At 41.5% G+C, this 144,179-nt stretch overlaps 2 protein-coding genes across 6 annotated transcripts in view; one reads left to right on the top strand and one right to left on the bottom strand.

Moving 5' to 3' along the window:
- Nucleotides 1–5,541, top strand: part of CRACR2A (calcium release activated channel regulator 2A) — a 69,969-nt gene extending 64,428 nt beyond the window's left edge. For both annotated transcript variants that reach the window (XM_074588190.1, XM_074588201.1), the window contains exons 17-18: nt 4,127–4,203; nt 5,102–5,541. In XM_074588190.1, the coding sequence (XP_074444291.1) occupies nt 4,127–4,203; nt 5,102–5,192 (168 nt within the window). In that variant the 3' untranslated portion in view covers nt 5,193–5,541. The remainder of the gene's footprint in view (nt 1–4,126; nt 4,204–5,101) is intronic.
- A 25,649-nt stretch (nt 5,542–31,190) lies between these two features.
- On the bottom strand, nt 31,191–103,720 carry PRMT8 (protein arginine methyltransferase 8). Of its 4 annotated transcripts, XM_074588147.1 has the most exons (11): nt 103,471–103,720; nt 102,460–102,870; nt 67,196–67,381; nt 63,079–63,234; nt 57,418–57,481; nt 53,539–53,681; nt 53,002–53,089; nt 49,060–49,175; nt 42,589–42,739; nt 34,665–34,786; nt 31,191–32,847 (listed from the first exon to the last, which is right to left on the bottom strand). In XM_074588147.1, the coding sequence occupies exons 2-11, from the start codon at nt 102,532–102,534 to the stop codon at nt 32,764–32,766; spliced, it is 1,185 nt and encodes a 394-aa protein (XP_074444248.1). In that variant the 5' UTR covers nt 102,535–102,870; nt 103,471–103,720; the 3' UTR covers nt 31,191–32,763. The 4 variants fall into 4 exon arrangements, with proteins under 4 accessions (XP_074444248.1, XP_074444257.1, XP_074444266.1 ...); XM_074588156.1 differs by lacking the exon at nt 103,471–103,720 and having other exon boundaries at nt 102,460–103,230; XM_074588165.1 differs by lacking the exon at nt 103,471–103,720 and having other exon boundaries at nt 102,377–102,505.
- Between the last annotated feature and the right edge of the window lie 40,459 nt (nt 103,721–144,179).

Genomic DNA, 144,179 nt, shown 5'->3' with positions numbered 1-144,179 from the left:
GCACTATCAGTCTTGAACTTCATCCCTCAAAGGTTCTCCCTTTAGGAAATTTGCTTTATTTTCTTCTACGGCTGGAAATGCAGATAGTTTTGAGACTGTGGAGGATGGACTCCAGGGTGTACCACTGAATCCTTCTGTGAAAAAACAAATGATGCATAAATGCTAAATGGACAGAGTAGATGTCTTACGTATCATTTAGCTCTCTTAAAATATTGTACTAGTAAAAGAAAGATGAATCATTCTAATATATAGAACTCACAGCCCACCAGGCCATGAGTCCTGACATGTCATGCAAGAAAATAAACTGGTTTGCATAAATAAAAGAAAGCTGTCAAATTAAAGATGGTTATAATCAAATTAATGGATCTGAATAACAAACATTTGAATGTTTGTGAGTGCTGCCTGAGGTAGCTAAGGGAAGGAATGATTCATGACAATGGATTAGTTGAAAAGCACCATGGATATAATTGAATTATAACAATTTGCTTCCTGAGCTAATAATAACCATGAATTTTAATGAAATATCAATTCTTGCTAAATAGCCATGTTATTCCTATGAAACCACATACCACTGTCATTATTAGTGAATGAAATTTCAATTACTTATTTAGTGAATAATCCCATTAATTACTCACAGAAGACCCAAAATACACGGGACTAGACACTGAGCTGATACAAATACACTCAGCTGATACAGCTGATACTTCACAAAGCCCTATTTGGTTAAGAACAGCCCTGAACCTGCTCTCATGCAGACAATGAACCAGATTAGCCTGTTGACCCTGAAGTCCAACAGTTTTTATGGACAGTTTCAAGGCCTCATAGGATGGGATCATTTTTTCCTGTTTTTTTCTACAGTCAGAATGGAATGTGTACTTTCATAGGGCATTCCAGCCCAGCTATATTAACTCTTGCTTTGCTTGAGTCCCACATCTTACAAGTCAGTGTACTACAAGGTTGGTCAGAAACCCAAGGGCTCCCATTATAATGCACGTGTCACAAAACGTCTTTGCAAAGCAGGCAGTACAGTTCATTATTAAAAGGAAGAATGACAGCCTGAAGGGAGTCCTTTCAGCTCCTTATCATTTGAGAAGGCTAGTAGTTGCCGAGTGTGTGTGATATCTGGGGAAAGGGGGAATAGAATGTGGATAGTGATTCTGGAAGGCATCATAGGGAACAACAAGGCTGTGATGAAGCTGATCTGTAGTTGGATGAATTGAAGAGTGAATATCATAATGGTAATGAGAATTTTGCAGTATTGACTTTGCAGGGAGAAACAGCAGACACAAACCAAAATGTTCACAAGAATGGCCTGATAGAAAACATCTAAAACTCTCTTCATAGAGCTACTGGAAGTATAAAGAAAAAGACAGAGAAAGAAAAAAGGAGGGAGGGGAGGGGAGGGACGAGGCAGTCTGTCTGACTTTTTTCATAGAGGATCCACAAGGAAAACTCCATTTAGCAAATTTCTCTTTAGCCTAGCTTGATCCACTGATCAAGAGTTTATATGAGCACAACAATACAGAGAGTATTCGGATCATACTGTGAGCATGCAGGAACAGCAAATGTTCTATTTGGGTGGATTAGTGTAACCACTGCCAATTATTTAAATAAAATGGCTTATGAAATAGTGCTGAGCAGCATATATCATATGAGGCATTTGGGCAGCATGATTTTGTTTTGGCCCTGCACAAAATTCCTGAATGATCTTAAATGGGTCAATAAATCCTTCTCTATCTCTGTTGCTCAACTATAAAATAAGATAATAATGCCTTTGTCTGCCTTGACTTTGCAGACTATGTATGCTTCATGGGATGAGGACTTACTGTGTGTTCATGCAGTGTCTCCTTTATCAACCTGTCACTACCATGGTTATACAAATACTACTAATGAGGGAGCTATTCTCAGAGTGATACTACTTTACAGGACAGAAAATGCCCAGCTCCCTCTGCTAATTATTCATTTTCCTTCCTATTCTTTAGGTGTCTACTGATTTGTATGTAACTTTTTAAAATGAAGTAATTGCCAGTGGTCTTCATGTTCTATAGCTAAATCCTGGATGGAGATGGGTGGCATTTCCTGTTTTTTTAATTATATGTGTCCCGCCTTCTGCTACTTTGTTCTCATTGTGTAGTCTATCAATTAAAGTTTTCCTCCCTGATTCAAAGGAATGACACTTGGTATTTCCAGGCTAACTCATCCGCCAGAGAAGGACCTGTTTGCCAGACTGACAGAAATAAGCAATTAATATCAATTGAGTTTAAATTGTTATCTTTCACCAATAAGAATTTGTCCTATCCCTGGAATTTGTTGGAAAATCCATTCAGATTTGTGCCAGCATAAATAATGTTATCACGGAGAATTTGCCTCTAGTGAAATTCTGTTGTATGTGGGGAAGATTTAGGAGTAGTATCACTCTTTGCTTGGCTGACATAAAGTAACTAGATGCTGACCACAGTAGGTTTTCTGTTAGAGTTCTGATCAGCTGACCAGAAAAAAGGAGTGTACATTTTATTTCAAACTTCTGTTCGCAGAGCTAGTGAGAAATTTGAGCTGGTCAAAATTTATCTTTAAATTTTTCTAAGAAAAACAAGAGAATCACAGGGTTACATAATTGTAAATACTATATATAATACTGTTTTGTTTTTTTTTTAAAAAAAAAACAATAAAATATCCCTCCAACAGTAACATTGCCTGATTTCTTCCCTTCTCTTCTACTCTGTGCTTATCTGGCCACCCAGAAATTACTACAAGTGGTTCAATCCTGATGTTCAGTAGAACAAACCATATAAGCATTTACAACATATGCAAAACTGACATTTGATAATACTGAAGTATTTTTTAGACCTGCTAAAATAAACTACCATATTTATGAAACTTGTTTTCTCCACTTATTGTCTTTGAAATTTGATGAAGGTGATAAAAATTTCAAAAAGCTGTGCAATTTTGGAAGCATGGTATATTTAAAAAAAACCAAAAAAACAAACAAACAAAAAACACCACAAAAACCCCCACAACAACCAAACAAACCCAAACCAAAACTGAAATACCTGAAATAAAAGGTCCCTGAAATGGGACCTTTTGAAAACTGAGTTGTAAGTGTCACATGAAGGGTGGTTAAATAAGTACAAATGCAGTAACCACAGTTAATAGCAAACAAATGAAAATATGCAGACATGTGATTGTCATTTCCTAAACTACTAATTTAATTATTTGAATTTTAAGCTATGGTTATAAATAACAATAAGACACAAAGGAAAGTGGAAAGTGAATATAAAGTTGAAATCTGTATGGGTAAAAGGGCAAGTGGTAATACCATAGAGGCAATGTAGGTGAGCTTCAATGTAATATCTTGTGAAAGTAGTCAGATGTCTATTTTGGAGAGAATAACACGTCGTTTCCTCTCAAACTTCCTTTGCCATCATAGCTGCCAGGTCAGGCTTTTCTGCAGATGATCTCTTGCATTTATTATGATAAGGCTTCAGCTGAAGTGCTGACAATATTTCCAGGGCTTGATCATTTATCCATTTTTCTTAATTGCAAAGTTCTCAGGGGCTACAAAACCAAAGGTGCAGGCTGACTGCGAAAGAAGATGCAGAAAAATTTCACAAGTACAAAAAAAAAATGAAATAGCATTAAATTATTGGGTTTTGCTGAGGCTTTTAACTGGTCACTTGCTGGAAAACATTTGTCTCAAACTGTTGAATACAGAAACGCTGCTGCTGAAGCTTTCCAAGATTAAAAAAAAAAAAAAAGTCACTGGAATTATTTTCACCCGCTTTCTCAAGAAATTAGTGATGTACTAATTGTCTCATCATCACAAGGAAAGTTCAGAAGACTTCAGTACCTTATAAGGCATTTAAGCCTTTGAGAGATCAAGCTCTTCTAGCAAAAGCCCCTGTATAGAACAAATGTCTGTTAAGAAAGGCATATAGCCGTTGTTCTGGAGGCACACTTGGACTTCTTTTGTTGCTATTTACTGTTAGCTCTAGAATTAAATCCTAATTTTTCCTAAGATGATCTATTTCTTTATTTGCATATTTCAGTGTATCTGTGTTGCTTTTTTTAAAGCTGGAGTGAGATATTGTGCAAAATTAATTGAAATGGTCTTTCTGTTTAATTCTAGGATTACAATTTAATTTTCTATGAATGCAGTGCATACTCTGGGTACAATACCAAAAAGTCTGTGCTTCACTTAGCTAGGTAAGAAGAAAAGACAATCTATGACTTCTGTATGTGCCTGACATCGCTGTCACTGATGACAGAGTGAATTCCATTTGTTAAATTAGTTTGATGGGAACTTAGCGTGATGAAATATTTGTTCCTTTTAAACTGGTCTGTAGCTTGACCCTGTTGCTCCAAATGAGCAGTTGCTCAGGTTCATAGAGTCCTGTGTAAGCTAGTAAAGCTCTGTATAGACCCAGAAACACCAGGACTGTTGCTAGGAAAGCTGAGGGCCTGGGATGTTATGATAGTTCTTGCAGGAAGTTCTTGGAGGTTTGGAGAAATATGCTTGGAAATGGATGCTGCTGAGTCCTTGCAGCAGAACATTTAGATGTGCTTCTTTCTTCCCTTTGCGTCGTTACAGCTCAAATTCTGCTGTCTGCCCGGGGGCTGCGAGAAAGGGAGAGGTGGATTTTTTAAGTTACATAAAAACTAGGGGTAAAAATACAGGTAAATCTGTCCCCTCTGAACTACTTACAGAGGTGGAAACACTGGTAATGAATTAGCAGATATTGTTGCTATAGTTAGTGCGATTTTGAGAATGTATTAGGTGTTTGATAAATGTCTAGGTACCAAGATGCGGTTTTGTTTTGCTCCAGCCTCAAAAATAACAAATGAAAGTCACTGTTTTTAGTCTCTGTAATAAACAATAAATGTTAGCAATCGGCACCAACTACATTTTTATAACTGAATGAACAAAGGTGGTTTTGTGATGGAGCCACCATAATTGTACTTTTTTTGTTTATTTTTTAGTTCCTAAAGTTCTGTCATTTTCTGTTAATCTCTGGACAATTTTATAGGTGTTGAGAAAATGTTTTTTGTCTTATGGACATTATTAACATTTTTTTTTTCCCAAAACTGTTGTTTTTTTCTCCAGGATTTTGAAGGAACACGAAAATAAATTGAAAGAGGAAACCATTGAACTTCAATCTGATATGAATAAAAAGTCTTGCTGTATCAGGACATAAAATGCTGGGACATGTTTAGACAAATGTCACATGTTTATATGACACTACATGGCACCATCAGATTTACATTGTCTTCCAAATATTTCTTCTGCTGTGTTCTGGGTATAGGTGTAAGTGAACCTTAAAATCCTTGTATGCTGTGATCTTCACTTTTGCAAATATTGTATTTAGTTAATTGACAATGTATTTGGTGCAGTAACAGTCTTATTTTGTTTGATGCCTAACACCACTGAATCCTTCTTTGTGATCAGACTTGTAGAAGCTGGCACATTATTAGTAATGAGAAAAAATTTTATAGGAAGAAAACTACTTGGAATGTGAAGTAAATTCTTACTGGTGTGGATGACCTATCTTCTGAATACTTCTGTTTATCTCAGTGCTCTTTAGGTCCTGATATTGTACTGAACTTTGTGACAGTTTTTTAAAAATTGAAATAGGTAGCTGGTTGGTTGTTTAAAACCAACAGACCAGCAATTGCAAAGTATAAGGTGATTATTTTAAAGCTTAGTGGAAATGTACATGAACAAAGGATTGAAGAACTATAAAGATTTTCATAAGTAGCATTAACTCATATATACTTTACATTGTTGCATATAGGTCTTTGGTAAGAAACCCCTTCTCCCACTTAGATGTGATGAATTAGGTATGATTAGACAGGTCACTGAGATACCATAGAGGCTTGCTGATCTGCTGCCAAATAAGCTGGCACGTTTCCACGATGAGGTGGTGCTATGCAAATATCTCAAAGGAATTGGCTGGATGTCCTCACTTAAAAAGTTGTGGTCAACGGCTCGATGTACAAGTGGCAACCAGTGATGACTGGTGTTCCTCAGGAGCTGGAACTGGGACTAGTGCTGTTTAACATCTTTGTCAGTGACATGGACAGTGGGATTGAGTGCACCTTCAGCAAGTTTGCTGGCAGCACAAAGTCATGTGGTATGGTTCACATGCTGGAGGGAAGGGATGCCATCCAGAGGGACCTGGACAGGATTGAGAAGTGGGCCCATACAAACCTCATGAAGTTCAACAAAGCCAAATGCAAGGTCCTGCACATGGGTCGGGGCAATCCCAAGGACAAATACAGGCTGGGTGGAGAATGGATTGAGAGCAGCCCTGAGGAGAAGGTCTTGGGGGTGTCAGTTGATGAGAAGCTCAACATGAGCCGGCAATGTGTGCTCACAGCCCAGAAAGCCAACCGCATCCTGGGCTGCATCAAAAGAAGTATGGCCAGCAGGTTGAGGGAGGGGATTCTCCCCCTCTAATCTGTTCTTGTGAGACCTCATCTGGAGTACTGCGTCCAGATCGGGTACCCCCAACGTAAGAAGGACATGAACCTCTTGGAGAGAGTCCAGAGGAGGGCTACGAAGATGATTAAAGGGTTAGAGCACCTCTTCTCTGAAGACAGGCTGAGAGAGTTGGGGTTGTTCGGCCCGGAGAAGAGAAGACTCTGAGGAGACCTTATTGCGGCCTTCCAGTCCTCAAAGGGGGCCTACAGGAAAGCTGGAGAGGGACTCTGTGTCAGGGCATGTAGCGATAGGATGAGGGGTATCAGTTTTAAACTGAAAGAGGGGAGATTTAGATTAGCTGTTAGGAAGAAATTCTTTACTGTGAGGGTGGTGAGACACTGGTACAGGCTGCCCAGAGAAGCTGTGGATGCCCCATCCCTGAAAGTGTTCACGGCCAGGCTGGATGGAGCTTTGAGCAACCTAGTCTAGTGGAAGGTGTCTCTGCCTATGGCAGGGGGGAGGGCAGGGGTTTGGAATTAGATGATCTTTAATGTCTCTTCCAATTCCAACCATTCTATGATCTAGTTTAGTTTTCAAAAACAGTAGAGTCATGGTAGCGCAGTACTTTGGCTAGTTAACGTTGCAGTTAGAGCAAATCAGCCTGTGCTCTTCACCGTATTTGACATGGCTGTATTGCTTCATGTTGCAGAGCTTGCTCTGAACCTCTGTTTGGCTGTGGTGTCCTGTAGAAGTCCCAAAGCAATCCGTGGCCAACTTGAATGTTCAAATCAATTTGCTGTCATTAGCGCTGGTTGAAAACACATACCTACATAAGAAGCTCATTTCAGTGGTATAGTTGGTTCTAGTACAAAGTATACTGAAGGCCAACTGAACAGCTCTTTACCTCCAAAAGTCTGTCAGAGAAGGTTTCATGCCAGATGTTGGAGGCAGAATTTTCAGAAATAGTAGATCTTTTGAGTAAGATTTTAAGAAACTTTCCAACATCTAAGGAGTCAAAAATCTCACCAAAATACAGTGACATGTCGCTCTCCTTAGCGATGTTAAGAAAAAATTCTTCCTCATGTACTTAAATATGTGACTGATTTTTCAAAAGCATCTGCCAGACAGCATTTCTCTTTGGTTTAACCAGGGCCTGATAGCACTGAGATAGTGTTTGAGAAACTGAACCCACAGGGACATCTTTTAGAAAATCATGTCCCACCCTGGATCATAAGAAACTCAAATGTCATAATTACTTTTGGGAGCCTTTGTAGAATATAAATGAAAATAAGAAACTTGAGAGTGGGTCACCCATCCAGCACATGATCAACAATTATTCCTGTTGGTATTTGTCTTCACTGCATCCAGCTATTGTGGTAAGCATTTAAGAATGATTATTCACGTTGGTGAACTTGTTGGGAAAATGGAACCCATAGTATAATTTATTTCATTAACATATCAAGCAAAACCATAGATTTTATTACATGAGACTATTACAGACGTTATGTTTTCAATCCATATTCTAAATGTTTCCAAAAAGGTATTTTTCATTTCAACAATCAGTCAATTTGAAACTAAAGATGAAAGTTAAGCACTAGCTTTATAAGTAACTATTTTGGGATAAAAATGTCATTAGTAATTAATTGTGCTCTTGGGATTTCAGTCTGATCAAAGGTATTTATCTAATGCCAAGAACTATATGATAGAGGTTTGCAAAATTTCCCTTACAGCAATTCCGATATCCATACCAGCACTCAAATGCCCTTTCTTATGAGTTGTGATCTAAACATAACACCTTTCCCTATCAAGTGGAATAATCAGGATTTTCCTTCTGTCAGGAGTGGTGGATGGATTAAGTAGCCCAGGATGAGCTCATGTTTAGGGTTTTTTTCCTTGTTGATTCCCAAGAGTCTACTCATCCAAATGAAACACCCCCCTGCCCCCTTGCTTCCAGTGAGGTGCTTAAGAACCCCTAGAACCCAAAAGGAGCAAAATGATCATCCATTAATGAAAATCAGTAGTCTTTCTGTTCACTTCCCAGGATTGCTTCTTGAAGTCCATTACTGGTTGTGGAGGGAAGTCAGCTTATTGACTGTTACGTTATCCATCATGGAAATCTTCTCAGAAATGAATCACCTGTGTTCAGCCCTGGCTGGAGTTGAACTAATGCAAACCCCTGATTTAAACCTCAACAAAAAGACCTGTTTATCCCAATTTCAATTAGGGAAGAAATGTAATCATTTTAAATATTGGCTTTGCTAATTGACTTTGAATGATCTGTTCCCCTGCAGTAGGGTGTTTCCTACCCCGTCAATATCAGAACTGGCAATATTTTGTCCAACATCTGTCAGCCTCAGGAAGACAGTTTGAAGGCTTAATTTCAGTTTTACTACTAGTGATTCTAGCCCCACTAAACTCCAAATTCAAATCCTTAATTTTTTCATTCCCTGAAGTTCATCTTGATTTTGGAGGAAAGTGACATGAGGTGGATCTTCTTTATGTGATTTCTACAGGGTCATTTTTTTGAGCATCTTTCAGTGTGCCCTGAGATTCTGCTAGCAGAATATACACAATTTGAGGATAGACAATGCTAAGGAGCAGCTGAATGCTGGTATGAAGGGGATTTCTTTCTCTTTGTCTACTGGAGTCAAATCTGGTGTGGTCTAAGACCCAGGAGGTGTCTCCCATCTCAGACTGATAGCTATGGCTGCTTTTTGCAAGTCCAGACAAACCCCTAGCTGAGTACATAGGCAAAGATGCAGGTACACACACAACACTCATGCCATCAGCCACACAGACAACACAGAGAGCAGTGTCTTCGCTGCTTGTCACCCATGTACACACAAAAAGCATTCCCATAAACATGAATACAGGTAGCCCAACCCTTCTCTGCCTTTCCAGCTGATAAAGATTGAAGTTTGCTGATGAAAACGTACATGTACAAAATTCATATGACTTGCAGTGGTCTCTCTGCCCCTTTGCCCTCCCTCTCTCCCCAGGATCATGTAGAAAATTGGCAGAAATAAGATTTCATAAAAGAGACCAGATAGCCTGCAGTTATGGGGGGCAGGGCTCAGTCAGATAAACTCTGACCAGCACCTTGCTTGCATACAACTGGCCCCTTTTATTCTACCTTCTCTTGATTTTTTTTCCCCCCATGATTATTCTTCTTCCACCCACCTTGACCCCTCCATTTCTCTGCCCTTCGTATCCCAAAGAAACAACTTGCCCCTAGTTGCTTTTTCCCCATTAGTCCCAGTTTTGCTACTTCTGTACCCCCACACATTTTATATTTTTTCTACCATTACCTAGGTCACATCTGCTTTACATGGTATTCTTGATATAGTTACTTAGGTGCTGCTGGCCTTGCAAGTTTCCACTCCCAAAAAAGTCCCTACTATTCCCTTCCAATTATCTGTGAAGTTAGTTGTGATGTTAAGTCATGAATTTATCATATAACTCCCCCTTTACCACCTGTGAAGTCCAGCCATTGCTCACGGTGCTATCTGTAACTATTATCAGCTGCTCACGCTGTTAATTGTTAAGTTCAGAGTTTCTCATGCCATGTCCAGAGTTTCTCATGGTCTGTTTGGTTAGCTAAACCTCAGGCCAGGTCCTGCTCATCTGTCTGCACACCTTAACAAATTAAGCACTTAACAAAATTAAGCTTAACAAAATCAGCAATTATTTGCTGAGTAATGCTCTGCTTCAGGACAGATTCTACTGGCCAGGTGGTCATCAAACGAGTGGGCGTTGTCAGCTTCCAGTGTTCCTTGATGCTAACTGATCCTTTGTGTTACTGGGTTGCTATCTTCTGACTCTCCACCAGGGTTTTACACCTCCTGTCAATACTTTTCTCAGATCCATCACGAAAGCTAGTACTGGCTTAATAGCAATAAAGCTTCCCCTTTTCCTTTTCCTTTTCCTTTTCCTTTTCCTTTTCCTTTTCCTTTTCCTTTTCCTTTTCCTTTTCCTTTTCCTTTTCCTTTTCCTTTTCCTTTTCCTTTTCCTTTTCCTTTTCCTTTTCCTTTTCCTTTTCCTTCTTTCCCTTTTCCTTCTTTCCCTTTCCCTTTTTATTTTTTCTTTTTCTTTTTCTTTTTCCTTTTTCCTCTTTTTTCTTTCTTCTCTTTTCTTTTTTTTTTTCTTCTTTTTTCTTCTTTCTTTTTTTCTTTTTCAATTTTGAATTAGCTTTAGCTTGCTCACAGCTCCCTCTTCTCTCTCCTGAAAGCCCCCCTCCCTGCAAAAGCATTTTGGTAAAGATAAGCCAAGATTGTGTTGCAGCTGTGCATCATGAAACTGGACTCTGTCTCATGAAATCTTGTCTTGTGGGTTACATAGAGATTTTTGGAGATATAAATGATGTCTTTGTACTGAAAGAGAAATGAATCAAAAGGTAGGAGGCAGGGGAATACCGAGCAGAAGTTATTTCACCTATGCCTGTTATGCTCTGAGAGCACAAAAATATCTTCACTTAGAAGTGACTAAAATGCTGATACAGAAATCTTTGACTACAAGTATCTGCAATGCTACAGAACATTTTAGATACAGAATGGTGTTTTGTTTCTTCTGTCAGACTCCTCCTAATAGTCTTTGGACGAAATTCATAGCTGGTGTAAGTTTGATGACTATAGTATCTTCTTTTAGGGATGTATATTACTCTTGAAAATTTCCCTTAATAGAATGAAAAGTACTAACAATTGTGAATGAGAAATTCTGCTAACAAATTGCTTCTTACACTCAGGAGAGTTGGTCCTTCTCTCAAGTTCAATGATGTAACTCCTTACCTCAAACTCTGTTTGAGGTAAAACAGAACCAATTTTCTGTTCAGTGATTTTACTTTTCAGTTGAGTCTCTTCTAACTAACAGAACTCTCTGAAATTAATGGCGTATTTTTCAGACATTATACATTTCTAGCAGAGATAAGGCTTTATGTTTGTAGTTAATACTGAGAAATGGTATGCAGAGAGGCTCTGGCTTATACTTATTGCTATAACAACCAAGGTCAGACAACTTTGTTACCTGTCAACTTGGAGGGTTGGAAGCGGAAAAGTGTAGGGGGTTGCACCTGTGGGGAGGAGAGGACGGGACAGATGAACCGAACGTGACCAATGGGGTATTCCATCCCATCTGCACCATGCTGTCGTGGTTTGGGTCGGACTGGCCAATGACGAGACTACAGATTCTCTCCCCCACCTCTTGCTCCAAGGAGAGGAGGGTGAGAGATAGAGATTTATGAGTTTAGAAGGAACTAAACTACTTTAATGAAATATTAATAATAAAATAAAAAGGAAATAATGAAATAGATACAATATATACAAAACCTTATCAAGCTTACAGGATGATGTCACCTGCAGGCACTGGGGAAGTCCCAGACTGGGTTCAGTGACAGATGGGAACTGGATTCCAGATCTGGAGTCAGGAATGCACAGATGGGGATCAAAGGCAGACAAACAGACAGGGTCCTCCTTGGACATCAGGCATTGAAGAAAGAGGGCTGACCCTTTGATCCCTCAGCTTTTATACTGAGCATGGGGCAGATTGTATGGAATACCCCTGTTGATCAGTTTTGGGTCACCTGTCCTGTCCGCTCCTCCCTGCAGGTGGGACGTCCCTACGCTTTTTCCATTTCCAGCCCTCCAATGGGCAAATAACAAAGTTAGCTGACCTTGGTTGTTATAGCAATAAGTATAAGCAAGAGCCTCTCTGCGTATCATTCCATGGCATTAACTATAAACGTAGGTCATCACTCTGAGAACAAACAGTTTTCTGCACAATATGCTGTTAATTTCAGAGAGTTGGAAGGGGCTTAGCTAACAAGTAAAATTACTAAACAGAAAGTTGGTTCTGTTTTACCTCAAACCAGGACAACCAGGACACATGCTCAGTATAAAAGCTGAGGGATCAAAGGGTGAGCTCTCTCTTTCTTCAGTGGCCAGTGTCCAAGGAGGACTCTCTCTGTTCGCCTGCCTTTGATCCCGATCTGTGCGTTCCTGAATCCAGTTCCTGAGTTCAGCTCCTGTCCTTCGCTGAGTCCAGCCTGGGGCTTTCCCAGTGCCTGCTGGTGATGTAATCAATGAACTCAATACTTGTTGTATATATTTCATTATTTTATTATTAACATTATATTTCTATTATTAGTAGTATTAATATTTCATTAAAGTAGTTTAGTTTCTTTTCAACTCATAAGTCTCTTTCTCTTTCATCCTTCTTTCCCTGAAGGGTTAGGTTGGGGTGAGCATCTGTTGTTCATTTTAGTGGTCCACTTAGCCCAAACCATGACACTCCTTGACTCAATAATGTTTCTTCTGATGACACCCTGTAAACAGTAAATCAGAAGCAGTGCTCACCCATGTAAACTCTTTTAGAGGATGATCAGTTGGTATGAGAAAATCGGAGAAATTAATCTTCTCAGTGTGGTCAGGTACTCAGTACTGACAGATCTTTGGATATCACACACACTCCAAAGCCCATTTGCATGGACGTAACACAATGCTCCTAGCCCTTTGTAAAGAGCATCAGTTATAGGCTGTATGTAGCAGTGGGCTGCAGTTGTGACCTGTGTAGGGGAGATCATGAACTACTGTGTGCCAGTCAAAACTGGTTCAAGCCTGCCCGGATGCAAGCCAAGCAACAGTGGAAAAAAACCACCATTGCACACTATAACCTTACTCAGAGAAGTGTACAGCACCTCTCCACATAACATATTTAAGGAGTAATCTGCAGCTGTTAAGGTGGGGATACTCCACACACAAGGAATGTGTGAGAAACAGACCATGTTGAGGAAAGTTTGCTCCTGAAAGAATTGCAGCCAGTGGTCATTCCCTATGCTGGAACAGGGGCAACTAAGGAACAGGGCAACTGGAATCCCTCTGCCCAGGACAACCGGAAGCAATGGGCACTGACTGTCAGAAACCATAATACTTCCAATTCCATCCACAAGAAGGGCCGGAAGGAGGATCCGGGGAACTACAGGCCAGTCAGTCTGACCTCGGTGCCTGGGAAGGTCATGGAACAGATCCTCCTCAGTGCCATTACACGGCACGTGCAGGAGAACAGGGTGATCAGGCCCAGTCAGCATGGGTTTGTGAAGGGCAGGTCATGCCTATCAAACCTAATATCCTTCTATGATAAGGTGACCCACTTAGTGGATGAGGGAAAAGCTGTGGATGTTATCTACTTGGATTTTTGCAAAGCTTTTGACACTGTTTCCCACAGCATTCTCCTGGAGAAACTGGCTGCTCATGGCCTGGACAGGTATACTGTTCGCTGGGTAAAAAACTGGCTGGATGGCCGTGCCCAGAGAGTGGTGGTAAATGGATTTAAATCCAGTTGGTGTCCAGTCACAAGTGGTGTCCCCCAGGGTTCGGTGCTGGGGCCGGTTCTCTTTAATATCTTTATCAATGATCTGGATGAAGGGATTGAATGCACCCTCAGTAAGTTCGCAGATGACACTAAACTGGGCGGGCGTGTTGATCTGCTTGAGGGTAGGTTGGCTCTGCAGAGGGATCTGGACAGGCTGGACCGATGGGCTGAGACCAATGGTATGAGGTTCAACAAGGCCAAATGCCGGGTCCTGCACTTGGGTCACAACAACCCCATGCAGCGCTACAGGATTGGGGCAGAATGGCTTGAAAGCAGCTCGACAGAAAAGGACTTGGGAGTGTTGGTTGACAGCCGGCTGAATATGAGCCAGCAGTGTGCCCAGGTGGCCAAGAAGGCCAACAGCATCCTAGCCTGTATCAGGAATAGTGTGGTGAGCCGGACTAGGGAAGTGATCATCCCCCTGTACTCGGCACTGGTGAGGCCCCACCTCGAGTACTGCGTTCAGTTTTGGGCCCCTCGCTACAAGAGGGACATTGAGGTGTTGGAGCGTGTCCAGAGAAGGGCTACAAAGCTGGTGAGGGGCCTGGAGGACAAACCTTATGAAGAACAACTGAGGGAGCTGGGGTTGTTTAGCCTGGAAAAAAGGAGGCTGAGGGGAGACCTTATCACCCTCTACAACTACCTGAAAGGAGGTTGTAGAGAGATGGGGGCTGACCTCTTCTCCCTGGTGACAAGTGATAGGACGAGGGGAAACGGGTTCAAGTTACGTCAGGGGAGGTTTAGATTAGATATTAGGAGACATTTTTTCACTGAAAGGGTTATTAAACATTGGAATAGGCTGCCCAGGGAGGTGGTGGATTCACCATCTCTGGAGGTGTTTAAAAAAAGGTTAGATGGGGCACTGAGGGACATGGTTTAGAAGTGGCTCTTGTCAGGGTAGGCTAAAGGTTGGACTCGATGATCTTAAAGGTCCCTTCCAACCTCAACAATTCTATGATTCTATGATTCTATGATTCTACTTGGGATGGCAGAAACCATTATGCACACTGCCTCAACTTCCTGTGCTGTCTATTGGCTCACTGGATGAATTCTGACAACCAGAGTGTACCTCACAGTGAAAAAGCAAGGTGAGACTCGAGGGCAGGGGAGAGAAAAAGAGTTCATTGAGGAATGGCTGAGGGAGCTGGGATTGTTTAGCCTAGAGAAAAGGAGGCTGAGGGGAGACATCATCACTCTCTACAACTACCTGAAAGGAGGTTGTAGTGAGGTGGGGGTCGGTCTCTTCTCCCAAGTAACATGCAATAGGACAAGAGGAAATGGCCTCGAGTTGTGCCAGGGGAGGTTTAGACTGGGTATTAGGAAAAAGTTTTACACTGAAAGGGTTATCAAACATTGGAACAGGCTGCCCAGGGAAGTGGTTGAGGCACCATCCCTGGAGGCATTTAAAAGATGGGTAGACATAGTGCTTAGAGATATATTTTAGATCAGTGATGGTTTTTGTCAGGTTGATGGTTGGACTACATGATCTGAAAGGTCCCTTCCAACCTAGGCAATTCTATGATTCTATATGCTTGTCTAATTGTTTGCATTGTTTGTCTTTTGCCAGTACCTGAATCAGCAATAAAAGATTTATGTTGGTTGGTATTAAATTAACTCAGGTAAAATTCCCCAACATCAGACTGTTTTTGTTTGCATCATCTGTGTATTAGCAGAATTTTCTACCATGTGAGATCATTATTGAATAAATCCACTTCATCATCTGCACAAGTGAAGATTGTTCTAGAAAGCCGAAACATGCCCATAAAGCTCATTAGTAGCAACTTCCTGTATTCAATCACAGCTGTTGAAATAATGGGTCATTTTGACTATTGAAATGACAGAAATTGAAAAAGCAATCACATATGCTTCTGATAAAAAAAACAGAAAGATGGGCACTTTGACCTGTTTACACTTCAAACAACTAAAGTTCTTTTAATATGAAACTGGTCAAAGACATCAGATTTTTGTATGATGAAGATAGACATCTCAAAGAAAAAATAATTCTTAAGCTAATTTTACAGGACAGAAATAAAAGTTAATTCCTATTACATGAATACAGAGTTAATATGGGGAAGTACATACCAACTAACCTGAAATTTTGTATTTAGTGACATAGATTCCTTCCAAATGTGCTGGAATCACAGAATCACAGAATTGTAGGGGTTGGAAGGGACCTTCATAGATCACCTAGTCCAACCCCCCCTGCCAGAGCAGGTTCACCTAGAGCAGGTTGCACAGGAACATGTCCAGGTGGGTTTTGAATATCTCCAGAGAAGGATACTCCAAAACTTCTCTGGGCAGCCTGTTCCAGTGCCCTGTTACCCACAAAATAAAGAAGTTTTTCTTAATGTTCAGATGGAATTTCCTGTGTTCTAGCTTGTGTCCATTGCCTCTTGTACTGTCACCAGGCACTACTGAAAAGAGCCTGGCCTCATCCTCTTGACACCCGCCCTTTAGATATTTATAGTCATTGATAAGATCACCTCTCAGTCTTTTCTTCTCCAGGCTAAACAGACCCAGGTCTTTCGGCCTTTCCTCATAAGACAGGTGCTCCATTCCCTTGATCGTCTTTGTAGCCCCCCACTGGACTCTCTCCAGTAGTTCCCAGTCTTTCTTGAACCAGGGAGCCCAGAACTGGACATAGTACTCCAGATGGAGCCTCACCAGGGCAGGGTAGAGGGCGAGGATAACCTCCCTCAACCTGCTTGCCACACTCTTCTTGGTGCACCCCAGGATACCATTGGTCTTCTTGGCCACAAGGGCACATTGCTGGCTCATGGTCAACTTGTTATCCACCAGACTCCCAGGTCTCTCTCTACAGAGCTGCTATCCAGCAGGTCAGCCCCTAACTTCTACTGATACATGGGATTATTCCTCCCCAGTAGGAATTCCTCCTACACTTGCCCTTGTTGAATTTCATTAGGTTCCTCTCTGTCCATCTCTCTAACCTGTCCAGGTCTCGCTGAATGGCAGCACAGCCTTCTGGTGTGTCAGCCACTCCTCGCAGTTTTGCATCATCAGCAAACTTGCTGAGAGTACACTCTATCCCGTCATCCAGGTCGTTGATGAATATATTGAACAAGACCGGACCCAGTACTGACCCCTGGGGAACACTGCTAGTTACAGGCCTCCAACTGGACTCTGCACCACTGATCACGACCCTCTGAGCTCTGCTGTTCAGCCAGTTTTCAGTCCACCTCACTGTCCATTCATTTAACCCACACTTCCTAAGCTTACGTATGAGGATGTTATGGGAGACTGTGTCAAAAGCCTTGCTGAAGTCAAGGTAGACAATGTCCACTGCTCTCCCCTCATCCACCCATCCAGTCATGCCATCAAAGAAGCCTATCAGATTGGTCAAGCGTGATTTCCCCTTGGTGAATCCAAGCTGACCACTCCCAATGACCTTCTTCTCTTCTACATGCTTGGAGATGACACCCGTGTGTTCCATCACCTTTCCAGGGATGAAGGTGGGGCTGACTGGCTTGTAGTTTCCCGGGTCCTCCTTCTTGCCCTTTTTGAAGATGCATGGCATTAGCTTTCCTCCAGTCCTCAGGCACCTCTCCTGTTCTCCATGACTTTTCAAAGATGATGGCGAGCAGCTTTGCAATAACATCTGCCAGCTCCCTTAGCAGTCATGGGTGCATCCCATCAGGGCCCAGGGATTTGTGGGTGTCAGGTTTGCCCAAATGATCTCTAACCTGATCCTCCTCGATCAAGGGAAAGTCTTCCCTGCTCCAGGCTCTCACTCTTACCTCCAGGGTCTGGGGTTCCTGAGGGCCGGCCTTAGCAGTAAAGACTGAAGCAAAGAAGGCATTCAGTAACTCCGCCTCCTCTGCATCCTCCATCACCAGGGCACCTACCTTGTTCAGCAGCGGGTCCACATTTACCCTAGTCTTCCTTTTACTGCTGATGTACTTGTTAAAGGTCATCTGATTAGTCAGATAAGCATTGCATCTTTCCTTTCAAACAGTGAAGCGGAAAGCGTTTAAAACAAGTTCAGCTATACTGAAAAAATGTGTTTATCTTCTGCAGTCATCAGTCTTCTTCTGGTGGCCTTTCTGCAACATGCTCCTCCTGAGCACAGCAATCACTGCAGGTCTTTTCCCATTCCCAGAACTCAGATTCAGAGGGGCTTTCTCACTGGAAATGACTGATTTTCATAGGCTGAACAGGAAGGTAGTAGGGAAGCCAGAGGAAATGAGGTTAAGATAGAATAATATGTGGCTCTGAGTATTACCCAAGTACTCTCATATTACTTGAGCTGCTGTTTGTGTGTATGTGGGTGATGAGCAGTGAAGACTCTGCTCTCTGTGTTGTCTGTGTGGCTGATGATAGTGTTGTGTGTGTATCTGCATCTTTGCAATATGTACTCAGCTAGGGGTTTGGCCGGACTTGCAAAAAGGAGCAGCAGCAGCCTGGGCTTGTGACACCAATAACAGCATTCTGATGCTATCTCCTCTTGATAAGGCACAGGTACGTGTCAAGGAGACCTGAAATTCAAGAACTTGAGAATCTGATATTAACAAAGGATGTAAAGTAAGAGGAGAAGTTGGATTATGATGTATAGGGGAACCTTGTAATGCCTTGGACAAAAATCCTACAGGTTCTTTCTGATTTTTCACCCCAGTCATCTGCCACAACCCCAAACTGTATCATCTGGAATTGTTACTTCTAATTCAAAAGGATATCCTTGCTTAGGAGTGTATAATTGTGCATGCTCAATCAGAGCATTTTTGCAGTCATCAAAGGCTTCTTGTTGCTGCTTGGTACCCTGCCAGTCAACTTTCTTCCTAGTTAATTTCTGCAGAAGGCACCTTAATATCGCTAAATGTGGGATAAAAGTTCTCCAATACCCAAAGAGTCCCCAAATGATCTGTAACTGTTTTACTGTGATTGGTAAAAGAAATTGCTGGACTGTTTGCTGTACCTGATTTGATATTTCTCTAATCTGTCCATGTCAAACTATTCCCCGAAATTGTACAGTAGCACTAGGGCCCTGTATTTTCTTTGCATTAATTGCTCGGCCTCAGTCCTGCAAATGCACTTTCAGAAATTCGGCAGCTGCTTCACTTTCTTGTTGTGACTCTGCCATACTCAATAGATCATCAATATAATAGTAAACAGTAATGGTACCCAACCATACTGCTACATCAGCTGCTATCATCAGGTGGCAAATGGAGGGACTGTGTATCCCTGAGGCAATACTTGTAAAGTATATTGCTTTTGCTCCCAGGTCAGGTCTTGCATTGAGGTGTCAGGCAGGGCGGAGGGGGGGGCGCAGAGCTGGTGGAGGGCTGGGGGCGGTTGGCTTTTCTGCATAAATGCTAACTTTTGCCACTGGCGAAACATTTCTGATGTTGTGGTCCCATCTATTTCTGATTGTGGGATAACAGCTTGCACAAAATCATTCCGCTTTTCTTTCCTTGTCGTCCATGCTGTAACTCCTTCCTATTTTGTCGGCTTTCCTTTATTGACCACCCACACAGATGGTCCTGAAATCACAGCCTCAGTTTCCCTCAAGGTATTTCCTAGGGCACCTACAGTACCCATAGCATTTGTCACTGCTGGTATAATCAAGGGATTTAGTGAGGCAGGCGCTCCTCTCAAAAACTGCATTTTGATACTTCTCATCACTGCTACACTGTCCGGCTTGTATCCTGTAAACAACACATGAGGCATCCCCATCTGCTGCACCAAATTAATACCTTTCTTGGTTGCACACCAGTTTCCGAGGGACGACACTATTTCAACAAGTTCTGTGTATGCTGTTAAGACTGCTGCACACAAACACTGATACAACACAGGTGCAATAATGTCTTGCCTGTCAGGACCTCTGGCATTTTGCAGCTGAGCATATCCTTGTATCTGATCATGAATGGGTATAAGGCTTAATAAATCTTTTTCACTCTCTGATAAATAGATAGATGCAGCTCCACTATCCCAAGCTGGTAGAATCCATGCCAGTATACCTTCCCCACTCTTTTGCTGATAAATCTCTAAAAATTCCCTTAACTCTTTCGGAGTGCCAGTATGCATGATCTGCACTCCCTTGTCTGCTTGTTCCTGCTCCCCCCTCATTTGAATGAGGGGTTGTGCTACAACCACCTCACTGCTTTTTAAGTCTGCATCAAATTCAAACTCAGTCTCATAGTCTGAGGGTTCACTCCAAATATTTTCATCCCGTTCCTTGAGATCCCATGACCATTTTGTGGTGAGAGCACAAACTTGGGAAATTGAAAGCTTACTTTTCCCATATTCCTCCCTTTGTTTATTAACAATACGTGCTACCAACCTATCTGCATTATCTTTCAGCTCATGGCACCGCTCTGCTTGAACAGTAATTACTTCTTGCGCAATCACCTTTGCATCCTGTAAACTCCATCCAAATGATGGCCATCAGGTGCCATCATTTACTACATAATGCAACAACTTCACGATTAAGAGATCTAAGACCAGTAGGTAACAGCCATCCTGATTTCCCTGCTAATTCACACGAAGAACAACAGCCATGCGGTTTTCCACGGCAACCGATGCATAGCAGTTTCAATTGCCTGGGGGGTAATCACTGCTCCGTCATCTAATTCAGGATATACCTGTGGGGGAGTCAATTGAGCCAGAAAAGCAGCAATGGGAGTCCAGTATTCACTACTGGGCCATCCCGAAATATAGGAAGACATCCCAGTTTCCCCCCCAGCCCACCATTTTTTCCTCAGCCGTGGCAAGGTTGTTCCTGGAGCTACTGACTACACCAAATGTGTGAGCCGATGCAGGCAGGACGCAGGAACAACCACACACCACGGTTGGAAAGCAAGGAACAAATTTAATCTCGATACCTCACAGACCGTGGAATCTCTGAAGCAACACCTGGGGGCAGAGGCACGCAAGCAGGGGACGCGGGCACTGCGGCGTGAGAGAGAGTTCTTGTTATCAAGAGTCCTTGGCAGTGAGAGAGTCCTTGTTAGCAAGTGCGTGCGTGGACTCCCTTTTCTCACTGGTATTTAAAGGGTTCAAACAGGCATAGTTTTCCCACTGTGCTTTGATCTTCTTCATCAACAGTCCAGGATTCTCAAGTGGCTAGATAAGGTGTCCCTGAGTCCATTGCACACTCACCGCACACTCACGTTATCTAAGTGCAAGTGTTTTTCTTGCAAGCACTCGAGACTGAATAACAATTAGTGTGATATATGTGTTTTCCAGTACCCTAGGTGTGAGTCACTTGAGCGTATTTATAATCCTCCTCACCAATCTTCCGTTACTTTCCCACAAAAGGTCTTTTCCAGGTCTTTTGCCACTGTATCTAGCTTCATCTTTTTTGCTTTCTCAGTGACCACATTGCAAAGTGAACATTATCAGCTTTGGAAAAATCACAGTCTGCCTACTCGCACGATTCAATGCTCCTGCAGCACTAAACTTAAACTTTGCATTTGCAGAGCAAACCAAGTATATGAATCAGGAATGTGAATATTGCTGTATCTGTATAGCTGTTATTAAAGCTCAGGTGCCATCTTTTTCGGGGGGAGAGTACAGGGTGAGTTTGCGACTCACCATCCCCGCTAATCATTAGTCCTCCATTTTGCCTTTTATAAGTCATTAGAAGTCTGCAGTAAACCAGTTTAAGTTACTGTCTTGGCAGAATATCAAGGGGAAAAAAAAAAAAGGGTAGAGTTTTCTTCTGCATTGCTGAGCTGAACTACCCCAGCAAAATCTGACAAATACTGGAGCTAGTGGGAGGATATGGGCGGAAAAACACAGCTAAGATCACAGTTGTGAGAAAAGAAGTCTGGAGGGGTGGGCAGTCCATTTTCAGTAGCAGCAAAGTGTTTAATTGTCATCTGTTTATAACTTCATCTTTAAAGACAGATAAATGGAACTGGATGTGAACCAATTCTTGATTCTCAGGTGGCTTTGGGGGCCAATGCTGAGCTCACTATTGCTGCAGCCGAACACCAGTTTGGATATTTCTGCTAGGGGCTGAAAAACCTCAAGACAACGATTGCATAGCTCAGAGGTATAGCACTCAGCTGCAAATCTCAATGTGGTTCCCCTGTGAGTGTGAGTGCACTGTGCTGTTTCTGCACGGCCTTGCTCCCTGTTGTTACAGGTGTAAATGACTGAACTACCTTGTACTGCACTACATGACAGTTTTGATCAAGTTCCTTTAAATTTAGATTATTAAGGCTCATCAATTGTCATAGCAACTCTGTATCATATGGATTTATATTATGAAGCTGTAATAAGGCTGTTGCTCATCCCTTTGAAATAAGGCACAAATCACTAAAGCAGCTTTTCAGTGACAGGACTTCTGTAAGTATTATTCTAACAGAGAAACTGATTTGCATTAAATGGCATGTCTGTCAGCAGAGAAAGACTATCGGATAAGAGTGAAAATTTCTATATGTATGCTATAGACATTTTTATTTTTAATCACACTGTCAAGTCACCTTCTACATTTAAATGCATTGGTGTCATTAAAAGACCCAGGGGAGGTTGTGCAAGGAATTACTAGACTCAGATAGGATGTCTGAAGCTCTTGCTTTTGTCATGCCCATGCCCCATGTAGGGTATGCTGTACAGAAGTTGAGTGCTACTCACATCAAGGCAAATGGAGAACATATACCATATAAGTTGTGGAATTTTTTTTTAATATTTGTTCCTCATTGACATGATTCTTACAGATGTGTAGAACAGTAGCTAAAGTACCTTTCTGTCATTGCTGTGGAGACAATGTATCTGTACAAACCTAGTATACTTAGACTTTTGTAGGGTGCCATTGATCAAGAAAGCGGAGTCATACAAAATCAGCATTACAGACATCTATCAAATGATTAAAAATTAGGTCTCAAAATATAATGCTAAGTAAGCAAGTCCTGGTCTATAGTGAAGGGGAATGTGTTTTATCAGATCTGTTGGTAGCTTATAAAATCTCCATATTTGGAATTTTTCAGAAGAAGTTTTACACGAAACCACAGTGATTTGACATTACTTTGGGGAAAGTTCTGCTTGGAGCAGTAAGTTGGACTAGAAACCTGCGAGATTTCCTTACAACCAACATTTCTGTGGTACAGATGGGAAAAAACAGATAATCTTTTAGTCAAGAAAACCATGCTGCATGTTTGCTTTATATACCAACCTTAAAGCCCAATAGTTAGTCTAAGACAGCTACAACACCCTGTAAGGGATGGCCTGTAAATTCCCTGGCGAGGGGCAGAAGGCCCCCCGAGCCTTCAATGGAAGGCCTCAAACACTCGCAAGGAAATAAATAATGCAGGCCTGGCTTTCAAAGAACTGATAAGGCTAACACTTCTGGCACCTGGAAGTGTGGGAGAACTGTCTTGTGAAGACAGGATAGTTCTGCCACTCCTGTGGTGAGCTTGCTAGTTCTCAGTTCTCAAGGCCATTGTGACCGATAAGTGACCTTTGCTTCATTAGCTGCCAAATGCGTATGAAAGCACACACCCTGCATATGCTAATGAAGGTTATAGCGATCATGCTAAACATGTATGACTATGGCACTTGTCTCTCCACCCAAATCATGCTACACTTCATGCTATCACTGAAGTAGAAGCTAGAAACATCCTGAGATGAAGGAAAAAATCCAGCATATTGTATCTGTTGTTGAAAGAACAAGGATGGGAAGAACATAACACAGTTCCAATGTTCTGGCAAGCAGAAGTGAATTTTGCATTTGGACCTATGAATATTAGGTTGGAAGGGTCTAGGCATTTGCCCAGACTGACAGCAGATGTCCCTCTGCTTTAACAGAATTTCTACTTAATGGTAGCATTTAGCAATAGAACTCAAATGGAAAATTCTCCCGGAAAATGTTATGCTTAACATCTCTACTACGTTTGTTAGTGTAAAATAGACCAATTTACCTGGTCTTCTGAATATTTTCAGAAGTTTTTTTCTCAGTTATCTCCACATCTTTACTGGTAAAGGACACCTTCAGTTTTTGAATTCTGCTGCTTCCATATCCTCAATTCATAGCTCAAAACTTATTGTCATCATGTGTTTTGTTGTTGTCTATTTGATATACAAATGCGGCTGTTTCAGCTTCATATGCTTACATTGCTAGCCTGCCTACAGTCACTCCACAAGAAAGCAAGCAAAACAGCTATTTTTGCTGAGATGTTCTGTCAGTGGTGATAATAGCATTAATTGAATAATCATACAATTATGGAAGTAAATAGTTTTTGCTTTAATCAGGTCTCATTAGCTAATGACATTGATTTGTCATGCCAATAAATGTGAAAAATATTCACATTTAAAGTACTTCTGCTAAATGATCAGCATTACAATTTACTGTTCACAATGAGTTATATATGCCTTTTTGGACTACCATTTCATATTTGTGCATCAAAATGGTAGAGCCTGTATGGTTTGTGATTAAATCCTGTCGTGATCTTAAAACAGGGGTCCATTTCTGTTGAACTGGAAATGCTGATGGTTCATTTGAGTAAATGGAAATGGCTAGACATGAAAACACAGAACCGAACTGCAAAAGAGGATATTCTGTTTTCCACATGAGGATTCAGGGGTCAGCTCAGGCTTGATTTTGCTGACTGCTGTGCTTCTAAAAGACCGTGTTTGATGATTCAAAGGAATGGCTTGGATTGTAGCCCAAACCTGTATGTTCTGTTAGGAAGTAAGATTGATTTTTCGTTGTAGTTGTCATCTCAAAAGTAACATGGATTCTTTCTGTTTCACAATCACACCGTAGTTCTCTCCAAGCTATCACAAAAAATGCTATCTTCATGAACACTTATATCCAATGTTTGTTTCCACTGAAAAATTAGAAAAATATCAAACATACTAAGAAAAGGAAATGTGAAAGGAGTAAGGGAATTGTATCAGTATCTGCAGAGACTGTAAAGACAGATAAAGAGAACAGCAGAGATTGTAACAATTTTGAGATCATAAAAATCATTTTCCTTCCCCTTCAGCAGTATCTGTACCCTGGAATAAATTTTTATCTAAAGGATGGGTGCTCTGCTTTAGCAGTCATCTGTGAGCAATGATCTGCCTCTTTCTCTCACTCAGCTGTGTATAGCATACCTTTTTTTACTTTTTTTGTGTCTATCCCCAGATGCAGCAGATATTTTCAGGGAACAGTCTTGATCCCTGTAGGCATACTACTGCCCTGGATCACTTCAGTCAACATACATTGGAGAAATTCCAATATTCTGGGTAATGTCTAGCTGATGATTCACATCCTCCTTACTCTAAAACAATATATGAAAAATGAATCTAAAGTAATGTGTTTTTTTCTTTTACAATGAAGTTATTAGAAAACAAACATACTATTACATCAGGTCTGAAATCAGGTTTGTTTCTTTAGATAGTTTAAAAAAAATATTTGTAAGGGCTGTAAATTCACAATTTTTAGGAAGTTGAGATCTGATCTAAAAGAATTGTTTTCCTCCCACCTGCCTATGTTCTTCAGGGACTAACATCTGAGACGATCTCTGAGAAATGTTGAAAGGAGATGTTTCAAAAAAGACTAAAACCCTCCCACTTTTCCAGTTGGAACTAGTCTATGAATGCTTAATGCCTACTGAAAAAGAAATCACCTGGCTACATTGTATGTTCAGACTAGGCAAGTTCACATGCTGGCATAAACTTACACCCCATATGCCAACCTGAAAATTACTCATTAAATGTGTCCTCCATGCCACCAACACAACATGGTAAGAGAACCTGAAGTTCTCTTTAATTAATGACCCTTGGAGTTACATTCTTTGCAAAACCCTTAGAGATACATTTGTTAAGCAGTGTGTAACAGCAGCAATATAGAGAGTTAGAAAGAAAAGTTAGAAGGGAAAAAGGCGGGGAGGGGAGGGAGCATTACAGGTGAATAGGTTCTGTAATTCATATGAAAGGCTAGGATGCAATTAAGGGTTGTATAGGGAAGAGAGGAGCTACCATGAGGGGACCAAGGTGGGAAGTAATTGTATGGGGAGTTACAGTGAAAACAGAACAAGGCATTTCTCAGGGGCAAACAGCAAAAGAACAAGAGCCCACAGTTCCAAGTGATAACAACGGGAATTCCAGTTGAACGTAAAATGCTTTCTTGTGAGATTAGTACAACGTTGCAACAGCTACCCAGAGAGGCTGGGAAATCTCTGTTCTACAAAATGTTCAGCGCTTGTCTGGACAAGGCCCCAAGCAACCTAAGTTAAGTCTAAAGGTAGCCCTACTCCAAGAAGGCAGTTAGACTAAAGACTTCCAGAAGTCTTTTCCATTACATATTATTCTAAGATTCTATGAGTTTCTATACCAAAATAACTCCAGCTACTCTGTTTTGCTGTTCCCTTTGCATTTTGAATACCTTCTTTTTTCCCCCCTCACCTCATCCATCCTCTCCATATATAGCCAAAGTCATTGCCTGTGGCTATAATCTATTCTTATTCAGCTAATAAAGGAGTTCTGAGTCCCTGCCTCCACCTGAACAAGGGAACTGACAGACTGATAAGAGGTAGGTCACTGGTGCCTTCCTGCTCCACCACCCTCCCCACCCCTCTCCTATTTCTGCCTGCAAAAGAACAGCATGCTCACCAATGAAAGCAGCCTTCTAAAAGCTAATTTCCCATTTCTATAACACTGATGGGGCTTTGTAATTTGAAAGTAATTATAATACTATGTTGTTTTGTCTATTATACCAGTGACACTGGGACATGCTTTTGTTAAGTAAATCTTTCTTTCCTAAGTGTTTTTTATGCTTTTTCTTTAAAAAATGGCTTGTGATGTATTCTGATCACAGAGAACATGTTACATCTACCAGTATGCACAGTGCTTGAAGTTACTGATTATGCAACACAGACAGTGTCCTCTATTACACTGAGTTCAATTCATATGAATTGGGACACTTAAAGTGTTATTGACAAGATGTTGAAATGACAGCATATATATGTATTTTTTTGTGTAAGTAGCATGTGTGAGATGTATTTTATAGGTAAAGGAGAGTGACTGTTAGATTATCTTCTTAAAGACGGGATTGATTCTTCATTGCATGTGTGCCAGGTGTGTGCAGTCCCATGGCCACGATCTCATTGCAATTACTGAGACATGGTGGGATAGCTCACATGACTGGAACACTGTCATGGATGGCTACGTCCTTTTCAGGAAAGACAGGCCAGTGAGGTGAGGTGGTGGAGTTGCTCTTTATGTGAGAGAGCAACTGGAGTCTATCAAGCTCTCCCTGGTGGCAGATGAAGAGACAGTTGAGAGCTTGTGGGTAAGGATTAAGGGGCAGGCTAATATGACAGACACTGTTGTGGGTGTTTATTACAGGCCACCTGATCAGGATGGGGAAGCTGATGAGGCCTTCTACAGACAGCTGAAAGTAGCCTCACAATCACAGGCCTTGGTTCTCATGGGGGACTTCAATCACCCTGTTATCTGCTGGGAAGACCACACAGCCAGGCATGTACAGTCCAGGAGGTTCCTCTAGTGTATTGATGACAACTTTTGACACTCAAAAGTGCACCTTCAGCAAGTTTGCCGATGACACAAAACTGTGACGAGTGGCTGACACACCAGAAAGCTGTGACGCCATATAGCAAGACCTGGACAGGCTGGAGAGATGGGCCGAGAGAAACCTTAAGAAATTCAACAAGGGCAAGGGTAGGGTGCTGCACCTGGGGAGGAATAACCCCATGCACCAGTACAGGCTGGCCTGCTGGAGAGCAGCTCTGTGGAAAGAGGCCTGGGAGTCCTGGTGGACAACAGGATGACCATGAGCCAGCAATGGGCCCTTGTGGCCAAAAAGGCCAACGGCATCTTGGGGTGCATCAAGAACAGTGTGGCAAGCAGGTTGAGAGAGGTCATCCTCCCCCTCTACTCTGCCTTGGTGAGGGAGCACCTGGAGTACTGTGTCCAGTTCTGGGCTCTCTGATTCAAGAAGGACCAGGAACTGCTGGAGAGGGTACAGCAAAGAGCTACCAAGATGATGAGGGGACTGGAACATCTATCTTATGAAGAAAAGCTGAGGGATTTGTGTCTTTTTAGTGTGGAAAAAAGATGGCTGAGGAGGGATCTTATCAATGCTTATAAATACTTAAAGGGCAGGTGTCAGGAGGATGGGGCCAGGCTCTTTTCAGTGGTGCCCAGGGACAGGACAAGAGGTAACGGGCACAAACTTGAACATAGGAAGTTCCTTCTAAACATGAGGATGAACTTCTTTACTTTGAGGGTAACAGGGCACTGGAACAGGCTGCCCATAGAGGTGGTGGAGTCTCCTTCTCTGGAGACATTCAAAACCCGCCTGGATGTGTTCCTGTGCAACCTCCTCTAGATGACCCTGCTCTGGCAGGGGGGGTTGGACTAGATGATCTCCAGAGGTCCCTCCCAACCCCTATCATTCTCTGATTCTGTGAATATCATGTATCCTTTCCAAAATTATCTTCTAATTGAAGGAAGTTTCTCTTGATTATTTACAATTAAATTTGTATGTGGTAAATTAATTTATGAATTAATATTAAATTTAAGACAAATCCTGTAAGAAATTATCTCTGAGAAGATTCTTCAAACTAGCTCTGTAATAAAAACATGCTGTCTTGGGTAATATTCTTGTCTATATTCTGGACATTTTCAACCCCTATTAAATGTCTAACATAGTGTAAAAAGGCTCTAAATCTTCCAGTTCTGCACATAGCAAGGCTCCCAGAACAAGTCCTGCAAAAAAGAAAATCAAACTATAAGAAAGGCAGGTATTGCTTTTGCAGAGGAGAAAAGCCGTTTCCATCAGAGATGGCATGATAAGCGAATGACTAAGACAAAGAGGCTCCAGCAAAGGCTTGTAGAACATCTCTTATCACACAGACAAAAGGATAAACTGATTCCTACTGGATTAGTGTCTAGAAGGGTAGTCAAACATTTAACCAGGACTAATGACATTGAGCAATCTTTTACCAAAAAGGAAAGAAATAAACTAGTCAGATAATCCCTTTAGGTGTAGCATAAAGAGAAGTAAACAGAGGCAGGACATGTGGGAAGAATTTTAGGCGCCTCGGACAGACTGTGAACCCTGGAGTACCTAACCAATGGGAAACAGGGGAGGGAAAAATTCATCTGGGATTAGGGAATAAAAAGGTGTGTTTCAAGAACTGGAAGTGTGCCTACTTGCTAGGTCACCCGCTTTTGCAAGAACGTGAATAAAAATGTGCTTCACAGAGGATTCTGCCTGAGCCTATTTCATTTGGACCGGAACTTGTTTCTCACAATACCAAGCCAAAAGTGTGAAACTTTAATTACATCTGGCAAGGGCTAGTTGGTGCTGGGAACAAAAAGTGCATGTGAGAAGAGGGTCATACTATATTGTTCTGTAGTGAACCTTGACAACACAGAGTGGCTTTAACGTTGGGGACTACCTCCCTAATCCTAGAAGCACTGGAAGTGTAAATTGCATGCTGTGTCTTTTAGAGGCATGCTCAGTATCTAGGTTTTTTGCATGCTCCTTCGTGTTTTGAGTGACAGGACAATCCCTGAGAAAAGTTTTAATTGTTTTGCTTTAAGATTAAGGTCAGTGTACAGTTGACCTCCTTTCTCTTTTCTCCAGTTGTTACACATCAGAGACAATACTTTGCATACATGTATTTCAGTTTCTTTCTCATGCTCTGTCCTCAGCTCATGATCTTCTTTTCCTGTCAGTGGGAAGGAAAATAGAAGCTTTAAACATGTGTCTGTGTCATTTTGTCATTAGTATTTTAATGCAAAGCTTTGAAAGTCAGTGGCTTGGGTTCAACCCTGGAGGCCATGGTAGGGCCTCTTATTCAAGCCTTGAGAAGACTAGGCTTAGTCTCTGTGGTAGTTACACAGATTTGTGCGATAGCCAAAGAAAGCCTATCAGCCGACTGCACCTGGCCTGCAAGATCTTTGCATATCTATTTCATTAATGCTGACCTAACAGATCCTATGTATGCTGAACTCATTGATGCTTTCAAAATCTTAGTGGTAGGTAACACCTATAATGGCCTTGGAAGCCTAAATTTTGTTTTTGGTCACTGTGATTTGAAGATACTCAGCACTGTAGTAGGCACTCTCAGTTCTTTCTGTGACAGAGAAATGTGATATGCTTTTGATGTGAAGAAAAGCACAAGCCAGTTTCCCAAGGCTGAATGTGACTGAAGTATGGTTATCACTCCAGAACTGTGCCATTAACAATAACAGCAAGGACTTAATCTTTTGACGATGAAGTAAATGGGCAATTGTAGTAAGAAGACCTACATTTCACTGTCATTAGGTGAAAGATAAGGCAGAAAGGGCAGTACACAGCAGTGCTTAACACCTCTCAAACTGGTTAACGAGCTGTTCTGATTAAGTTTTCTTTGTCAGGCAAAAATGACACATTCTTAGTAAAGCCAGGCAAACCCAATTCTTTTTCTTTTTCTTTTTTTTTTTTTGTGAGTTGTCTTTTCTTTTTCTAAACGAGTTTTTTTTCCTTCTTTATTATTATTTTAATATTAAAGATAATAAAGATTCATACAATGGGCAAGAGAAGTGGATAGTTTGAAGTGCTGTCAAAGTGTAAGTTAGATGTGAAAAATAGTGAAGGTATTGTTGGCTTTCGCCATAATAACAAGGCTATAAATCTTTGACTTATAAGGATAACTAACCTTTAGTAAATTAGGAAACATGAGAAACCTCAAAGATAACAACTAACAGCAACTATGAAGAAAAACATCATGAAGAAAAACATCCGAGAGAAACAAAAGAGAACTTCTCCAAAAGACTCCACAAGTGATTAACAGAAGGGAACAGATGCATAGGAGAAGGGAGTTGATGATAATCGATCCTACCAGAAGGAAACACATGCATGGGAAAAGGGAGCTGATCCTACCAGAAGGAAACAGATGCATGGGAAAAGGGAACTGAAGATCATCGATCCTCAGAAACAATTCAGAAGGAAACACACAAATAGAAGAGAAAAAGGACTAATAATAATCAATCATTATAAACAATTACTCTGTCTAAAATAGTGAATACATATGCAATATTGAATGTATATAAGACATGGTTGAAGTGTTAGCTGGTGTGCCTCTGACTTGAGTCATGCACCCAGTGCTGTGCTTTTGCTTTATTGACTTTGTCCCTATAATAAAATAAGTGCCATTTCTGTTTAAGGGATCTGGCTATTTATTACATTAGACAAACAAAGCATGAGTCCTCTTCCAGTTACAGTCAGCGCAGTGATTACTGTCAAAGGAGAAGATGAAAATATTGTTTATCTATATAAATGGAGGGGACTGAGAAAAAAAATCTGTTAGCTTTCCTTACCTTAAAGTCCTAGAATCAGAGAAGTGTTAGTAGAATGACAGCGATATTTGACAGATAAAATCCTAGTCATTTTGTGAGGTAAGTTGTTCATCCTCCTTCCAAGAAAACAGAAGTACTTTAGAACAACAGGGATGAACTACACAAACAGTGTATTTTACTGCTGAATTACAGTTTAATTTCATTCTACAAAGACACCATATGATACACTTCCTAGACCATAATCTTTAGACCGTTAGAAAATGGAGGCACCGTACAGTTTTTGTGAAGGGAAAAATAAAAGAAATACATTTCTAAAAAGTGAAAAGTTGACAAATACTCGCAAGATACATCTTCAACTATACTTTATTTGCAGGTAATTAAAAAAATTTTTAGGCAAAAAACTAGTCAATCTCATCCAATACATGATGGAACATGATTTAGTGCCTAACGCCAAACAGACTGGAAAATGGGTAGATAGGACCACAGATAGGTAGGTAGATAGGATGGAGTTTCTGACAAATTACATGTGAATAAATGGTCAACGTTCATACAGTAAAAAGGCTTGATACATACATTTGAAGAGTTATAAGCAGTTAATATTTTAACTATACGCAGGAGATACTGTAAGAAAAACAAAGGGTGTAAGAGGAAAGAAGAGTAAGAGAAGCTACAGACCTTGTATTAATATCAGAAGCCATAGACATTTTTTAAAGACATTAGCTTGTTCCTGCAAATCACGGCATTCTTGAGAATAGTATTTGCAATTTAAAACCTATCTAAAACATCACCAAAAAGAAACACTAATTCTTATTTTTTTGAAAATTATTTTGTATTAAGAATCTTGTAAAGAACTGAAATATGGCAAGGCCAAGAAACATGAATTATCCACCATTTCAGAGACTTTGCATTCATCACATTTAAATACTAGGTGTCTGATTTTAGAAGGTCTCATGCAAAATCCAGCTATAAAAATTCACCACAGAATATTTTCAAGGATAAAAAGCTAATGTTTTTTAAAGCTCTGACAGACATCCAGGTATGAAGGTGAATTTTAAAACGAATAGTCCACATTTTCCAGAGGACATTCAAAAGATAGTTGTTGAAGTTTCTGTAAGTGCCCAGCTCTTATCTACACTTTGCATGGATTATTTACCAAAGATACACTTTGGACAGTTAACGTAGTATATCACTGCCTGGAGTAGTGCCATCATTATCTTACCATAACTGCATAATGAGAATTAAATAATCACAGAACAAATTCCTATTATGAAATGACATTTTTTTTCTCATATACAATATATATATTCATTTATATTGAGTATAAGTCCAGTAATACTATCACAGTAATGTGCTGTAGTGGTCTTTCATAGTGAGAAAACCGCCCTAATCATCTTCAACATGCAAAGCTTGGAAGAACCAGAAATTCACAGTAAGTAGTACAATTTGTATATGCATCTTCTGCCATCCTAAAGTTAACTGGAACACTCAAGACTGTTGCTTATTTTTCCTATATGTCTGACAAAAGCTACAGTTCTGTATACTGTACATTCACCGTGGGATACCAGCCCCCTGTACTATCTGCAAGAAGGATCAGGTTACCACTTTTCACCAGAGTAAGCATTCTAGTATTTAATATAGTAATCTTGTGAACAGTTGTTTCTAGCTTGAAGTTCAGCAGTTCAGGACTTGATAAAATTCTCCTTTTCATCTCTCTGAAAGATCTCCTGCTAGCGCATTTTGTAGTCGTTAGATACTGACATTTCACATAGCTGTCCTTTAAAATCCAAGTCTACTGTGAAATCCAGGTCACGCTGTAAAAAGATTTAAATGTAACATGTAAGTAAGACCATAAATTTAGTTTATGAATTCAGTTATCATTGCTTGGGTTGAAAAGAACTGCAGATTCAAGAAATACCTACTGCGGTTTCTAACTTCTTTTGTTTCTAAATGTTAAAAACACTGAAAAAGCAGGATGTAGGATGTGTAATAGCATTCACCATGCAATCTGTGTTTAGGGTATATTTGTGTATTCTTCTTAAGGATGATTTAGTGTCCTGGTTACAAGGAGGAAGCTTCTGAAATGCTGTGCTATCATGCATATAACAATGTTTTCTGTAACAATTTTTTAATGCTCTTAATCTAGGGTAAAGGGCTTTCATGCTAGGAGTTATTCCAGAATACATCTAGTAAACTTCCCATTGTAGAGAAGCCCTCAGTCAGTTTTTCTGTTCTAATGACACGTTTTTTGGAAAGAGGCACTATATAGCCCTACAAAACGAAGCTGTCTCTCTACAAGCTTTTGAAAGGTTTCATGTTTCAGAAGAACAATGCACTAACAAATCCTTTTGAACCAAAGTGGTCTCTCTGTCTCTTGATAACTACCAAGAAGACATTAATTTTAGCACCTAAATCTGCATTCAGGTGCTTACTGCTGTGCAAGTAAATTTGAAATATTTTATTCATTTTTCCCTCGAAAGAAAATTGATACATTCAGCCCCAAAGAAAATGTTCCAGTCCCCCAAGGACAACATAAAGGTGGGAAACAGACTATTTTCCTTTACTTTCACAGGAAACGATATCTTCAGGAGTTAATGTGTTTGTTTTAATGCCAAGTTTATTTTGTGTTTGTTTCTTCCCCTGTATCAATACTACTATGAAAACCATATCCAAATTTTGTATTTGGTACAAAAAAGGAAAAGTAATGCAAAAAAAAGGAAAGCGAAGAAATGTTAAATATTTGCTGCAATATTTCAATAATTACAACAACTGCATGGATGGATTATAACCAGGCTATTTTAATGGCTGTATGTTGTAATAGAACATGAAGAGATTCTGCTCAAAGTTTCTGGCAGAAAATGGTGCCACTGTTTCTCCCAGGAGCCATACTTCTCATGTCTTTTTCACTTCTACACAGGCATGAGTTGTCCATCAGACCATGTCTCATAGTCTCCTTACAAGTTAAAAGAAGCACTGAATAACTGACATACTTGGTGAGGGATTCAGCCCATAGCACAGAAATTGAGGAAGTTTTCACCAGTCATGATAGTGCGATATCTATGCATCATGCTTTAGTCTTAAATAAAACATCTGGATTTTCTGTGGAAAGCCACAGTTTTTAAAGAACCATATCACTTGATTAGTGAGTTCAAGTACATTTTATCACTGAGTTCATATAGATGTTCACCTGAAATCTGTTATTTAATTTCCTAAAGAAGAGTTCTGGGGCTGAGTGGGAAATCCAGCTATAGATATGGACTTTCCTCTTGATCATCCTGTGTTGGCAGAAGGGATCTTACCACTGATTTTAGTGACAGTATGAAGAGACCCTTGCCTGCTCGTGTCACAAAATTTGAGCTAAGCTGATTCCAGAGGACAGCTGACTTGGTGATGACTTGAATCATTTCTTTCTTCCCATGATAGTTTGTTTGCAGGCTGATTTCTGTTACATTAGCACTGCATTATCATTGCTGTCACCAGCTTTGGTGAAGCCGTGACAAGAGCTCTTACTAATAAGTATGAATTTAGAGCCTTTAGCACGCTCATTGTTTGACTTGTACACATTTTATTTACTGCTGATTATAGTTTGTGATCAATAGAGTTGCAGTTAGAATCAGTGATGCTGACTCACCACATTTTTTGCATTTGGTTTCATCGATATAGTCCCATAGATTTCTTCTCCTCGTCTCACCGTTAAATAGTCCTCTAAGTAGAAGACAGTTTGCTTCCAGTGAGTATAGGGAGCATCAGGTGCTAAAAGATATATGTGGGTATTATTTATAGAAATTTTATCTTTGTCTTACAAATCAAATTAAGACTTGGTAACAATTGAAAATAGTCTTTCTTCTCATAAAGTGCTTTAACTTATATAATATATTAGCAAACATGCTTTACAAAAAACACAATTCTATTGACTGTCAGTGAGTTATCCTCTGATTTTTACTGGAATATGTCAGATGTAAATCATACCCAGCAAGAAGAATTCCACAAAGGTGGTTACTGGGCATGACAGGCACTTTTTTGATACTTTCCTTTCAACCCACATATTTTCAAATTGGGGAAATCTTTACCACTATGTGCTTTAAAAGTCAGAAGTCTAAATTAGTTCAAAAAACAATTACACAAAACCATGAGAGAAAGGTTCATCAAAAACTATTAATCACAATGATACAGATAAATACTTTGCCTCATGATCCTGGAACAGCAGATTTTATAGTTTCCAGGAGGATACAGCTGGGGAAAGGGCACTTGCACCTTGACCTGGCTTTGGACTTTATAAAGGCATATCCTATGGGCAACTTGCCAGAGATGGATACTGGTCTAAATTACTTTCTTTGTATCACTTTGATGACCTTCTGCTATTTCAGAGTTTTATTTTACTTATTTGTTTTTATTTCTGATTTAAATTCAAATCTTGAGCAGTGAGGAATGAACTTGCGTTGGTTACTTCTTGTTCCAAGCATTCTTGCAGTTAAGAGCATCTAGAAACCCAAGAATAGCTGTACAATTTCACAGACTTCCTGAGGTGGCAAAAAACCTCTGATAAATTTATTTTTCTTCCATTTGTTTCCCCAATCACTTTTTTGATGCAGACACAGGCCCACTGTATTGAATCATGCTAATAATATCTTAACACTGTTTAATAAAACAATTATTTCTTTTCATTCCAACATCAATGATTCAAAAAAATATTTGGCTTTAGAAATTGTTTGCGACTGGGGAAATAATGAAGGTTTTTTTAAAACCGTCAGGACCAGAATTTTTATCAGTTCTTTTTTTCCCCAAAATTGTAGAATCAGAAGACTGATATAAACAAACTTTTGTCAGAAACTGTGTTGGCAAACCAGTATCTTGCAAAAAAAGTATTTTACCAGATAATTTCTGACTATGTGTTTAGACAGTTTTAATGACTGTTAATCTCAATAGCTAAATGGAGAGATCTTCTTTCAGGAGTTCAGATCCAGAATCTGCTTTCCCTTTGGATGTCTCTCTAAAATTTGTAACCGAAAACATGTTAGACCAAAACTAAACTGAAATTATATTTTAAATCATAACTGCAATCTTGTACACACACATGTGCACACACCCTTATGCAGAGCTATCTTCCTTAGAAAAACCTGACATGTCTGGAAACTTGTGCTCCATGAACAAGGGGTGTGTGTAATGTAGGCACAGATCTTTAAATCCACTCTAAATCACACACTTACTTTCTCCATAAAGAAAATTACATATCAATGAAGTAGCACTTCCTCATGTCCTACGAACTTGGATGTTTTACTGAATTCAGTAGAGCTTTGCCAACAGACACTAGCTGAGAATCCAGACCAGTCTTCTAGACAGTTACAGAAAGCCAAATGACCTTTTTATGGAGTAACTTGTTCCACACCTACCTTATCATGTTGTGCTGAATAGAGATTGAGAACCACTTTGTAAACCTCCTGCCTACACTCATGCTAATATAGGTCAGGATGATTAGCCAGATTTGCTGCAAAGGCATACTTCTGACTAACGTTCAGTCTTTTGCTCACCAGAATGCAAGGCTCTTTTCTAACAAATCTGATTTCTATCCAGTTGGCCCAAGCAATAGCATGGACTTATTTGGTTCCAGATGTAGGACTGCTGCTTTGCTGAACTTCATAAGGTTCTAATCAGCCCATTTTGAACCCATGTAGTTCTCTCTAAATAGCAGCCCTTTCTCTCCAGCCTATGCTCCTCCCAATTTGGGATCATTAACAAATTTTCTGAGAGTCCACTCTATCCCATCATCCAGGTTGTTAACAAAGATGTGGAACAATATTTAACCTAATGTTGGTCACCTGTTGGATGCTACTAATAACTGGCCTCTGGTTTGACTTTGCTGATTGACACATTTTTAGCCAATTTTTCACCCACATTATTGTTCACTTACCCAGTCTGTATCTCACCAATATAACTGTAAGGATGCTATGCAAGGTTGTATAAAAGGCCTTGCTAAAGTCAAGGTATACAACAGTCACTTCCCTCATCCACACAGCTGGTCATCTATAGAAGGCAATCAGATTGTTCATGTATAATTGGCTTTGGTAAATCCACGCTAGCTGCTCTCAATCACCTTCTTGTCCTTCATATAGCTGGAAATAGTTTCCAGGTGGATTTGTGTCATAACTTTCCCAGGAACTGAAGTGAGGTTGACTGGCCTGTAGCTCCATGGATCCTGCTTACTGTATTTCTTGAAGATGGGTGTGATGTCTGTCTCCCCCATCCCACCCCATCCCTCCCCATCACCATGACCTTTTAATGATGTTAGACGGTAGTCTTACAATGACATTGACCAGCACCCTCAGCATGCTTGGATGCCTCCTGTCTGGTCCTACGGACTTGTTTAAGGTTCTTGTAGTCCTGATCACGTATCTTGAAGCACAACTTGTACTACCAGTTTCATGGTATAAAAAACCCTACTTCTCCAATGGCTGTAAGGCACCTCTCCCATTACTTTATATACTTTGAATAGCAAGTAACCCCTCCACATAAATAGTACTTGTCTTAGTGCAATTAGAGGGGCACCACATGGGACCCAGAGGAAACCCTGGACCTAGTACTGTGCAGAGGGATCACAACCAATTCGTTCCCCCAGGTTTCAGAGTGGTCCCTGGGTTTGCTACAATTGGCTATTTGCTACAATATGGCTGCAGCCTCATTTAGAATCATAGAATCATCTAGGTTGGAAGGGACCTTTAAGATCATTGAGTCCAACCATCAACCTAACACTGACAAAACCACAACTAAACCATGTCCCTAAGCACCACATCTGCCTGTCTTTTAAATACCTTCAGGGATGGTGATTCTACCACTTGCCTAGGCAACCTGTTCCAATGTTTGATAACCCTTTCTGTGAAGAATTTTTTCCTAATATCCATCCTAACCCTCCCCTAGCATAACTTGAGGCCATTTCCTCTTGTCCTATCGCTTGTTACTTGGGAGAAGAGACCGACCCCCTGCCTCCCTACAACCTCCTTTCAGGTAGTTGTAGAGAGTGATAAGGTCTCCCCTCAGCCTCCTTTTCTCCAGACTAAACAATCCCAGCTCCCTCAGCCGCTCCTCATAAGACCTGTTCTCCAGATCCCTCACCAGCTTCATTGCCCTTCTCTGGACTCACTGCAGCACCTCAATGTCTTTCCTGTAGAGAGGGGCCCAAAACTGAACACAGTATTCAAGGTGCGCCCTCACCAGTGCCGAGTACAGGGGGATGATCGCTTCCCCAGTCCTACTTTCCACACTATTCCTGATAGAGGTCAGGATGCTGTTGGCCGCCTTGGCCATCTGGGCACAGTGCTGGCTCATGTTCACCCAGCAGTCGACAAACACACCCAGGCCCTTTTCTGCTGGGCAGCTTTCCAGCCACTCTTCCCCATGCCTGTAGGGTTTTTGTGACCCAAGTGCAGGACCTGGCGCTAGGCCTTGTTGAATCTCATACCATTGGCCTTGGCCCATCGATTCATAGAATCATAAAATGTGTTGCGTTGGAAGGGACCTTTAAAGGTCATCTAGTCCAACCCCCCTGCAGTAAGCAGGGACATCTTCAACTAGATCAGGTTGCTCAGAGCCTCATCAAGCCTGGCTTTGAATGTCTCCAGGGATGGGGCCTCCACCACTTCTCTGGGCAAACTGTTCCAGTGTTTCACCACCCTTGTTGTAAAGAACTTCTTCCTAATGTCTAATCTAAACCTACCCTGCTCTAGTTTAAAACGATTGCCCCTTGTCCTATTGCTACATGCCCTTGCAAACAGCCTCTCCCTAGCTGTCTTATAGGGCCCCTTCAGGTATACTGGAAGGCTGCTATAAGGTCTCCCTGGGGCCTTCTCTTCTCCAGGCTAAACAATCCCAACTTTCTCAGCCTGTCTTCATAGGAGAGGTGCTCCAGCCCTCGGATCGTCTTCGTGGCCCTCCTCGGGATCCGCTCCAACAGGTCCATGTCCTTCTTGTGCTGAGGGTTCCAGAGCTGGACACAGTACTCCAGATGGGGTCTCATGAGAGCAGCGTAGACGGGGAGAATTACCTCTCTTGATCTGCTGGACACGGTTCTTTTGATGCAGCCCAGGATGCAATTGGCCTTCTGGGCTGCAAGCACACATTGTTGGATCATGTCCAGCTTTCCATCCAAGAGTACCCCCAAGTCCTTTTCCTCAGGGCTGCTCTCTATCACGTCATCCCCCAGCCTGTATTGATAACAAGGATTGTCCCGACCCAAGTGTAGGACCCTGCACTTGGCCTTGTTGAACTTCATAAGGTTTGCTCGGGCCCACCTTTCTAGCTCGTCCAGGTCCCTCTGGATGACATCCCATCCCTCTGGCACATCAACCACACCACTCAGCTTAGTGTCGTTGGCAAACTTGCTGAGGGTGCACTTGATCCCACTGTCTATGTCATTGATGAAGATGTTGAACAGCACTGGTCCCAGTACAGATCCCTGAGGGACACCACTTGCCACCCCTCTCCATCTGGACATCGAGCCATTGACCACCACAATCTGGATGCGACCATCCAGCCAGTTCCTGATCCACCAAACAGTCCACCCATCAAATCCGTATCTCTCCAACTTAGAGAGAAGGATGCTGTGGGGGACAGTGTTAAAGGCCTTGCAGAAACCCAGGTAGATGATATCCGTAGCTCTCCCCTTGTCCACTGATGCAGTCACTCCATTGTAGAAAGCCACTAGGTTGGTCAGGCAGGGCTTGCCCCTGGTGCAGCCATGCTGGCTGTCTCGAATCACCTCCCTGTCCTCCATGTGCCTTAGTATAGCTTCTAGGAGGATCTGTTCCATGACCTTCCCAGGCACAGAGGTGAGGCTGACAGGTCGGTAGTACCCAGGGTCCTCCTTTCTACCCTTTTTAAAAATGGGTGTGATGTGTCCTTTTTTCCAGTGGTCAGGGACTTCACCTGACTGCCATGACTTTTCAAATATCCTGGAGAGTGGCTTGGCAACTATATCAGCCAATTCCCTCAGGACTCTGGGGTGCATCTCATCAAGTCCCATAGACTCGCGTATATTCAGGCTTGTCCAGATCCCTCTGTAGAGCCTTCCTACCCTCAAGCAGATCAACGCTCCTGTGTACCTTGGTGTCAATGCAGCCTGCTCAGATCCCTCTGTAGAGCCACTTTGGTTTGGATCAAAAAAGGCCAGAATGAACTTTGGTTTTAGAAGAAGCCCTTGTCAAAACCACACACACAACTTGGACTTGAAAATCTTAAGAATTTGACTTTACATGGATATCTGGCTAACAGCTCTTCCTCATTTGCATGCAATGACATCCAACCTTTTTTATTTGGTGGGCCATACAGCCTGCTGGAGAAGTTAGATGTTCAGAGAATTGGCAGTATAGCAAAGAAAAGCATTTAATAGGAGAAACGTAGCATTTGCCAAGTGACAGGAGACAGAATTTGGAGATATAGGAAGCCTTTCCATGCAAGCCTCCAAGGAGGCTGAGCCACCAGCAGCTAAGAGATCTAGTTGCAGAAAGAACGATGAGAAAGGGCAAATCATCAAAGCTGAAAGGTTCTTAGAATGGCAGTGTGTGACTAAGCATTCAGAACCTCTGAAGTAGCAGCCTGTGGGAGCTACAGATAGTTTAGAGAAGCTAGGTTTTCAGGCACTGATGATGAACGCCATTTTTTATAAAGGTTCAGAACTATTGGAGATTGTGACTCCTTTCCCCTCTTTTTTTGTCACAGGTAGGCACAAAATACCTTGTACATACATTTTCAAGTTGAGGTGGGTCTGCAAAAAACTCTTTGTAAGAAAAAAAACCATGCCAAACGATATCTGCCCTAGGCTTTTGTCCTGATGTAGCCTCTTCTCCCTAATACTATTTAACCTCTCTCCTTCCTCAAGTTCTCACTTCCTATGTGCTAAGGGAAATTAAGCCCACCTGCAGTGGTCTTGCAGAACATTTTCTAAGTGCCTGAATAAGCCCTCTTTATTCCATACACCCAAAAGGCAAGAAAAGTCAAGAAGTCCTTATCCCAGCCACCTTTTGATATACTGATACTAGAGCAAGTCTATGTCTACTCAGCAGACAAGCAACTCCTTGCAATAAAATAATGGGTCCTTTTCCTTGACACTTTTTATGCCTATTCACCAAGATGTCTAAGAGTCAAGCAAAGAATATCTGGGTTTGAGGGCCAGATTTGCTGACGGGACACATTTGACTCAGAAACATTAATAAAATATCCTAATTTATTCAATGAATATTTCTTAAAACATGTATGTTCATATGCGTACATAAAACAGAAACACATTCCATTATTCCTTTGCAGATGAAGGCACATACTGAATGATATAAAAGACCTTTCATGTAGGCAATATAAGTACTAAGGTAGGTTTCAGTTAACATCACAACACAGTAACTAGACCCTTTGTGCTAAGCTATTTTTTACAGAAAACTGGAGGTTTGACTCTATTACCTTTTAGAAAAGACTAATAGGCTGCCTCCTGCTGAAAAAATCAGCCTTCTGTGGAAAAAAAACACACACTTAAAACTTAAAGTGTTTTCCTCCTTAGATTATTTTTTTCAGCACAAACTCAGAAATATTAGCACTTCAGGATACCACTGCAGTGCCTCACAGATCATTCATGTCTCCCAGCTATGCTTTGTTTCCCAGCACATACTGATGCCTGTCGTGGTGTAGGAAATACAACACATTTACGACACATTTATAGAATGACCAGGGAAACATAGTTACTGAAAAACATAAGAATATGAGGGGCCAAATAACATTATCCATATTATTATACTTCTAGAATAAAACATAAATATTTTAACAAAGTACTTTGAGCTTTGAATCTCATGTAAAGTGTTGAGAGTTCCTGTGAAGTATTAAAAAAGAGATTTCTAATAATTAACTTACATCAGGTCCTATTTACACCTGAGTTGTGTAATGGTGCTAACTGCAATCAGCACCAACTGTAATATGTTGTTCTTGTCACTAAAGAAGACATGAGGTTTTTACATTTCTTACAACAAAGTCTGGTTTATTCACCCTGGTAAAGAATGCCCTACAGGAATGGAGTTATTCCTTTAAATATCTGGTCACCAAGGTAAGTTAGTGTTTCACATATGGGTTGTTAGAGCTGATTTACATAAGCAGTATGTGTGTGGTTGTATCTTGGAAAAAAATAATGTTTTTTTTCCTAAAAGACTCTGAGATAAGCAAGAGCTTTTGTTGATTTTTGGATTTTGGGGGAGACTAGGAAGCAGGGCTGCTATCTCACTGAGCTGTCAATTCCCTGTCTAATCTGAGAAACTTGACACAAGATTTAGATATGATGGGCATAAACTCCTGGGTCATAATTCCCACTGACCTCTAAGCTAGGTAGCCATTGTGAAATCCTGCCTGTTTTTGCAGAATTCCTACAAGCAGTTGTCCTTTTCCCATTCTGCTCACCTCCCTCAAAATGACAATAATTTTTATCACTGAAATTCAAACCTGGTGGTACAGTAAACTTTCATGTACCATCTGACCAGTAGCACTGATATACTGCTGGCAATATAAATGAAATTAAAAGAAATACAAATTACCTGTAGAAAATCCCATCTTTTTGTGGCACTTTGTAAATTCAATATTAAAATAGGTGACCAAGGCATGAATGTAATCATTACGCTGAATTTGGAGGCAGAATGCAGAAGTAAATGCCAATTCTTCAGTCTTCACTGTATAAATATCTACTTCCTGTTTTGAGGAGAAAGAAGAATCCAATTACATGCGGATGTCTGGGACCCTAAGGTAAGTGTCAAGTGATGTACTTAAACATTTTATTTAATGATCAGCAACAAAGACAACTGGCAGCCCTTTAACACTGTAAAAAATAAATGATACATCTGAATATATCAAATCAGCAAATGATGCAGTTACCCAACTAAGTTGACAAAGTGTGATAAGAAAGGCTACTCACAAAAGAATGTGTGTCCTTGGGTATGGCAGGGAGGGGCTGTGGGAGCTGGAGGAAATCAAGGCAAATCGTGTTTTGACAAATATAGGCACAAAGGATGTTGAAATGGAGATACAGGTTGCAATTCTAAGACCTTTCGTCATCAGGTATTGTCAGCATGAGGAAAGATGGCAGAGTTGGCTTTTTAATAAAAATGAACTTCTGATTTGTTTCAGAATCTCAGAAAGGGAATGTGCTTTGACTGTGTCAAGCAGCCAAAACATTTGAGGCATGACAGAGGCCTGCTTTTTGCTGATAATGCTTTCTAGTCCTGATAACAGAACTAGACAGAAGCAAATAATGTAAATTGTACTGTGGCTTGATTGCACTAGTTGGGAGCAATGATGTAGTCTCCAAGATTTCTTATTTCTATCAATATTTAAATCTCACTGTTCAAGACTTAAACTGAGTTTTTTAGATGGATCTGATTTTCCCAGCTAGGTATGGCTTTTATCTGGGTTGTTTCCAAAACTCATAGTTATGATACTGAATAGTCTGAAACACTGTTAATTGTATTCCAATGCTATGGGAAATGTTTCCTATCAGTGCACTTTCTGATATCCTTCTAAGTGGATCTGGCTTCAGTGCCCTTATTGTCCTTGTCAGGGAATATTTGGCAAGAGCCAGATACCCCCAAGATATTTTTGTCTCTATTATTTGGAAAGCCAGTATTAACAACAGAACTACTCATGCATACAGAGAAATAGAAACTCAGTAGGCAGAAATCCAAATGTCCTCTACTCTACCAACATAAGCCAGGAATCCTATCACTGATCTCACCAGCAATACTTAGACTCACAGTGCAAAAATGGAGAGCAGAGTCTAGAATGACCATTAGAGGGCTCTTTTAGTCTCTTTTAGGACATAATAGAGGGCTCTTTCAGCAATTGTATTCTATAATCTATGAGAAGTCTGCAAAAACAGACATCAAAAGATGCAGCCATAGTTTAGTTACCAAGGTCTTTGCATGGAACGCATATCATGTGTTTCTGAGACTTAGAGAACCTATGGTGGGTGAGCTGATTTAAGCAAGCTATAGTTTTGGCCTGTCTGATTAGCAATATTGTTCAAGAATAAATTAACCATAATGAAAATTATTCTACTATTCTTCTACTATACTTCTATTATACTTCCACTATACTTCTATTATACTTCTACTATACTTCTATTGCAACGGCACCCTGAGTTACTAGTGCTTATAAGTGACCATGCTTATAAGTGGTCATTTAAAGCTGGGATAGCCTTATTTTTTTTTTTTTTTCTCAAAAGAAGGTAAAAAGAAAAAAGCATACTAGGAATAAGAATTTCTGAAGTCTCCTGGCAGACTTCCATAGCAGCCTGCAAAATTTGCTTTGAAAAGCTAGACTGGACTGATGTATGGTAGCTGCAGATTTCTGTAGTTTTTCGTGGCTTTTAAATGGTATCACTGTGGGGAAATTGTGAATTAAGTCCGATGATGAGGCACACAAAAGCGATCTAGCTCCCTCTCTCTGAATTGTGTTGGCTCTGCAGGGTAAAGTGGAATCAAAAGGAGTAGGAAGTATTTTTTTTAGAGAAGTTAGTGGAAATATCTCAGAAATATTGAACATATGTGCTAGATAAAATGATAGTCACTTCTGCAGTTATTTTTTTAAGGACAGAAACATGGTTTTTTACTCTGCAAGATATGAGACAAATGGGGGATTTTTTATTAATTAACATAATTTTGAAACCGGCCTGATCATGTTTTGGTGATCTCTTTGAACTGCGCTCTGGCTAGTATATATTCTTATATTAAATGTCACTGCTTATTGAATGTTAACTACAGCTAACAGCACAGGGGACAAATGCTATCTTTGCATAAAATAAGCGGAAAAGTGGTGATTTACCAGATTTCATTCAGATTTCAAAACCACCACCACCACCAAAATGTGCATAGTAAGCATGGATCTGATCAAAATACTGCTCTTAATTATACTAAAAGAATTAAATGGAGAGCATGAGCATGGAGATCAGTTAAAAATTCATATCTCAGTTAATGTCTTGTTTTGGTTGGGTTTTTTGTTTGCTTGTTTATTTGTTTTTGGATTTGCGGTTGGGTTCCCTCCTCCCCCCTCCCCCCACTTCCTCTCTCCCATTGCACCAGCTGTCTTGGTTTAGACAAAGAGGGAACAACATAGGATGGAATGGTGAAGGCAGTGCTAATCATAGCAGGTAAAGGTGCTGAACTGATGTAGAAGCTGGAGGACAGGTGGCATTGGTACAAGCAGTACCGCCAGCTTGAGGAAAAGGTTTGGTCTGAAGGCTGAGAAGTAAAATTAATTGCTAGGGAAAGGAGAGAGGGCCAAATCCCCTTTTCTAACAAACATTCAGAAAATTACCTATATTGTCAGTTGCACACATACATACCGATGTGAGGGAAGCACTGAATGAAATAGTCAGCCCTGAAAACCCATTCATTTTCCAAAAGATTTTTTTTTTTTTAAAGAACGCAGAGAACGAACAATATTAATGTGGGGAGAGAAGAAACAACATTAAATTCTGGGTGTTTTTGGGGAGCAGTGAAAGGAAGAATAGAGTATGTTTTGGCTGAGATTGTTTTGGCTAGATTTTGCGGCATATGTTGGTTTTCTATTAGATGAAATAACAGGGAAGGAAGTGTAGCTATGGCTTCTAGATAACAGAGACCTCAGTACTCCTGCCAGTGCCCCTCTTCTGCCATCTTCTCCTGTTTGCACAGAAGGAAATGCCTGAAAATTACTAGGATATTTTTTGGTTTTGGGGGGGAAGGTGGGAATAGGCAGAGTTAAATCTGAGGATGCTGAAAGGGAAGATTGTGGACTGTGGGGAGAACTGCTGGAAAGGAGAGAGTGACAGGAAAAGTCACTTAGGAAAGAGAAGGGAGATTTTTCATGTAGACAAAAGAGTAGAGAAGAAAAATGAGAAAAAAAAAAAGAGCAGTGTTTAAAGAAGGATGGAAAATGAGTGGCATAGGTGCCTCTTGCTTTACTTTAGAAGCTGGGAGAAAGGAATGTGATTAGGGAGTTCACTGAAATTGCAGTGGAGCAAAAGAAAAGTCTCGTGAGGAATGCCTTGTCCTAAACCTTATGGGTCAAGATTATTATGGGAGAAGAACATGGGACCCATTGGAGCTCACAGACAAGTGCCTCCCGTGTGTGGCTGTATCCCTCTGAGCAAAAGTACCTTTTTGCAGAAAATACTGCAGGTCCTTTGAAATAAGGCTTCATACAGGTGAATCGTGATATTTCCAAACGGTGGAAATTTCTCAAAGAACTGGATATTCGCGCATATAGGTCAACTTTTTTTTTGTTATTATGCTATGTTATCTCAGAAACAAGAATGTTGCATAGATTTTTTTTTTTTTTTTTTTTTTGTGCAGGGAAGGCAGTTTTTGCTTTAAGTAGCATTAAACCGTGTAATCTTAAAGTGGTGCGTGACCTGCAGGAGCTTTAAACTGTTCCTGGAAAGTGTAGGACAAATGGGAGCACAAAAGTAAATTTATTTCTTTTTTTTTGTTCTTCCTCTGTGGCTTGATAGGGGAGAACATTCAGGAAAGCCCAACAGTATTTTTTATTATAAACTGCATGTGTCATGTTTTTCATTCTTGTTCGGTTTTGTGAGTTTTTGCCACTCTCTTCATTGCAGGTTTTTTAACATGGAGAGAAAGTTTTGCGTCATCCCAAACCCATTTGTATTTCTCTAATGAGAAACTCTACTGAGTTTGAAACAAACTTTTCCATTTTTTTCAGGCAGCGTTACTGAAAGCACTAGACACTTGTACATTTTTCCTGAGATCAGTTATTCACTCTGGTGGTTTGAAGATGCTTTGGTCCCGCTATCCTTCCTGTCTGATTTGGTTTGGAATTAAACCCAAGGACTCCTATTTGTCAGGAAAACTCCTACGCCCCTGGGATATATTTAAGAGATGATTCAAATGGGAATTGCTTCCACAACAGAGATGATCCCATTCCCTGCACGCAACCACCACCGGGCACATGCAGCCTAGTGGCTAGAGTGCCTAAAAGATTCAAGACTTGGGTTACATCCAGTTCCTGAAGAGTACAAAGGAGGAAATTTTACTCAAGTCTCCGTCATTCTAGATAAGTGTCATGGTTACACAGCATGCAGGGGTTGATGTCTTATTTTGCTGATAAATAACTGCAGAAGCTGACTGGTCTGTCAGGAATACATCTAGTGACTAGTCCATCTACTGACTAATGTACAGGGAACCCAGACTCATCTGGTAGGCACCTTAAATTAGCTGGCTTTGCACTGAATACATTCCTAAAAAATCCCTCTGTGAATCTCATATGAATAAGCTGTGCCATCTTGAAATGCTATAATAAAACATTTGAATAATTAAACATTATTGGTTTGTTTATTCTAAAATGTTTTCTTAGGCTAATATTCTCTGAAATCACAAATATTTTCAGGATCAAAGAAATGCATTTTATATTAATAAACCATGTGCAAAAGTAAATTAAATTAACAAAAGAAATGCAGCCTCAGGTTTTTTTTTGCTTCCACATTGCAAGCTTGAACAAAAGCCTTTCATTGAAAATTTTCTCTTTTTTTTAGTGATAACTTTGTGAGATTAGGGACAGATTCTGGAACTGAGAGTGGTTTCTACTTGTGTAGTTATTACCCACTTTGCTCCCAAGGTGCCATTACATGGTAAAGCACCATTCAGTGTATGGATAAAAGATGTCAGCCATGTAGAATTAAATATAAAAACCAAATAGGAATGGTTTGAAAAATTTTGTCTGTCTTCTTAAACCAAGTTATTTTCAAAGACCTTCTAAAGAAAGCATTAGATTTGCACTTCATTTAAGGGCATGCATCGTTTATAACTTTTTATTCCAGAGAAGCCAATCCATTTTGCTACCTGATCTCTGACTCTCCAAACATATTTTATGCAGTCTAAATAACTGTTTATTTTATGTGCATTGTAATTTGAAATTGCTCTGGTTCTGGCTGTTTTCAGACACAAACATCTCGTGTTCCCCTCAGGGCAGATGGACTGTGCATGCTTAGGTTCTCATACAGAATTTCAACACCTGTTTCTTTTTGCTGCTTTCAGTAAAGGTTCTGCAGACTAAAGGTATGTCTTTCCTTTTTGCATATGGTAATACTTAATGCTGTGCTTCTTACTGGCAAAAAGTGAAAGGAAAAAATTAGAACTGAGTCTTTGGGATAAACGAGCACCCCGTTGGATTCATGGACCTGATCCTACCACTACTATTGTTGCGGATAGTCTTATTCATGAGAGTAGTCCCACATGAGAAGGATTCCTTCACATGGAAGGAATTTCAGAGTTTTCATGTATTGCTGCAGGCTATGGATTATTAACCTGGTCTTGTGAACAGGGAGTAGCGACCCTTCCGTCTTATATGTAGAACAGGGTACAAGCTAACCTCTGGCTGCAGATGGTAGGGCTGGGAGAGCACAGTAACTTTCTGGATAAGGCTAAGAATTAGGAAGTTAGACAAATAAATTAGATTCCAATTCTGATTTCATGTTCTGGAGTAAATTAGAGTTATTTCATCAGAGCTGACCAATTCAAAAACTGCCTTTTTTTTTTTTTTTTTTACTGCAAACAGAATTAATTTACCTCTTCTCCTCAGCAGCATTCCATCAGTAATTTCCAAACTCTATTTACAAAAAGGTAGGGCAATTAAAATTCATATCTAAATACACCATGTCTTATTTATCCAGTATTTGCACATGTATAATTTTTAAGTATCTTAAGTTGCAGTTAGCAGCCCCTAGATGAGTATAGAGTCACAAAGAACATCTTCCTTTTGGGTATTCCATAACTGATCAAGGTATCAATGGTCATGATTAGCTCAGGTGACAGTACTGGGCATGTGCAACATACTAGTACTGACTAATTTAAAACTGCACAATTTTCCTTCTTAGTGTGATACCATTCTATGATGATGGCTTCTGCAGCTGGTTAGAACCATACAAAGATAGTAGTAAAACATAAGCAGCAGGTCTCCAAAGAATCCTACAGGTAGGTGTAAACATTCATAATTAGGTATATTTGGAATTACCAAACCTTTATTAAACAGGCATTGGTCACCACTTGCTTTGGATCTACTATGTCCACCAAAGGCTCCTTCATGGCAACATCCCTAATACAGGTCATGTCAAAGCCGTACACATTCTCCCACCCTGTCAATGCAAATGGATGTGTCAAACATTAGCAGCAATAATAAAAATATTTTTTGTTTCCCAAAGCATCTTTCATTTGAAAGAATTTCTACCATCCCCTAACTTTCAGGTCTCCTCTTCAGCTGTTAGCTCCCTGACCCAGTTGTTTATGCCATCATTGCCATTTTACAGATAATGCAGTTGTGGAAAAATAACCCCTCAATGTACATCTTTGAACAAGTGGCTCTTGTTTTTTGGTATCCCTAAAACTGTGTTATATCAGAGTTGATGATGATTTTCATGGCTTTAAACCATGAGAGTGTTGCCCAAAATCATATAATATGTCAGGTTGAGACTTGGGAATAGCTGCTAAGATTATTCTATCCTTTCCTCTCCGTTCTGGTTAATATTTCCTTTTTTCAATCAGCAGTTTGCACGCTCTTTTAATTATTTAAGTAGTCTTAGTTTCAGCAAGTGCTGAAAGTGCAGAAGTACTGTCAGGACTAGAATTACAGGTGTGTTTCAATATTTGGGGCACACCAAATTTTAATCTGCATGTATATCATGACAAAAGAGCAAAATGTCCCCTTTCTAAAAGATTTAAAAGCCATGCTTCTATATTTGAACTGTTATTCTGATTATTCCGGTAAATGCTTCTTATCTTGCCGAGTATTTTTTTTCTTTTTTTTTGAACAAATAGTACCCTAGGGAAGAGTACACTGGCTTTGTTTTTCAGATTACTTAACAAAATGAAAACAAAAATCTCCAAAAAAAGTGAAATCTTAGACTTATGAATCATATGATTCAAGGTCCATTCAGTGGAAAGTCTAAGTTGAATACTGGAGGAGTTGAATACTCAGGAGGATTGGGCCAGGCTCTTTTCAGTGGTGCCCAGGGACAGGACAAGAGGTAATGGGCACAAACTTGAGCATAGGAAGTTCCACCTAAACATGAGGAGGAACTTCTTTACTTTGAGGGTGGCAGAGCACTGGAACAGGCTGCCCATAGAGGTGGTGGAGTCTCCAACTCTGGAGACATTCAAAACCCACCCGGACACGTTCCTATGCAACCTGCTCTAGGTGACCCTGCCAGAGCAGGGTTGGACTGGATGATCTCCAGAGGTCCCTTCCAACCCTACCATTCTGTGATTCTGTGATACTGTGAACTTAAAAGAATGTTTGAACACAAGCAAGGTAAACCAATAAACAGTAATAGTAAGCATGTTTGAAATGTCTTGTTTTTTCAGAGCACAGCATTTTAGCTCCTGGTGTTCCCAGAGGACTATGACTGAAAATGTAGTATAAGCAGAAAATGTGCATATTTCTAAAATGGAACAAATCTGGACATGAACAGTTCTTTGATATGTTATCCCTTTATTGGGCTGTGAGTTTCTCAATATTTCAGGGGAGCTGATGATCAAAACTTTTGTTTCAGGCACCTTGAGCATGTGGGAACTTCGGATTATACTTATAGAAGCCATATGTTTTTATGTGGTTACTCAGAAAAGACTAACTAGGAAACCCTAGGAACCCTAGGGACAATTTATTAACAGTTGTTTTGCTGGGGCCTCCATCACTTGATGTGCTTTAGCCTATGTGGAATGCCTTTGAAATATATGTCCCAGTCTGTATTAGACAGAGACCTGTCGCAGGAGTTAAAAGACAAAATGATATGTTTTACATATGTTTTAATTATCTATAGTAGTATTCTGTGGCATTAATAAAGCTTGAGAAATCAGAAGTCAGATCTTTTTTAGAAACATCATATTGCATTATTTCTTAATCAATATGATGGTTCTTGAGTACCCTTTGAAATGCTGAGCCCTGCATCTCACATGAAGGCAAGACTCTATCCCCCTTAAGAGAGAACAGAGAAAGATGAAAATTTGAAATGTAAGGAGACATCATTAAGGGTTTATAAACTGAAAAGAGAGACAAGATGGTGGTGCAGATAGGTAGTGAGATGCAAATAACTGAAGAAGACACAGAGGATATAAAAAGTGCGGGGGGAAGGGAAATCAGAAATGAAATCAGAAAAGAAAGTGTTTTAAAGGAAACCAACATTTTAGAAGTGAAAAGGGACCTGAAACATTTTTTTTTAAATGATGAAAAAACAAACCAGTTGAAAACAGGTGTATTGTCTGTGAGAAAAGAAAAAGGCTCATGGCCTAGAAAGGAAGGGGTTCAAAAACAAGGTGAAAGAAGGCATAAGGGATTCTTTTAGGCCAAAATGGCTTTGATTCCTTTACAGAATCCTGATGCATTCTTTTTTAATCTGTAAATTTTGTAAGGAATTTAGCTATCAAGGTCATCACATAACTGAGGAGAAAAACCTAGGCTGTTCTTGAGGAGTAGATGCAATTCTCCCTGGCACCTACGCAAACATCTTGTCACTCCCCCACTACACTGGGCTTGCTTTTGACCCAAAATGGCAGTTTTGACCCATTGGCAGTTCTGTGTATTGGCACTGAATTTGATTACAGAAACACCAAACTTTCTTTTCTGAAAGGAGCTGAGAGGCAAGGAATGTTAGGCATTTTCATTTAAAGGTTGACTGAATCCATTAATTTTACCTAAGCTTTTGCATGTATCCTTAATTAATAAAACTGCTTAGGACATTTGTGGGTTTTTTTTCCCCCTAATGGAAAATGCCTTTAAGTGAAATTGACCAGCTCTGAAAAATAAATAAAAGCCAAAAAAACAAAAAAGAAGAGTGAAATAATGTAGAACTTACTAATTTCATCAAAACTATTATGACCAAATAAATGCAAACTCGGGTGACCTGGGGGAGAACAAGTTGATTGTGAACCAGGAGTATGGCATTGTGGCGATGAAGGTGAACCACATGATATGAGGAATGTCCAAGAAAATGGGATTTGCCTAGCTTGGCTTAGCAAAGGCTAATGGTGGGATCTAGTTGCTATCTGCTGCTACTGAAACAGAGAAAAAGTCAGATTTCCTTCAGGTGACAAGGGACAATGAAGGCAAGTTTCAGCAAAGAAAATTCTGACTGGATATTCAGAAACATGTTTACTCATGAGGGTGCTTCAGCATTTGAACAAGCCCAGAGAAGCTATGGAATCCCCACCTCTTGACTCTGCAGGGCACGGCCCTGAGTGACCTGCTTTAATGTGAAATCTGGCCTGCTTTGAGCAGAAGGCTGGACTAGGTGACCTGCAGAGGTCACTAACAGCACCAATAATTCAATTAAACTTCAAGGGGAAAAAAGAATTAAATGTAAAGGAAAGGTTTAGAATTTTTTGCACATCAAAGCAAAATGGAGATTTCATTTAAAAATTGTCACATAAATTGTTTAAAAAAGTTAAAAGAAAATTACATGTTTTTTTCTTCTTGACAAGCATATTAGTGAGATATCATTTTTTCTACGCTTATTTCTTAACATTTACAATTAATTTGCATCTTATTAATGTTTCTGTTCATGTTATTTTAAAAACAAAAAGCAGTATCAGGATGGCAAAAGAATATTACCAATTTTAATGGTAGTTATTTGTGATGTGGCACCATTTAACAAAAGAACAACAAAACTAAATCTAAAATCCACATTTTAAAATAGAGGTTGAGGTTTCAGTATAACTCTAAGCATGGTCTACATCAATTTATTCACGCATCTTTCCTTTGTGCATATTAAATTACTGCAGGTTTCCTGAATTTATCACCAAACTAGGGTTTTCTCAGTGTTCATGTTTATGTTGGAATTCTGACCTAGTCAGCATGATTTCTTGGCATTTGCAAAACTTTGCCAGTGAAGAGATTACAGTAGGCCACTATAAATCAAATATTTTAGGGAAAAAAACACAGAAAAGGGTTACTGTTAAGTATTTACTTACAGTGAATTTTGAAGTCCTTGTACTGTCTGTCTTCAATTGCTACCACGTACAAAGCAGCTCGGTCTGGAAACATTAGCCCTCCAGGTTTCTGTTGATGAATTGTGGGGAAATGGATCTCGTAATCTATTCACCTGACAAAGACATCACATTTTGAACTGCACATACAAAAACCAGACAAGCAGACTTGCATGCCTTTATTGTTTTCCTTCAGATTGTCACATCAGCTTCAATCTCAGCAACTCTTGCAGCCTGTGGCAATGTCGTTAGATAGTGTCTATATGAATTTCACCAGCAGTTAATTGTAAGCAAAGCTCTTTTACTGAGATTCTGTTCGTTAATCTTTTTGTTAAAGCCTTAGAAATGGCACTCGGCTCTTTTACTGAGATTCTGTTCGTTAATCTTTTTGTTAAAGCCTTAGAAATGGCACTCGGAGATGTAACTGTGTCTTGTTACGGTGACAGTGGGAGAGGGGAGGCTTGAAGTCAGACAATAAATGACGATTGCTCCAGCAAGGAGTATGACATGCAGAGCACCTACCAGCCACTTGTCTCGTGCGAAGATGACTGTGTTTAACATTGACTCATAGAACAGACAGTAACCCATCCACTCGCTGATGATGATGTCTACTTTATCCACAGGTAATTCAACTTCTTCGACTTTACCTTTAAATATTGTGATTACTGAAAAAAGAATCCAAAGAAATATGTTTCACATAATATAACACCTTATGGTGAATGTCAGGCTGACCTTTTCAATATGATTCTCTTCTTGAATGCCTCTAGATAAGGGGTGTCTCCAAGCGACTCGATGGATTTTATACTATTTTAAAACTACTTGCAATTAATATAACAAACAAAAGTTTTAGTATCTGTATAAAAGGAAAAAAAGAAAAAAACCCCTCAAACCAAATAAAACCCATATATAAAAACCAACAGAAAAACAGGCCTTACCTGGTTACCTGCATGATCTCATTTTACATGCCCTTTGGAATTTGGAAGATTTCTAGATCTTTGACTAACTAATGCAAAGAATTCACCTAGAATCCTTTAAACATCCCTGTATGTTTACAAGTACATGATCTCATCACTGACATATTAGACATTTATGGAACTAGGATCTAATTCTCATCTGCTTTTCAAAGATATTATTCTGGCTTCACAATGAGGAAACTAAGGCTTGTTTCTTCCATGAATTCTGGGGAGCTGACTCAACTGAGAAAGTCAAATCTAGCTTGACGCTACACAAACAAGAACTGTGTACAAACACAGTTCTCTTGTGAAAAATCATTTTTCATTCCTTTCTGCTTCACGACTGAATCTTTTATAACATACTGTCATTCTCACCCTGAATCTTCTGTCTGGTTTAGGCTTGCATAATTTTCCACAGTTGTCTAAAGTGAATGCTGAAAAACATTGCTGTCAGGTATTTTGTCACCAAATTAGTTTCAAGGAAATTAAAAATGCTGCTATAAGTTTGATGTAGTAGAATACCATATCCTCAGAGACACTATTACAACACAGGGCATTAAATTACTGGCAGTACCATATACTACTTACAGGAGACTGGGTATGCACTGCAAAAGCAAATCGACAAGCAATTAATAGAACTGGTTGATACTAGAACAGATATTTTGCTTAAAGGAAAACTAAATGCTGGTCCATATTTAGTTCAGTTGTAACAAATAACTTCCTTTTAGGATCACTACACAACTTGCTAATCATTCTTGCATTTTTAAAAATATGTTTCCTATTTACAAATGTATTCCAATTTCTTAAGACAAATAATTTTCATCTTGTATTTGTCTGCCCTTTATATTGTTTGTTGCAATGGGTAAAGTCTCATGGTTCTGGATTCTTCCTTGACAAGGTAACTGATGCACTTGAAAATAGGAATAAAGTGAGTAGGGAGTATTTTACTTTCCATTACTAATTGATAAGATTACTGTATTACTCTTAATAAATGTCAATTTTAATGATGGCAATTTTTATTGATGAAAGTGGTCAACATTCAGTTATAGGAAGATGAAGGTACTTTCACTTAGCTAAAACTAGGTTAGCTGTTTAAGAGTGGGTTGAGTGATTTTTAGGACTCAGGCCAGGGAAAATGAGGTTTCATCTTTCCAAAATACATGCACTACTAGTATTACTCTAACCAGATGTGTCCACTTTATTTGCGTGGCAAACTCTTAATCCAGACTGGCCCCCTAAGAAGCTGCGAACACTCTGATTCAGACTGGTAACACAAAGTATCAGCTGGTAAGAGCAACCTGATTGGAAAAGAGTGAGTTCTCTTCTTCTTCCGTGTTTTAAGCTTCCTTTCACAGTTAGTAGCTCAATAGTTCATCTGTTGTTATACTGAAGACTCTTCACGCCTATAAGCTCTAGCCATGAGTTCTCTTTAGTTCTCTTTTCTCCTGAGAACTTTCACTGCCACAATTCATTTGGAGTAAATTTTAGCACTGTTGACAGCTGCCAGAGCGAAACACTTGCAGACTTTGAAGCCCTCTGTTTGTACCTAGAACAGTCGCAGTGTAAGCAGCAGCAGCAGCAGTAGCAGAAGTTCCTCCCACCTCCCTTCACTTTGATGAAACGTGTTCATAAGGCACTATGTGGGAACAGATTGTACTGTCCCCAGCTTCATTGTATCTGTTCTGAAAATGGGTTTTCCCTTGGTTCAGCCCCTTTTGCTGACTCTGTATTTCTCTAAACAATTAGTGGGAAAAACATACAAATTTCCACCAGCAACAAGATCCTTTGGCTCAGTACCTGGTTGTATTAAAATAAAAGTGAAAGTGGGTCAGTGTCAATTGTGCAAGTGTAAATGTTAGTTCAGGTGTGTAACTTGTTTATATTAGAGACCAAACTGCAGTCTGACAGGCTGCTGAACCAGTCCAGGTAAGTCCTCTGACAAAGGGGAAGGGTCTCTGCTTCTTCCTCCACAAGGAAGAATTCTTACATAAAATTCTTATGTAATTCTCACATGAAAATTCTTATGTAAATTAATTCTTCTTTTTTCCAAGGACTTGCTCCTTGGAGAAACAGGAGGAAGAAGCAGAGATAAATACCTTCTGCAACCTCTGGAGCACACTCGATCCTTCTTATTTATTCTGACAATGGTCCCTTCACACACAATTCCCGTCGCTGGAAGTCTAAATGCGAATTATTTCTGGTATGCTGGCTGTGTGGCTATTTGACGAAAGGCCATTCTGGGAATATATGGGGTCTGCACCGAAGGTGAGATCCACAACTCATTGTTTTAGTGCCTTATCCTTACTGGGGAGGCGAGTATTTTCTGGTTCTTTGCTTCCTTCTTTTTCTGGACCAAAAGTTGCATACACTGGGTGGCCTCATCTCCCACATCACTGCTATTTCTTTCACACCATACCACTTGAATATGCATGCTGTTCAATAAATTCTCCTCCCAAACAGCTCTGTGTTAGTCAGAAGCTGCCAGTGACAGCAATAAAAATTAGAGCAGATCTAAACCAGACAAGAAATCTATTCCTGCATATGTGCTAGCATAGCAGCACTGCAGACACAGCTAAAAGGGGGGGTGGGGGGCAAATGATACAGTCTAGCCAGCAAAGGCAAGCTCTTCACAAAGGGCACTTTTAAACAAGAACTGTCTCACAGCCTCAGTTAAAAAAAAGACTGATTTTTTAGGTTGTTACAAAGATATCTTGTGTGCAGTGATTTGGAGGAGGATTGAAGACATGAAACAGAGCTTTCTGGAGATTTTTTGTTACGAGTTTTCAGTAGGTTTGGGGAGTATTTTTAGTGGTTTTTTGTGTTTTGTTTTTTTTTTTTAAATTGAAGTGTTTCCGCATCCCTGGAAATTTCAACAGTTTTTCTTTCAAGAAAAAAAAGTTTTCTATGATACTTTTATTCTGAGAATTGGACATTCTAATTTCTGTGAGTGTGTATATTTCAATATGATTTTTTAAAAAACTATTTTTTCAAAAACTATTTTTTCTAAAGTTGGAAGTCAGAAGAAATTCTTAGTGAAAAATCTGTATTGATAGGGAATACTTTTTGCTTTGTACCTTATTTCAATTTGAATGTAAGTGCACGTGTGTGTGTGCAGCGATTCTACTTAAGAGATAAGGTAGAATTCAGATGGCAGAATTAATTTGAAAAGTTCAGCTTTAATATGGGGCCTCCTGTCTGCTTTGCCAAATCAAACTGCCCGCTGATGAGTCCTATTTGCTTCTGTTGTCTGTGAGCCTAGAAGTAAATGTAGAGGTAACTCCTCCCATGAGGAACTGTTGTAGTGCCTTGAATTAGATGTTTAGTTTTGTATTTACATAAGTAAATTACACAAAACTACCATTTACAAATAGACAACACAACATAAATTTATCAGAAGTGAAACAGTTATCTTCTCTTTCTCCTGAAGAAATTTTTATATATGCCTTACTATTGTCCAAGTGGTTGGCCTTGATAATTTTTTCTGAGTAGTCAGATATACTTGAGCATTCGATCTAGGAAAAAAAAAGGAAAGCAAGAGGAAGAGTAATTACGTGTTAGAGATCTCAGCTGTATTAATAAAACCAAAATCTACTAAATGCAGCAAAGACTGTACAGAGCATGTAACCATTCATAAAGAGTAAATCAAACGTGTGTGAGGCAGGATTATGATCAATGATATCTTAATATTTAAACTGCAGTCTGTGTTTGAGTTAAACTGGCTCATATAGAAAAGATTGTTTTTAAAGCTGTTGAGATATGGAAAAAAAGAGATCCTAACTACAAAATTACATAATTTATTAATCATATTATTTAATTTATTCCTCCTACTTTAGAATATTGCCTCCTCCCCCAAAAAAATCTGCTGAAGGGAATGAATTAGCATGGTGCTACATTTCCTCAGGTATTCTAAAAAAGAAATACATTCAAACTTCGTGAATGATGTTAAAATTCAAACTATGCCAATACTGGTCTGTGTCAAGGAGCAATTGCTTCGTGAAAAATCTATCATCTTTGGCAATGCATGCTATCAAAAAAAAACATTTTGCACATAAGAAATTACTGAAATTATTGTATTTACAAAAACATCCAGACCTGTATGTCTTTTCTTATGCTTTTATTAGGAAAGGAATTACAAAGTAATTTCTAGTTTTAGATTTGCCCTTAAATTTCTTAAAATCTGAGTTCTAGCATAAAGTCCATGTTTGTAATGACCTTTGATATCTTTTAGAGAAATACTGCATTCCATTAATCTCTCTGGTTTTTGTGCCCTTTTAAAACCATGAAGGCCAAAGTTGCTGGTAGTCACCTAATCTGTTCCTAAGTTACATCTTCCAAATTTGACATTAAACTGCTGATAACACTTTGTATAATCCTTGTCTCTCTAAGACCCTATGAGAATGCCAAATACAATTATATTATCTCTAGTGAGGTGTTTTATACGTCCAGTGAATTCCATTTAAGCTCTAAAAGCCAAACTGTGCTTCACCTCTGTGGTGGCACTCACAGATGGCAGGACAGCGGATGGAAGGACACAAAAAGCCCTTATTCTTTTTATACAGCCCATGAAACAGCTAGACATAATAGCAGTTACAATATCAATCCCTGTCCCCATGGGAACATGAGCATTAATTCTACCTAGCTTGCCTGTGGATGCAAACTGCTCCTTAAGATGTCTGACTCAATGGCCTGAACATAAACCAAAATTGGCATGTAGAAAGGAACACCAGAGTGCCAGTCCAGAGGCTCCAAGAAAGAAATCCCTTGGTGAGAACTCCATCCTTTTTCTCCATCCAGCTGCTTCTACCTTTACTGTAAACTGTATAGACTATATGCCTTATCTGTACTTACAGCCATTATAACATACTCAGTTTTCCTCTCTCTGTCCACATCTGTCTGGCATTTTCAATTCCATTGCCCATTCTTTCTGCTTGTTTTGGATTATTTTTAAATAAAGTATGGGTATGTAGGTGTTTGGAGGTGGCTTTCCAACCTTTCTAAAGAAAAAGATGCAAAGAAATAAAAAGCTCTATTTCATGAATGACTACAAGATTCTAAAAATCAGCTTCATTCTCAAAGAAGCAAAATAATAAAACAACAACTCTCAAATGTTCTAGGAAGGAAGATATATTTCAGAAAATAAACTTGCTTTAGGGTGGCTGCTACGGTTCTTCTTTACTTTGACTTGGACTCTATACTGTGGTAAAACTTTATTTTAAAAAGCAACTAATTTCAGAAAAAGAAAATGCTGAATTTGGTAGCTGAAGAAATAGTAAAAAAAATCAGTGTTGTCAGTTTTTTTCCTCAGTTCACTTTCAAGTCAGTGATCTGCTCAAATCTGTCCAATTTTACAAAGCATTTGGATTTTACAAAAACTGTGTGTTCCAATAAAATATGTCCATACCTCAGTTTACAATCGTAGAATCATAGAATGGTGTGGGTTGGAAGGGACCTTCAAAGATCATCCAGTCCAACCCCCCTGCCACGGGCAGGGCCATCTTTCCACTAGATCAAAGCTCTGTCCAACCCGACCTTGAATTCTTCCAACCATGGGGCATCCAAAACTTCCCTGGGCAAGTTTCTTCAAGAAAATTTCTTCCTTATATCGAATCTAAATCTGCCCTCTTTCAGTTTAAAACCATTGCCCTTTGTTCTGTCACAACAGGCCCTGGTAAAAACTCTTTCTCCACCTTTCTTATAAGGCTACTATAAGGTTTCCCCAGAGGCTTCTCTTCTCCAGGATCAACAATCCCAGCTGTCTCAGCCTTTCTCCTTGGGAGAGGCATTCCATACCTCTATTTTTGTGGCCCTCCTCTGGACCTGTTCAAACAAGTCCGTGTCTTTCTTGTACTGTGGACCCTAGAGATGGATGCAGTACTCCAGGTGGGATCTCACCAGAGCAGAGTAGGGAGAGAGTATCACCTTTCTCAACCTGCTGGTCACACTTCTTTTTATGCAACTCAGGATACAATTGGCTTTCTGACCTGTAAGCACACATTGCTGGCTCATACCCAATTTTCCATCCAGCAGTATTCTGAAGTCCTTCTCTGCTGCTCTCAATCAATTCATCACCCAGCCTGTACTGACATTGGGGATTGCCCTGATTCAAGTGCAGGACCTTGCACTTGGCCTTGTTCAACTTCATGAGGTTCAAACTGGTCCAGTTCTCAAGCCTGTCAAGATCCCTCTGTGTGGCATCCTTTCCCTCAGACATATCAACTACACCACTCAGCTTTCTGTCATCTGCAACCTTGCTGAGGGTGAGCCTTTGCTTTCATTTTACTTCTCAGTCTTCAATCTAATGCTGTAAACGTCTTCTCTTTTACTGGGGTTGTTTTCTGAAACAGTACCACTTTCCCAGATTTCCTTTTCCCCTTGGCTATGTCCTCATCACCACCTTTTTTTTATCCAAATCAGCTAACATCTGACATGTGCCTTCATTTTATGTGTCTGTTTAACTCCTTCTTACCTACACTGTCTTGTTTGTCTGAAAATATGATAGAATTCAGATAATTCTACTGCAGTGATTGTCCTGAATTTTGTATGACTAAATGCAGCAGATGAACCAAGGTTTCAACTGAATGTATTTGTCTATCCCTTACTCTCCCCTCCCAAGCACCAAAAGCCACATGCCAATCCCATCTCTACATGTCTTACAACAGGTCCCCAGTTAGATGAACATCATTGCATGATCTACTGCTATTGTCCCATGATGGTTAGCGGTCAGAGCACATGAAGAAAGAAGAAAAACTGAGAGGGCTGCTTCTGTTCAGCTTGTAGAAGAGACCCCCCCCCAAGCTGAATTGCTATCTTCCAACTATCTAAAAAGTGCTTGCAGCAAAAACAAAGTCAAACCCTTCTCTGATATGCACAGTGACAGGACAAAAGGAAGTAATCATGAGCGGTGGCAAGTGAAATTCCTGCTGATTGTAGCACTGGAATAGCTGCTGAGAGAGGATTTAGTCTCCATCCTTGGAGATTTTTCAAATTGGACTGGACAAATATATTCTAGCTGCCAATTCTGTATATTGTTTCATGCTTAGATGCCAAAACTGGACTGGATTGAGCAACCTGATACAGGTTTAAACTTAAGTCTGCTTTGAGCAAGAGGTTGGATTAGATACTTCCAGAGGTCTTCTAAACTAAATGTGTCAGTGATTCTATGATTTACACCTCTCAAAGACCCAGAGATGATTCTAGCAGTTGGCTGAGATAGTGGCAAGGAATACGTTCCAACAGTGAGTAACAGGGGATAAGAAGGACCAGACAGGGTAGTAGATGAATTTGAGTGATTTCAGCAGCACTGTAGTCAGAAAACCAACACTCTGCATTTGTCAACAGGTCCCACAGCATGCTATTTGAAAAATCACTCTAACTGTATAGAAGAAACTGGAACATCTCAGCTCTATGTAATAACTCATGGCAAATGTTTGCTTTTTAAAAGGAATACTCATGGTTTCCACTAGCACTCTTTGCCAATGGGACCATAAAGTCTAAATTTGACTGTAAGATTGCCACTGCCAGATCTCTGAAATATCTGCTTTTCCAACATAAATATAACTCTGCAGCTTGCTGTGTGACAGGGTTCATGGTGAGGTAGCTCATGTGACAAGAAGGGTGAAACTCTTAGGCTGCAGCAGAGGAGTTTCACACCTAAGTGAGTTCCTTTGAGAGCTAAGTTTCCTGGATAGCACACCCCTCAGCTTCAGCATGGGTGAGCTGATACTCACTCCATGGGTGAGCTGATACTGGTGTGACATTGAGCTTTATTAATGCCTGATGTACAGCCTGAACTGTAAAGAAGTCCAAAGCAAAAAAAACAAACCAAACCAAAACAAAAACCCAACAAACAACAAACCTGTGGAAAATATTTTCTTTTACTGGGTGAATTCTTTGCAAGCAAGCTGGCTTACAGTAGAATCAGATAAGCACCAGTGCCAGCACAAGGGAGGGAGGAAGATCATACGGCCACAGATCTGGGAGACAGGAAGGTGGGAGCACAGCATTATCATTTTGTATATGCTTATACTTTTAGGGCACTGCAACATCCTTGTGTGAGACCTGCATTCCTGCATCAGAGAAGGCTACAGGTTATTCTCTCTGAGGCTTTGAGATAGTAAATTGTGTACTTGGTTTACAAGATATTCAAGCTGCCAAGTCTGTATATTGTTTCAAGCTTAGACGCCAAAACTTTTGCTAGCACCTTCTGATTTTAGCTATCTATACTTCTGTGCTCTAGTCTGATCACTCACTCAGAGGAGGCACTCAGAATTAACACTGGATTTTGAAAATATAAGCCTCAGAACTGAACAGGAATCCTTGCATTTCATGTATCATTACCAGTAATAAAGATGCACAGTTTAGATACTGAGTGACATCAGTGTCTTCAAATACACAGATGTAGCCAACTAAGTTTTAGTAAACAATTTTGTCAAAGAAGTGCATAGAGAAATAGAATCTGGTTCCCCTTCTCTTTGTTGTGTTGTATCTGCAGGGCAAACAGAAGTGCAAAGCAAAAAAATAATTGTATTTGTCATTTTAGAGTCAGTACAAATAACTGAATATACTTAGGAAGCAAATCTATGCTCACTCGAATGACTTCTCTGCAGAGAACTGTACATTCATACTCCTAGAGTTTAATGTATTTAAGGTAATCATTCCCTTCTGCCTCTGAAAAGTGTTATTGTTGGCACAGAAAACATGCACATGCTTTCCTGCATGATTCTGAGTTGTAACATACAGGGATAAGTGTATTAACGAAATTTGTTTCCACGACTACAAAGTTGCAGAATTTAAGACTTTAAAAAAGCAAGATAGCTCCTTTGACCCCTCTGAGTAGGAGTGAGTCCCATTAACATTTTTTTGCAGCCAAGAAGAAATGTGGATATGTACCAGATCTTATGTTCCACATAAGAAAAGACATTATATCTCTATTTGGAAAAGGCACACTACTGCAGGTCATAGAAAGCAACAGAACTCCACTGAAGCCACTGAAGCCATACAAGATCTTGGAGAGAAGAATTTCAAACCAAGACAAGTAAGAAAAGATAAATCACGAAGTCCAAGGCAAAATGCACAAACATACTCAAAATAGGAGAGAAAGTCTTCTTACCCCATACACCTTCCTGGCTCCTGCCTTTGCAGCAAACATGGAGAGGATTCCCGTGCCACTTCCAACATCAAGGACAATCTTATCTTTAAAAACATGTTTATTGTGATACATTGAGTTTCTATATGTTAATGTGCGCACTTCATCCTTTAACATTTCCTGTGATGAACAAAAAGCATTATGTTATTATTTGAGTGCTTATATGCATTCAACACTGCCGCTGAATGCATTCCCTTACTATAATTTAAGCATTATTAACACAAAACCTGAAGAACTTTTCAGATACTTTGGGGTGCATACATCAAAGCAACTGTAAAATGCTAGCTACTTAGAATTGAATTATTGAGAAGAAGTATGATGTCCTTTGTACAATTTTATTTCCATAAATATTACTTCACTGTTACAATTGACAACCAGAATGTAATCTAACCACAGCACTGCTTTGGCATAGACAGAAGCCATACAGAAATCCAAAAATCCAAGCCTTCCTTTCACAACCTCAGCAGACAGACTTTCTGAGGTTCCTCTTTGAACATAAAAGAAATCATTCCATAAACCATTATAAGACAGCAGTCTTGATAGCCTTGCCCAAAGTCATGCAGGAAGTCCATACCTGAGCTTAGAGATACTGTGCTGTATGGTACTCCCTTACTGCTCTTCTGTTCACTCATTTATACAACCAATTTCCAGAAGATATTAATGTAAAACCTAGACCACTATCTCACTATTTTAAGTTGTCATTGTTAGGTGCTGATTTTTGCTTCACTGATAGCAGCAGTACATGCATTTCATTCTGTTAACACGTTGCTCTCAAGTGTGCATTTATCAGTCAAACTATATCAATAAAGAGCACTGAGGTCAAGACCCAAGTGCCATTTTTAAGAGACGTGTAGGTAATTTAAGACAGAGTTTAATTTTCTCAAAATGCTTCTGTTAGGTCTAGAAGGGTGAACTTTTGCTTATACTACTGCCATCATTTCATATTTTAAGCAAGTAGGTAAAGGAGTTTTTGCATTTCAGGATAAAAAGAATCAGTTCACTGCCCAGCAGTCTGAAGCACTAGTGCACTGAATCATTACATATATCAGTTGCTCACTTACCTGTCTTGGCAGAAGACCATATATACTTAATAAGTGTAGTTGAATAAAAGATTATTTTTATCATCATAAAGCATGGTTTGGCACCAGGGAAAGAAAGAGGCACAGGAAGAGTCCAACAAGACTGGAAAGGTGATGGAGCACACCCTCATGGAAACTGTTTCCAAACATACTAAGGACAAGAAGGTGATTGGGAGTGTTCAGCATGGATTTGGAAGTGATCGACCACTGATAGCTTTCTATGGTGAAGTAACAGGCTCTGTGGATGAGGTAAGAGGAGTGGAGGCTTGTTTATCTTGATTTTAGGAAGACTTTCAACACTGTTTCCCATAGCATCCTCATTGGAAAACTGATGAAATACGGACTACATAAATGGACGGTGAAGTGGACCGAAAGCTGACTGAACTGCTGCTCTGACAATGTTGTGATCAGCAGCACAAAGTCCATCTGGAGGTGAGTCACTAGTGGTGTCCCCCAGGAGTCAATACTGGCGCCAATATTGTTGGATACTTTCAATAATAACATGGATGATGGAAGAGAGTGCAGTCTCAGCAAGTGTTCTGTTGATAGAAAACTGGGAGGAGTGGCTAATTCACCAGATGGTTGTGCTTCGAAACAGAGGGACCTCAACACGCTGAAGAAAGGACTGACTGGCATCTCAAGAAAGTCAACAAAGGGAAATGCAAAGTCTTGCACATGGGGAGGAATAACCTGATGCACTAGTATAGGCTGAAGACTGGCTGTCTGGAAAGTGGTTGCTGAAAATGACATTGGGAACCTGGTGGACAGCAGTTTGAACATGAGCCAGCAAATGTGCCCTTGCAGCACTTTGGGCTGCACTAAAAAAAGCATCACCAGCAGGTTAAGGGAGGTGGTTCAATGCTGGTGAGACCACATTTGGGGGCCTGAGTCCAGTTCTGGATACCCCAGACAAGAATTGTTGGAGCAGATCCAGCAAAGGTCCGAGAACATGATTTAGGGATTGGAGCATCTGACACGTGAGGAGACACTGAGAGAGCTAGGATTGTTCAGCTTGGAGAAGAGAAGGCTCAGGGAGATCCTATCAATCTGTTTAAATATCTGTTCAGTGGGCGTGGAAAGAAGGCAGAAATAGACTCTTCTCAGTGGTAATCAATTAAAGAACAAGAGGCACAAATGACATGAACAGGTTTTTCAGAGCCTTGTCCAATCAGGTTTTAAATATGTCCAAGGATGAAGGCTCTATAGCTACCATTTTACTAACCTCCCAGTAAAGAATATTTTTTTCCAATTAAGTTTGTGACCATGACATCAAACAGCTCCTTCAGCCCTGGTGGAGACAGCACATCAGGTCTCATAGACTTATGTATGTCTGATTTGTTTAAGTGATCCTTCTCTGTTGAGGGAAAGTCCTTCTCGCTCTAGACTTTGCTACTCATCTTAGGGACCTGGGATTCCTGAAGGTAAGTCTTACCAGTAAAACCAGAACTGAAGAAGTAATTTTTCATGTCTTTTGTCACCAGATACCCTGCCTCATTCAGCAATAGTTCCACCTTTTCTCCAGTTTTCATTTTGCTGTTAATATATCTACAGAAGCCCTGCTTTGTTACCATTCCCATCCCTTGCCAGATTCATGTCCTGTCCCCTGCAGAAGCGAGCCTTCCACTACTGTCACTTCTGCGTGGCTCAGGGCCAATTGGTTCTGATGCTTCATTGTACAGAACTTCTTGCCCCTCATCTACAATGAAGGCACTGAACTTATTCTGTAGCTAGATATCTGCAGGTGGATCACGAGTCTTCCTCCTGTTGCCAGAAGTCACAAGTTTCCAGCCTTCACCACCAGAGAAGTTTCCACTTCCAAACCTAGTACGTATAGACTCTGACTGCCCCTCCTTTCAGTACAGTTGGGGATTTAGGCTCTTGTACCTTCAGGATCTTAGAGAAGATCCAGTCAGCCTCTTCTTCATGTCACTGATGCTGCAAAGTCTGCCAACCTCCTCTAGCAGCTCCTTCAGCTGTTGACAAGGATTGTCTACCAGTGCACACATCCTGCAGGCAAGGAGGCAACCTCCCACTTCCCAGTCTCAGCAAGAGGCCCCAGGTACTCCCCGCACTGCCCGAGACCTACAGAAATGCATTCTTCCATCAGAAGCTCAATCTGATTTGAGGTCTCTGATGTTCTTCAATATTTCTCTTAGCTCTCCTTCCCACTCAATTGTTTCTCTATCTTCTTTCATTCTTGGATTCAATTTCTGAATGCTACACTGGCGAGATGTAATTGGCAGACTGAAGTCTTCTGTTTATGTATATGCCCCACAAACAATTACTAGAGTAATGGAAATAGATATTGTTTGTTATGTGGTTTGTGAAAAGCACCACTGATTTCACATTGTTGGCCTTTTTGCATCCTAGTCTTTCAGATCCCATCCTCTTGGGTTACATAAATGTAAGATATTAGTGTCTTCTTTAAATTGGTCTTGAGTCAACTTTTTGATAGTAAATATGGTCCACTGTGTATTTTGGACTCTTTCTAGGAGTGTATTTACTGGAAGCTATTGGGTTATATGTTCCCATTAATGCAGCCTGTGCATTCGAGTAACATGCCAGGAATCAAGAAATTACTTGGCTTTCCATGTCAGTTGAGTAGCTGTACTGCTGGCATCTGTACTCAAATATGCAAGAACAAAAGACCTAACTTAGCAATAAGGTAGTTTCCATGTGTGGTTGGGTTAGTTAGCTGCCCTCATAAACGCACTAAATGGATGCACTCATTTGAAGATCACCACTAGATGGATAGGTAATATAAGCTCTGTGGAGAACTCATATACATAAGGATCTAACTGGGACAGAGGTTTTGAGTACAGGTCTCTAGAGAAGTGGGTGGTATCTTTGGCACTTAACCACATTATACAATCTTTTGAGGAAAGGCAGAGGAATATAATAATGAGCAAGTGGGAGGGGGATAAATAACTAATAAATCAAAGAAAAGATGATGATGATGATGATGATGATGTAATAATTGCAGAAATAAAAATAAACATTACCTCATGAATTCCAAAGTGAGCATAGGAATCAAAGTAATAATCCCTGGATGTCATCTCTTCTGGATTGATGAGCTTTGCCATCTTGCCTCGGCCTGGGCAGCTTGGTTGCAATGGGACATGTATAACAGATTGAACTGGCTTTGGAACAACAGTAGGCTGAGGAGGCTGGGATGGGATAGGGCAAACCTATGAAAATATAGAATATTATTAAAAGGCACCATGAAAAGAAAACATTTCTCTCCATGTCTAGCATAGTGATATCATTGTAAGTAGCCAGGAGATAGTAAAACCAAAGACATCTGGGGTATCATAAGTGAAATTTAGGCTGCCTTCTGTTCCTGGCTCTTTAACTTATTTGCTGTGTCTTGGAAAATTTCCGTAATGGTTTTTTCTTTGATGTTCCTCTGCATACAGTTACATCAGTGCAAAGTAATGGCAAATTATTGGTGTTGGCTGAAGTGGGTGACTCCAAATATTGACACAAAGCAGTTAAGAGCTAGGTTTTCTCCTTTAGTGTCTTTTTCTGTCAAACTGCCACAGCTTTGTAAGAGGTAAGTTGTAATAAATAAATAGTTCCCCTGCAAAGAAGAGGTCATAATCAAATGATTTTGAACACAGTGTTGTCGACAAGGACAGGATTCACAATCGATTCTCTATTGCCAGGTAATGTATCTGGCTGTATTAATGAGGTAGGTCTGAGAATATTCACAATATCTGAAAGTCTCTGACATTATCTGAAAGACACTCAGCTTGTCCAGAAAGCACTGTAGGAAGCCGTGTGGGATATGTGATCCCTTAATTTAGTTTCCTGTTCTTGGGAGATGCAGGTGTTACCAACACCCCCTGGCCCACTGCACTTCATTTTTCCTTGCATATTGCATCTCCAACACCAAAATTCCAACAAAGCCAGAATGCTCACACCCCCTGGACTCAAATTTGATACCTGTAGCATCTAAGACAGAAGACAGAATGTTGCACAAACATAAGACACAGGTCATGGTCTTGCCCGTAAGTACCTCTCTATCTTTCATCCTTAACATGAAGCAAAATGCTGAAAACTGAGAAAGACTGAACAAGATGCTACAGCTTCACATGTGCACTAAGTCACCTGCAAATTATGGGTCAACGACTTCATATATTAAGAAGGTCGATCCAACTTAAAATATGTCATCTCCTCTTGCAATTTTTTTTAAAATTTTCAGATATAGTAGATTCCCAGTGAGGACTAGATTTGCCTGAATGGCTCCTAGATACTTTTATAAAGTTGACTCTGTATCTTCTATCGCTTGATACTGCGAGATGACAACCCCTGTACTGTCTCTGAATAGCATCAATTAGCCGAGTTTAGTTTACTTCAATATAAAAGAAAACCAACACATTTTTTCCCTTGTTTATTTGAAGATTGAAATGTGTCATCTTTTGATGGGTTCTTTGGTCCATCTGTGAAAAATGAATACTAGTGATTTACGTTCCTGTAACACCTTTGTCTCCAAAGATCCAGAAGTGCTTTATTTATAGGGTTTTTTCTGTTTCTGATGTTTTTGACTTTATCATCTCACCCAGTTCACCTCCTACCCAGAATACAATTGTTCTCAATTGGTATTTGTATTTCTGTCCTGTCTAATTTTAAAATGTCCATCTGCAGTAATTTTTCTTAAGAGACTATTTCATTGCCTGTCCACTGCAAGCAACACCTTGACAGCTCATTCCAAATGACAGCTCTTACAAATTTAATCCTGATATTTTTAATCACATATTTGAGGTTATATCCTAACACATTTCTCCACTGGTGTACACACTATCAAATTTTTGCTGTTACCTCGCCCTGTAACCCCTTCTGTATTTGTCTGCTGGTTTACAAAGACTTAAACTGTAGATGTTTGGAATTTTGTTTTAATTTAATATGAACTCTGTAAGGTCTTACCCTTTTCTCATAAATCTCGTCTCCACATCATTTTACAAGCGAAATATGTAAACATAACAGTCATTGAACTCTTCACTCTTTTCCTGTCTTAGGTAAGAAGGTCTCCAGACACAGGATAATACATCACAGGCAATTGCTCAAAAGCTACCTACTGTGTAGAAGATCTGTCAGTTTTTGTAAATGAAACCAAAGGGATATTAACATTTCTGTTGCTGTCAAAATACAAATTCAGATGTGGTTTGCTGTACAACAGAAAGCACTTTCTACAGGAAAAGAGACTAGTCTTGAAGATGAATCTTCTGTCTGGGTCCCAAGCAGTGTCAGTTCCACTCCTGGCTGCATGGAATTTGTCTAGACAGGATCATGAGAACAAGGGTTATTCTGACTAAAGATACAGAATGAAACTAAATTCAGCAACTCAGGCTAGGAAAGTTGTCTGAATGGTTTTGTTTGCTGTAAAGGAATTTACATTGTTATCTCACAGTCTGCAAGACAGATGAATTCTGATACAGCCAAGGAGTGGCAAGATAACTTCTATTAAGCTATTGAGGCGGTATTAGACCCTTTGACTCACAGTACTTTTCAGGTTTCTGTAAAGTACCTGAAGACTTACTGCTCTCAACGGTCCATCTACATCTCTGCCAGACAGTACATATCCCATGTTGCTGAAGAAGTAGAAGCCTATTAGGTCTGCTTCTCAGCTGTCTTAGTTTGTAGCCAAGAAGCCTGTGGTAAAATGTGTTGATGGTGGTTGTGTCACAATGTTAGGGTGTGAATACCATTAGGTCCTGCCCTGTCCATCCAGTGCTATGGGTATCATAGCCTCATGCAGAAGGGGTAATAGAAAACCGGATAGGGGTGGTGATCTTCTCAGCCAGCAGCACTCTGTCACAGGGACCTTAAATTAGCTGCTTCAGGCATATTAACACAGACCTTTCAAATTAAATGATATAATTTTTTGCAGCATCTGTAATACCCACTGCTGTAATTTCTGGGTGTAGCACTGTAATTCTGAATCTCCAAGGCAAGATCACAATTACAAGAATAATTTTGTGAACAGGGCTCAGGTAATCCCTCTGTCATAGATTTGCTATAGATGCTGTGAACAATTTCAGTCAAGAGTAACTCATGTCTTATGACAACAAATACCTGGGGAAACATACAAACACAGCAGACAATTACAAACTAAAGAATTGTAATGAAAGCTATTATTTGTATCAGGAACAATAAAGTCTTCAGGCGTATAGCTCTGTGCTTGCCAAACTAGAAACAACTAAGCTTTTAGGGATATGGTATAACTACTTCAGGAGAAAACATGCCTCCAAGAGAAAAGCTATCATGGAAAGACTGCTTCCTGTATTCTTTCCAAAACCGAAAAGAATCCTTGACATGATTTACAAGCTTAGCACATATATACCGTACCTGTCAGAAAAAAACCTCATCTTCTCATTAATTCCGGAAAAGGGAAAGTATCTGGGGGTAAACTTCACATCAATGAAAAGAATCTAACAAATTCTATCTGGATAACCCATGTTTATTACAAATACAGATTCCAGGCTAGCTGCACATAGTTCCAGAACACTGGCCACTGCTAATGAAGATGAAGTCTGAAAGAATGCAAGCGGTTGCCTCAGAATGCATTCACCACTGTGCTAAACATGCAGCACTATTTTTCCATCTCCCATTTGCTACTGAAGATAGAGTTGGAGGGTCTGAAGGATCTGAGAAGCAATCTTTTTCTACCATTGCTATAGGACTTCAGTCCTCCTGCTCTGTACCATTTCAACACTTAAATCAAAGGAAATTAGGGAAATATCTTCCTACTTTTAAAAATTAAATAAAGTTTCTTTCCTCTTTGTAGACAAGGTTGGTAGATTACAGATACATCAAAGGTATTAGCACAGGACCACTTTTTAAAAAGCTTTGAATTCTTACAAAAGGGAAGATTCATAACTCTCATTCATTTCTCAAACTCTCACATCTGAACATCTTGACATAAGTTTCTAAAACAAATATAGGTGACTTTCAGACATGTGGAGTTGCCCACAAGCATCAATGGAAACTGTTGAAATTCTTCTTCCTTGACAACTGCTTCTAAGTCAACATGGACTTATGAGGCTATCTGGATGTACAATTCCCATGATACAAGAGAGAACTGGGTATTCAAAAATTACAGGCTATTTTGAAAATGAGCCTTTTATATATATCCATCTGCCTACAGAGAAGAAGCTGGTGAAATAAGCCTAACTCATTTTTTTAGAAGGTTTGTGACAAAAGCTGAGGTGTAGAGTAAAAATAAACTTGAATTTCAATGTTCGTTTCTTGATATTACTATGGAGACGCAGCGCTGAAGGTTAAAATTCCAATCCTTGTAAAACTGTTGTTCAAGCTGCAGCACTTTATCCTTGGCAAATTCTTAGCTATTTATGATATTTTTATGGCATTGAAGAGGTTACCAATAGCCTCTGTCTGGAAATGCATACCATTTCATTAAGAAACTACACTCATTAAGAATGGAATTATAGTTTAATATGATTAAATTTCAGTATTCTCTTATTTATAAACAAATGTTTTTTATCATATCTGAATTTTGATTATACTTATTTCTTGGGCCAGACAGCTTTCTGTGTCAGAACGACTAGAACAGAATATGCCTAGCACCATTTTCATTAGTCTGAATTTAATAATCCACACCTTTACCATGCAAGCAAGCATGCAAGCATCACCTGTTAGGCACTGATCATAGTCCCAACAATACAGCTTCTTCCTGCTGCACATATAAATGCATAGCCAAATATAAGAGGTATGTGGTATCCTCCTGCCAAAATTTAGGCTTACTTCTACAACAGCTTATCGGACGTCATTACACAGTGGTACAGGCTAAAACCCGCTGCGACTCCTTTATCTTTTGCCCTTTTGAAAGAAGTCTTTGTCACAGGTTTGTGGGAGCAGATCTTAAGCGATGTTTGGATTGAGCAAAGAATCTGCTCCTCACCTACACGCCGAGGAGACCAGGTCCAGTGCAGTTAAGTCCGCACTGGGAAAGGGAATGGCGGCAAAGAGAGCCGGCAAAGGGGCTTTTTGGGGGGCTTTTCGAAGCCCGGAGAAGCGGCTGGCCTGTGCCGGGAACCGGCAGCTGGTGGGCGGGCGGCTGAGGAGCCGTGGGCGGAGCCAGCACCCGCGGCGGCAGATCTAAACGAGGTGTACCCGCCGAGACCATTCCCCCCTCGGAAAAGAAGCCCTTCGGGAGCGCCCTGAGCAAGCAAGCAGGGAGCGGGCGTCGCTCAGGGTGTCACCCGGCAGCACCGCGGCAAGGGCGGGCTCCCTGGGCGGGCAAACGGGGCGCGGGCACAGAAGTCCGATGGCAGCAGTTGGCGTGAGAGCGCCGAGAGACAGCCCGCTCGGCCAGGAAGCAATGGCATCCGCTCGGAAGAAGACCGCGGCGTCCGTGAGCTCTGCACCCACCGGTTCTGGTGCAGCTTCCCAGCCGGAGCTCTCGTGGGAACCTGCTGCCACCCCGACATCGGAGCTCCTCCGCTTAGTGATGGAGCTCGGGGAGGAGGCAAGCAGGCTGAGGGCCATCAGGGAATGCGAGAGAGAGACAGATGCTCCCGTGGTAGAAACCTGGCAGACAGACAGAGCCCCTGCTACAGAGAACTCTCTGTCCTCTCTCCGCCCGACTGAATGTGTGGCTTGGGGGACAGGGGCCAATGACAAGAAGTTCCTGCCCGGCGCAACAGGCGCTGCAGTCGCATCTGCCCAGTGACTACCCCACCTTCCCAGATGCCATTGCATAACAGGTACAGTGCTCTGCAAGGGCAACTGGACAATGATGAGGATGATAGTTCTTCCAGCTTAGAGGTGTCATTGCGGTCTAGTCGGACCACCATGCATCAAAACCTCTGCAGTAAAGAATAAAAGATGGGTCATCGTCACAGGTGACTCACTACTGAAGGGAGCGGAAGGCCCTATATGCAGACCAGACCCACTACACAGGGAGGTCTGCTGCCTCACAGGGGCCCAGGTTAATGATGTAAAGAAGAAGCTTCCTTCCCTAATATGGCCCTCATATTATTACCCCCTTTTGATCTTTCAGGTAGGCAGTGATAAGGATGGAAGAGAAGGCTCCAGGGAGACCTTATAATGACCTTCCAGTACCTAAAGTGGGCCTACAGGAAAGATGGGGAGGGACTCTTTATCAGGGAGTGATAGGAAGAGGGGTAATGGTTTTGAACTGAAAGAGGGTAGATATTAGAAAGAAATTCTTTACTCTGAGAGTGGTGAGGTACTGGAATAGGTTGCCCAGAGAACTTGTGGATGCCTCATCCCTGGCGGTGTTCAAAGCCAGGCTGGATGGGGCTTTGTGCAACCTGTTCTAGTGGGAGGTGTCCCTGCCCATGGCAGAGGGATTGGAACTAGATGATCTTTAAGGTCCCTTGTAACTTGAACCACTCTATGATTCTTTCTACTTGCTCTAAGTTTATTAAGCTAACTGGCTTTTGTTACATGTGTAATGTGTGGCCTCCAGACTAACTATACTGTATGAACAGTAATGAAGATGGAGGAAGAATCATAGAATCGCAGAATGTGTTGGGTTGGAAGGGACCTTTAAAGGTCATCTAGTCCAACCCCTGTCTAGGCAGAGCTCAAAACTAAGTTAGGAGATGAGGGCGTAAAGAGCACATCATAGAATAATTTGGGTTAGAAGGGACCATAAAGATCATCTAGTCCATCTGCCTGGTAATGAGCAGGGACATCTTCAACTAGATCAGGTTGCTCAGAGCCCCGTCCAACCTGACTTTAAATGTTTCCAATTGAAATCTACCCTCTTTTAGCTTAAAAACTTACAGCTCAAACTGTTACCCCTTGTCCTACTGCAACAGATCCTGCTAAAAAGTTTGTCCCCATCTTTCCTATAAGCCCTCTTTAAGTACTGAAAGACCACAATAAAGTCTCCCTAGAGCCTTCTCCAGGCTGAACAACCCAAACTCTCTCAGTCTGTCCTCATAGGAGAGGTGTTCCATCCCTCTGATTGATTATTTTTGTGGCCCTCCTCTGGACCTGCTCCAACAGGTCCATGTCTTTCCTGTGCCGATGGCTCTAGAGCTGGACGCAGTGCTCCATGTGGCATCCAGGTTGGCTTTCTGGGCTGCAAGTGCACATTGTTGCCTCATGTCCAGCTTTTCACCCACCAGCACCCCCCAAGTCCTTCTCCTCAGGGCTGCTCTCAATTCCTTTGATTGTATTGATACCAGGGGGGTTGCTCTAACTCAGGTGCAGAACGCTGCACTTGGCCTCATGAGGTTCACATGGGCCCACTTCTTGAGCTTATCCAGGTCCCTCTGGATGGCATCCTGTCAACCATACCACTCAGCTTTGTGTCATCTGCAAATTTGCTGAGGGTGCACTCAATCCCATTGTCTATGTCATTGATGAAGATTTAAATGGTACTGGTCCCAATAAAGACCCTGAGGGTCCATGTTTACTTGCAGGAAACAACATTTCATTAGCTTCCCTTCTCATGGAAAAACCTTTTTATATCAAGGATGTGAAGTTCACAAGGAGTGCAAAATGGTGAGAAATGGCTTCCAACGGAGATCAGGTGAGCCAAACATTCAACCGCAAACAGACATTACTGCTTGTAAACCAGGATGTTATATATATCTGCATTAGGTACATGTTTTCAGGAAGCAGGGCCTTCAAAGACCAGTAAAGTATGTTTGTCTTTTGTTCTGGATTTTATTTTTCTTAGTGGAGGCTTTATGTTATGGTATTTCTCAAAATCAGAATGAAATTGCCAGTTCCTCAGCATCTATAAATCTACTTTTTGCTTGATAAAAATTAGGCTCAGTTTATTTTAAATTGCATATAACTAGGAGTTCAATGCAACTGCAAATCTCTCTAAACTCTGAAACTGCAAATCTAGCCAGACAGACTCTGTAAGAAAAGTAGGAGAGAGAACTGGTCCTTAAGACTGCTTACTTTGAAGCTACTCCATTTTCAGGCACTTCAAAGTGAAGTGCTGCTCTGAACTTTCTACATGGAGTGTAGAAAATAATAAATACTTAAAGGGTGGGTGTCAGGAGGATGGGGCCAGGACCTTTTCAGTGGTGCCCGGGGACACGACAAGAGGTAATGGGCACAAACTTGAGCATAGGAAGTTCCACCTAAACATGAGGAGGAACTTCTTTACCCTTGAGGGTGGCAGAGCACTGGCACAGGCTGCCCAGAGAGGTGGTGGAGTCTGTCTCTGGAGACATTCAAAACCCGCCTGGACGTGTTCGTGTGCAACCTGCTGTAGGTGACCCTGCTCTGGCAGGGGGGTTGGACTAGATGATCTCCAGAAGTCCCTTCCATCCCCTACCATTCCGTGAGTGTCTGAAATGCCAGATGAACCTGTCATAGACAAACCTGTCCATTTATTATCAGCAGGAAATTCACTGTCCTTTACAGACAAATATAGGTTACAGTACATTACAATTGCTACATGTTATCCCTAAGATATTGGTGATAGTAAAAATATTGTGAAAACAGAGGCACATTCTGAAGTTAAAGGCTCTGTTGTTTGCTTTAGAATAAAGCCTCTGTCCAGAACAACTGAGACTGAGCAGTCATACAAGGAACTTGATTATACATTAAGTGTCCAAATCCTCAAAAAGTCAAACTAAAAGATGCAAGCAGGTCTTCAGTATGAAAAAGGCATGGTTGGCATACCTAGGCTGCATCAGAAATAACACTGAGTAGCAACAAAGAATGCAAAGAACACAAAGGTTTGCAAATCTGTTATTTGTTGTTTGAAAGTTAAAAAGGATTTTAGATAACTAAAGGTAAGTACAACACAGGAACTGTGATACCTTTGTGGATCTGACCCAGTACTATATACTGTCAAGATTATTAATGGGGACTATCTACTGGGGAAAAGACAGAAGCTTAATGACAGGTCACAAATTAAGCAAGCAATTTTCCAGTTGGGTATAAGGGAATAATTCTTCCCCCTAAGAGAGATTAAGCACTGAAAGAAGTGCTTAGAAGGTCTGTGGGGTCTCCAACCTTGTAGACTGCAAAACTCAGATGGAGAAGGTCCTTGGCAGCCTGATCTACGTTTAAAGTTATCTCTTATCTGAGCAGGATGCTGGACTAGATGATCTCAAGAGGTCTCTTCCACCCATATTATTCTATGATAGTAAGATACAGACAGTTATATTTCTACTATGCAGGAGATACAGGTGGCAATGGCAAGATAAACTTATAAACCTGACCCTAGTGTAGATTATGGGGTGGGTTATAAATCTGGGTTTATAGATTTATACACACAATAGGAAAAGAACCTGTTTTCATGAGATTAAATAATACACTATAAGAAGAACATGAGGACATGACGCTCTGGAGTGAAAAGCTTTTGAAGCTACATGTAACAGAACTGGACTGAAACGATAGGAAATGAGATGACAGAATGTAACAACATGAGTGATGCTAAGTATCTAGCATTTGTAAAAGTCTGAGCAGTTCTAGACCTTTCCATGTGCCAGTGCAGGTACTAAAAATGTGCTTCATCCAATCTGCCTTCTTGCCCGCTTACTGCACATTAAAGCGCAGCTTCGGTACAGCAGCAAAAAAACAGGCGACAAATTGTAGTTATGGATGCTGACATTTAATTGAAGTTGTGTTTCTTTTTATAAAGATGGAGATTTTGAAATGCATGTAGAGTAGAAGGTTAAGTGCAGGGCATGAACAGTCCTAGTTCAGCACAGAACTGAAGGCCATAGGAGAGAAATGCATTACTATTAACTGAAATTTACTCTTTGCAAAGTACCTCATGAAATGATAGCAAAACATTATTTAAAAAGTGCTGAGAGGTATCTTTCTTTAGGACAAGGTTGCATTTTTATTATCTTTGGCATGTGATAGACCTAATGTCTATTATTTTTTTAGATTTAATGTCACAGACTTAAATGCAACACTTCCTTGGTTTATAAGATCGCTGTTACAAGGAACAGCTGGAGAAATGCCTTGAGAAATTCCCCTATATTATGTAGAGCAGATGGTCTATCATTAGACTCTGTTGCCCATCTGTTTGTTTGAAGCCCCTTAAGCCTCATGAGGAGTGAGCTAAGTTGCACGGTGAGGAGTTTCTCAAGTGTTGGCTAAAGTATCAAAACTGCTCCTATTGTGAGTCAGACAGTTTTGAAGCTTCAGCTCGGCAGGGAATTGTGTTTTAGAACTGTTGCCCTCTGGTGGATAATATTAAAAGTGAAGTACACCTGGCAGATGGCTAAATTCATTCTTCATTTCATCCGGTAGAGACCTTTGCCGGTGGTCTAGGGGCACCTAGAAGGTGGCCCTTCTCTGGTTGCAGTGCTCCAACAGGTCCGTGTCTTTCCTGTGCTGAGGGCTCCAGAGCTGGACACAGTACTCCAGGTGGCATCTCATGAGAGTGGCAAAGAGGGGCAGAATCACCTCTCTTGACCTGCTGGCCACGCTTCTTTTGATGCAGCCCAGGATATGGTGGGCCTTCTGGGCTGAAGCGTGTGGATAGATATAGTATATGGATATGTACAGCATATGGATTTGTTACAGTGTGATGGTCTCTGTCACAAGTCAAGGATCTGAAAAGCAGAGAATTAAATAAAGGAGAATTTTAAAACTCATGAAGGAGGCAAGGTGTGATGTTCTGTGGCTAGATGTTCTGCGGTTTTGTTTCCATTCTTCAGTATAATTAGGAATGGAAGAGGTGGATATACTCAAGCACACTGGTAATTTTGACAAAAGATGGACACCTATAACTAAATCTGTCAGGCTGAGAAATAAAGGCTAGACCACCAGGGCTATGGTGTTTCTGAGAGACATTCCAGACTTCTCAGACTTTTTCTGGCTCAGTACCATATATCAGGACACTTATGAACGGCATGCTTTCTAACAGACCTCTTCTGAATTTGGTACCTCGCTAAGGAGTATGGGCTTTTGGTTGTTGTGTGTTACAGCAGCCTTTCTCCTGTTCCAGAATCCAGTCTGAAAAGTTGGCTCTGGTGTGTAGATCAGAGCAACACAAATTGCAACCAGCAGCCTCATAAGGCCAGTGGCTCTCATAGGTTGCAGCTTCTGGTCTCATACAGATTTACAGCTACATCTGGCACGGTAATACTGCAAGTTCCTGCTTTCCACTGGGGCATCCCTTTTAAGGATTCATGAAAGGCAAATAAAACCAAATGATGAAAAAAAAAATTCCCTCCTACCTTCCTATTGTTTTAAGCCTCTGCTTTTCTGACTAAAGAAGGTGAGAATTTCATTTAATTTCATCATTCTTCATTCATTTGGTAGAAGCTGAGACATTACAGTAGTGAAAAACAGGAAGGTGCCTTAAGGAGTGGTCCTCAGCCTATCAGTGTTGACTGAGGGAAATTCTGATATCATCATAAGAATTTAAAATTAAAAATTGGGGTCAACTGTGAGAGCTAAGAATGTTATTGCCAGCCATATGTTACGTAATTGGTATTACTTCTATCAAAATCTGAAGTGCACCTAATACCTAAAATAGCCATTAAAGGCCAGGGAGCACTTAAACTGACTGACCACCATAGAATACTTTTCCTTCTCTTCCATTCAATTATGCAGAAAAAAAGCAGTGGGTATAAACTATGTTGTATGTCTTCCTGCAACAGATTTTCCTTCTGAGATTTCTGGTTTTCAGGAATTTTGACTCTTCTCTTTGCAGCACTACTTCCAAAACTCTCTAGAACAAAAGCAATCAAGATGCACAGATATAGGAAGGTGAAACAGCCTGCTGTTCTGACAGGGCTATTAGAGACTTAGCTTTTACAGTAGTTCAGAGGGAAGGTTTGAGGTATGTCTATTGCCTGTCTATTCTTGAAAGTGACAAAAGAGGAAAAGCTGATAGCAGAATCTTCCATTTGAATTAGGCTATAGCCCCTGGGAAATAAAGAGCTTTTCCAAGTTTAGTGTCATTTTATTTCTGATTTGCCTTTCATGGAGTTGCACAAGGGTAAGAGATATCTCTGCATTAATAAAACGCATCAGGTCTTCCAGCTGATTTTAAAATATTGGTCACAAACTCAAGGAATCTAAAAATAAACCATATCAATTTCATTCCTGGGCATTCATTGGAGAGTCACCTCTATATTTAGTAATGACAATTGTTAATATTAAATACTCACTACTTGCACTGATACTGATATTTTAGTGTCCCATCTGGCTTGATCGGGCAAGCACTTCGATACCACCAAGTGACACTCAGCTATGTTGTGCTCTTCAGGGGCCAAACTCACACTACCACTTCCATTTCCCATGATCAAGTTTGGCATAGCAGAGTGAGAAGGTTGTGAAGGTATCATGTTGCTGGAACAGCAACAGCTTAAACTAGTTGTTAGTCTTTCCCTTCCCCTTGTAATCTGCAATGCAAATAGTCAAATAGCACCAGTCTCGCCTCATTTTTTGAGACAGGATGGAAACCCTCAAATTTATGTGTGGCTGTCTGAGTGGAGTCTTCAAGTCCTGTCAATCCAGCACTAGTTCTAGGGTGCCTGGGTAGTGATGCAGTAGCTGGAACAAGGGTAATAGCTCGTCCTGTGTGCACATGAACACTGGTAGTTCAAGGTTCCTAGTGAGTGATGTTCTCTGCTGCTGGGGTAGATTTAGCACTTTGTAATCGAATAGGATGAAGAAATTGTTCCATGCTGTGTTTCCCTGGGAGTAGGTCAAAGCCTATATGGTTATTCAGCAAGTCATGATTCAGTTCTTCCTCCTCCTATAATGTGGGGCTCAATAAATAATGACGCAGTATTCTAGGACTGCCTTTGCACAAACTAGTTGGACTAGCTGGGAGGAGGATCTAGGTTTATCACTGCTCTGCCCTTGTTGGCCCCTTCCCTTCTGTATGTGCATCAGAGGGGACTCATTAGTGTCACTTTCTATCGTGTTGCTCACAGTGTAGATAGACTGCACTGGCAAATAAAAAGACTGCCCTTTCACTTCTCTGCAGCATCCAAGGCCCTGTAAAAGAAGCTTCGATAATGTGTGGTGGGTCACCCGAGTAAGCTGACATAACTCCACGTAAATTCTGATTTACAGACTATTTATCATCATGGCTATGAAGCCATTAATGGTGCATAGGGATCTACAGTCAGAATGTTAGGGGCCTGTTAACAGATGGTAGTTAGCTGTATTTAAGGATGACTAGGCAATTCAGCTCTTTCTGTGAAGAAAAAAAAAAAAAGAATATAATTTTAAGGACAAGGTGATTTTCTGGGGCATGAAACGCTAGCTTTGGTAGCAGTTGTCTTCATTTTGTGATCAACTATAAGCCAGGTAACACATGCTACTGTTATCTGGAAGCAGTGAGCTGAAATGTAAATGTGACTGATGATTTTTATTCATTTCCAAGTGAAGACAGATATTCATGTGCCAGATTACTTTAAAATTCCTCACATCACAAGGCACGGCTTGTTGTAGAAATAGCAACAGAAGTTTTTCCTAAAACTTGTACTGAAAATACCAAAGTTGAATGCAGTGAAGAGGAAGAATTTGTTGTGGAACCTTGCGTAAAGAGTTATGAAGCTACAAAGCCAGAGATGTATGAACTTCCCATTATGATTTTCTTATTGGTTGCTACTATCAACCTATGCAGCAGCAACCAATAAGAAACCAGGATTCTTCCTACACAGAACCAGTTTCCAGTGATGTACAAATAAATAACAAGTGATATACCCCCTTATGAGAAACTCCTCAAGATGGACACAAAATGGAAAGGAAACAAAAATAGCTCGGTACTTCAAAGCTACTTTACATCACCCTGGAAAGTGCATGAAAATCTGCTGAGAAAAGGGAGGGGGCTACAGCCCCCATTATCAATACGTTTCTTGTAGGGGAAGTAGCTGTACCACTAGACAGCCTCTTCCCCACCCCATCATCATCTTGACTGACTCTCTAGTGACATAGAGAACAAGAACCAGAAAGTGCTAATCAACTACAAAACCAGTTATTTTTAGGCCCTTTCTCAGTATCAGGCGGTAAGCTGAAATTCACATGAAAAAGTAGAGCTGTGCTATTTTTAGAGGCTAATTACTAACAAAAATAACCAGAGTATTCTAGATGTACAAATTATTTTCTTAAATTAGCAGAAAAGTTAATGGAAGCTCTCCTCTGCTTAGCAAATTTCTAATGCACTGATGCCTGAAAGTCACTTTGCATCTGATATCCCAGTCATTCTCTTCGCCTCTTCACTGAGCTTCAGATATTTCACAACAGTTCCAGGAAGACATTATATGCTATAGGCTTTACTGAGCTTTAGGATGGGGGAGGGGAAAAAAATTTCCAATTGATCACCTACTCCATGTCCTAGCCAAACTTTTGATCAGTGTAGTTTCAGATGTAGTTCAGCTCTAGAGGAGGTCTCTGCTAAGAGGTATCCAGGTTTATCCATTATTACTTTTTAACCTCAGCAGGATAAATGAGGACAGAAAGAAGATCAAGACTGAGAAATGGCAGCACCTGAGCTCAAGTGCCAGAGAAAATCAGCACACTGATTTACAGTTCAGTGCAGCTTCAGAACCACCAGCAAACAGGCACCAACATTTAATAGAAATCCCATATTTGGCACTTTCATTTGTCAATTAGCAAAAAATAGTCTGTTTCCCTGCACAGAGCAAACTTTGCCACTTCCTTTGGAGCTGTAGCTCACTGGATCTTAATATGTTATAGCACAGATTTTATCTTTATTACCTGTCATAACCAGACAGACAGGTTTTTTGTTCCCTGTATTGATTTTAAGTCCATGTCACTGAGTGACTTTGGAGTCAGCCATCTCTTAGCGTGAGTTGTTAGAGTATTGCATCCTCTTGTGACTGTCTAAACTCCTACAGGTGGAATGGGACTCTCTGAATGAAACCCTACAATGAAAGAAGGCTCACTGGAGATGGTCAAAGGGAGATGTGCACATGAAACTCGGAGAATAATGCAGGGTGTGACTGACCACAGCTGTTGCAAAGAAGCTGACATTATCTCAACACAAAGAGGACTAAATGGTGGCCTTTGTTTCAAATAAGCAGCTATCAACACTTGAGTGGATCAGCTGGTGGTTTAAATATTTCTCCCTGAGTTCATTAAAAGAGTGTGAATATCTCCCTGAGTTAGCCAGGCTTGCGTGGGGGAAGTTGAACAACTAACAGAATAATTTCAATGAGAGTGTTGTCCCAAAGCACACTTTGGGACAACAGCAATGGACTTGGGCTGCTTTCAACTCACATATTGCTTCCTGATGACTAGAGACACCCAGCATTATGACAGTGAGCATATTACAAAAACTAGTAATGGGAATCACATTGGTGTTATGATTGAACTGTAACTCGAATTCCTATATTTTGCTAAGTGTAACTTACATTTGTATTGTGTTTTCAGTGTATTTTGTATCACTCTACTAAATCAGAAATCCTATGTAACATAACTGTCTTCAAATAAGACATTAATAAGACGTTCGATATTTAACGTTAAACCGTCCATGCATGGAATATCTAAAAGAAACTGGTGGAGAGAGTATTGGACTCTAACACCTATCTGTAACTAGTATTTTCATTTGTAATCATTGGAATAAAATTCTTGTGAGGACATTCAAAGCTTTATTTTTACCAGATGCGAAGGGCCCTTTTACTGGACGTGAAGGAAAAAATCATTGGGCGAAAACTGGCAGAAAGCCTTTAACTTGTGCTCAAGAGCCCTAACTGCTAAAACAAAAATAGTAGCTTTTCTGCCTCACAAGCATGGTTAAGTGAATGGCGGGAGGAAAGTTATGAATCTATTCTCTCTTGGGCACTTGTAAGTTCAGGAAGACACTTCCCCTTAAGATTTACAATGAAGAGTGCATCTTCTTTTCCCTCTCCAGGCTTACTTTGGAATGAGACTGTATGAGTTTTATACTGAATGGTTTCAGGTTAGTTAAAATATCACAGTCTACCTTGAACCACCTCCATTGCTATTCATTAAGGGGCTGTCTCTATCCTGGCTTTTGCTGTTACCATTTGCTTTCCCTTTCTTGCTGTTGCCATTTTCATAAGGGGTTGGGTGTTTTGTCTCAGTCTTCCATTGGTGCTGATTCATAAGGCAGCATATGTTACTGTGTGCTGACAGCGTGTGCATGCTGGCTAAGGCTGAATGGAAACCCTTGCCTGATTTATGTAGACAATGTAGAATGCTTTGTCCACAAAATCCAACCTGTGACTATCCTGACAGTTGTCAGTGCCTCTTTGCAACAAGCAACTGCTACTTGCACCACACCGTGTCGGCTGAAGCTGAATCCTTCCTGCACGTCTCAGGCATGCAAGTGCAGCCTACATTCCGCTATGCCATTTCTGTAGCTCCCACACACCCTTTCATGCTTTTCTGTTGACATCCTGTGTGGGTCCTGATTCCTCCTTCTTGTGAAAAGCTTTGTCTCTGCCTAGTGCATTCACTAGAGCACAAGGGCAGCAAGAATTGCATGTACATGCAAGAGTGGATCATCTTCCCCTTTACTTATGCAGTAATAGAGAAGTAATTCAAATGATTGGTGTAGAATCACTACAGACTGAAGAAGCATTGTCACTTAGAAGAACTGTAGAGCAAAACGGAAATTACTAGAGACAACATGAGCAGAAAATGCAACTGACAGTAGAAAGACCTGTGTAACTGGGCTTCTGTTCAAAATAGTCTTGCATTGATACTGTGTAAATCAGTTGATTACCATAAAGACTGATGTTCTCTGATTAAAGTGCTTCTGACCTGTGATTTGCGCTGATTCATGTGACTTTTCTTAACCTGAAAAGCTTAGAGTGAATCTCAGCTTTACAAAGGTTTTTACTATTCACAGTTGTCAAGAAACCTTGAAAACACTCAGTAAAAGTTTCTGAGTACTGAAAGGCCTATAAAAGGAATGCACTGACGCAAATTCAGTGTCTTTTTTTAGCCAGGCTTATCACCTTTCCACATACAAAGTTGGCATTATTGTTCTTTAGCCACAGTATGCGCACAGCATGATGTACAGCAATGCAAAATTCTTTATTGCACCAGCCCCATCTGTGTTCCAGTGGTGGAACAGGCCTTCAGTTTCTCTTGCCTTGTGACGTGCTCAAGGATAGGCCAAAGGAAAAAAAAAATCCATCAAAATCTGTGCATTGTCTAAGAGGTCTGTGAGCAAAGGATAGGACTGAAATTTTTGCTTGCTAGTTTTCTGAACATTAACATGATTTAAGGAATAGGAAAAAAAAAAACAGAAGAGAGAAAAAAAAAATAGAAGTAAAAATAGTGTTTCCCTATAGCCTGCTGCTGGCCATGTCACTGTATTCAGATCTGCCAAAGCTGATTTATCTTTTTCATGAATCTCAGGATCACAAGAACAGCATTTGACTCACTCCAGTACTACTCATACCTCATTCCCAAGAAAGAAACCTCTTTCCCAGCCTGTCTAGTGGTGGTTGTTGGAAGCTACAATAAGTTAACATGGAGAGTGGGAGAAGATTCAAGGTTTTATTGATGTGGAAAGGTGCTTTTTTTTTTTTCCTTTTTGGAACATATCAAGCCTCTTGGGATCCTGTTTCTTTAAATATTTCTCCTGTTCATGGAATGACTGGCAGCTGAGTGGGATAAAGGAGAAGAAGAATCAGCTCTCACTTCTGAACTGGCAGCACATTCAGAATTAATTGGGAGGAAGAGCTTTCTGACAGGAAGAAGATTCTAAAAACGTGAAAAGCAGAAAAAAATGGGATTTTCCATAGGACTATGAATCAGGGGAATATGTTTTCAGGAATGTCATACAAATGAAAAAACACTGTGTTTTGTGTCTTAATATTACTGAAGGTTGGCAGCTGAGCCACTCTAGGCTCTGTCAATGATCCATAGAAAGAAAGAGGATTCTTTTAGGTATGATTCGGGTTTGAGATGGGCAGAGTTGCCATTCAGAGGTGTTTGTCTCTGTTGATTAGACAGGACAAGTAGGCCACCAACTCAGACATCTTGTTAAAGCATTTGAATTTATGTGAGCAGAATCCAGGTCCTAGTTCACCCATGTAAAGTAACATAATAACAATAGAAAATAATAAAGATTTGTTGATCCAATGATAGATAACATCAAGACCCTAACCAATGAGTTGTGCATATTTGTTAAAATAGCATGGAAAACAAATTACTGCCATCAAGAAGATCCCAATAAAGTGACTTGAATAACTCTTGAACCTTTTCAGGAACTTAAATATTGCAAAAGGCTTTTAAAAGTGGGTTTTCTTGAGATACTGAATCACTGGAGGTAAAACCATTCAGCACCAATTTAAAAACAGTGCTTACTTTTCTCCTTTTACTGACAGCATAGTAATTTTCAGCAGAACTCTGAAGCGTGATGCGAGTCAGAGGAATGCACTGTTCTGCCACCAGCAGCACAAGTGACACAAATTGTACATCACAAGGAATAAGGTTTCTTTTGAAGACCATAACATGAAGAAAGATCTGAATGATTAAAAGACGAAGGAAGAACAAAGGAAACTGACAACAGCATTTCCCCTACCTCCTTAAAAATGTCCAAATAAATAATACCATCTTTATTCTACCTAGGATATCTCACTATAAGCAGATGACTAAGTGAGATTTTGATCTTAAATTGGCGTCAGAGATAGTAAAGTCATATCCAGCAGTTAAAAGACTTAAACTAATGCAAAGTGATAAAAACTAAGTATAGAATTGTTGGCAAATACATTAAGTAATTAATTGTCTTGATTTCCTTTGTTCTGGATTGTGCAGACTACAATCCAGCAACTGTAATAAATAGTTGGTTCTTTTCATTTTATTGAGACCTCAGTTCATGAGGTGTAAAAGAAAACATAGTCAATAGAGATGTGAACATATTCAGCATTTCACAGGACTGAATGTTTGAGGAAACCCGAGGTCTGTGTTCCTTTGCTACAGATTCCTAAATTTGCCATATTTTTTAAATATCAACCAAAGAAAGAAAAAGAATGCAATGCATGAAAAGTATACACATAGATCATAGCTTTCTAATTTCATTTATATCTTGTGTTTGATTTCACTGAATCACAGAATCACAGAACAGTTATGGTTGGAAGGGACCTCAGGAGGTCATCTGGTCCAACCCGTGTTCAAGCAGGGCCACAACAGGCCAGTTGCCCAGGGCTACATCCAGATGGCTTTTGAATACCTCCACAACCTCCCTGGGCAACCTGTGCCAGTGCTCTGTCATCCTCACAGTAAAAAAGTATTTCCCGATGTTCAGATGGAACCTCCTGTGTTTCAGTTTGTGCCTATTGTCTCTTGTCACTGGGCACCACAGAAAAGAGCCTGTCTCCATCCTCTTTGCATCCTCCCTTCAGGTATTTATATACATTAATGAGATCCCCCTGAGCCTTCTCTTCTCTAGGCTAAACATTCACAGCTCTCTCAGCCTCTCCTCATATGAGAGATGCTTCAGTCCCTCAATCATCTTTGTGGCCCTTTGTTGGACTCTCTCCAGTATGTCCATGTCTCTCCTGTACTGAGGAGACCAGAACTGGACACAGAACTCCAGGTGTGGCCTCCCCAGTGCTGAATAAAGGGGAAGGATCACTTTCCTTAACCTCCTTTGTCTAGTGCAACCGAGGATATCATTAGCCTTCTTTACAGCAAGGGCACGTTTCTGTGTCCTGTTCAACCTCGCATCCACCAGGATGCCCAGGTCCTTTTCTGCAAAGCTGCTTTCAGTTGGGTGGCCCCCAGCATATACTTGTGCATGAGCTTGTGCATTAGCTTGTGCACATGTGTACTTTGCACTTCCCCTTGTTGAACTTCACGAGGTTCCCATCAGCCTATTTCTCCAGCCTTGATTTGCTTATTCAAATTTATTTGGATGTAAAATCAGTGTTTGAACTATTTTATGATTTGAGATCACCAAACAAGGAAACAGGCAGAAACAGGAATCACATACCAGATTTCCTCTTTCTCGAAAAAAATATCATTTCTCTGTTGTTATTTCGCTCTTCCTATAAACTTATAACTCACAGTCCCCTTAGTGGAGCTGTAAGTGGTAGTAGCTTTCAAGAGAAAATTTGACCCCCAGTGGTCTTTGTGTTTTTAATTGGGATTAGACTTTCACACCTCTGAAAAGTTTGCAAGCAATGACAAATGTCAGATGCAGTCAAGAGGCCCTAAATATAACATATGGCCTGGAAAATATAAATAGTGCTTTATAGAATATGTTTAATATTGATATTCATTATCATGACATATCTTATAGAAAAATGTATTGCTAATGACTTAGGAGAAACTAGCTGCTAGAAAACTGTTCTTATTCTTTATACAACAGCTATTCTGTGCACACAGTACAATTCAGAACTGCTAAATCCTGTTGAAAATTGTCACCTTAACTAGGTACTTGTAGCATTTATTTCTGTCCTTGCAGGATTGCACTGGTCATGGATTTATGTAGGGCTATAACTTCAGCTTTGAAGGAAGACAGGTCTTGATGATACATAATGAAGAGCGTAACAGTGACTTCATGATTACTATTGCTTTGAGATTCTAAATGAAGCGAAAGAGATATCTTATTTTTTAAGACTTTAATGACTTAATACATTATCCATATTTGTCACAGTTAATCCACAAGGTACAACCATGCCTGATCACTGCAGTCCGGCCTAGCTTCTTGTATCTTCCTATTAAATCTTTTCTTAAGCATCCCTCTGCGTGTGCTCGCTCTCTGTCCCATGTGGACTCAGTGCCGGCTACCGGTGAGACCTGTGTGTGCGTGAGGGAAATTTGGTACCAGCTCCCGGGGTCAGACCAGGGCCCCTGGCCTGTGGTACCAGTGAATGGAGTGAGGGAGGTCTCCATGTCAGCTACTGGAGCCGGTGGGGATCTTGAACTCCCAGCCACCAGGGCGGGAACAGCGTCTGTTCCCAAAACCAGCGTGAGTGAGGCAAGCGAGGAGCTCAGCACCGCTGGACCGGGGTCACGGGCCACTGCCTGTGTGCCTGGTGCTGGCTGCTGGGGGGAGAGTCTGTGCCTTCCCCAGTTCTGGTGTGCCTGGGGCGTGCGGTGCGTATTCACCAGCGAACTTTATGCCAGACTAGCCAGTGGCTGGGGGTGGCCTAAGGTCCAGACCAGGGTCCCCAGGCAGAGGGTCTGTGCTGGTATGCCCGGGGCAATTTGTGAATGTGGAGTGCATGAAGAACGAATGTGTGAGTGCTGTGTGTTTGCAGTGAGCACCAAGCTGGACCAGATGGCAATCAGGTCCCTGTGGGGTGGGTAAGGGGGCCCAGGATCCAGGCCCAGTGCTGAGTGGGCAGAGGGGCCATGCCGGTAATTAAGGGATCCACAAACATGCGTGTGTGCTTGTGAACCTGGAAAGTGGGGATGTGTGTGTGCCTGCACTAGTGACCTTCTGCCTCCACCCACTGAAGAGGAAGCATGGGCTTGGCTGTCTGTGGATTGTCTTTTACGTGAGTCCTGTATGTAGGGGTTTTTGACGGCAGTGCCTTGTCTGTGGAAGCCTGTGTGACTGGCCATGTTGGTGTCCTCTGTGTGTGTGTCTGGGATACATGCGTAGCCATGTCACTGGCTGAACCTGCAAACAGGAAAGCGTCAGCCATGTCCTTCAGTCTGGGCAGAGGCCCTGAGTCCCCAGGGCACCAGGTTGGGCTCCAGTGGCCAGGCAGGAGAGGTCCTGGGCTGGAGGAGGCGGGACAAGCTTTTTACATCACTTAACAGTATGTAGGCAGAGAAATATTCAGAAATTTACACCTATGGTTTTAAGAAGTACCCATTCAGCTCAGTGTCTTCCTAGTTGCTGCACCCCACTCTCTGTAGCCTCCAACCTCTCCTCCTAGGGGTTCATCAGTGCCCAGATGTGTAACCCTGGCTCAGGCTTATGAGACAAATTCTAAATTGTAAGACAGAGTTTTGACAAGTCCTGTAGCATAGAGCCATTAAAGATAAAATAAGGTGAAATACAAATTTTAAGTTCAAGGATTCAGGAAGAAAAAACAGTCATGTGAAGAGATATAACATGCTAAGGGAGTCTAAAGATGGCAACAGCAACATGAAGTATGAACATGAAGCAACATGAAACAACATGAACGTTCCCAGCAGCAGAAGAATCTGACCCTTCACCACCTGCTTCATGATTACCTGGCCAGCAAAGACTCTGTGTGTCTTATGTTAGGAATGATAAGCATATTAGTGCTTTGCCTAATAACTTGTTGACCCCAACTGCCTTTGATATGTTAGACAATAAATAATTGCTTTGTACTATTGAGAGGAATATATTCTACATACAAGAGATTCTCTGGGGATGGTGAAAGGTGGTTGAACAGAGTGACTCAGAGGGAACGATAGTAACAGTGTCTAAATTTCTGAAGAGGTTTTTAGAAAATACATTTTTGAGAACCAGGCTTTTACATATTTCTCAATGTATTCTTACTGGCAAAGATGTTCAAATCAATGACTTCTGTGAGAGTAACTAAACTGTATTTTATGCATTTTAATTGAGTTTTACTGACTTGCAAGTGTGCTGCCTTATTCTCTGACCTCTGAGATGTGTAGGTGTTACAGAATTTAAGAAAACAAAACCAGTTACATTTAATTGCTGAATCAAAGGTGTGAATGCTTGGAAGTGATCTAAAGTGAAACAGATGGGTATTTTTAAATGCTCCCTTTCTGAATTGGGAGTTTGTATTTCTAGCTGCTCACGAGGTTAGTTGAATTTAAACTTACTTTAGAGCTTTGTTAGCACTGTAATTGAAATGTGAGATTGTTATTTCAACTTGAAATGGAAGGCTATATATTCCTGTAATTCTCCTAATTAGAGAACTAAATTAGAATTAGACAACTAAACTGAATTTTGTCAGAACACCCGTACAGTGGAAGACAATGAATACAAAGGATGTTATTGAATGAAAAGCTAGCACTTTTCTGTGTGTCCTGGTTACAGTTGGGATAGAGTTAATTTTCTTCCAAGTAGCTGCTGTGTTTTGGATTTAGTATGAGAATAATGTTGTTAACACATATTGGTTTAGTTGTTGGCAAGTAATGTTTACACTAATTCAAGGACTTTTTCATCCTGCCATAGAAACTGAGAGGGAGCATATACAGGACAAGCTGGTCAAAGGAATATTCCATACCATAGACGACATGCTCAGTATATAAATGGGGGTTGGCTGGGGGGCAGGAATCCACGATCACTGCTTGGGATAGGCTGGGGAACAGATCCTCGGGTGGTGAAAGCGATTTGTGTTGTATCACTTTATTTTATATATTCTTTTACCATTATTAACATTATTATTTTTTTCTTTTCCATTACTGTTCTATTAAACTGTCTTTATCTCAACCTATGAGGTTTTGGGGTTTTTTCCCCTTCCTTTTATCCCTCTCCTCCCTACCCTATTGGGGGTGGAGGGGTGTGAGCAAGTGGCTGTGTGGTCCTAGTTGACGGCTGGGGTTGAACAATGACACTGTGAAACTGCCTTTTTAAACATAGAGTTTCTCTGTCAACAGAGAAATATATATATATATATATATAAACTATTTATGTGGTATAAGACTTTAACCAGGTTTTATCATTTTACAGTATATGAGCCCACATTGGCACAGTACTGTCTTCTCTGACCTCGTTCTAATAACATGACAACCTGGGTGCACAAAGAAATGAAAGTCACAGCACAATAAGCAGTTTGAATTTATGTAAATATAAAACATTGTATGTGTATATGTATATATGCATATGTATATATATACACATAGATTTGAAGGGGAAAGGGGATGAAACCAGGCTCTTTAGAGGTAAGCCTGGGGTGTGCCAATGTTCATGGAACAGTATGCTAGTGAGGTCCCTTGGTCTGCTGACTCAGTGAAGGTAGGGGATGGAGATCCATGCAGCAGCAGAGATGTGAGGGTCACTGATGGGTTAGAAACTACAACCATGCCATAGTTTCTAACGCCATACCTGAAACCATAGTTTTCAGGTAGAAATTAGGGCTTCTCACTGCAAAAAGGTGGTGGGACCAATAGCACCTGAAGTGCTTCTACACTAATGCATGCAGCATAGGCAATAAACAGGAGAAGCTGGAAGCCATTGTGCAGCAGGAAAAACTGTGACGTAGTTGCCATCACGGAAACGTGGTGGAGTACTGTAATGGATGGCTATAAACTCTTCAGAAGGGATAGACAAGGAAGGAGAGGTGGTGGGGTGGCCCTGTATATTAGAGAGTGTTATGAATGTCTAAAACTTAATGATGGTGACAACAGGGTTGAGTGTTCATGGGTAAGAATTAGGGGGAGGGCCAACAAGGCAGATATCATCATGGGAGTCTGTTATAGATGGCACAACCAGGATGAAGAGGCAGACAAAATATTCTATAAGCAGCTGGGAGAAGTCTCATGATCACTAGCCCTTGTCCTCATGGGGGACTTTAACTTACCAGATATCTGCTGGGAATACAGTACAGCTGAGAGGGAACAGTCCAGGAGGTTCCTGGCATGTGTATCTTCCTGATACAGATATTGAGGGAGCCGACTAGGGAAGGTGTCCTGTTGGACCTGTTGTTTGTGTACAGAGAAGGACTTGTTGGGGATGTGACGGCTGGAGGCCATCTTGGGCATAGTGATCATGAAATGACAGAGTTTTCAATTCTTGCAGAAGCAAGGAGGGGGGTCAGCAGAACTGCCACCATGGACTTCTGGAGAGTGAACTTTGGTCTTTGCAGGAGCCTTATTGACAGAGACCCTTGGGAGGCAGTCCTGAAGGGCAAAGGAGTCCAGCAAGGCTGGATATTTTTCAAGAAGGATGTCTTAAAGTTGCAGGAGCAGGCCATCCCCATGCGCCAAAAAATGAGCCATCAGGAAAAAAGAATTAACCTGGCTTCTAAAGTTAAGGACAATAAAAAAGTTTCTATAAATATATTACCAATAAAAGGAGGATTAAGGATAATCTCCATCCTTTATTAGATGGGGGTGGAAACATAGTGACAAAAGATGAGGAAAAGGCTGAGGTACTTAATGCCTTCTTTGCCTCAGTCTTTAGTAGTAGGACCAGTTGTTCCCCGAGTACCCAGACCCCTGAGCTAGTAGATGGGGCGGGGAGCAGAATGAAGCCCCCATAGTCCAAAGGGAAATCTGAGTGACCTGCTACAGCACTTAGACATCCACAAGTCTATGGGGCCAGATGGGGTCCACCCCAGGATACTGAGAGAGCTGGTGGAAGTGCTCACCAAGCCACTTTCCATCATTTATCATCAGTCCCGGCTAACTGGAGAGGTCCCAGTTGACTGGAGGTTAGCAAATGTGATGCCCATCCACAAGAAGGGCCAGAAGGAGAATCTGCAGAGAATCTGTCAGTCTGACCTTGGTGCCAGGGAAGGTTATGGAACAGATCATCCTGAGTACCATTACAGGGCACATGCAGAACAACCAGGTGATCAGCCCCAGTCAGCATGGGTTCATGAAAGGCAGGTCCTGCTTGAAAACCTGATCTCCTTCTATGACAAGGTGACCCGCTTGATGGATGAGGGAAAGGCTGTGGATGTTGTTTACCTGGATTTTAGTAAAGCCTTTGACACCATTTCCTTCAGCATTCTCCTGGAGAAACTGGCTGCCCATGGCTTGGATAGGCGTACTCTTCGCTGGGTAAAAAACTGACTGGAAGGCTGGGCCCATGGAGTGGTGGTGAATGGAGTTAAATCAGCTGGCAGCTGGTCACAAGTGGTGTTCCCCAGGGCTACTGGGGCCGGTTCTATTTAGTATCTTTATCAGTGATCTTGACAAGGGCATCAAGTGCACCCTCAGTATGTTTGCAGACCACACTAAGATAGGTAGGAGTGTTGATCTGCTTGAGGGTAGGAAGGCTCTACAGAGGGATCTGGAAAGGCTGGATTGATAGGCCAATGGTATGAGATTCAACAAGGCCTAGCGCCAGGTCCTGCACTTGGGTCACAAAAACCCCAGGCAGCGCTACAGGCATGGGGAAGAGTGGCTGGAAAGCTGCCCAGCAGAAAAGGGCCTGGGTGTGTTTGTCGACTGATGGGTGAATATGAGCCAGCACTGTGCCCAGATGGCCAAGGCGGCCAACAGCATCCTGACCTCTATCAGGAATAGTGTGGAAAGTAGGACTGGGGAAGCGATCATCCCCCTGTACTCGGCACTGGTGAGGGCGCACCTTGAATACTGTGTTCAGTTTTGGGCCCCTCTCTACAGGAAAGACATTGAGGTGCTGCAGTGAGTCCAGAGAAGGGCAATGAAGCTGGTGAGGGGTCTGGAGAACAAGTCTTATGAGGAGCGGCTGAGGGAGCTGGGATTGTTTAGTCTGGAGAAAAGGAGGCTGAGGGGAGACCTTATCACTCTCTACAACTACCTGAAAGGAGGTTGTAGGGAGGCAGGGGGTCGGTCTCTTCTCCCAAGTAACAAGCGACAGGACAAGAGGAAATGGCCTCAAGTTATGCTAGGGGAGGGTTAGGATGGATATTAGGAAAAATTTCTTCACAGAAAGGGTTATCAAACATTGGAACAGGTTGCCCAGGAAAGTGGTAGAATCACCATCCCTGGAGGTATTTAAAAGACAGGCAGACGTGGTGCTTAGGGACATGGTTTAGTTGTGGTTTTGTCAGTGTTAGGTTGATGGTTGGACTCAATGATCTTAAAGGTCCCTTCCAACCTAGATGATTCTATGACTCTATAATTCTATGTATAAAGACACATACACATTGTAAGTAAGCATATTAATGTGTCTTTAAGGAACTGCATACTTTTCTGTGTGGCTGAAATGACAAATGCTCACAATGTTAAGGCAGTTATTGAATAAAAAATACAATAAAATAGCATAGTCTTGCTCATTCAGAATACTGTTGCATATTGCATTTCCCCCTATTATTTCCTTATTTACAGGCTGTAAAAGGGTGAATTGATTCACTCTCCTGATGGCCTTCTGCTACCTCTGCCTACAGTTGCTTGATTCCTGACATTTGTTGAATCTGACAATAGGACAATGAAGTGCAACAAGAAAATATTCTGCAAGTACATAGGCACCAAAAGAGAAGGTAGGGAAAATGTGGGCCCATTGCTAAATGGGGCAGGGGCCCTGGTGATAAAGGATGTAGAAAAGTCCAAGGTACTCAGTGTGTTCTTCATCTTAGTCTTTACTCTAAGACCAGCCTTTAGGAGTCACAGTGTCATTCTGTGACTTTTTGACACTAAATTTAAGTATATACTTCTGCTCCTCCTGCTTTTATGGAAATGAGCAGCTTCTCTGGATGTTGACTGTATGTCCCTATCTTTCCTCCCTCCTCTCCCTTCCTCCCTCCCTCCCTTTTCACTCTCCGTCCCTCTCTTCTTCTTTCTGTACCCACCTGTCCACCCACTTTCCTGCCTTTCTTCCCTCCTTCCTTTTCTTTTCCACATTCACGAAATAATTTCATTATGACCTTTGACCTCCAGTAAATTTACAAAGCATGTTCTGTTTCATGACTAAATATAGTATTTTCCAGAACAGGACTTTTACTTAAGGGCAACTTCATGTTTGCCACTTCTAGTCCCAGAAATCTAAGAGATCATCAGACTTACACAGAGCAGAAAAGGATTTAGCTGAAATTTTAGTCTGTAACATACTTTCTCGCACAATAAAATATGTTCCCTTTTTTGTCTTCTCTGCACAATAGCTGTTCTTGTACCTCAGTTTTGTTATTTCACATCCTTGGTCCACTTCAGGTTTGCAGAGGACCTGTGGGTTATATCGAAGCCAATGGAACTGAAAGGGCCCTTATCTTTTCTTAAGGCTCAACAACACAATAGGCAGAGCATCCCTAACGACTGTTGAACACCCCCTGCTGCCTGTAAATTCAGCTACTCCTAAGTTTTAAACACTGTGACTCCTAAGCAGGCAACTATATTATGAAGCGGCTAACACTATCTCATTTGATTTCCTTCTGAAACAGCTGTTCCAGCTGTACAGTTACACAAGGTGCAAACTGTGGGCAAAAAGTAGTGCTGCTTTTCAGATTTGACCGCTCTCTTTCTAGGGGAAGTAAGTAAGAAATTACTAACCCAAAATAACAAATTGAAACATGCCAGATACACAGCTGGGCTCACTCACAAGGGATTTCTGCAGAATACACTTTATTGACACTACCTGGCCATGTGCATTTAGTCAGCTAGTCTTCTCCTATAAAGTTCTTTCTGTCAATATTCTTCTTTTTCATTCTCATAACATTTCTGCAGAGTTCTTAGTTAAAAGGAGGTAAACAAGGTGCTATATAATAAAATGGTCACAGGCCTGAGAAGATGACCTGTAAGGAGAGATTACTTTGTGCTGAACTTGTTTGATTTGTGGAAAAGGAGGCTAAGGGACAATCTAACAGCAGCCTGCAAGTACTTGAAAGACAGTTAAATAGAAAATTGAGGCAAACTCTTCTCAATAGCAGTAGATGAGATAACGAGGTGCAAAGGTCACAATTTGCTGTTTGGGAGGTTCAGGAAACTTTTTCACTGAGAGGTCTGTGCAGCACTGGACGGTTGCCTACAGAGGTAGTGGATTCTCCATGCTTGGAGATTTTCGAGACTTGGCTAGAGACAGCAATGGCCACGATCTAATGCTGGTGACTGTTCTACATTGAGCATGAGGTTGCATGAGATGTTCTGTAGACACTCTTTCTAATCAACACTTCTATGTTTCTGCAATGACACTGAGTGTGATCCCTATTTATAAAGGACTTAGTGGCATTACTCCTCATATATCCTGATGTAACTGAGATGAGAGCAAAAAAAAAAGTACATATCCTCTACTTCAGACAGGGTAATGTCTAATATAGGGCACAATCATGAGGTCCTCAAATAGAAGTAGTTTAGAAGGAGTTATGGGAAGGGTTAATTACTTCCCTATTTTTGACCAAGGAAAAGAAAATAAGCAGCTGGTCTTTATCCCACGTTGGGGTGAAGCTTCAGGGCAATGGATTGATGAATAGTACAGGGACGCAACTAGAAACTGAAACAGATGGCAGGATCTCCTCTCCTCTTTTCTAAGTGAGAAATTAAGGTCCACAACAAAAAAGGTTTGGGCTGGTAGATTGTTGTTGGAAGGCCCTGGCTTGGTCACACATTATTCTGGGGTCTGATACTAGGTTTGAGCTTTCTGGTGCTATTAGAAGCAATGAAAAAAAAACTGTATGGCCAGAAAAAGACAAGAAGGACAGAAGAACTGCTAGGCCATAGGTGACCTCTTAAATCTCAGTTTAAAACTGAAATACTAAGAGTGATATAGTGCCCATCCTCTCACAGTCACTGAGAAGTGAGAAAGTTGTCTCAGCTCCCGTGCAACAGGTTGAAGGCAATAGCATGCTGAGGGACTCCATGGAGCCAGTCAGGCTGTGATTAGTCAGCAATTGCTCCATTCTGGCATGGTGAAGACACCCTTGTGGCCATCAACTCAGCCACTTAGTGGGCAATCTCCTCTTTGCTTCCTTGAGATGTGTGCTTCCTGTTTCTGTTGTTTAGAAGTTATTCCCAAAGAAGAAAGAAAATATGGAAAGGACAATACCATTTTATCCTAAAATCTAGACTGAAATAAAGCTGGCATTAAAGCTGTTGAACAGGACAGTAGGTAGCAGGATTCTGTGGAATCAGAGGTGGGAGCAACTAGTTTCATCATTCACCCCCTTTAGCTGTTCATCACCTCATCTGTAAGCGGACTAAACTTTTTTGCAAACTTGGAAAGGCTGAGGTGAAATCTTATCAAAAGATTAGGCTGAATGCCTTTTTATCTTTATGTATTTCTCTGCTTTGTCTGTACCAGTAAGGGCACAAGCCTTCATCTTTCGCAATTAGGCTCAGGCTGAAGCTCTGGAAGGCAAGTGAGTCAGTCTTGCTAAGCTCACTTTCAGCATGGAGGTAGAACAACTATAAAGGTAGTCATCTACTCTTCTCTGAAGAATTTGGTGCTTTTCACAGACTGAGCTTGGAAAAAAGAGTTATTACTTCTGTACAAAGTGCTCATTAGCATGGAACCTCACTTTTAGCATTGCCACAATGACACAATATGATCTGGCCCATGATGTCACCAAGATGAACCATGCCCTTTCTAAAAAACACCAGTCTTCTTGACACTAAAATGCTGTTCACTAGAACAACCCTATGCTGGCAGAGGATAAGGTATCTTTATTTTGAAACTCTGCTTTGAGTGGTTGCTGTTATTCTTTGTTTAAGCATAAATATTTTTTGATCCTATTTATATTATTAATGCCAACCAAAAGTTATTTCTTCAATGGGGCCAAAATATTATGGTCAATGTCTTGAATTTTTAGTATTAAATTTGAGAATGGAATGTAATGTATTTAACTACACTGAGATCTTCAGCTGAGCTAAATTAATGTTCTGCACAGCTGAAGTTCGTAGGAGAAGATGGCTCAGAGTCATATTTTTGCTCCCCACTCCTGAGTTGGCTAGAAACCAAAAGAGCCTCCATGACTATATTAGAACTGCCTTGTTACTAGCCTAATTAGTCCTAGTAGGAGCATTGTACAGGATCAAAATATGGTGAAGTGGAATACTCCCTGCTTTAACTCAGACCTGCTTCTATAGCCCTTGGGGATTTGACTACACACACAGTGAAAGATTCTTCACTGACATCATGGGTCAGCTTTCTGACTGCCTTGTCAGCAGTGCAAAGCATCTAGAGCATATGGGCACTAGTCTGGTCTCTGTAGCTCACCTATACTACTCGCACACACCAGCTACCACAACTTTTCCCGTTCAAAGTTGTGACCTAGGCATGTGGCACACCACTTAGTGAGGCTGAAAGGTATGTCATAAACTGTGTCTTCAGCTACCTAACTGACACCATGCCAGATCTGTCATGACTTCTGTTAGTGCAAGAAGTACACGACATAGCAGCGCTATTTCTCTCTTGGGTAAACATCACCCACTCATTAATGTTCATTCATATACGGTGTTCTAAGCAATTTAATAACATCAAATAATACTATTCTATGGCACCTTTCACCAGTAAATCACAGAATTCAACAGTACGAATGGGAAAGCTCAGAGGGATTAAATTATATCTCCAAGATCATCCAGTGTAATAGCCAGGAACAAAACATATGTTTACTGAATAAATTCAGTCCACCATTCTCTGTTAAGCACGCTCTTGTTCTGCTTCTGTTCATTTGTACTTTGATAACTTAGGAGGAGAAAACCCTCTTCCTACTCATGACTCATGACCTACTCATGACAAACAGAAGCTCATGATTTCAACAGATTGTATAATCTCTTCTCCCCTCAGCAGTGGTATGGCTGGATTTCATACAGATAGGACATTGTAATCTTCCCACTTCTGATAACAGAGCATTTACTTTCACAGACCTGGATCTCATGGTACTGCACCAGTTATATTCATCTGTATGGGGAAGCATGTCTATTATGCCTGTTACCCTAAATCTTCAAAAGATTTTTTTTTTCTCACCAAAACCCAGCTTTGTATAATTCAGGGAGGACTCCATTTTACTACCATTAATAAATTACCTAATGTCTCAATTCTTAGCAGTGAAACAGGCATCTTTTCTCTCTACAGACACTGCGAAATCTTCAGCGTAAGAATAGACTTTTATGAAGTTACTATGCACTCGCATTGCACAAAACCAGCCCAGTTTCAGGTTCTAGAATTGTTTCAGTCAGCGGCTAACCTGTTTTGTGTAGATGTATACATCTGTTGGATGTGCGCATAGACCCAGCCACTTTGTGCTATTCCCTTCACATGGCATAGGTTCACAAGATAAATTAAGGCACACTTCTGAAATGTCGCTTCTTTCAATTTGTTTCCTATCACTGATATCAGGCCTACTATTAATACGGCTTCCATTTAATACATTTAAAATAAAAAGACTCAGAAACCAAAAAATACAGTAGGTCAGTACCATGAATTTTGCAGAATCTTTGTGCATATGTTCTGCAAAGAAAAAATTCTCTTTCACTTTGTTTTCTGTCTGAGTGCCTTTAACTATTTGCAGAGAACACAATTCTGGATCTGTTATTTATGCAAAGAGTCCTGTTATATTTAGACAAGTCTTCTTTCATGACTTACATACAGAGGATCTTTGTTGTATCTTGAGGAGAGGTTCTACAGCTTTTGTTCCAATGGAACTTCTCTTGCAGTTCATGGGATGGCCAAGGGGAATAAAGATTTTCTGAATATTTTTTTCCCTGCGCACTCCAAACAAGGATCTGAAACCATTCTAGCAAGCTCCTATTAGTGGGACCCCTATGGCTTTCATCAAGCTTCTAAATAGAAAAGACTTATGGTTTTATTCCCCTTGACTTTTATTTTTTATACCAAGCCCTGTGTACTCTCAGGCTGCCTATAAACACATACAAAAAACCACCGGTTCCACTTAAACTCCGGCAGACAGACTGATATCAGGCTGTTATCAGTACAACAAAATTACAAAACTATTCTGAGCCTGATCCAAGATCCAACAGCACCTGTGGCAACACTTCCATTCACTTAACTATATCTTGTATCAAGATATAAGGCTATGGGGATACTGGTAATGTAAATATCTGTACAATCTGGTACGATGGGAGCACACTTCTGTAAGTTTCCTGGTAACACAAGGTGTCCTCCTTGACGGGAAAGTAATGCTAGTGAGCTATTGCTTTTCTTCTCTCTTGTATTCTTGTTTGAGGAAACACTGAGCATTGTCTTACTGTAGCTTTGGTTTTCCCTTGTCTGTATTTGTTGTAATCATTTCTTTAAGTTCTTTAGGCTAATGAGCTAGCACTATGTTCATCAGAGGGTAGTTAAGGGAATAAAAAGTGTCTCATGCAGTGTCTGTTCTTTGTCTTAATGTATTTTTTTAAACTGCCTTACTGCTGGAACAGAATACTTGCCATATTTGACCAAAAGTTTGAGTAATGCTCTTAGTTGTTGTAGATTTAAAAAAAATAATAAAAATTTTACTATGAAGTTGTAACAGGAGTAATTGGCTTGAATCAATCTGATTAAGAACGAGAAGGTTTTTGGAGGGATTTGGAAGTGGGACATTTTGACCATTTATTAAATGTTTTAACTCTTCATTTCTCATTATAGCAAACATTTTTTACATCACGCCTATCGCCATGGCATTCAGAAACTTAGTAAGTATCAAATCATGCTTATTACTAATACCCCATTGGTTTCAAATGAAGCAAATTCATACCAATTCCTAATTTTCTCTCATACAGTGATAAGTCCAAAAGTGAGATGCTTTGTCCTGTATTCCTTCTGCCACAGAACCTTTGCTAACTTCAGGAGAAAGTTAGAGAAATACAAATTTGAAGGTCAAACTGGGATCATATGACTTCGCTAAATATAGATGTAAAAACTGACAAGTGAAAGATCTTCAAAGGTCTTGGCATATTTTGCTTGGTACACTTCTGTGTCTTAACATCACAAGTATGAAAATTAATAAAATAGAAAATATCTTGGCAGGTGTTACGATGTATCTCTTCTGATTTTTTTTAAAGTACAAGCACAACAGGATATGCCTAATCTGCAATATTTTCACTCTCATTTCACAAGTCTGTCACTGATGGATACTCTGAGGAGAGGAAGCACGGCATTTTAATATTCTCCTAACCTGTATGCAGCATTGGAATGAAATTGTCCTTGTTAAGAAAGTCTTCTCCATAAAATGACATTGCAGTGTATGCAGCATTGCACAAGCAGAAAGACAAAGGCAGTTAAACAACAAAAATGTACTAATAGTGAACTAAAATACAAAAGGAATATTTAAAGAGTTCCTCTACCCTATTTTCCCTGTCTAAAGAGAACATCCATTGAAAAATGGCTTTGAAAGGAACTGGCTGTGCTCGTACATTTCTCCTTGCAATGCTGCCCAGGATCCAGGGACCTTTAATGCAATATGTGCTGTCAGTACTGTGACAGTTTACAGATGTGCAGCCAGACTTCTTGCTATTTATAGATGCCTCTTCTGCAAACAGTACTCCATAGGGTTGTAACACAGTAGCAGCAGACATGTTCTTTGATTTAGTGCTTACATTACATTCATTTAAGAAAATTCTGCTCTTCACCTGGCATGGCAAAGGAGGCATACTTATGAAGGTTAAGCAGAGCGCCCGCTATTAGGAAGAGAAAAGTGGAATTCATGACGGAGCAGGACACCTAGTGGGTAGACTATCTTAAAGGAGGAGATGTTTAAAAAATAAAGGGGGGGATAGTCATGTGCTCACTCACAACGAAGTAGTGCTTTTGTTCTTTATTTCCTCTGCAGGGCAACTGGGGAGGAGGGTCAGTGCTGCCTGGGCAAAGCTGTTGAAGTTGGTTGGGGTTCAATGTCCTCGAGGGTCTGTACGTGTCTGTGCTGCATGTCGCTTACCCATGCGTTAAAGAGTTCTGTCAGAGCGCAAGGCGCGGTCTATTAATAGAAACAGGGAGTTCGGCATACTCTTGCACCTTAGCCTGTCTCCTTCTCACGTGCTCACAGAGAAGCTCGGATTGCCTCCTGCATCCTTATGCTTTTCCAGATCTGAGACTTCACACACATCCCTAGAGAAGTCTCAGTGGGGTCAAGACAGCCCTAGACAAGTAGAAAAGGGCTGCTCAGCCCCAATGTTGCTGAGATGTGAAAGGCTGAGGAAACCGAAGGTAATGCGGCGGGGGAGGGGTGGGGGGGGGAGGGGAATTTCTTGCAGAAAACCTGAGAGCTCGCAGGTTACCCTCTCGGCCCGAAGGCAATGCAAAGCTATTCTCGGCATTGCTCAGGCCAGCCGGGCGCAAGGGGGAATGCACCTCCCGCCCTCCGCCCCCGCCTCGGGAGGCTCCGCATGCCAATATCCAGGATTCTGCAGAGACACGGATACTCCGAAGTCCCCCAAACAATCCTAGCAAAGGCTCCGCGGCGTTCTGCCTGGCGAAGAGCACTCAGAGCTGGCCAAAGTACTGTCGCAAGAGACCTTCTCTGTCCCTTTCAGCCTCCTCAAACACGCAAATAACCGTCCCCCTTCCTTGCCGCCGCACCAACCTTCATCTCCCTCCCAGTTCCCCGTAACCCGCACGGAGCCTCACCCCCGCCCGGCCCACCCAACTTCTCGGGGAACCAGCCGTAAAGCGGCGGCTTCCGGGAAGCAGCCCGAGCGACAGGAGGGTTCAGCGGGGTGCCAAGTTCTCTGCCTAGGCGGAACGGGGGCGGGGGGGGGGAGCATGCAGGAAATCATGGCAGCAACGGAGACAGGGGCTAGCCGAAGGAGCCTGGAAAGTTTACCTGCCCTTACTGCTGCTTCTGCTAAGGGATCTGTGCTCGGGGCTGGGGGAGCTCGGGCGCCGGGCTCTTCCTCGCGTCCTTACCTCGGTGCTGTCGGCAGCGTTCTCCGCCATTTTCCTCCTCAGGAGCAGGCAGCGGGAGGAGTGTTTCATTCCCATAAGAGCTAGCCAGGGGGTTGGGGCTTGGAGGTTGGTGTTTTGTTTTGTGTTTTCAAAGATCTCTAAACACTGGTGTGCGCCAAAGAATAGGGAGAAAAATTATATGGAAAATGGCAATAAATCAGCCAGCTTTGTCCTTTCTGCGTCGTCCACGGGAATGTTTGTCTGCTCTTAGCATCGGGAGCTCCTCGGGCACTTTCAAGTCCTCCTCTTTCTCCCCTCTTCTCCACCTCCAGCGAGCTCTTGGGATGGGCAGAGAGAGGCAGCACACACTCTTCAGGTTAAACTAAAAGGCTGTCGGGCTGTGAGTCCTCCCCTTCTGAGAAAACAGTCGGGCTAAACAGGAGAGAAGCACCAAATAAGCTGAACTTGGGCGTGCAGTGACCAGCTGGGCATCTTTGTGTCCTGTGGCTACTCTTCCAGAGGCAGAGGGAGCCAGAGACAAAGCAACAGGACAAGGAAATCATAGCCCTTTATTTTCCTTCTTTAGGCTTCTTTCTTTCTCTCGAGGTCCCAGGAAACTTCCTTTAAAGATGGTCACAGAATTTGCTACCCTCTTTCTATGAATGTCTTCTGAAATAGTAATCCCTTCTCCCTCTCCCTTCCCTTCCCTTATCCTATCCCTTCTGCTCTTGGGCAGAGCTTGGTGCCCTTTTCTGGGAATTACATTCACGTGTCTTTTGTAGAAAAAACCCCACATTCTACCAAGCTCCCCCCACCCCTCGCCTCCACCCTCTAACACACAAGCACGCATTCACATGGACACACACACACGTTGTCTCCCTTTCACACAACATGCACAGTTTCTTTTCTTCCCCATCCCTCCTCTTCTTTGGAATCAGCAACGCTTTTCTTTGAAAGGACTCTCGGCAAGGTTCTTAAAGGGCAACTGAAGAAGCCTGCTCCAGCTTCTTTCCTCCGAGTTAAGTAGCAAACCTGCTTTCTTAATATATCTTCTCGTGCGTGTGCTCCCAGCTTCTGTTTTAGGTGAAGTTTTTCAGCAGGATCCACACTCCATCAGCTAGCCATGAACTGTAGAACTACAGTCCCCATCCGGCTGCAGCTCCTGCTGAAAAAGCTGGGGGAGGAAGGGGCGGAGGGAAAGGTCTTGCTAGGGAGGGAAAGGGCTAAAGGTTCTTGAACTTCTTTTTAGCATTTTCCTAATGACGTATTCCACTGTGGGAGTGCATTGCCACCTTCCCCACACGTTTATCTTGCTTTCACTCCTCCGTGCGCTTTCTAGTTCTGGGTTGTCAGCTGGGTGGATTAGGTTTACCTCACTTGTGTTGCTGTGGGTAAGGGCGGGAGAGGGGGCGTATTATATAATTAATCCTTCCAACTTCACTTTCCGCAGCTCCATCTCCAGCCCACTGTTCTCACGTTTCTGTTTTGTTTTTATACGGAGGAGGTGAGAAAATAATGCTGGTGTGTGGGTGTGTGTTCGAAGGATTTCAAGGACCAGAACAGGACTGCTGCTTTCTGAACAGTTTGAAATTGTTTCCTCTGGGGGTGCTAATGGAGACCTGAAGAAGACGTTTGAAAGATTACTTTCAATGCATATTTTAAGCACATAGCCAGCTCACATGCTAGATCAGTAACAGATTATGATAGATCTGGGGTTTTGAATTTTTGTCCCCTGCTGTCTATTTTAATATGTTTTAATTAGACTTTATCCTCAGATGACCTCTGAGGATATACCAGATGACCATGAGGATATACCAGACATACCATGAAGTACTGCCAAAACAACAGTAGGTCCCTGGGCACACAGGAGGCTGAAATATTCCTGAGGGTCAGGGAATGGAGATAGAGAATGCAAATTAAAGAGCAGAGAGCAAAATTATTCTCCTACTCCATGGGGATCAGGAGGTGAGGCCAAGAAAATTAAATTAAGCAAATTTCTCCATTTTACTTGAGTGACACTGACAAATTCTTGTTCAGACACGGATCAGTAGATATGCAATAAATTTCAGGGATTTCTAATAAATCACATAAAAGTAAGCAACACAGGGAAGTGGAAGATGTGTGGTATGCTGAAATGTCAAGTGACAATGACTGTGTGCCATGTAGGGCACAATGGTACCATATGAAAAGGTTTCAGAATATGAGAGTATGTTATAGACACACGTGCCTTACAGCTTGAGACTGGAATTCTGTGAGATACTTTGCAGAGCCATTTGATCATTCAATTTTTCACAAGCCTCTGATTTCCTGCTATTCCTTTCAGCTAACATTTATTCTAACACCTCAAGTTCTTTCATTAGCTCCGCACCGCTATTTTTTTCAATAATCATCCACACCTCCCTTGTTTATAAAGTATAGTTTTATTTCACACCTTCTAGGCAGGAGACTCAAATAATGACAGAAGTAGAAGCGGACCATCCCCTCTTTTCTTTGGGACATTAATAGAGCTCTAGAAGCTCTTAAAACCCTTCAAACATGAAAACCCTTATAGACATTGCCTATATAAACTATTTTAGAGTGTTCCAAAGCTACCCTCACAGTCTTGGGCTATGGAATTCTTTCTCATTAAGTACTTCAATTTCTAGGTAGACGGATAAGGAAAAAAATAATCTGCAAATAAAAATCTAATGTCTCTGCAAACTTTGTCAGAATCTTTTTCTCTGCTATGTTGTATCTGGTCATTAGTGAGTGCATGAAGTTTTAGTCAGCATACATTTGGGCTAACCTACATAGTTTTAGTGTGTCTTCTCTATTTTCAGGTGATACACACAGCTAAACTTAGCCTGATTAAATCTTTTAAAATAAACCAGTGTTCTATGCAGCGAAAAAGAATTAGATTTTTCAAAACTACTCCAGGACATATTTTTCAGTTTGCTCTGACAGCTGGGTCTGTATTTCTGGTACATCTCAATCACTCTTTAGTCAGCTAAATGAGGCATCAGATTTTCAAAAGCACTCAGCAACTGGCAAAACTGGCAGTCAGAGATTTAATATATCCTTCTTCTGCTTCAGATACTGCATGACTTGCCCTGGCACCTGTTTTATCCTCTTCCACCTATTTGTCAACACAGATGACACCTGACTGCTCATCCTTCAGTGTGTTGCTGGTGCTTTACAGATACCAGGAAAACCTTCCAGTATCATGGTTTCCAGCATAAGGATGAATGTCTTGGTCCTGAACTCCTTTGGAAATCTGTCAGATGGTTGGTGTGCTTACTCCTCCTTTTATGTTCTATATGTGATTGAGGAAACTGCTTCGAAAACACACACCATTTGCTCTGATCTGTTTTATCCCAAAGGAACTATTTTTAATCAGTCATGGGTAGAAGTTATTCCTTGCAAGAATACTTTAGCAATATCAGTTAAGAGGCTGAAAGCGGTGTGTTTACACACAGATACTTTGCCAGTCCTTCAGTTCGAATACGGGCCTCAGTGCAAGTTCCTGTTTATACTGAAATTCACAGGAACACTGAACCTGAGGAATATGAGCTTTCATACTCTTCAGGGGATAAATTCTGCCCTCAGACAGGGGAATACAGATCCTGCTGACATCTGTGATTATGTAGAGGTGAGAGTTGACTATTGCAACTGAGCTTGGGAACATATTTCTGATCTCGTTTTGTTAGATCTCAAGAAAAAGAGTACTCTCATGAAGAAAATGTCATGGTAGTAAAAGTGCATTTATAACAAAGTCAGGAGATGTCAAAAGTATCTTCTGAATTTAAATATAAAATGGATAAGTACATGTGAAGGTCACAAAGTGTTACAAATGGAGTAGAGTGGTGCTGAAGAGAAAATGGAAAGGGAAGATTTTGTTACTTCAGATTTCCAATAATAGCAGCTGTGGTTGAGGCTGCTTGGCTGCCTGCTGAGTGTGGCAATAATACTGTGCTGGCCCTCAGAATATTCAGACTTGTTGCCAGCTTTGTCATTAGCTTGAATGAAATCCAAATGTCTGCAGTTGAGGTGAGATGATCCTGTGCATTGGTACAGACTGAGAAATTGCATAGCAGTCTTGATGGAAAGCATCTGGTCGGTTTCTGGGTGGGGGTGGAGCTAGGTTGACTAAAACTCATCATGCTTTCTGACTGCATAAAAGGTAAACTGTATAGATATCTACATTAAATGGAAAGTGTCCATTAGAGCAAGGGAAGTATGATTCTCTCGCTCCTTGGCACTGGTGAGACTGCATCTTAGATTCTATGTCCAGGGGTTGGTCCCCTGGTTCAAGAGGGAGGTGGAAACATTGGAGATAGTTCAGTGAAAGACTACTATGATGGTCTCTAGACACTAACCTTTGAGGAGAGTTGGGCTTGCTTGGTTTGGTGAAGAAGAGGTCAAGGGGTAACCAGTAGTGGCTTTAAGGATTGTAACTAGGATGAGCCAAACTCCTCTTTGTACAGTCAGATAATACAAAAAAAGGAAAACAGCCCTTTTAATATTAGCAAAATATTAAAATTAGCAAAAGTTAGCAAATTAGTAAAACATTCAATATTAGCAAAAGAAATGTCTCGTCATATAAAAAACCCTAACCTTTCCTTGTGCTTTATACATCAAGGAAAGCCTTTTTTTTTTCAGTTGCATATCTGTGCCTGAGTGAAATATCGGATCTGCTAAAGATAAAGCTAAGGACATACATTAACAGAACACCTTTTTCCTCTGATAAAAACTTTCTCCCCAAAATAATCTTTTGGGGACGAAGATGGAATAAAGTTGCAGCTGTGATGATTCCAATTGAAATAGGTAAGAATTACTTCAAACATTGACAATCTGGCATCCTTTCAAGTAGGAGACCATAGCAGTGCTCCAGTCGATCAATGGACAGGAAGTATAAGGATAAATAAGGAGAGGAAGAGAAAATAAGAATACGGAAGGAGGTCAGGTGGAGGACTGTCAGAGAAGGTGAAAAAGCATGTAGCAAAGTTCTGCATAGGGAAGCACAGGGTAGCCATGGTAGGCAAAGAAAAGCAGTGATGAAAAGTCTGAAGACAGGAGAAGGTAAAATAGAATAGCACTTTGTGTCACAGATAATATTCATGTGGCCTGGATCAATGTTGAACTGTTACATTTATTACACGGTGTCCTGGTTCCACCAGGGATAGGGTTAATTCTCCCCAGGCACCAGCATGGACACATGTATTCCACCCCATGTGAGCCATGCCCACTCTGAGATGCCGGGGGAGGGGGCAGGAAGTTGCCACGGGGGAGCGGGCTGGGGCATCCCGGGTCCGGTCGTGAGCGGTGGTTCCGTAATCGTGTTTGTACATTCCTCTGTCCGTGTTGTTGTTGTTGTTTTCTTGTTCCCTTTGCTGTTCTGTTAAACTGCCTTTGTCTCAACCCATGAGTTTTGCCTTTTTCTTCCCATTCTTCCCTGTGGGAGGGGAAGCTTGAGAGAGTGGCACGTGGTTCTTTGTTGCCGTCTGAGGCCAAACCACGACACACTGGCATTTTCTGTCATATAAAACAAAGTCCTTTCATTGGGTCTTCCAAACCCTCCTGCCATCTATTTCTGCAGGTTTGGCCATCTCTTCCCCAATCACTTAGTCACAGGTCAGAAAGAGGATTAAACCAGGAAATGTCACCTTTCTTAATACCTTGCATCTTGATGAAAGGAAGAAAACAGGTCATAATCAACCTGGAAAAGACACTCTCGCTTTGCTTTGACCTCAGACTTTAGCAGAAAGACTGGGCAAGAAAGAAACGTGCCTTTCTTCCTTATTGTTTGTTTAGAAAAGTGGGGAAGGACTTTCCACAGAGACTGGAAGGAACCATTGGGCTATAAACCCACTTCCTAGTGAAATGAGAAAATACTGTAGCAAAAATCTATTGCTGCTCCAAAATCCCTACCAATTTTTTTTTTGTTATCTGATCAAAGCAAGACATGGGGCAGGATCCTTTTGAAGTATCATTTTGCATTGTTCTTTCAAGTTAATAGCACTATATGAATTCATAACAGCTGTGATATTTGCCCTCTAAACGAAAAACTGTGATAACTGATGAGCCAAGGCTAACTAGTTCTCATAATATTTTTAGGTTTTTTTTCTTTTCTTCTGCAATCTTGAGAAATTTACTGGTTTTGAGTGATGTTCAGTCTTTACCTGCTGTTGAAGGTGATATAGTTGGTCAGAAGGTCACAGTGATTTCCTTTGCCTCAAAACATACATCATGTTTGGCATTTTCTCCAATCTCTTCATGCATCTTCTATCCCGACTATGTCTCTCAAAAATGACAGTAGGTCAAATATTTCTCTTATTTCCTGCAGTTCTCAAATGTTCATTCTGAAGATTCTGAAGTGAATTCTAATTGACACCGTGGATTTAAATATTTTATTTATGCTGTTCCTTCCTGGTCCTTTAGCTTTCCTCATTAACTTCTTTTTCCCATGTATCATCATCTTCTTGTCCTTCTTCATGAACACTAACACATTCCAGCTTTCTCCTGGGAATCACTGCAGTTTTCAACCATTGATGCTAGGTTTGAGTGCGGAAGGGTCTATCAGAAGATAACTGATCTGAGATGCCCACTGCCACAAGCCAAGAATATAATAGAATAATAGAATGATTATAATTGGAAGGGACCTTAAAGATCATCTAGTGCTAACCCCCTGCCATGGGCAGGGACACCTTCCTTTAGAAGGTTTAGAAGTTGCTCAAGGCCGCATCCAACCTGGCCTTGAACACTTCTAGGGATGGGGCATCCACAGCTTCTCTGGGCAACCTGTACCAGTGTCTCACCACCCTCACAGTAAAGAATTTCTTCCTAATATCTAATCTAAATCTCACCGCTTTCAGTTTGAAACTGTTACCCCTCATCCTATCGCTACGGTCCCTGACAAAGAGTCCCTCCCCATCTTTCCTGTAGGCCCCATTTAGGTACTGGAAGGCTGCTATAAGGTCTCCCTGTAGCCTTTTCTTCTCCAGGCTCAACAACCCCAACTCTCTCAGCCTGTCTTCAGAGGAGAGGTGCTCTAGCCCTCTGATCATCTTTGTGGCCCTTTTCTGCACTCGCTCCAGCATATCCATGTCCTTATAGGGAAGCTTAGGAAGAGTGGGCTTGATGAATGGACAGTAAGGTGGATAGATAAGTGGTTGAAAGACAGAGCTCAGAGGGTAGTGATTAGGGGCACAGAATCTAGTTGGAGGTCAGGGACGAGTGGTGTTCCCCAGGGGTCAGTACTGGGTCCAGTCCTCTTCAATATATTCATCAGTGACCTGGATGAGGGGATAGAGTGCACCCTCAGCAAGTTCGCCGATGACACAAAGCTGCGGCGGGTGGCTGACACACCAGAAGGCTGTGACGCCATACAGAGAGACCTGGCCAGGCTAGAGTTGGGCAAAGAGGAACCTTATGAAATTCAATAAGGGCAAGTGTAGGGTGCTGCACCTGGGGAGGAATAACCCCATGCACCAGTACAGGTTGGGGGCTGACCTGCTGGAGAGCAGCTCATCTGAAAGAGACCTGGAAGTCCTCGTGGACAACAGGATGACCATGAGCCAGCAATGTGCCCTTGTGGCCAAGAAGGCCAATGGCATCCTGGGGTGCATCAAGAACAGTGTGTCAAGCAGGTCGAGGGAGGTCATCCTCCCCCTCTACTCTGCCTTGGTGAGGCCGCACCTGGAGTACTATGTCCAGTTCTGGGCTCCCCAGTTCAAGAAGGACAGGGAACTACCGGAGACGGTGCAGCGGAGAGCTACCAAGATGATGAGGGGACTGGAGCACCTCTCTTATGAAGAAAGGCTGAGGGATTTGGGTCTCTTCAGTCTGGAAAAAAGATGGCTGAGGGGGGACCTTATCAACACCTATAAATACTTAAAGGGCGAGCGTCAGGAGGATGGGGCCAGGCTCTTTTCAGTGGTGCCCAGGGACAGGACAAGAGGTAATGGGCACAAACTTGAGCATAGGAAGTTCCACCTAAACATGAGGAGGAACTTCTTTCCTGTGAGGGTGGCAGAGCACTGGCACAGGCTGCCCAGAGAGGTGGTGGAGTCTCCTTCTCTGGAGACATTCAGAACCCGCCTGGACGCGTTCCTGTGCAACCTGCTCTAGGTGACCCTGCTCTGGCAGGGGGGTTGGACTAGATGATCTCCAGAGATCCCTTCCGACCCTATGATTCTATGATTCTTATGGACATGGCTCCGGATCTGGACACAGTAGTCCAGGTGGGGTCTCATGAGAACTGATTAGAGGGGGAGAATCACCTCCCTCGAACTGCTGGCCATGCTTCTTTTGATGCAGACCAGGATGTGGTTGGCTTTCTGGGCTGTGAGCACACATTGCCGGCTCATGTTGAGCTTCTCATCAACCGACACTCCCAAGTCTTTCTTCTCAGGGCTGTTCTCAATCCATTCTCCACCCAGACTGTATTTGAGCTTGGGATTGCCCCAACCCATGTGCGTGACCCTGCACTTGGCCTTGTTGAATTTCATGAGGTTTGCACAGGCCCTCTGGATGCCATCCCTTCCCTCCAACATGTTGACCACACCACACAGCTTGATGCCATTGGCAGACTTGCTGAGGGTACACTCAGTCCCACTGTCCATGTCACTGACAAAGATGTTAAACAGCACCAGTCCCAGTTCCGACCCCTGAGGAACACCAGTTGCCACTGGTTGCCACTTGGACATCGAGCCCTTGACCGCAACCCTTTGAGTACAACCATCCAGCCAACTCTTTATCCACCAAGTGGTCCATCCATCAAATCCATGTCATTCCAATTTAGAGACAAGGACGTCGTGCAGGACTGTGTCAAGTGCTATGTACAAATCCAGGTAGATTATGTCAGTTGCTCCTCCCTTATCCACCAATGCTGTAACACCATCATAGATGGCCACCAAATTTTTCAGGCATGACTTGCCTTTAGTGAAGCCATGTTGGCTGTCACCAATCACCTCCTTGTTTTCCATTTGCCTTAGTGTGATTTGCAGGAGGATCTGCTCCATGATCTTGCCAGGCACAGAGGTGAGACTGACCAGTCTGTAGCTCCCTGGGTCTTCCTTTTTCCCCCTTTTTAAAAATGGGGGTTATGTTTCCCCTTTTCCAATCAGTAGAAACTTCACAGCACTGCCACAACTTCTCAATATGACAGATAGTGGCTTGTCAACTTCATACGCCAGTTTCCTCAGGACCCACAGATGAATCTCACCAGGTCCCATGGACTTGTGCACCTTTGTGTTTCTTAGATGTTCTCAAGTCTGGCCTTCTCCCACAGCAGCGGTTCCTCATTCTCCCAGTCCCTGCCTTTACCTTCTGTGACTTGGGCAGAATGGCTAGAGCACTTGCTGGTGAAGACTGAGTCAAAAAAAGTCATTGAGTACCTCAGCCTTGTCCATGTCCTGGGTGACCAGGTCTCTCATTTTCTTACGTAGAGGGCTCACATTTTCCCTAGTCTTCCTTTTATCACTGACATACCTATAGAAGCCTGCCTTATTGCCCTTGATGTCCCTGGCCAGATTGAACTCTATCTGGGCTTTAGCTTTCCTAACCTGATCCCTGGTACTGGTACCTGAGGACAATTCTACCTATCCTCACTTCCACCCTCTGTAGGCTTCCTTTTTCTGTTTGAGATTGTCCAGGAGCTCCTTCTTCAGCCATGCAGGCCTCCTGACGTTTTCGCCTGATGACTTCTTTCTTGGGATGCATCACTCCTGAGCTTGGAGGAGGTGAATCCTTCAATATTAACCAGCTTCCTTGGGCCCCTCTCCTCTCCAGTACTTTTTCCCATGTTACCCTGACAAGCAGGTCAATCAAGAGGCCAAAGTCTGCTCTCCTGAAGTCCAGGGTAGTGAGTTTGCTGTCCACCCTGCTTGGTGCCCTGAGGATCTTGAACTCCACCATTTCATGGTCACTACAGCCAAGGCTACCCTTGAGCTTCACATTCCCCACCAGCCCCTCCTTGTTGGTAAGAACAAGGTACAGCATGGCACTTCTCCTCATTGGCTCTTCCACTATCTAGAGAATGAAGCTATCATTGACACACTCCAGGAACCTCCTGGATTGCTTATGCCCTGCTGTGTTGTCCCTCCAACAGGTATCAGGGTGATTGAAGTCCCCCATGAGGACCAGGGTTTGTGAACGTGAGGCTGCTCCTGTCTGTCTTTAGAGGGTCTCATTCTCTCAGTCTTCCTGGGCAGGTGGCAGACCCCCACTATAACACCACTTGTCCCTGCCCTCCCTTTAACCGTGACCCACAAATTCTCAGTCAGTTCCTCATCTGTCCCCAAGTGAAGCTCCATGCACTCCAGCTGGTGATTCATGTAGAGGGCAATACACTCTCCTCATCTCCCCTGCTTGTCCTTCATGAAGAGCCTGTATTCTTCTATTCCAACAATATTCGTTGGTATTCCAACAATACCTTGCATCTTGATGAAAGGAAGAAGACAGGTCATAATCAACATGGAAAAGACTTTCTCCCTTTGCTTTGATCTTATTGCTTAACTCACTTCTCTACACTTGGTTGACTTCACCTGTGTCCTGGTTCTGGCAGGGATAGGGTTAATTTTCCCCAGGATCTGGCAGGGGACACAGGTATTCCATCCCATGTGAGCCATGCCCAGTCTGTAGCCAGCAGCTGCCAGGGAAGGGGCAGGAAGTCCTGCTTGCAGCAAAGCATGTGGTTCTTTGTTGCCGTCTGAGGTTAAACTGCAACGATGTCTAAGGCAGAAGACTCCGAAACAAACCTTTTTGGGCAATCTCACATTAACAAAGGGGGTTTCCTTATGTTTTTATGTCCTGTATTTCAATTTTTGCCCATTTCCTATTGTCCTTTTGCTGGGTACCACTGAGAAGAGTCTCTCTCCATCTTTTTTACCACCTCTCCCATCAAGCGCTGTAAGCTTATATTCATATGAGAAAGCCCTCCGGTTACTTAATAATTTTTGTGACCCTTCAGTGGACTCACTCCAGTATATCCATGGTTTTCTTACGTTATCTGGGAAAATATTCTCATATTATTTCTTAGGCCCCTCATAACTTGAAGATGACTTTGCTATCAAACTTCAGAGGTATTTTGTTGTCTGTTCTGAGTGCGTGTGATTTGTAATGGTTCAAAAAGCTAGGTTCAAACTGAAAAAGCTGTCCAATGACTTATGCAGGTCAGCATCTAAAATACCATGATATTATGCCCATTTATCTCTGCCATTGGAGTAATCTCAATTTTCAGTAACCTGCTTAGTTCCTCTAATCCACAGAGGATTGGAGACCCACTTCAGTGGCCTTTATAGAAGTTGTTAGAGTAGGACTTCTAGCTGACCCAGTTACAACTTCTTAAGAGTTTAGCAATCACAATGAAAAAAAAAATGGAAGGAACATTTTGGTTAAATTTAGATTAAGTTTTCAGTTTTTGACTGCAAAATAGAGTTTCTGTTCGTAAATAAAATTAAGTCTACAACCTTATAAAAATATAAACATTCTGGTGATGAATTTGCAAGGGACAAGGTAGTTCTCTGCTGTTTCATTATCTGTAAGCATAGCTAAGGGTTCAGTTCATGACAAGGTTTCTATAAATTAACACTGAATTATCTGAGCCCCGGACATATATAGTCAGACTGCAGGAGGTGCCTCGACCTTTCTCCTGGGGCAGGGATAGGTGGCAGACCTGCCTGCAAAAGGTGTGCCCAGGTGGAGGATTGGAATGACATGGATTTGATGGATGGACCACTTGGTGGATAAAGAGTTGGCTGGATGGTTGTACTCAAAGGGTTGCGGTCAAGGGCTCGATGTCCAAGTGGCAACCAGTGGCAACTGGTGTTCCTCAGGGGTCGGAACTGGGACTGGTGCTGTTTAACATCTTTGTCAGTGACATGGACAGTGGGACTGAGTGTACCCTCAGCAAGTCTGCCAATGGCATCAAGCTGTGTGGTGTGGTCAACATGTTGGAGGGAAGGGATGGCATCCAGAGGGCCTGTGCAAACCTCATGAAATTCAACAAGGCCAAGTGCAGGGTCACGCACATGGGTTGGGGCAATCCCAAGCTCAAATACAGTCTGGGTGGAGAATGGATTGAGAACAGCCCTGAGAAGAAAGACTTGGGAGTGTCGGTTGATGAGAAGCTCAACATGAGCCGGCAATGTGTGCTCACAGCCCAGAAAGCCAACCACATCCTGGTCTGCATCAAAAGAAGCATGGCCAGCAGTTCGAGGGAGGTGATTCTCCCCCTCTAATCAGTTCTCATGAGACCCCACCTGGACTACTGTGTCCAGATCCGGAGCCATGTCCATAAGAATCATAGAATCATAGGGTCGGAAGGGATCTCTGGAGATCATCTAGTCCAACCCCCCTGCCAGAGCAGGGTCACCTAGAGCAGGTTGCACAGGAACGCGTCCAGGCGGGTTCTGAATGTCTCCAGAGAAGGAGACTCCACCACCTCTCTGGGCAGCCTGTGCCAGTGCTCTGCCACCCTCACAGGAAAGAAGTTCCTCCTCATGTTTAGGTGGAACTTCCTATGCTCAAGTTTGTGCCCATTACCTCTTGTCCTGTCCCTGGGCACCACTGAAAAGAGCCTGGCCCCATCCTCCTGACGCTCGCCCTTTAAGTATTTATAGGTGTTGATAAGGTCCCCCCTCAGCCATCTTTTTTCCAGACTGAAGAGACCCAAATCCCTCAGCCTTTCTTCATAAGAGAGGTGCTCCAGTCCCCTCATCATCTTGGTAGCTCTCCGCTGCACCGTCTCCGGTAGTTCCCTGTCCTTCTTGAACTGGGGAGCCCAGAACTGGACATAGTACTCCAGGTGCGGCCTCACCAAGGCAGAGTAGAGGGGGAGGATGACCTCCCTCGACCTGCTTGACACACTGTTCTTGATGCACCCCAGGATGCCATTGGCCTTCTTGGCCACAAGGGCACATTGCTGGCTCATGGTCATCCTGTTGTCCACGAGGACTTCCAGGTCTCTTTCAGATGAGCTGCTCTCCAGCAGGTCAGCCCCCAACCTGTACTGGTGCATGGGGTTATTCCTCCCCAGGTGCAGCACCCTACACTTGCCCTTATTGAATTTCATAAGGTTCCTCTTTGCCCAACTCTAGCCTGGCCAGGTCTCTCTGTATGGCGTCACAGCCTTCTGGTGTGTCAGCCACCCGCCGCAGCTTTGTGTCATCGGCGAACTTGCTGAGGGTGCACTCTATCCCCTCATCCAGGTCACTGATGAATATATTGAAGAGGACTGGACCCAGTACTGACCCCTGGGGAACACCACTCGTCCCTGACCTCCAACTAGATTCTGTGCCCCTAATCACTACCCTCTGAGCTCTGTCTTTCAACCACTTATCTATCCACCTTACTGTCCATTCATCAAGCCCACTCTTCCTAAGCTTCCCTATAAGGACATGGATATGCTGGAGCGAGTGCAGAAAAGGGCCACAAAGATGATCAGAGGGCTAGAGCACCTCTCCTCTGAAGACAGGCTGAGAGAGTTGGGGTTGTTGAGCCTGGAGAAGAAAAGGCTACAGGGAGACCTTATAGCAGCCTTCCAGTACCTAAATGGGGCCTACAGGAAAGATGGGGAGGGACTCTTTGTCAGGGACCGTAGCGATAGGATGAGGGGTAACAGTTTCAAACTGAAAGCGGTGAGATTTAGATTAGATATTAGGAAGAAATTCTTTACTGTGAGGGTGGTGAGACACTGGTACAGGTTGCCCAGAGAAGCTGTGGATGCCCCATCCCTAGAAGTGTTCAAGGCCAGGTTGGATGCGGCCTTGAGCAACTTCTAAACCTTCTAAAGGAAGGTGTCCCTGCCCATGGCAGGGGGTTAGCACTAGATGATCTTTAAGGTCCCTTCCAATTATAATCATTCTATTATTCTATTATATTCTTGGCTTGTGGCAGTGGGCATCTCAGATCAGTTATCTTCTGATAGACCCTTCCGCACTCAAACCTAGCATCAATGGTTGAAAACTGCAGTGATTCCCAGGAGAAAGCTGGAATGTGTTAGTGTTCATGAAGAAGGACAAGAAGATGATGATACATGGGAAAAAGAAGTTAATGAGGAAAGCTAAAGGACCAGGAAGGAACAGCATAAATAAAATATTTAAATCCACGGTGTCAATTAGAATTCACTTCAGAATCTTCAGAATGAACATTTGAGAACTGCAGGAAATAAGAGAAATATTTGACCTACTGTCATTTTTGAGAGACATAGTCGGGATAGAAGATGCATGAAGAGATTGGAGAAAATGCCAAACATGATGTATGTTTTGAGGCAAAGGAAATCACTGTGACCTTCTGACCAACTATATCACCTTCAACAGCAGGTAAAGACTGAACATCACTCAAAACCAGTAAATTTCTCAAGATTGCAGAAGAAAAGAAAAAAAACCTAAAAATATTATGAGAACTAGTTAGCCTTGGCTCATCAGTTATCACAGTTTTTCGTTTAGAGGGCAAATATCACAGCTGTTATGAATTCATATAGTGCTATTAACTTGAAAGAACAATGCAAAATGATACTTCAAAAGGATCCTGCCCCATGTCTTGCTTTGATCAGATAACAAAAAAAAAATTGGTAGGGATTTTGGAGCAGCAATAGATTTTTGCTACAGTATTTTCTCATTTCACTAGGAAGTGGGTTTATAGCCCAATGGTTCCTTCCAGTCTCTGTGGAAAGTCCTTCCCCACTTTTCTAAACAAACAATAAGGAAGAAAGGCACGTTTCTTTCTTGCCCAGTCTTTCTGCTAAAGTCTGAGGTCAAAGCAAAGCGAGAGTGTCTTTTCCAGGTTGATTATGACCTGTTTTCTTCCTTTCATCAAGATGCAAGGTATTAAGAAAGGTGACATTTCCTGGTTTAATCCTCTTTCTGACCTGTGACTAAGTGATTGGGGAAGAGATGGCCAAACCTGCAGAAATAGATGGCAGGAGGGTTTGGAAGACCCAATGAAAGGACTTTGTTTTATATGACAGAAAATGCCAGTGTGTCGTGGTTTGGCCTCAGACGGCAACAAAGAACCACGTGCCACTCTCTCAAGCTTCCCCTCCCACAGGGAAGAATGGGAAGAAAAAGGCAAAACTCATGGGTTGAGACAAAGGCAGTTTAACAGAACAGCAAAGGGAACAAGAAAACAACAACAACAACACGGACAGAGGAATGTACAAACACGATTACGGAACCACCGCTCACGACCGGACCCGGGATGCCCCAGCCCGCTCCCCCGTGGCAACTTCCTGCCCCCTCCCCCGGCATCTCAGAGTGGGCATGGCTCACATGGGGTGGAATACATGTGTCCATGCTGGTGCCTGGGGAGAATTAACCCTATCCCTGGTGGAACCAGGACACCGTGTAATAAATGTAACAGTTCAACATTGATCCAGGCCACATGAATATTATCTGTGACACAAAGTGCTATTCTATTTTACCTTCTCCTGTCTTCAGACTTTTCATCACTGCTTTTCTTTGCCTACCATGGCTACCCTGTGCTTCCCTATGCAGAACTTTGCTACATGCTTTTTCACCTTCTCTGACAGTCCTCCACCTGACCTCCTTCCGTATTCTTATTTTCTCTTCCTCTCCTTATTTATCCTTATACTTCCTGTCCATTGATCGACTGGAGCACTGCTATGGTCTCCTACTTGAAAGGATGCCAGATTGTCAATGTTTGAAGTAATTCTTACCTATTTCAATTGGAATCATCACAGCTGCAACTTTATTCCATCTTCGTCCCCAAAAGATTATTTTGGGGAGAAAGTTTTTATCAGAGGAAAAAGGTGTTCTGTTAATGTATGTCCTTAGCTTTATCTTTAGCAGATCCGATATTTCACTCAGGCACAGATATGCAACTGAAAAAAAAAAGGCTTTCCTTGATGTATAAAGCACAAGGAAAGGTTAGGGTTTTTTATATGACGAGACATTTCTTTTGCTAATATTGAATGTTTTACTAATTTGCTAACTTTTGCTAATTTTAATATTTTGCTAATATTAAAAGGGCTGTTTTCCTTTTTTTGTATTATCTGACTGTACAAAGAGGAGTTTGGCTCATCCTAGTTACAATCCTTAAAGCCACTACTGGTTACCCCTTGACCTCTTCTTCACCAAACCAATCCTAAACAAGACCTGGAACACATTCAGGAGACGGAACATGCTGGTTTGAGCACCCCACGGATATTCAAAATTCTCAAAATCTGTCATTCCTGGCCTGAAGGAGAAAAGGGAGGCAAAAGAGGTGGGGAAAGTGTCACCCCCTGTGTCAAAAAGGACTGTCATGGTTTGGCAACAAAGAACCATATGCTGTTGTCTCGAACTCGCCCCGCCACGGAGAAGAATGGGAAGAAAAAGGCAAAACTTGTGGGTTGAGACAGAACAGCAAAGGGAACAAGAAAACAAGAGCAATAACACAGATAGAGGAATATACAAACACGATTACTGTACCACAGCTCACCGATCAGACCCAGGACCCCCAGCCCGTCCCCAAAGGGACTTCCTGCCCCCTGCCCTGTCAGCTACAGACTGGGTATGGCTCACACAGGATGGAATACTTGTGTACCTGCCAGAGCCTGGGGAGAATTAACACTATACCCGCTGGAACCAGGACAGACATATTCAAAACATGGCTATAAATGGCCCCAAGCAACTTTCTGTAGCTGACAGTACTTTGAGTTGGGGGTTGGACTAGATGATTTCCAGAGGTCTTTTCCAGCTTCAGTGATTCTGTGATTCTGTGTGCTTTGGGAAGATCCATGAAAATCAATTGGATGGCTCTGTCAGGTCTGGCAAATAGCTGTCTGTCTTCTTGCTTTCTCTTCCATATTACTCCTGAAGCCTTGAAAAAAGATTATATATCTACACTCTTATACCAAGCTGATTTGGTAAGTGCAGCCAATGTTTTCACAGAAAATATATGCTGAGAGAATACTGTTGCTTGCATTCTGTTCTTGAGTGCTCAGAGGAGAGATGGCATGTAATTTTGTTTGAAGAGCTAAACGTCCTTATAATGCCAACCCCCATAAACTATCAATGGGTAGAGAACATTGTATCTGGGCACACAGTTTATCAGAAGGAAAATTAAGTAACACTCTCAGAATCATGAACCTGATTATTTACTGAAATGAAATGCACATCACCAGCTTCCATTCTATCTTGTCACTTTCTGCTCTAGTGTGATAGCTTTTAAGAAACTTTCCTTTCTGAGAAGAAACCTGCCTTCTGCCTTATATTGTTTGCTGGAATCTGAAATGGAATTTCTATATTTAAATGAAAGATCCATTTCTCTTTCATCTGCCTTGCTTTTCTCTCCTGCTAGATTATAACATACTTAGCAAGTCTGAGGTGAAGACCAGATAAGTAAAAATATCGCTATTCATTCAAACAAGATGTTTTGTTGCTTTGTAAGTATCAAATCTTATTTGTTTCTTCTTAGGCTGCAGTCTGTGCTTAAACTTTTTAATTGCTGTGTCACATAGGGTTAAAGGAATTTAACTAGACCACAGATGAAGTTGCGACAAGTGAGAGAGGTTACTCAGCTCCTTTCTTTGCCCAATGGCAGGCACTCTGTTGTCTTGGTTTCTGTCACTTTCTGTTTTTCACCCATTCTCAAACTTCCTTTATTTTTTTTTTCTTTTCTTTCCTTTCCTCTCACCTTTGTTGAGGGATAGACTATGGATTTCTTTCCAGATTGGAAAATGCTGGAGGTATTTATTTGCCTTCTTCAGTGATATGCATACAGCTTTGGGAGCACACTTGTAAAGCATTTTAACTGAAAGATCTATGAAAATCGCTCCATGGCTGTGTCAGGTCTGGCAAATAGCTGTCTGTCTTCTTGATTTCTCTTCCATAACTGTCTTATACAGCAAGTCCTTGACATGGTTTAACCGCAGCTGGCAGCTAAGACCACACAGCCACTTGCACAGTTCTCCCCCTTCCCTTCAGAAGGAGAAGAGGGAGAAAAGATGGGGGAGGGCAAGGGAAGGGAAGGGAAGGGAAGGGAAGGGAAGGGAAGGGAAGGGAAGGGAAGGGAAGGGAAGGGAAGGGAAGGGAAGGGAAGGGAAAGGAAGGGAAGGGAAGGGAAGGGAAGGGAAGGGAAGGGAAGGGAAGGGAAGGGAAGGGAAGGGAAGGGAAGGGAAGGGAAGGGAAGGGAAGGGAAGGGAAGGGAAGGGAAGGGAAGGGAAGGGAAGGGAAGGGAAGGGAAGGGAAGGGAAGGGAAGGGAAGGGAACCTCGTGGGCTGAGATAAAGACAGTTCAATAGAACAATATCAGAAAACGAAAATAGCAAAAGCAGCAGCAGCAGCAGCAACAACAACATTAATAATAATAATAATAATAATAGAATATACAAGACACAAGTCACTCTCACCTCCTGGTAAATTGGTGAATTGGCACCTAACCGAGCAGTGGTTTCAGATTCTTCCCCCAGCCATGCTAACCCCCATTTATATAGTAAACATGACATCTATGGTACAGACTATTCCATTGTTCTGTCTATGCTCAGTCTCAGCTTTACTTAGCAACAACTAAAACAATATGCATTATTGACATTCCTTTCACAGCAATCACTAGAAAGAAAATTAACTCTTTCCAGCTGAAACCAGGACAGTCATGCTGCTATATGTCTCATAAACATAAAAACTAAGAAAGTTTGATCAGTACTGCATGTATTTAATGAGGTGAGAGCAATGTAGCTTATTTTGCAGAACCAGTGTAGAACTTAGCAAAAATGAAGTCATACTTCTTTACAGTGTTGCCTGATGATGGTCCCCAATAAATTGAATACAATCATGCTTTGGCCAGGTTATATTGTAGAGTCAGCACTGTGAGGTGCCTAAGATGATTCTTCTGGTTGCAAACAGAGCTCAGCCTCCTGGGTTATTGATCTGGTTGTGGACTTTGGCAATTGATGTGGTTCTGGACTTTGGCAGAATCTAGAGATTCTGCTATTTCATTTGTGGTCCCTGCCAGAGAGAAAATTGTCTTATTTACACTAAACTCTGCATAACACAGGTATATTGCGTGTCCTGGGTGTTAATGGTGCCCATCTTCTCTCTTTCTCCAAACTAAATGAAATAGAAGATGGTAGAAGCAAAAGAAACAAAATTGAGAAGAACATGAACTTTATATGTGGTATACTTGTATTTTCTTTCAGGGAAAAAAAAACATTTTATGAGCAGTGCATAATGGTTTTGCTTGTAGTGTTCATAAACCTGCTTGACATAATAAAAACCCTCTGGAAATGTATTGGCTGTCATTCGTTGAAGTTAGAGAAGTCAGTAGAGAAGTCAGTTAGTACAGCAGAGTTGTTTACAGTTTGATGACAGTGAAACTTGCTTCTGGGGGGAGGGAGAGGGAAGGGGAGCAAGAAAATAGCTAGTCCTACTAAAGGCAAGGCCAAGCTTCCTTAAGCAAAGAACTTTTGATACTATCTCTTTTTGTTACACACATGGCCTACAGGTGCCTGTCAAGCTCGGAACCCCATTTTTCTAGGTATTGCCTTTCTGATTCTGCTTTGGTAGTTTGCCACTAAGTAGACGAGAGCAAAGCATTTTTTCCCTGATTCTTCCATTACACTTGTGCCACAGACCTCAAGTGAATTAGATGCAACATACAACAAATTCCAGGAGGGCTGGGCCAGAGCCAGTTTTCAGGACTATTTCAGTAGCTGACAGGATCTTCCTGTCCATAAACCTAAGAACTGGCATGCTGGAAAAAACGTGAAACAAAATTCAAGCTGCTAGATCAAAACAGTACGTAATTAAAAATGGAGGATTTAGAAAAAAAGTGATGCAGAATTAGAACTCTTTTTGCTACTAAGCTAACTTGTGTGATACATTCTTTTTCATTAGGAACACTACCTACTCAGTGTGGAAACAACAAGAATAGAAAATGGATGGGTTTAACAAGAAGAGGAAACCACTGCAACTCCATTGAAAATGTTCTTATCTTTACTGCAGTCTTGGCATCTGCAAGAGGTTTGACAAAATATGTAATCTCTTAATGACAAAAAATCTAACGAAGTGGCACATTCTGTCCCTTGCGCTTGGTACATTCTGGAAATAAATACGAATGATGATTTATAAGTAGTAAATCCATGTATGTACCAATTTCCAAAGAACTACCAGCTTGGTGAGGAGGAGAAAGGAAACCTACAGCAATCTAAAACACAGAGGATTCATGTTACAAGTAAATTTAAGGGACGTTTTTTAAAATGGCATATGAAAGGTCACGTTCATTCTGTATGAGTATAAGCTCAGGAAGAATTTGAGACATACTGGTCTCAAAAACAGTACACTGTTCTGTGTCTTTTGCTTTCAGGATAAATAAAAAAAAACCACAACAACCTTAAACCACCATGAATCCTATAATGGTCCCTGCAAATTATGGTCAAACAGAAGATAAACCTTGAAAAACAATTTTAATGGGAAAGCTTATTTAAGTTTTTAACACCTATGGGTGAAATACACACATAGTTAGAAACATTAGATTTTCATCTTGCCTCTGCCCCAATTTAATAGATGATTTTATCTGTCTTCCAGTTTTGCATTCTATAATATTAATATCTAAGTTAATATTAACCTATAATATTATCCTGCATTTTGGGGTGTGGAGAATTAGTTGATGGCAGTACATGTTTTGTGTTGTACATGTTTAGACACAATACAAAAGTCTCACTAAGGGCAAAGCATTATTTAAAGCACTTATTCGACATGACACAAGGATGGGAGAGACCGCCTGGATTATCATTTCAGGTACTGTAATAGGACATCATCAGATATTACAATGATATTTGTAATATCATTGTAAAAACCCATACCTTCCATACCTGCTGGGTGTGCACAGCTTTCTACTCATATAATTGGCTGAATAGAATCCTTTTATATTGGTATCGGGAACAATACTGGTTCTTTAGTATTATTAATGTTAATTAGTTAGTATCCTATTTAATCTATTTATATTTCAGCCCTCATGTTTCCTTGGTTTTCCCCAATTCCCCTTCCTGAGTGGGGAGGGGTCATCAGGTGATAGAATAGTTGTGTAAACGACAATAAATTGTTGTGGGTTTCTCAAACCATAGCGGTCTTTAGCAACCATATTTTTAATTAGCTGTGAGTATACATGGAACAGATGGCTCAGGATGACCAGGCTTCAGAGCACAGTGACAAGCCATGTTGGAATATCCTGATTAGTAATTTCTATTTTACAGTTTTCACAGGCTTCTGCAATGGTCACAAACTATAGGACAAACTTGAATTTCTATCCTATATCACAATTAAAACTTAAACTTCAATAAATCTTGCCACAAGAACCATTCATGATTGCTTTCCTTTTAGAGTGTTTTCAGATGTGAGAATTTTTGTCTTACACTTACAACTATAGTTGTGCTGAAGATAAAACAGCTTTTAGATATAGCAGAGTATCACTCAGAGAGGCAAAATAATTTTGAAATGTCTAATCTAAAAATATATAAAATACATTCAGCCCTAGGGAGTAACCAAGATTAGGCTAGTCTATTTGACAATACTCTACTTGACCATGCCCTTGATCTCTTCTGCTTTCTTCCTTTTGCAAAGCACAGTTTGAGAACTCTTTGCTCTTTGGTACTTCAAATTTTAAGATTGTATTTGACAATGAAGCATATTTGGTTTGCAGAATATGCAGACACGTGAGTGCTATGGCTTCAGGAGGAAGGTAAGGCTTCAGGGGTCTGGCAGCAGGGCAAGAAGTTATCAGGACCACCACCATCAAGGAAGAGAGAGCACTATGCAGCAAACTTTCTATTTTATATTGAATGTGACATTCATGGCATGAAATAATCCTGTTGACCAGCTTGTGTCAAGTGCCTGGGTCTCACTCCTCCTCATCCCAGCACCTGGCATAGCTGGCTATAAAGTAAGTATTTTCATGAATTCAGCCACTAGAGTCTTGTAAAAGTGCAGTTTTCCCAAGCGTTAGAATAAAAATTAGCCCTCTGTTGCTCAAACCAGGATGAAGACTAACAGTTCTGTATATGTAGTGATGATTAGTTGTCATCATTTTGTCTGGATTGGCCAACCAGAATGACAGATCGGGATCAAAGGCAGAGGAACAGACAGGGTCCTCCTCTGACATCAGCCATTGAAGAAAGAGAGTTGAGCTTTTGATCCCTTAGCTTTTATACTGAGCGTGATGCATATGGGATGGAATACCCTGTTGGTCAGTTTTGGGTCACATGTCCTGTCCGCTCCTCCCTGCATGTGTGACCCCCTATGCTTTTCCGCTTCCGACCCTCTAATGGAGTAAATAACGAAGTTAACCGGCCTTGGTTGTTATAGCAATAAGTATAAGTAAGAGCCTCTCTGCGTACCATTCCTTGGTATAATCAGGTCTTATCACTCTGAGAGTGAACAGTTTCTGAACAATATGCTGTTAATTTCAGAGTTTAGTCAGTTAGAAGAGGCCCAGCTAAAAAGCAAAATTACAAAACAGAAAATTGGTTCTATTTCACCTCAAACCAGGACATTCTACCCCTTATTCCGTACCATTAGTATAGTATAAGTACTGTTACCAAGAATTGTGTTGCTGATGAATTAATTTAGAAAAAATATTAGTTTTACAGTTTACAGCTGGCCTGATTTCTCAGTTTTCTAAGCACTGTCATTCCAGCAATCACTAATTCCTTAACTGATATATAATATACAGATATATTCATTTGCAACAAATTACAGACACAGTGTAGCTGTGTATCTTGGCGGTGCCAATGAGCATGTTCAGCACAGTCATTAATTCTCTAGGTGATTGAGGAACTGTGCTAGTTTCGGCGGGGATAGAGTTAATTCTCCCCAGACTCCGGCAGGGACACAGGTATCCCATGCCATGTGAGCCATGCCCAGTCTGGAGCCGGCAGCTGCCAGGAGAGGGGGCAGGAAGTCGAGGCTTGGAGCAGGCTGGGGGTCCCAGGTCCGGTGGGCGAGCGGTGGTTCCGTAATCGTGTTTGTACATTCCTCTATCCGTGTTGTTGGTGGTGTTTTCTTGTTCCCTTTGCTGTTCTGTTAAACTGCCTTTGTCTCAACCCACGAGTTTTGCCTTTTTCTGCCTGTTCTTCCCTCACAGCTGTGGCGGGGTTGAGAAGCGGACGCGTGGTTCTTTTTTGCCGTTCGAGGCTAAACCATGACAGGAAGTCTACAGGTAGTTTCTGCTGGCTGAGACAACTAATTTGAGACAATGGATTGACATGATATGAGGTGGTTGACCGAACTGAAGTTGCCTTCACAACAAAGTATTTGACAAACCATTGCAGAAGCTCTTCAAGTGGGAATTTCAGACAGTCCTGGAAATTCTCCCAGGCAGTTCCTGCTGTGTATAAGCCAATTGGCAGGCACTATTAGTATGGTATTGTCTCAGAGATGCCCCCAGTTAGTTGCTGCTGCAGAACTGATCAAACTGTACATAGATAAGATATTTGTAACTAGTCATAAGAACTGTTCTTACAGATACAGAAATGGTCACACATAACGCTTAAGACATCTAGACTAGGTTTACACACAAAAGACTGTATGCCAGCTTTATAAGAATTCAGAGAGCAGCAGTTCAGTGAGTCTCATCTGATTCAGATGAAGATTCCTTTGGAAAGATACTTGCAACAGAGCCTTACAGTGTCACTGTAAAGACACCAGCTGACCAACCTGTTAGAGAGATTTGATTTCCTATGTGGATATTATGCAAAAAATCCCAATGAATCAGTATTTTTTAAAAAGCAACTGTCTTATGAGTGTCCGTAACACCCATTCTCATGTACCTTACCTCCATTAGAATGTTCATTGACAGAAGGGGAAATTTGTGTTGCTCAGAGGCAAACTTCCTTGCTGAGATGTAAATACTTACTGAGCTGACATGACTAGACTAATTATATTGGTATTGGAGGCCCTGAGTTTGACCTTTGATATACTGCTATGGAGTTGTTAGGGATGTAACATTTATTAGTTAAAGTGCAATTAGGCAGGCATTACGAAAATACATGTAATTGGCAGAAATAACAGAACTTAGCTATTAAAGGATATTTGCCTGGCAACTCGCTACACTAATCAATGTATAGCACCTCAGAGCAGTCCACCAATCATAAGGTTAAAAATCCAGAAGTTGCTCATTCACCTCAGCCTGAAGGGGAGAAATCTACCTTCTGGAATGCCTAACTCTGGAGTGCCTCCAGGGACATCAGTGACCAAGCTCATGTGGCCAGAATCACTCTTAGCAGCCTACTCTTCCAGAACACGGATGGTCAGCTGCTGCACTTGTAAGCAAGGTAAGAGGAAACAGAAATAACCACTGCTCAGTAACATTGTAGTGTTTTCTGCATCAGTAACCACTCTTTCAGAACAGCAACAAATACCAGAACTCCTTCATGTGGATCCAATTATTGCATTAATTCAATCAATGAATGCTTTAGCCTGCCCTGATCTAAAGTTCAACAAAATCCCATGCACTGTGATCTGGAGAAAGTGGCAAGTTGGGTTTTTTTGGGTTATTTTTTTCAAAATCTGCAAACTTTTTGGAGTAGCTCTGTACTGGCTTTGTGGGCAAGGTCTGTTTTCCAGAAAGACGTGCAATTATTTCCATTGAGACTCCTACTTCAACATCACAAGGACAAATTTGACTGTGCATGCAGGAGTGGAACAGTGGCTCAAGAGGAACAGGGGTTTTAATCCCTAGATCACAGAACCAGAAATTTGCTGAAGCTCGTAGTTATAGAAATTATTGTCTTCTAATGGGCATTTATGTGAACCAGTGTATGAAATGATTTTGCAAGCTCAAGATACAGCTTAACGAGACAATTTTCTCAATGGCAAGGCCAGTTGTCCATTGTTACCTTTTTTGTTTGCTAGCCCACTTGAATGTGTGGATGCAGGTTGATCTAGATCAGGACACTGATTAGAATAACAAAACCAATGTTTTTATTTTTTTTCTTTTTATTTTCTTTTTTTTCTTTTTCTTTTCTTTTCTTTTTTTTTTTTTTTCTTTTCCAGGAGGTGTGGTGGTGTGCTTTTGGAGGGTTTATTTTTATTGCATTTCATTTACTAAACTAATTCACTGTATAGCTGAAAAAAGAGCTGTACTAGCACAATGTTGGGGCTACTGGAGTGTAGGTCCAAAAGGCAAGGTACAGAAATTTTGTCCATAGTACTAAGGAAAATGTGACTAAACCCATAGTTTCAATCCTGTGTTTATGGTGGAGGTTTTGTTAACACCTGTAACAGTAATATCAGTAAAGATTCCAAAATTATTCTGAATATGCCAGTAGGTTTCTGTACATGGTCACTTAGACACTGACTTTCTCACTTTTGATAGGTTATTCTATCACCAGAGGACTGACTTATTTCAGAATGAAGGACATAGGTTCCTGGTAAAATCAGCTCCTTGAAAGGAATTGCCGTATGAACATCACCAGGGAAAGGTGTGGGAGTAGCACCGGGGAGGGATGAGAAAGTGTTTTAAACTACCCAGAATTTGCATCCTGAGTGTTCCTGCTGCTGTGAGTAATACTGAAATGATGAAGTTCATTCTATCAATGCATTTCTGCTAATTATTTATATTATTCTTGCTCCACCTGTGATATTTTGCATAACCAAGAGCTCCATGGAAAAATGTCATTTCTTTTTTCCACATAATTACATTTATTTTCCAAAATTTAAACAAACATCCAAATTTCCATGCAAGAGAAGACATCTCTAAGCATACTCCCATGTCTTCATATTGTCCACAGTTTTGTGGTGTTTGGAGAAAACACAGAATGCTTGAGAACATGTCTTTTCTTCAGTTCCCTTGTATAATTCAAGAGACTTTCTGTAGCCCTTCAGACTATTTACAGCTCCTGAAAGCTCCCTTAGGCCCTTGATCACAGGCTAGATACTACGACATTGTACCAAATCGTATTAAATGTCATTGTTTCCCAAGAGACCTTGAGCCTACTGGAGGTTCTCTGTACAGGAGAGAGCTCTGGTCTAAGTCAGCATCTATGGCTGCTTCAGTGGGACCAAGCAAGTGCAACAGGAATAAGATTATGGCCCATCAGATGGTCTTAGGGTAGTTTCTTTTTGAACTACATTTCTGATGTAGAAATGTTGATAGAATTTTTTTTCAAGTTAATAAAACCATTAATACTTTTCTTGAACAGAGTTGATTTCATTTCACTGGCTGAGATCTGTAAGCAAACCATATATTTTAAAGTAGACTCATACACCTAAACTGAAGACTAAATAAATGTTCAGCTATGGAATTTGGATAATGAGGTGAAGTCTCTGTGCTCAAAGAGCAACTAAGACTGGCTTTGCTATCTCTTCTGCAACCCAGGGGAGTGAAGGCTTGTCTGGCTATCATAGGATACATAAATAACAGGGTGGTCTTGGGGAGCCAGGACAGCCCTGCTTTTCATGAGCAGAGACAGTAAAATCAAGATAACAGAGACTTTGTGTAGCTCTTTGTTTCCTTGAGAGGCTACCATGCCCGGTAATTGACCTTTGCCTCATTACCTGTGAAATGCATATTAAAGTTGACACCCCTGTATATGCTAATGAAAATTTTAGAGATCATGCTAAACATATGTGACTATAGCACTCATCTCTCCACCCAAATCATGCTACACGTCACCTAGGGGAAGGAAACCTTGTAATTTTGGGGATAAAAGGATGGAGAAAATGACTGTTAAATTGGGAGAGAAGAAACTTGATACGTGACGGACCAGTCGACGGGCTGTGTTCTCTTCCTCCACCCCAGGCAGGGACGCCTTTCTGGGTAAGCACTGCACCTTTCACCTTCTGGTGAATGTTACCCCGGGTTGTTGTACTATCGTTATTTTTGCTAGCAATATTAACCTTAAGTAATTAGCGCTATTGTAGTTAGTGAATTTATCAACGGCAATCTCGAATCTGCGACTGCGCTCTCAATAAAGTAACTAATTTCGATTATTTGTGAATCTGATTCAGTGAAAGTCCTTTGGTGGGACTCTGATAGTAAATCAGTGAAAGTCCTGGGACTCTGACAGACAAATATCGAAACTACAGTCCTTTTAACGCGACATCAGCTAGTAGATAAAAAGGCAAAGGTTGTTGCTTTAGTCAGAAGCAACCTGAAAATTATACTTCTGAATCCTGGTGAAGACAACTGCTAGGTTGTTGAGACTACTGACCACTAGGCGGGTTATCTTGCATCTTATGCCTAAAAAATCATGCCCGCAAATGCTTTCAGGAGCCAAATATGAAAATGTGTCTAATAACAGTACAGTTACTTCTGAGGATAAGAAGTGAATGTGATATATTAGACAGGAGTGAAAGAGAAGGCTGATATCTTCAAGGATACAGTGGCTATTACAAAATCATGTAGAGATCAGTCATCATTATTGCACAAAAGGAGACTAAATGAGTTAACCTTATTTTATACCAAAGCAGAGGCTGAGAGGGAAGAAATTACTCAATACACCAGGAACAAGCAGAACACCAGGAAAGCACTGTCTCAGCTAAAAGAAAAAGTTGACACAAGAGTGAAAAGGTTTAAAGTTGCCATGAATAATTTTTTGTTAGAAATTAGTAGCAGCCCTCTGAGTAGGAAATCTGGAACAGCCAGCTTCTAGGGGAAGCAGGGTAAGCAGTCTTCCTAGTTTTAAGACAGCACATAATATCTTATGAGCATTTGCTGAGATAATATAAACGAGTGCATTTTTTTTTACTTGCCATACTAGCACTGACAAGATTATAAGCACAGATGAGATCAATATCAGGTCATTGCAACTCCAAATTAGAGGCTATAGCAATTTTTACATGATTTTTCCATTTTATTTTGAACAACGTAAAACACAAGGCTACAATCAGCCAGTAAATTTTGCTGTTCCTGCGCAGACAAAAGCACCCTTTTCATAATACTTGCAAGTGATTAGCTCCGGGTGCTTCTTTAAGATTCCCCATGCATAAGAAAACTTTTCTGACATCTCTGAAACAAACCGCTACTGGTGAAGTAGCATGGCATGACCCCAAATGTAACAGCTGGATAGAAGCCTCCCAAGTTTACGATGTCTAGTAATTTGGATTCAGATGGGGGAAGAAGAATTTATGTCCTGTTGCCCACCAACACCAACACCAACATGAGGACTTTTCCACAAAACATCAGCTCAAACTTTACCATACAGCAGATCAAAACGTTAGCAATTGAGAGGTGAGTGGGGCTGGCAGGAATGCAATACCCACAGCACTGGAATAACATCAGTGAAAACACTGCCTTTGAAATAAGGCTTCTGGTTCAAATATGGCACTATACTTTGCAGAGGCCATCATGCATTCCTCTCCATGTTGATGGAATATATGAACAGGCTTATTGACCTCCACAGCAGAACTTCAGCTGGTGACTCTCCAGTAATATGCACAGCTTTCAGAAATCAGAGCATAAAAGACATAAAAAACCTTATGCTTTTTGTACAGAAGGCCAGTTAATGTATATTTTCAGGGCTCATCCATGGGTTGCCATTAAGAAATTTCCCTTTGTGGTAGGTATCACTGCTCCACGTTTACGTGGATCTTGTAGAGCGCCAACTAGCAGGGACTTTTTACTTCATTGTTGTGCTGTGTTCCAACTGCCAGTAACAATGATCATTATTATTATTATATACCATTATTATTTATTAATTATCATTAGAGTGACACACGATAAGCCACTCTGTGTTCCTGAAAACAAACTAAAAGTCAACATCATCAACATTAAAGACTAGACAGAATATAAACAACATTACAGGGTGAGGTGGCCTCTTGTTCAATCTCATTGATCCCTAACTCCACAGACACGATCAGACTTCTTTATAGTGCCTGTATTATTGGTGCAGCCCCATCCCCTAAAACTCATTGCACCCCGCACTTCTTATGATGTGATCAGGAAACTTGTAAAATGGGAATGTAAGCCTGTTTTTTTTTTTAATTTAATATTCTTCCTAGTCATATTTAAACTTGCCATATTAATTTAATTATATCTTATTTTAAAAGTGTATTGTACAGGAGGACCAGAAGGGACTGCATAGCCTTAAAATACTTGCATTAGAATAGGAAGATGTGGCTTTCCTTTCTGTCCAATCACAGGACACTTTGAGACTAAGTGGGAATATGACATTTCAAAAAAATGGAGTCCTCCAGGGGGGCAAAAGGAGGTGAGGTAAGCTGGTCATGTGACCAGAAGAGGTCGTCAGGGATCAGCAAGAGCTGGCAGCTCCCTCACAGATGGGCAGCTGGAAGCTGAGCATGGTACCAAGGCCAGGAGCCTCATCAGCCAGGGAAGTCCTGGAGGGTTTGGCAGGGAACCATCTGAGCCATCTTTTGGTGTGTTGCATGGTCAGGCAGAGAAGCATCCATAAATCTCCTTGGAAGCCCCAGCATGCTTGACAGGGAACAATCCAAGTCATGCCTGGTGATGTTACCAAAATCTGTAATGAAACTATCACTCTCTAAACCAGGTTTGTAGTTTAGAAAGCTGACATTAGTTTATTTATGGCGCCGGGTGCATGGGGGATCTCTCCTCCTATCATGCATACCCATCAGAATTCTCCACATGATTTTTATACACATTTTACAATATCATTATAATATTAGTACCTCCTACCTATATTTGATTGGTTAGTAATTTACATACAATTATACCATCAAGTTAGAGCTACCGTGCATGCTCAAGGGAAGGGTCTTCTCCTGGGTAAGGGCCTTCTTGACCTATGGGTGTGATTTTTAGTGTCTTAAATAAGTTAGTTCAACTTAGGACACTAAGAATTTTCACTTTCCTGCCAAGTTGGCTAAACTTCTCAAAATGTGTAAATTAGTACCATCCTCAAGGTCCTTATGCTCAGTGTGCTTCCTCAAGAATGATACAATACTTGCCTCCCTTGATTAGGAGTTCTTTTCATTAGCTCATGCTTGATAAATTCAAGGATAGAATCCTTGTTATTTGTGAGAATACACATAAGGCCTCTCAACACTAGTTACTAATAACATTGAAGGGATATGCTTTGGTAACAATGAGCCCCAGCTGGCTTGGTGGGAAGCTTCCAAAGTGCCCCTGGGGACCCCCAGAGGGCATGGTGCAGAAGGGTTCTTGCAGTCTCTTAAGACCCCCAGGTGACAAATGAGATTGGTGGAGAAAGGTCCAAGCCACCACCCCATGGGAAGCCTCAGAGGCTGGGTGGGCATGGTGGGGAAAGCTTCAAGTCACCACTGGGGACCCCCAGAGGATTTGGCAAGGAATAGTCCAAGATGACTCTGGGAGGGCAAGCTTGGCCTGGAAGGAGACAATTAACCCCTAGAAGCCCTGACAGGCTTGGTGGGGAAGGATTCTTTCTGTCCCTGGAGAACCCCAGATAGTGCTGGGGGGTAAGGGTCAAAGCCACCCCTGGGGAGCCCTGGAGGGCCTAGTGATGAAGGATCCAGGTGACGAAGGTGCTAAGCTACCCCTGAGGAGCCCTCAAGGCTGGGCAAGGTTGTTGGGGAAGGATCCAAGCCACCCCTGTGAAGTGGTGGAGGGCTTTCTGGGGATGTGTCTAGTGACTTAATGGTGAGGAGTTAGTGATCCACATACCAGTTAACCTGAACAGGCACAAACCTATGCTGTGCTAGGCTGCATATATAGCTAGGCTGCATGTATAGCTTAGCCATCAGGCCTGCGTTATGCTGTGCAATATCCCTTGGCCACGGGATAATTTAGACAGTTGATTGTAATAGAGGAGCCTGTAGGCAGCTCCCACCTAGTTGGCAATTACAACAAAAGTCTTTGTCTTTACCTAAAAGTGCACATAAGAAAGGTCACTCAGAAAGATATATTTCTGGCACTAGTACAGGCAGGAGTGCCTAGGGAGCAGATAGATAGCAAACCAACTTCTTGCTTATGGGGCTTGAATAAATAAGTAAAATCAAAGAAGGAGTCAAGGAAACCGTAGAGCACTGTAGCAAGAATCTCACCTGCACCACCCTCTGTAGACAATGAGGATACGACTTCGTTCATTGTTCCCATATACTCTGATCTTTTTCTTTGGAAAAGAGATTAGGGATTGGGTGGTCCCTCTCCAGTATAGCTAATAAACAGAGCTCGCTGGGCAGAAGTGTCACCCATACGTACCATTGCCGTTGTAATACATAGGAGCTGCCATCATAAACAACAACTTATGGCTCTTCTTGATACCACAAATAAATTAACTTAATTAATGGAAATTCATCCCAATATTAACATATTCAGGGAGGCGAAAGAACCAAGTTTTTATAACCTTGCAACTAGAAGGATATTCACCCTTTATAGCTAGGTTGTGTTAGGAGAAAAATATATCATGTCAGCTCTAACGTAAAAGAACTGAGGCTACTGAAGTTCCATGCCCTCAAGTCCAACCAGCAGCAAGTGTATTCCCAACAGGCACAAACATACAGAGCACAAGTATACAACACATACATACACATATAGATGGTCAGCCACACAGATCAGACTCGCATGTGGAGTACTCACATGGACAGACAGCACCAACATATGAGTCCTGAGGCTGCAGCCCTATTCCATTTGCTGGTACAGACCAATACACACACACACACACAGGGCTGGCTGGGGCTCCCATGCTCCCAGTGGCCAAGCGCCATGTAGCTCCCAGACCACTTCACCTATAGGCCAGCTAGTCCACCTTGAGCTTCCTAGTGCTTACACTCGCTCACACACTTGCATTCGCTCCAGTTGCTATTGCCACAGACACATGGGCTGCTATGACCCACGGTACCACTCCAGTTGCCAGCACTTAGGTCCACTCACTCCAGTCTCTAGTTGCTGGTATCACAGACAAATAGGCCCCTCCAACCTGTGATCTGACTCCAGTTGCTGCTCTCAGAGCCCCATAGACACTGCCGCCCCGCCCCTTGCCGTCCCCAAGCAGACTCCTTTACCCAGGAAAAGGGTTAGAAAGGAATTTAATAAGAAGATAGGAGAGACTACACTGATGAGGCACAGGGCATGGTAAGACAACTGTACCAAACAGCAAAATATTTGTCTGCAACCAGCCCTTTTTATCTCCCTAGCCATCTATTTTCACACACTGGTAAAAGAATATATGAAGTAAGTGATGCAACACAATTTCTCACAACCTGATGACTGATTGACCAGCCTGTCCCAAGCAGCAAATTCCTGCCCTCTGGCTAACCCCCATTTATATTTATATACTGAGCATGACGTCTATGGTATGGAATATTCCTTTGGCCAGCTTGTCCTGTCTATGCACCCTCTCAGCTTCTATGGGAAGCTGAAAAAGTCCTTGACTTGATATAAGCACTACTTAGCAATAACTAAAACAATATGTGTTATCAACATTATTCTCATACTAAATCCAAAACAGAGCAGCTACTAAGAAGAAAATTAACTCTATCGCAGCTGAAACCAGGACATCATTGAACTTCACAGCTGTGCCCTGGAGCCTGGAGAGCGTCAAAGGGAGGGGAGCATGATGCTGGCCTGCCAGGCCTAGGAGGTGTGGGGGACTGGCTAACCACACAAGCCTGCTGGGCTCCAAAGGAGGCATGAGTTCAAGGGAAATGGGGCACCTTACTGGGCTCGAGGTGAGGTGATCTCAAGGGGAGCAGAGCACCACACCAGGCACTGGCTGCAAGTAGCCTCAAGGGAAGTGGAGCATTCTCCTGTGCCAAGTTGACCAGGCAGCCTCAAGAGGAACAGACCCCCACGTCAGGCCCCAGAAGCGGACCAGTCTTGATGGAAGAGGGCCTCCTTGCTAGACACTGGAGGTGGGGCAGCCTTGAGTGCCCTGGAGGACAACAGGCCTCTCTGATGGACCCTAAGGCAGGGCAACCTCAATAGGAGTGGGACATCACTCCAGCCTACCAGACCCCAGAGGCAGGGCAGCTAAGAGGGGAGTGGGCCATCCACCAGGCTGGGTACACCAGGTGGCCTCAAGGAGAGCAGCCCTCTTCACTGGGCCCTGGAGGCAGAGCCACCTCAAGAGAAGCAGGGCACCATGCTGTTCCACTGGGCCCCAAGGTGGGGCAACCTTGAGGGGAGTGGGACACAACACCATGCCTTGGAGGTCCCCCTGCCAGGGGGGGAAACCCCATCAAGGACACTGGGTGGCCTCAAAGGTCCAGGCCCCAGAGTTGTGAAAGCATTGAGGGTAGTGGGCCTGGTCCAGGAGCTGGCGTGCCCTTGACACAAGTGTCCTTTCCAGCAGATCCCAAGGTGGGGCGACCTTGATGGATGACCAGGCCTCCTTGCCACATCCTAGAAGCAAGGCAGCCTAGAGGGAAGCAGGGCACAATGCTGAGAGATGGGGTACAACCAGGTACAACCCTGGAGATGGGGTAGCCTGAGAGGACCAAGCTCTTCTGCCAGGCCCAGGAGGCAGGGTGGCCTCAAGGGGAGCAGGGCACCATGCTGACTCACTGTGCCCAGCAGGTACAGTGACCTTGGTAGGAAAAGTGCAACGTGGTCTGCCTGGTCCCAGAGGCATGGCAGCCTTGAGGGAAGCAGGGTACAACCATGGCCTTCTGGAACCTGCAGACAGGATGGCCTTAATGGGAGCAGAGCACTATGCTGGCCTGCAATGCTCAGGATGCACCGCAGCCTTGAGGGGAGAGGGACACCACAAATGTCCTCTAAATGCTAGTGAGGATACACTTGTAACACTGTATCCAGTTTTTCTCCTCTCCCTCCAGTCCAAGAAAGATGTGGAGAAGCTGTGTTGGTCCTATGGAGGATTAACACAATGGCTAGGGGTGTTAACGCCCATCTTGAAGTTGAGTTTGTTTATAATTACGTGAAGCATAGTTTAGAAGGATGACAGAGCAAAACTCTTCCCTGCAAGGGTAGATGATACAATAAGGACCAAGGGGCTACATATTGCTTGGGAATTTACCCAAACTTGTGAAATGCTGCTGTAATCTTAGAGGAAACAAAAACATTCATTGAGTAGGACAGCACTGGAAGATGTCACCCAGAGAGGCTGGGTAATCTCCATCCCTGTCCATTTTCAAGATTCAGGTATGCAAAGCCAGTCACCTGATATGGTGTTAGCAACAGTCCCACTCCAATAATTAAATTGGGGTGGAGACCTCTGAGGTTCACTCTATTCACTGCTTCTGTGGTTCTATGATTCTTGCATTATTAGTTGCTAAGTGCTTCTTTATTTAACTGAACCTTCTTTTTATGTAACAAATATTAGTGGCTTCAAGCTTAAAATTTTCTTACTTGCATCACAGATTCATGACAGAAGAACACAAGTCCACTGAGCTTAGTGTGGCACAAGAAGTCATATTTGGCAGACAGTTGTATAGACGTAAGTAAACAGAAAAAAAAGTGGAAAGAGTTCATTTTAAGTGTGTATGTGAATAAATTTCTAAATACCTTTGAGTATTAGAAATATCTGGGATCAAAAAAACCCATTAAGTACACACTTTAACAGTGGTCCCATTTAATTTATGTGCCTAAGCATTCTTCCTGGCCAGGTTTGTCTGAACTGAAGCTTAAAAAACAGTTTAAGAATATGGGCTTAATCTTTTTCTAACCTATCATGATATAGGAATGATGTAGGTTTTGTAGTGAGGCACTAGTGAGCATCAGATCCACTGACCACAAGGCCAATTAAATAAATCACCTTTTTCTTATAGTTCACATACAGTGAACTGCAGAATGTAGGTAAAAAGAAAAGTAGGGACAGTGGAATGAAACATGTGTTCATATGGAGTGAAACATACGTCTGTTTCACAGACAGCTGAAAGTAGCCTCACAATCACAGGCCTTGGTTCTCATGGGGGACTTCAATCACCCTGATATCTGCTGGGAAGACCAAACAGCCAGGCATGTACAGTCCAGGAGGTTCCTCCAGTGTATTGATGACAACCTTTTGACACATGCGGTGCAGGAGCCAACAAAAAGAGGTGTACTACTGGACCTGGTACTGACAGAGGGACTGGTGGAGGACATAAAGGTTGGGGGCAGCCTTGGCTGTAGTGATCACAAGAAGATGGAGTTCAGGATCATGGGTAGTATGCACAAAACAACAAGTAGGATGGCAACCTTGGACTTCAGGAGGGCTAACTTTGACCTCTTCAAGAAACTGCTTGGAGAGATCCCATGGGCTAGGGCTCTGGAAGGTAGGGGGACCCAAGAGAGCTGTTTGGTATTCAAATACCGCTTTCACCAAGCTCAGGATCGGTGCATCCCTAAGAGCAAGAAATCGGGCAAGGGAAGCAGGAGACCTGCATGGTTGAGCAGGGAGCTTCTGAAAAAGCTCAAGTGGGAGAAGGATCTTCACAGTACGTGGAAGAAGGGACTGACCCCTTGGGAAGATTACAAGACTGCTGTCAGAGTATGCAGGGATAAAACAGGGAAAGCCAAGGCCTCCTTGGAATTAAACCTGGCAAGGGATGTCAAGGTCAACAGGAAGGGTTTCTTCAAATATATTGGAGGCAAAAGGAAAACCAAGGAAAATATGGGCCCGCTGTTGAATGAGACAGGTGCCACGGTGACAGAGGATGCGGAGAAAGCAGAGTTACTGAATGCCTTCTTTGCTTTGGTCTTTACTGCTTGGGCCAGCCCTCCAGAGTCCCAGACTTTGGAGGTAACAGGGAAAGTCTGGATGAAGGAAGACTTTCCCTTGGTTGAGGAGGATCAAGTTAGAAATCAATTAAGTAAACTGGGTATCCACAAGTCCATGGGTCCTGATGGGATGCATCCAAGAGTGCTGAGGGAGCTGGTGGAAGTCATTGCTGGGCCACTCTCCATCATCTTTGAAAGGGGCTGGAGAACAGGAGAGGTGCCTGAGGGCTGGAGAAAAGCCAGTGTCACTCCAGTCTTCAAACAAGGGCAAGAAGGAGGACCCAGGAAACTACAGGCCAGTCAGCCTCACCTCCATCCTTGGAAAGATGATGGAACAGCTCATTCTGTGTGCCATCTCAAAGCATGTGGAGGAAAAGGAAAACTATCGGAAGTAGTCAACACGGATTCACCAAGGGGAAATCATGTCTGACTAATCATGCTATTAATCATGTCTGACTAATCTGATAGCCTTCTATGATGGCATGACCAGATGGATAGATGAGGGAAGGGTAGTGGATGTTGTCTACCTTGATTTCAGCAAGGCTTTCGACATGGTCTCCCACAGCATCCTCATAGGGAAGCTTAGGAAGTGTGGGTTAGATGAATGGACAGTGGGGTGGACTGAAAACTGGCTGAAAGACAGAGCTCAGAGGGTCGTGATTAGGGGCACAGAATCTAGTTGGAGGTCAGTAACAAGTGGTGTTCCCCAGGGGTCAGTACTGGGCCCAGTCCTCTACAATATATTCATCAGTGACCTGGATGAGGGGATAGAGTGCACCCTCAGCAAGTTTGCTGATGGTAGAATATTGGGAGGGGTGGCTGACACACCAGAAGGCTGTGATGCCATATAGCAAGACCTGGACAGGCTGGAGAGCTGGGCTGAGAGAAACTTTATGAAATTCAACAAGGGCAAGGGTAGGGTCCTGCACCTGGGGAGGAATAACCCCATGCACCAGTACAGGTTGGGGGCTGACCTGCTGAAGAGCAGCTCTATAGAGAGAGGCCTGGGAGTCCTGGTGGACAACAGGATGACCATGAGCCAGCAATGGGCCCTTGTGGCCAAGAAGGCCAATGGCATGCTGGGGTGCATCAAGAAGAGTGTGGCCAGCAGGTCGAGGGAAGTCATCCTCCCCCTCTACTCTGCCCTGGTGAGGCCACATCTGGAGTACTATGTCCAGTCCTGGGCTCCCTGGTTCAAGAAGGATCAGGAACTGCTGGAGAGGGTGCAGCAAAGGGCTACCGAGCTGATGAGGGGACTGGAACATCCCTCTTACGAATAAAAGCTGAGGGATTTGTGTCTTTTTAGTCTGGAAAAAAGACGACTGAGGGGGGACCTTATCAACGCTTATAAATACTTAAAGGGTGGGTGTCAGGAGGATGGGGCCAGGCTCTTTTCAGTGGTGCCCAGGGACAGGACAAGGGGCAACGGGCACAAACTTGAACATAGGAAGTTCTGTCTAAACATGAGGAGGATCTTCTTTACTTTCAGGGTGGCAGAGCACTGGCACAGGCTGCCCAGAGAAGTGGTGGAGCCGCTGTCTCTGGAGACATTCAAAACCCACCCGGACATGTTCCTGTGCAACCTGCTCTAGATGACCCTGCTCTGGCAGGGGGGTTGGACTAGATGATCTCCAGAGGTCCCTTCCAACCCTATCATTCTGTGATTCTGTGATTCTGTGTTTCAAACTGTTCTGGTCATCTAACAAGTTGCTAGATAATACCACAGAGAGTATCTGTTAAATCATGGCTAATAAAGAATATGACTCAACTATATTCTATCTTCTTTGGTTTTGTGACACAAAAAAATTTAAAATCTGGCTTTTTATTTTAGAAAATTTTGGTTTCAATGGTTTCCAAGTGAAAAGAGTAATCTGTTCCTATGACGGAATAAAAAATCTGCCAATCTCACTTATTTAGATTTAGGAGTTTTCTTTGCCAGGTTGGAGTTGATATTGCATATTGATGTCTTAAAACTCGGGATTTGCATTTTCACAACTAGGCACACTATGTTGCCTAGTATGTTAAGTAATGTCACTGTATATTTACCACAGGGAATAATACCAGACCACTATAGCCGAATTCAATCACAAAAGTGGTGACAAGTCAGTTTTCACCCTAACAAGAGAACATCACATTCCCAAAAGCAATGAAAAATTTACTCTGCTCATCATGCCACATGCACTGCAAAGTGGAGCTGTACCATGCCAAACTGTATTATTTGTGTTAATTGTTTAATTATGATCTTTTTCTTGATTACATCCAAGCCAGTAGCATATGTTTTCTATTGCTAAATGTTGATGCAGCTCAATTTTCACTCCTTTCAGCCCTGCCCCTTCTCTTTAAGACCTGCTAGGTAGTTTCTGCTTGGTGTTGGCATCCGCTGTCTTCCTTTGTCCAGGCTTCCCTTGTTCCATGAAAAACCTATCAACCGCTACGATTTCTGGTCCAAAGACAGATGAGTGTGGGTAGGCTGACCTTGAACAGAAATTAAAGATTAACTACTTCAGTCAAAAGCAAATGTTGATTTTAACAGTCAATTGTAAAAAAAAACCAAACCAAACCAAAAAACAAAAAACACCACAAATGCAGCTATCCTAATTAAACATGAAGGACCTGATTCTCAGATCCCTTGAGCTAAAGGTACAAAGCACAGGCCAGACAGCAACAGTATGTTTCGCATACACGACTCCTGAAGAATCACTATCATTGGAGCTAATAAGAAGTAGGGCTAGAAAAGCTTTCCACTAGAGGACGGTGAGAATGCTTACTCCGCTTCAGGATTATGAATATTGGTTACGTAAGAACTCATTCTTCATAGGGGAGACGAAGGAATCTCTAGCTATTTTAAAATGATAAATGAATTTTTCCTTCTTATCTTGACTTTTTCTCTTTTTGACGTATACAATTTACAAATCCCAAGAAATCTGTCTAATCTGTTTATAAAGTGTCATATTAAAATCTATGCTAGAGAATGCAGGCTGATTGATATTGTATTAGAGACAGCAGATCTCTGTGTTTGCTGATAGGAAAGGGTTTAGTTCTGGGTGCTTTTTTTTCTAGGGAATTTCAATGGGAACATGTTTGAGCAAAAAAAGCTAATAAAAAATTTAAGACTTGTTTACTTTTTGAAAAACTGTAGATACTTCTGCCGCTCCTACCTTTTAATGGTTTCTTAGCCAAGAAAGACATATTTATTGCTTTCTCTGTGTATTCTTCCTCTATAAATTAATCCCTCCAAACAAACCAAACAGAATTTTTTTTCTTTCTCTTCCTTTAAACTATTCCTTTATGGGAATATCTGTCTCTAAGGATATGTAGGGGACTGCCCACAGGACTATTCTATCAGCTCCAGGGAGAGAGAGACTACTGCTGTGTGTTATCAAACTTCAATGGCACAGGCCTTTTTTGCTGGCATATTCCTTTAAAAATTTACCTGATTTTTAATTCTTCTCTTTAATATTCTTGAATCTAATGTTGAATTTCTTTTTGAATATTTCCTATCAATCAGATATCTGCCTCTAAAGTTACATTTTCTGAAACCTATTCATTAACATACTCCTAACACCTTTAGCTCCCTTTAATATCTTCTGGTTTTATCAGTATTTTGCAAGACCTCATAAAATAGACTTACTTTTGAATTTGACCAAATCCATTAGCCCCTTTCCTACAAACACAATCAGGGATAATGAAGAATGTAACCACAGTAATGAAAACTAAGCAACTCTGAGGCTCCTTAGTGATCCTTAAGTTTATCACATTTCATTTCAAAGCCTCTTATGTTTCCTTCACACACCATTACAGTACTTCCTTTCTATATCTTAATCTCCATTTGAATAGGGATTTGCTTCTTAAATACGAACAGTGCAGAAAAATCTGCCCCAGAAGGAAAATACAGACATGGCAGAGAAGAATTCTAGACTCTAAAGGTAGTAGAACACTGTACAGCTAATGACAAAGTTTTGGCAACCGATGCTAGTCCAATGAGCTGGGAATGATAAATGAAATTTATCTCTATGTCTATGCTTTCATGGGAGTGAGATGACATATCAGTAGTTCCTCTTACCAGATCTTTGAACCTTGTAACTTGTAGATCTGACTTTGTGATTTCAACAGAGGAATTTTAGCCAGTACTATCACTCTGCTAGGTGCTATGGAGAGCTTTTTCTTCTCACAGTTTGAATACCTGCTTTGCAGTGCACTTAGAAGGGTCTCACTGCTGTCTCACTTTAAGTACATGGAATGCTCTGGGTTGGACAAAACACCCTCCCTTTCCTTTTTTTCATGGAAAAAAGAAAATAAAAAGAAAGTAATGATATTTTAATTACCTGTCAGAAGCCACCACAGGAATTTTAAAGAAGTAAACAGGAATTTTAAAGCAGAAATTAATATGCAGCTCTGCTCTAGAAATGGCTATCTAAAAATGGTTCTTATGCAGCATGTTCTTCTTGATATAATATAACCCAATATAACTTCAGCATTATTGTAAATTTGCATCTTTGATTTCAAGGTGAAATTTAAATTCTTGGTTCTGAAAGAAAAAACAGGCCAACCCACGAAAACTCACTTAGTTTTCCATCAAAGCAAATATGCTAAAGAATATCAGAGACAAAGCATTTTTTTCTGGAAAGAATCATATTTTATCTGTGTGGGGACTGTGAATACAAACATGGTTTGTGCATCACTATCAACGGGATGACTTCTACCACCGGTGATTGAACACAACCTTGCTTTTGTAGGATCAACTTATTATGGTCTTTTTCAACAGTAAAAGTTTTCATTAGATCATTCCATAAGAAAAAGCACATGACCCCAAAGGAACATCAATTTATTAGCACAGCAAATGAGCTAATCGAATTAGACACACCCTTCTTTGTCAAACATAAGTGAATCAGAAAAATTTCAAAGCACTTGCCTGTTCCTCCTCCAAGTCTGTATCTTTCCTTTCAAAACAACTGATCACAGCTTTATTTGTCTGAGTTCTGTTTAAGGAACAGAAGGGCAATCTACAGTATTAAACACCCAGCAAACAGTAAAATTAATTAACCTACATGTCATAAAAATCATCAGCTAAGGAAAAGGAGAAGCTAGACCAAACGATAATAGATTAGATTACTTTTTCAAGTACTGCAGAATCACACAACACAAACAGACATCCAGTGACAATTTAGATAAGAACCTGGGGCTTCATAAGCAAGCTCTGGTGTTTCCTTGCTAAAGGGATAGCATTACCGAGCTTCTTTTTGTCCTTGCTGATAGAAACTTTTCAATCAACCACTGAATAAAAAGAAGACAACACATGCCCGTTTTTCAAACTCTCCAGTTCGCAGTATGGTATTTTTCACCAAACCTCTTTTCTTGACAGAGGTTTTCCGCTGAAGTGGTTAATATGAAGGCCTTGTGTTCCCTCTGATCACCCTTACTCCCATGACAGATGCTAGTGGGGCAGTGGCCAAGAGTTACAGACAGGAATCTCTTGAACTGACAAAGCAATAGTCAGCAGATTCTTCTGTCAGGGGCTTTAGACTCCACAAAACTATTTTCCAGAGTTTTCATCTCATATAATGCCAAGTTCAGTACATCTTCAAAAAGGGTAGCCTGTTCATATATAATCCTCTGCTTTAATAAGCCTAATCCCAGGATATACTGTCAGTCATAAATCTAAGCACTTTGTTACCTGGAGAACCACTGTTGTTAGTAACTCTTTGTGACTCCAAATATGCAGGCATTAAGTAATGTGAATCACAGGAATCTTTTTTCTTTGAGAAAACAAAGTAATCAATTGAGAATCACTCTACTTGGGAAAATACATTGGGATGGGCTCTCTTTTTGACAAAAGGAACTTTTGCTACTGACTATGTGTACTCTGAAAATGTAATTCTCTTAATTGTGAAAACCTAAACCATAAAAGCCTTAAGTTAAATATTAGGATTCTGTCAGGAAAAAAAAAGCTAAGATTATATAAACCAAATAATCTTTCGTTTACAATGCCATTGGAAAATGTATTTTCTCTTTAGGTGTAACTAGGAAAATTAAGCTCTGATCACAATTTTTCCAGATTTACTCACAGAATTTGCTACTAAAAAGAAACTCTGAAATGAAATAATTCTTCACGAGTGTTATGTTCTGCTTATGAACGTTCTAAAATGAGATAGAGCTTCTCACAACCTCTTAAAAAATCCATCAAAGCCAGTGATGATCAGATTCTGTGTA

This window comes from Larus michahellis, chromosome 1 (assembly GCF_964199755.1).
Source record: "Larus michahellis chromosome 1, bLarMic1.1, whole genome shotgun sequence".
Lineage (NCBI taxonomy): Eukaryota > Metazoa > Chordata > Aves > Charadriiformes > Laridae > Larus > Larus michahellis.
Note: the sequence above shows the minus strand (reverse complement) of the source record. Positions and strands in the feature narration are given on the sequence as shown.

Excerpts from the sequence above, each read along its gene's own strand:
- PRMT8 (XM_074588147.1), bottom strand. The coding sequence starts at position 102,534 with ATGGGAATGAAACACTCCTCCCGCTGCCTGCTCCTGAGGAGGAAAATG. Across the intron at positions 49,176-53,001 it reads CAAGGACTTCAAAATTCACT|GGTGGGAGAATGTGTACGGC; the intron begins GTAAGTAAATAC and ends TTGCATTGACAG. Across the intron at positions 42,740-49,059 it reads CCAATGCCTGTTTAATAAAG|GAAGTAGATATTTATACAGT; the intron begins GTTTGGTAATTC and ends TCCTCAAAACAG.